This window comes from Euleptes europaea, chromosome 4 (assembly GCF_029931775.1).
Source record: "Euleptes europaea isolate rEulEur1 chromosome 4, rEulEur1.hap1, whole genome shotgun sequence".
Lineage (NCBI taxonomy): Eukaryota > Metazoa > Chordata > Lepidosauria > Squamata > Sphaerodactylidae > Euleptes > Euleptes europaea.
In genome coordinates, this window is record NC_079315.1 from 59965422 (window position 1) to 60109600 (window position 144179).

Consider the following 144179-nt stretch of genomic DNA (forward strand, 5'->3'; position numbering starts at 1 on the left):
TCTTGGGATGATTATAAATGTAAAAACAGCATCAAAATATGTATGGAAGCTAACAGGAAAATAAGGGGTCATAAACCATACCAGAATGGCTCAATAGAATATGGAAAATAGTTTTAATGATTTAATTAATATATTACATATCAATTCAGGTTATATCAAATTGTGTAGTGAATAAATTTGTGGAACAATGGCCTTTATAATGTATATAAATGCCAAATCTCAAGATGAAGAATATTCCTATGTATTCTTAATATGCGATAAGAAATTGTGATTTATATGGCTTTTACTATGATTAGATATGATTATATATATGCATCTTGAGGGTCAATTTAAAATATTGATAAAAAAGAGCTGTAGACAGAATTCCAGATGAGGCCACACCATAAATCTATGCAACATCATTACAATATTGGTAGTTTTATTTTCAGTCTCTTGGACTGAAGTCAGTTCATTATTGTAATTCATCCCTTCTTTCCACTTGCTTGAAGTATAACTGATGTATCTTTTAGATGACTAACCTCAGATGGAATGTATTACATACTTTTTGCACGTGCACAGTCAGTAGCCTCTGTTTGAAGTGTTCCACAAGAACTGATCACAACTTTAGCTGTGTTCATGAGCAGATACTAAAGGTACATAGAAACAGTAAGTAGTAATTCTCAACTCAAAAATTATTTTCTTTTTACTTTGTGCCTTTTAATAACTGGAGGAAGTGGCAGATATGAGCAAGCACTATAACTATGTGAGAAAGCACTAAAATAATGTCAATAAGTTGCATCCAAAGCGTTTGTGAAACAGTTGGCTCGCTGCTTGCAGTTAGCAAGTAAGAGGTGAGTTGAGTTGAACTGAATGGTAATTGAGCATTTCTATTTCTTTTACAAGTATTAACAAATTAATGAAGTATAACTAGGCCTTAAACATTGAAATTATATCTTCCAGAATGCCTAATTCGGAGGACTGTTTTTTCCCTGGTAGTAAATGCATTAGCAGGTTAATGCATGTCTTTCAGTTAATTGAGAGGATGAAGGTTAGTGAGAAGTGAAGAATGTGCAAGCCCTTCTGTGAGGAGAGCCATGTTAAAGATGGGGGATTTCATGCTAGTCTCAACTCACAGTGACTCTACCAAGCAATTTAATAAATTTTATTTTCCACATCTCAGACTCCCTACTTTCCTAGTGCTCCAAACCAGGATACTAGTCAAGGTATCCCACTCCCTCCCCCCATGAGTAGTTTTCGGAACTCTTGTCTACCTCCTTCTTCTCCTCAGTGCACCACTGTTGCTCCTTGTACACTTTGTACAAGAGAGATCATGTTGTCAACTACTTTCCTTTGGATAATCTCTCAAGCTTTCCTGATATTCTCTTGATCCATCTGAATTAGCCTGTACCATTCCCAGTCATCCAGCTTTCTTGTCAATCTCCCACTGTTCTCTGACCAGCTCCTTTAAGGAATGACACCACACCCCGGTCAGGTGAGTATGCTTCCCTGATTCAGGAGAGGCCAAAATTAGAAACAGCTAAATTGCTCAGTTGCCCCTCCTTTGTCTGAGCTACCCTGCAATGGATTAAGTATGCCCTCTGACCCAACCCCAATTGTGCCAGAGCTCTTTCACTTCACTTGGGACTATGCAATGGTGGAGCAACCCAGAACTTTATTTCAGGAGGGCAGTACTGGCTACATGCTTCGCAGAAACTTAACGTGCCACATGATGAAACAACTTCAAAGGAAGATTGTATACAGTTCTGCTTGGCCTCATGGGAAGGTTTAGAGTTAGGATTGCAGAGAGAAACAACTTCACATTACTCTGCTTTCAGATTTTTCTGCCTAATATCTATCCACATACAAATGCATAGTGTGTATGTTTTGTTATCTATCTATTCCGTTTATTAATTGAGCCACTTTTTGTATTTTCTTTCTTCAGTTTATTTTTGCAAAACATTTTATTCTGAGTCTCTCTTTAACTGCTTACCACAGGCCTACTCATGTTTTATTAATAAATCTCTCGTAGCCATTTATTCTCTTGAGTAGCTATACATTTTTTTCCAGTTACCCCACCTGCTCTGTAAGGTCCCTAATTGTTAAACATCCATCACTTAGAAAATTCTTATTTCCCTATTGTTCACAAATGCTTTGAGGGTGCTGACATGCTGGGTCATTTAAAAAAAACTTTTTTGAGAAAGGTCATATGGAAAACAATTCTTCTAGTTGTAACTGGAACAAAAACTATTTCTGCCGAAAAGAAGATTGCCAGGAGCAGCAATTTATTAAGGACAACTGACATTTAGCAACTGCTTAATATGGAATTTATGGTGGGTTGAGAAAGCTATGCAATTTCTAATTAGCCTAGAGCTAAAATTTCTAATTAGCCTGGAGTTGATAGCACACAACATAGTTTACCTGAATTACTGAATACCACATACTAACTGTGCAGTTGTTACATGACATTGTGTGGCTGACCAAATACTATTTAGAAATTGGAGGCACCATATAATTTTGTTTCCTCTGTCTTGAAGATGTCATCAGGGCTTCCTGTTCTTGTCCTCAGCAATTAAGTGGATTGACTGAGACCACTGCTGCATAAGCGTTATACATGAGTAGGTCAGAGACAGTGCAAGCTCAGCTGTTTGCTGAAAAATGGCCAGCTGCAGAATTTAGAACCTGAGTGTAATTTCTATTTTTTAAATACTGTTATTTTTCATTTGTGCCTTAAGGACAGCTATTTTAATGACCAGAGTTGAAATCCTGCCCTGTGCCAGAAAGCTATCTCAAATGACACCAGTTTGGATTTAAATCCTGATATGTGTAAGTTAATGGGACAATGATCAGCCTACATCTAAATAAAAATTTATTTTACTGAGTAGACATCTTCAATCATCTTCAAATAGTACATGCCAAAATGGCTAGTTTTGGTTCATGTGCTGCTCCTACTTTCTATGTTGTTAAGACAAGTGTAGTTCTGTGGTAACTGGTTGTTTATTGACAGACATGTTGCCTGCTTTCCAGTTTTGACAAAGACAAACTGGAGCCTTTTGGCTGGCATGGGACATAACTTCTTCTAGTTATATCCTTATTTTTGCTTTTTGGAGATACCTCATTAAAAAGAATGACTTGCTGGTATTGTGATTCAGAGTTCAGCTCCCTTTCCAGGGTCTCTAGAACAATTTCTGAACAATTTTGATAGATGCATCTTGAGCCAGTGTAGTGTAATGGCCTGGACGCCTGACTAGAACCAGTGAAATTATCTCTCTGCCATGAATCTCAATAACTGTATCATGCCATGCTCCCTTTTAAATTCATTGAGGTCTTACAAGACTTTATGAAGCTTCCTTATACTAAGTCAAACCTTGGTGTAGCAAGGTCAGCACTGGCTGCTATGACTGACAGCAGCTTGCTTAGGGTCTCAAGAAGAAGTCTTTCACATCACCGAACAAGCGGAGATGCTGGTTTGGGATTGCAATTTGGTATTTCATGGAATTTGGGGGTAGTTATCCCTTTTGATTCTGGTAGGGACTGTTGCAGAATGCCTCACTAGCTCATTTCATTGTTTTTGGCCAGCTAGTGACCTTTACATGACGTTTAGACGTTAAGTTCAGGGCTGCGTGAAAGATGGGTGAACTCCTCTCTTTTTGTCTGCTGTTTGTTGACAGGAAAACTTTTGAGAACCAGTTTACAGCTCCAAATGCCTAAACACTGGGGTGAACCTTAAAGCAGAGAGGAGGCTGAACCAGGAAATGTGAATAAGGAACTGGGAATAGGAAACGAACAGGGAATAGGGAATCAACTTCAACCTCCTAAAGCAGAGGGCATTTCTATGCAGCGAAAATAAGGTGATTCTCATACATTCAGATAGACAACCAAAAAAAGGGGGGGAGGAAATGCACTCAACCAAAAAAAAGTACAGGGAACCTAAGGGTTGAGCTGAGAACTAAGAATTCTTAAAAAGTAATATATTTATATATTTATTAGGTGTACACAATAAAATGGATAAAAACACTGGGCCTAGACTGCAGGCTACATATAAAATCACAAGTATAAACCGTTACAAAAATAATCGACACCATTGATGATATGCAAAATATAAATGACCGATAGACCATACGCGCTTTGGCCTCTTGGCCCTTCTTCAGCTGTCAAATTCTACAAAACATGATTATTCAAAGAGACATCTGGAAATGCACTTTACAAGGTATTTTATCTAAAATTTATAAACATATCCTGTGTGGCTAGACATAAATTATTAACCCAAATCATAGGTCTTTCGGCGTGGTAATTTGCTCATAGTCATCTGGTGCAAAATAAATTATGTCTCCAGATGTGTTGTGACATCAACAAGTGACAAAATCTATGAGCTAAACCATTCTGCCACACTCCCAGGCAGAGCTGCCCTTCACTCTGTCTGCTCTTTTGCTGGGCCAGACGTGCCAGATCCATGCTCTCTCGCTCTCTGAGGCAGACCTGAATGAACTCCTCCTGTGCTTTCCTCCAACTTTCCATCCCCCTTCTCCAAGTTGATTGGATGCTTGAGCAGCATTCCTGTTGGCTCAGGTGAGTGCCTGTTTTTTCCCCCTTCAGGAGCAGGACAGCCTCTTGTTCGCGACAGTAACCTTCTCCTATTTTCTGATGTGGCCAATCAAATACATCAGATACTTCAGACACAATGGTAGGGAAGAGAAATATCTTGAGAAAGCTTTTTGTTACTTTAATTGCAATTCAAGCATTTCCAAGAATAGTTTTCCCTGTCCCTAGACACCAACAAAAAATAAAGAAACAATTTTACAGGAAACTGCTCCCCAGAAAGCTTTTGAAATAATAATGTGAAAAATACTGTAAAATCAGATGCTACCATTCCTGGAAACTTTCAGCTACACAAATGAGATTACTTGAGGGCAAATCTGTGGGCATTCACAAGTATCTTGCAATGCAGAGGCTGCATTCCCTCACTGATTTTTTTTTTTTAAATGGCTTAGGTCTCTGTACAAACCAGAAAAACATTTTCCTTGTGAAAGCACTCTTGGGTGCCATATTTCTTAAAGACTGTGCTGTGCAACTTGTTTTCCATTAAACTAACCAATCTAGACTTACCACCATGCTACTCAGTAGTGTGAGGGATTTGAAGGATGTCTTGCACTACATTTTTTAGGTGCTGTAGTTAATGGATACAGTAAATGGCCCAGGCTAGCCTGATCTTGTCAGTTCTCAGAAGCAAAGCAGAGTCAGCCCTGATTAGTAATTGGATGGGAGAGCACCAAAGAATGTCAGGGTTGTTGTGCAGAGGAAGACAATGGGAAATGAGTAGGAGTGTGCATTTGGATATGCCAAACCCCCCCAAAAAAGAGAGGCACTGTTTCAATGGAGCCAAAAAGGCAAATCCGAAAAAGCCATTTTTTCCTGATTTGGTGTGTGTGTGTGGGGGGGGGGGGGTTTCAGGTCCATTTTATCCTAGGGGAATCTTTGCAGGGCTCTGGGAAAGTTGTGTTTTGAGGTAGAGGCACCAAATTTGCTGAGCAGCTTCAGGTGACTCTCTTTAGAAGAACTGCCAAGATTGGTAAAGATAGGGCCATGGGGTTCAATTTTATGGAAAAAACAACAACAAAAGAGGGTGAAACCAAATGGAATTCAACCAGAATACTGATTCCAAACCAAAGAAGTTGAGCTGAAAAATGCTAAAATTACAAATATTTAAATTTTAATAGGGTGCACATTTATGTTAAAAACATAGGCCTCTAGCATAGGCAAAACGTTCACATTCAATGTATACAAACATGAACACCTGTGATGTACAATCTTATATCGACCAAAGTAGGATCCAAAAAAGGACCAGACGCATTTCGGGCTAAGAAGGCCTTCCTCAGTAATATAGGTATAATTTAGCAAACATCCTGATAATATAATTATATCATAAAGAACAGTAAAAAATGTATAAAAGCCCTTCTAGTATAGTGAAGCTCCCTATATGTTTATTTATTTCTTATATACTAGAACGTGGCTTCCACCATGTCTCACTTTCTGTTGCATGTCGGGCTCTTAAGGATTTGTATACATCAAGAAGTGTAATATTGACCTATTACAGTTGGCCAAGACTGAGCAGGAGGAGCACCACAGATGAATGGCAAGAGAGAAGCAGGCAGGCATTCTTCTCCATTCTATATTCTCCTCTGAACCAGAGGTGAAGTTTTGAGGTCATCAGACTTATTAAAGTTAAGCATATTAAACCACCATGGCGGTATTCTGAACCAGAACATTATGAACTTCAGTGACTTCACAGTATATAGGCATTTACCACACCCTTGAATGCACTATCAAACTTCTGATGACTCAGATTTCACAGCAGAGAAAATGGGTGATCACAGTTGACAATAGTTACGGTCAACATGTTTAGGAAACAACAAGGATTGCTTCCATATCAGTTGGACTGCATTCTGGCAAGATTTCTACAGATCTCACCCTCAGATTCTGGAAACATGCAGAGCACATCAGATATTCATCGCAGCAGGGAAGTCTTCCATATGGCAATTCCCATTAGTGTTACCTTTTTTCTTGCAGAGTAGCTAAAAGAAAACTGAGAAGAAATTTTTAACTTTATGAATGTCTTTAGGGACAATGACCTGAGGTAAGCTACAAACCAACTTCACTTCAAATCATAATGCATTTAATATTTCAATCTACCAAAGGAAAGAATAGTGTTTCTCTGCAGGATATTAGAATTAGTCTATTCAGGAAACTGTAGCTTTGTCTGTAACAGTCTGTAACAGTCTACAAAAGGTTCAAAACTGATGAATGTGGATGGTAACTATACAGTAGCTGCTCCTGAAAAGAACTTATGACCTCTTGAAAAAAACATTTTCTTTGTATGGAAAGATCCCCTTTTAGGCAATTCATTAGCAAACCCATTTAAAGTTCATTATAATAATGCCATTAAGATATTTTAAACAAAATTTAAAACCACATAGACAATGACACTGAGGAGAATAAAACAAGAAGAAATCTAACATCTTCCATGCCTCACTTCAGACTGCAGAAAGAGGCTCACTTGAACCTTTTATAGAAACACACACACACCAACTCTCTGCATAGAATGCAAACAAGACAGCTTAGGGTAGCCATTCCTTTGATAGCTACTTTTCTATATAAATGATTTTTTTCGCTATATAAAGGAACATTCCTGAAGGGGGGTAGATCCAAGGCAGCTGGGAGCGGCACAGCTATGCCTCCTCCTCTGAGGCTTCTGGGCCACTGTGGAGGGAGAGGAAGCCCTTTATAAAAGTGCAAAATTTAAAAAGGGGGAAATACCCCATAGCGATCAGCAAAACTGCACCACCGAAAAAGGTGGCGCAGCCCCACTGCCATTCAAGGGGGCATTCCAGGGGCGAAAGGGCTGTAGAAGCTGCCTAAAGGCAACTCCACCAATGGGAATACCCCAGAAATGCCCCCCTCCCACCGACACGGGCTTTCCCTTCTGGCAGGGTCCAGTGGTGCCCAGACGCCAGCGTGTTTGCCTCCACAGCGGCATAGGAGCCACCTTATTCTGTGATAAGGTGGGACCTACACTGGTGCAGGGTCACACCGGCTCCTAAGGAGCTTTCAGGCATGGGCTCTTAGTCATATAAGACATGCCCCACCCCCATTCCCACATACAACTCAAGTGGGACAAGCCAGGCAAAGGTTTACCATCTTAGGGCCTAATATATGTCAGGGAATTCAAGTTTTTAAAAATAAACTAAAACCATTTATAGGATGGTGCATTTAGGTGCTAAGGACTTTTGGAGAGTTACTGGGCCCTTCCTGCTGTCTGTTAACTCAACATTGCCCTCCCTTAAGTTGTTGCTGTATCTTTTAAATAATTTGCAGAGCAATAACAGTTTGAAGAGCAATTTTTATGTAAAACTCTAGGAAAGGAAAGGGCTTAATATTCCTCACACATTCCTTCAACTTTCTACTCTTGATTTAAGCATCCTATAAATTCTTGTCAATTAAAAAAATCAGGAGAGTTGCCTGTCTAGTATAGTTTGACCCTCAGAGGGTCCTCTGTGGTTAGGATTAGGATAATTAGGACTCATTTTGGCAACTCCCAATCTACATACTTTTTGCACAGGTTTCAAAGCAAGGCTATGGTGGGCGGTGAGCGCTGCAGACTAGGGTTGGATGCTATGACGATGTGGATGCTATGACGTTCCTCCAGCAACCTTACCCCCATCCGTGACTGAAAATCCCTCTGCTTAGTGTCCTGAACATAATGCCAGGTAGCACAGAGTTCTGCAATAGGAATCAGATGAAAACTCTCCCCATACTGGTTGGGCTTGAAGGAGAATTAGTGGGCAGGAGATAGACACTGAAGTAAAAATGAAAGAATGGGTAGGGGCAAGACTTGTGTGTTTGAACCAGTGTATATATTCCACTGATATATTCATATGGCAGTTCCATCATGCAGCTGGACTCACTGTGTAGCTGAATAACATGCATTTCCCATGTTTGTTCATAAAGTTTGTTGTCATTAGCACGTATGATAGTTACTGTTGCAAAGAAAAGACATGAAGTTAGCACTTCTTCAGAAGGTTAGGTCCAAAGGAAGCTATGATTTCTAGATCTCTTCTATGATCTTGCCATTCAGGCAAGAGGGCATCAGCAACTGTGATTGGTCAAAGGCCCACCAGGTGTTGTCTCCCCCTGAAATGCAAGAGGGAGCACCCTGACCACCAAAAAGAGCTTGAGTTCTCCCAGAATCACAACTGATCTCCAGACAAGAGAGATCAGTTCCCCTGGAAGAAATACCTGCTTTGCAGGGCATTAAATCTATAGCTTTCTCACCTCCCCAGACTCTGCCTTCCCCAGCCACCACCCCTAAATCTCCAGGAATTTCCCCAAGCCATTGTTGGCAATGCTACAAAACATGTCAAGTAATATTTGGAGAAAGCTATTACTGGCCTAGTGCTTATGGGGAGCAGGGCTGAGACCCCTCTGACTCCCTAGGCCAGACACACACACCCAGTGGCAGAGCCTCCCCCAATGTTCCCCAGACCTTGATTTGCAATGAGGCACAGAGACAGTAGCTGGATGAAATGGCCACAATTTTATTGTTACAACAATAGGCATTGGCATGGCATTGGACCGTGATTCTTAACATTGGCCTACCCGGTGCAGGCTGATGTGGCAGACCTCCCAGCCCACTTGCTGGAAGCAACAGAAATGGCAGTATCTGAACCCACATGGACAGAAGCCAGCTGTGTGGTTCCCTGCCACTTGGAAGGAGGCCCCTACCTATTTGCCCCCAAGCTGGGCAAGTCCCTTGACAGCCCCCAATTGGGCTTGTCCCTCGCAGCCTCCAGAGTTGGGCTTGCTCCAATCCATATCCAGGCCTCCCCCCGAATCCCTTATTGGGATCCTCATAGTGGGGGGAAGGGGGCATGCAGGCCGGCTTTCCCCAAACTGGATCCGGCCCCATGCCAAACCGCCAACACAAAGTTGTGACAAACAATAAACAAAACACTAAACAAAGGGAGGGAGGGTTGGAAAAACCTGGAGAGCATGCCGCCAGGGCCTGTCCGACCCCCTCTAATGACAACGCTGCCGGAGCTGGGCAGCAACACCAGGTCCGGTGCACCAGTGAAACCCATTCCCCCTGCAGCTGCCGGGGCCCCCATTGGCCCATTCAAGAGCAGGGTGGGGCAAAGCAGCACAGGCAGAAGTGCAGGACACCTCAGGTCCTGTGCCTCCTGCTTCTCCTGCGCTTGCCACCATTTCGTGGGGGAGGGCCCCCCTGCAAGCTCCTGGCTGCCTGCCGGCCTGCCTGATGCCGCTGCTGGACCCCCGCTGGCTGTGGAGCAGGCTCGGGATCCACTCCCAGCCCAGGCCACCAAACTGGGCTTTCTGGTGAGTCTGGTGAGCCTGCTATTTGCTAAAAGGGAAAAGAATATGAAATGAAGTTTCTTGCCCTGAAATTCATTGGGCTATAATTGTTTTGGAGCAGCTCTTGATGTTACCCCCTCTCTTTTTTGTTTCCCTTTGTACCCCCAACAGAATGTGTACAATTTTGTGACTGGTAATTCAAACAGAGGAGCCCCATGGCGCAGAGTGGTAAGCTGCAGTATTGCAGTCCAAAGCTGTGCTCACAACCTGAGTTCGATCCCAACGGAAGTTGGTTTCAGGTAGCCAGCTCAAGGTTGACTCAGCCTTCCATCCTTCCGAGGTCGGTAAAATGAGGACCCAGCTTGCTGGGGGTAAAGGGAAGATGACTGGGGAAGGCACTGACAAACCACCCCGTAAAAAAGTCTGCCTAGAAAATGTTGGGATGTGACATCACCCCATGGGTCAAGAATGACCCGGTGCTTGCACAGGAAACCTTTACCTTTACCTTTTAATTCAAACAGACAGAAAGCTGCCCCCACCATCCCCCTTTTTCCCCATTAGGGCACCAATCACATTTATTCTGAGAAGATAAAATCAGTATTTTTAGCTTACAGGTAATTCACAAGAATACTACAGGTATAGGTTTGCAAAGAGATCTTCTGAATGTCATGTTTTCCTGAGATTCAGATTGGTCCCAACATATACCCAAAGCAAAATTTTGAAGTGAATTCAAAGGTTCTCCTAAAAATCAATCCAATTTTGAGGGCAAGTAAGAATTTTGATCCTAGTGAAAATTTTCATAGGGTTCTATGTGGACTTCGTTCTGTCTATGGGAGTAATGGAAGGGCCAGATAGTCTACGGTATTCTGGCTACGTTATCCTTGCTCAGATTTGTCCCATATCATAAATCCATGTTTACTTGGTTTCCCACAATTCCTCCTTTCAGATTGGAGTGAGACTTGATATGGATTATACATTATTTCAAAAAGAATTTGTATAGTGTAAACAAGTATTAGCAAGGATCACAGTTAGAAAACAATACCACAGTAACCTTCACAAATATTTTCAAATAACTTTTTGCATTTGCTGATTCATTTCATTATTAAAAGGACAAAGAGAATTGGGTTGGGTTGAGGAAATTACAGAAAAAACTAAACAGAAACATTTAAAATAACTCAGGCACATTTAGATGCAAGAGGTAACAATTTCAGTTTGTTGTTCAAGGTAGGGAAATGACACTGAAACCTGAGAACAACTATGGAAGAAGGCAATTACCTAGAAACAACAATAATACTGTACCAAATATTGATTAAGTAAGTAAAGTTTAATTAGCTAAATATATTCCACCAATTTGCATAATGCTTAAAAATACGAAATGAGTTCAGGGTTTATTTACAAAAAATACCTATTTCATATTTTAAAGAAGTATAACTAGAAGCAAATTTGAAAAAATGAATGATTATAATGAGGCATCATTTGAAAGCTTAAAAGAATGCAACATTCAAAATGGAAACATGACAAATTCAGACCTTTTCTGCATAGCATTTTTTATTATCTAGAAATATTTATGACAACTTCAGCATCATCCTCTGAATTCCAAATGGTTATAGGTAAATGTATAGGCTATTAGCACTGTAGCAGAGCTCAGAGTAGAAAATAAAGAATTTAGTAGGTTCACTGGTAAACACTCAGAGGCATCATGTCTGGTAGGGCTGTTGGAAAAAAAATTCGGTAAAATTCGGATTTGGCAAAATTCGGCCCATTTTTATTCGGGAAATGCAGAAGTCCGAACTCCCCCGCTTCGGGTCTGTGCAATTCGGCATGAGATCCGGAGTTTGGGGAACAATTTGGCCGAATAAAGCCATTAAAATCACAACTGCACCTTTCTGCGGCTCCGGGGGGGGATTTTTGGGGGTAGAGGTCCCAAACTTTCAGTGTAGCTTCAAAGGACCCCAAGTTTTGTAAAGATTGGATCAGCGGGGGCTGAGATATGGGCCCCGAAAGGGGTCCCCCCTCCTTAATGTGCACTTGCAATTAGCAGAGCTTGCCGCCCACTCGAAGCTCCCAGCCCCGACAAACAGCTGAGCTGTGGGGAGCAAGGGCGGGGCAGGTGTGGAGAAGTTTGCAAACCATGCAAAGCAACACAACCATGCAAACCATCACGTTTGCAGCCTTGCAAAGCAACACTTGACACCTGGGAGTTTGTAAACCATGGAAAGGGACAGAAGAAGTTTGCAAACCATGCAAAGCAACACAACCATGCAAAGCAACACGTTTGCAACCATGCAAAGCAACACCTGACACCTGGGAGTTTGCAAACCATGGAAAGGGACAGAGGCATGCTAGCTAAGCATCAGGAGCAGGAGGGGTGGAATTTCCCCTTTTGCATCGGACTCGGGACCAGGAAAATGCATTCTTTAAGTCACAATTTGAAAACAATTTTTGAGCAAGCATCAAAATAGACCTAACTGATCTTATGAATGAGGGAAAACCTGAAGACACACAACTGAAGCCCCCCCTCAAACCAGGGAGAGAGAGACTCGAGGGGGCACACACTCCCAGACAGAACGGGCGAAAGCCCCCTTTGGCTTTCCCCCCACCCACAGAAACTGCTCCCTCCCCTCACACACACAGACTCTGCTTCCCCCCCACACACACACACACAGGAGAAAAAATATAGATTAAAGCCCCAAAAGGCCCCAAACGGGTCTTACTGTGGATGTCTTCTGTTCCATCAGGAGGGACTTGGAGGACTGGGTAATCCAATATGGTTCCATTTAAGCACAGGAGGTTTTGCCTTGGATTTGCCGCTGTCGAGATGCACATAGGATTGGCGGATCCCATTCATCCCAATAGGGAAAAGGGGGGCATATCTCAGCCCCCCCTGAACCAATTTTTACAAAACTTGGGGATTCTTTCAAGAAGGCTCCTCTGAAGCTACGCTGAAAGTTTGGGGGCTGCACCCCCAAAAATGTGCCTCCTGCAGCCACGGAAAGGAGCAAATGTGTGCTTTAAATGGAATAAAAATGCACATTAAGGGGGGACCCCTTTCGGGGCCCATATCTTAGCCCCCCCCCCCCGATCCAATCTTTACAAAACTTGGGGATTCTTGCAAGAAGGCTCCTCTGAAGCTACGCTGAAAGTTTGGGGGCTGTACCCCCCAAAATACACCCCCTGCAGCCACCGAAAGGAGTGAATGTGAACAAGCACCCCCCCCAAGGGGATTTCTCTCTCACACAAACAGATACTCTCTCTTTCTCTCCCCGGGCCGGGCTGCACAGCAGCTGGGCTCATGCACTCAATCGTGACTGATTGTACAGAAGAAGACCCAGCTTGGCCACCGATTGGCCGGGGGAGAATGCTGCTTACTAACTGACGGTTATGCTGCTGCACCGAACCCCGAATTTGCTGAATGTATTCACCAAACACCCCGAACTCGCTTAATTTGCTCCCCGTTTTCCTGCCTTTTTTGAGTTCGGTTCCATCCATACTAAAAACCGCCGAATCAGGGGAAATTCGGCTGTTTTTCGGTTCGGGATGAACCAAATCGACAGCCCTAATGTCTGGTGAAGCAAACTTCCTTACAGCTCATTGGCTTTTTAGAGTCAAGACTTTGAAAACTTTCTTAGGGCTGGGGAACCTCAGAAAGGGGAGGCAGACCACAGCATCCAAGCTGCAGAGCCAGAGGGCAAGAGAGATGAGGTGGCTCTGATCCTGGGTAACACCCATAGAGCAGGATGGTGCCTCTCTCTACCCCGGGGCTCTTCCCCCTGACATTCGCAGCTGATGTTGTGGACAGTCTTCGCACCCTGACCCCATTGAGATGAGCTGTGATGGCTAGATTAGTTGTCCTCTGGACAATTGGCATAATGGAGTCCCCAGGACCAACAAGTAGGGTTGCCAACCTCCAGGTACTAACTGGAGATCTCCTGCTGTTACAACTGATCTTCAGCCGATAGAGATCAGTTCACCTGGAGAAAATGGTTTTGGCCATTGGACTCTATGGCAATGAAGTCCCTTCCCTTCCCAAACCCCCCTCCTCAGGCTCTGCCCCAAATATCTCCATTTATTTCTCAACCCGGAGCTGGCAAACCTAATTAAAACCTGGAAATGGCACACAATTTCTATTGTACCTACTGAGGCAAACAGGCAGGCGGTCCCTTCAGATCTTACACAAAATTTCACACATAACAGGAAGAGGGGGATAGGGAATAGGGTTGCCAGGTCCTCCCTGTCGATCAGTGGGAGGTTTTTTGGGGGCTGGGACGATTACACACACGTGTGGCCATTTTGGAGGTTTGAGTGCCAAAGTGACTGTGGAGATGCGGCGCTTCCAGGGATAAACCTGGAAGTGATGTGATTGTGTCACGTGCGGCCGCACATGTGTGTGATTCCCCTCTTCAGCAGCTGGGTGGATTGGCGGGCAATTGCCTGCCAAAACCATCCACCTGGGAAGTCTAGTAGGGAGGTCAGTACAAGTGACAACTGTGGCTTCCCTCAATTGTTGGCCTGGTGGAATAGGTCTGATTTGCAGGCCCTGTGGAACTCTTTAAAACCACACAGAGCCCTGATGTTACTAGGAAGAGCATTCCACCAGGCCAGAGCCAGGGCCAAGAAAGCCCTGGCTCTTGTTGAGGACAGCCGCACACTCTTAGGGCTGGGGACCACCAGCAGATTATTTTCAGAAGATCGTAAAGACATTTGGGGGGTATAGCAGGAGAGGCGGTCCTGAAGATACGAGGGTCTCAGATCATGAAAGGCTTTAAAGGTCAAAACACCTTGAACCTGATCTGATACTCCAGCTGGAGCCAGTGGAGTTGTTGGAGCACTGGCTGTATATGTTCTCAAAGCGAGGCTCCCATAAGGAGCCTTGCCGCTGCATTGTGTACCAGCTTGAGCCGTCAGATCAGTCTCAAGGGCAGCCCTACATACAGCAAGTTACAGTAGTCCAGCCTAGAGGTGACCGTCACATGGATCACCGTGGTTAGGTCAGGGTGGGAGAGATAGGACACCAGCTGCGGGGTCCAGTGGAGATGGAAAAAAGCCACTTTGACCATGGCTATGACCTGAACCTCCATAGATAAGGAGGCATCCAGGATCACACCCAGACTCTTGATGGCAGGTGCAGATGTTAATTGCAAGTCGTCAAGAGCCGGAAGCCGGTACCCAGCCCCCAAGCTGCCCCAACCCAACCACAGGACCTCTGTCTTCATTGGATTTAATTCAGTTGGCTTTTTCTCAACCACTCAGTCATGGCATCCAAACACCTGGCCAGTGCGTCTGTGGTAGAGTCCGGATGGCTGTACATCAAAGGTAAATCTGGGTGTCATCAGCATCCTGATGACACCCCAGCCCGAAATTCCGGACAGGCTGGGCAAGACGGTTCATGTAACTTTTAAACAACATGGGAAAGAGGATTGCACTCTGAGGCACCCCACAGACCAGAGGATTCCACCACAAAACCTCCTCCCAAGCGCCACCCTTTGTCCCTGACCTTGTAGGAAGGAGAGCAACCATTGACAGCTGTGCCCCAAATCCTAATGTCGGTGAGGCGGTGGTCTAGAAGATCATGATCGACCATGTTGAAGGCTGCTGACAGAATCAGCAGCCCTGACCCACCTCAATTTGAGCTGCCACCAGAAATTGTCTGTAAGGGCAACCAGAGCCTCACGGCACTGCTACTGGGGTTACTCTTGCTCACATCCATATGTGCCATGGCAGGAGGTGACCGGCATGGTGCTCTGTTATTGTTGCTTCCTGTACATGCATCATAACACAGGTCCAAGGCAAAGCACCTGAGGCACTAGCAACATCACAGGGCTCAGTTTGCTTCCAGCCACCAGTAGTATGGGAAAAGGTAACAGACCTAGCTACTGAGACCCACTGCATCTAACCCAATCACTGCTTACTTGCACAATGATGGTTTAGAAGAAGAAGAAGAGTTGGTTTTTATATGCCAACTTTCTCTACCACTTAAGGAAGAATCAAACCGGCATCACCTTCCCTTTCCCTCCCCACAACAGACACCCTGTGAGGTAGGTGGGGCTGAGAGAGCTCTAAGAGACCTGTGATTAGCACAAGGTCACCCAGCTGGCTTCATGTGGAGGAGTGGGGAATCAAAACCAGTTCTCCAGATTAGAGTCCACTGCTCCAAACCACCACTTTTACCACTTCACCATGCTGGCTCTCAGTGTGGATTACTAAAATATTTTGATTACCCTGTACTGCAGAAAAAATCTGGCCACTCTTACTCCCACTCCAGTTTCTCCTCAGCGTGGCAATGTACTTCCTCTCCCTAGACAAGGCAGAATGGCATGATCCAATCATGAACGACACTAAAAAATATGTTTTTGCTCTCATACTTTGGAATGGGAGGCCACTGCCAATACACATGAAGCTGTGAAATATGGAAGGAAACAATGGACCAAGCATTAAACTATTCCAGCAGTGCTAGCCTCTCATACATTGGCATCTGCTTCAGTACGTCTCCCCTGACTTGCTTTTCTGTTTGGCACAAAGAGGAAGCAGGAAAACATGCAACAGGCACAAAAGAACGTGGAAGCATGCAAACATTCAAACACTACATCACCCTTCATTTATTACTTTATAAATGTAGCTAAAGTTGAAACAAATGTTTTTCTCTTTACATAATAATGTTGATTCAATATATTTAATTGTTCTGCATTTTTACTTTAGATGAGCACAGCAATAAATAAATAAATGACATTGCTTTGTTCAGTTACAGAAAATTTTAAACCAAATGGCAATTAGCTAGGATACATACCTAAATATTTCCTAGAAATCATTTTGTTGAATTCTGGGTTGATGTCCTTATCAGCATTTGGAGATCTGTTTTATATCATATTGCCTCTTCATGGGCAGGGAATAGCTGTGGAAGAGATTCTATTTCACTACTGAAATAAAATCACATACTTGCCTTTTGGATTTTCTTGTATTACTTTGCTGGAGGCATTATGAATAGAGATTAAAGTGTAAACTGCTTTGGAATGTTATCTTGCTTCAGGTGAAGCTTGATATGATAGCTTTGTTCATATGAAAACTTTGAATCAGAGTTTTTCAAACATTTATAGAGAGAAAAAGGTATGTAAGAAAGACCAAGTGTGAGAAAGGATGGAGGAAATCTATAATCTATTTGGATTCTTTTAAATATTTCTGGTCAAAAAAAAGCTGTTAACCATGAATTATGGACATTATAAAGTAGGGTTGCCAGGTCTCCCCTGGCAACTGGCAGGTGGAGGGAGAACTTACTGATGGCAGGGGAGTCCCAGGTTGGCAACATGGTGATGTCGCTTTTGGCACACATCAGAAGAGTTTTGCTCAAATACCAGAGCATCCCCGGGGGGTTGCTGGCAACACACTGACACCATTTCCAGCAGCACAGGGAATGAAATCAGTAGGGTTGCTAGGTCCCTCTTCACCATCAGTAGGATGTTTTGGGGGCAGATCCTGAAGAGGGCAGGGTTTGGGGAGGGGAGGAACTTCAGTGTTATAGAGGCCAATTGCCAAAGTGGCCATTTTCTCCAGGTGATCTCTATTGCCAGGAGATCAGTTGTAATAGCAGGAGATCTCCAGCTAGTACCTGGAGGTTGGCAACCCTAGACATCAGCATGTTGGGACACTGCTGGTGTCCCCCTGCTTTTCATGCCAGCAGCTGGGGTTGGAGATCCCCTATGTCGGAGGGGGCTGGCAACCATATTATAAAACATCTCTTGTTGTCACATCACCTATATATAGCAAAAATATAATTATAGGGCTACAATCATATGGACACTCAAAAACAAAGTAAATTGAATTGAAATCAGGGATGCTTGACTCACCCCTTGGACCTACTGCTGAGAACTTGGCCTTTGATCACTGTGGCACTTTCTGTCCTACTCACATGTAGGGAATGAGAATAAGTACACTTTACCAAGGGCTCAGGTTGGGGGGAACATCTTAGTTGACCATATCTTTTCAAAAATCAGATATCATGTTTTCTTTCAGGATTCGTAAGATTGTATGCATGGGCTGGGATCATATACATATGAGTGATTCCATGTTAAAAGTTTGTACCCGGCCCAGAGAAGTTATATTGGGGCCCTGACCACAGGAGAAGAACTAAGTATATACACGTGTTTTAAGATTAGCCAGCTGGTTTCTGTTGAGGCAATTTGGCTTTCAGACTGTCTGAATATAATTTCATTGATATTGAAAGGAAAGAAGTGAGACTTTGAGTTTGGTGAAGGATTTCAGCTAGCATACCCGGAGAGTGTGAATTGGTACTAAAGACAGTCCACAATAAGGTGACTCTCATTAGCTCTGTAAGACTGCAAAGCAATTTAAACTAGCAGGACAAGAAAAGCATTCCGAGATAAAAGTTACTGTGTGAAATGGCTATGTTCTCGATAATGGATGATTTTAATTACTGTTATTGATTGGGAAGCTGCCTAACTATAGAGGAAATGCTATAAACAGTGGGGGCAGTATGCCTTCTGTACATTTTATTAAACAGACAGTGTGGTCTAGAGGCTATTTTGTATTCTGTTCTTCTTAATCTTGGGGAGGAAAGCCAAAAATGATGAAGTATTTGAAGAGGCTGCAAATGACCTTCATCTTAGCAGAGTTCATGTAGGTTAAAAGTTAACAGGGGTTAGTCTACTTAACAAAATGACATAAAATAAAAAGAAGTATAATAACCAGAACAAAACATTGTGAAGGACCTTTCTCAATTTTTTAGAGCCATTCAAAATTATTACACAGCAGTAAGGATCTTTCTTGAAGATGGGGGTCTGAATGTTACCATATATCTGTAATGAGAATAGATGATTCCATAAAGTCCCATTACTCTGATAAATGCACTGAATACCATATAGGAAATTAAATCACACCACTGATAACTTGAACATGCCTGTAAAATCGAAGTGTCATACCCCTGTCTATGCAGCAAAAGGAATTATTCCTTAGCACATTGGTCTTCACCTGGTCTGATCAGACCCTTAAGTGGGTTTTGCTGTAAACTGAGGTGGGTCACAATAATGAGTTAAAAGCTCCCTATACCTCTAATAGTTTCATAAAATAAAAACTTTCAGTACCTTTTCCCTCTCTAAAAGGCAACTATACTCTTCTTCTTTAGGAAGTTCAAAGGCACTCAAATGTCTCTCTTCAGTGATGAGTCAGGCAGCCCAATCCTAAAGAGGGGTTAGATAGGTGACGGCCGGGAATGGCGCAGCCACACCGCCTCCTGAGAGGCTTCCCAGCTGGTAAAAACAGAAATAAAATGGTCAAAAATCATAGCTCTGACACAGCGTAAAGGGGCACTCCCAGGCTGAAAAGGGGTTGGAAGCTGCCTAAAGGCAACTCTGCCCCTGGGAATGCCCCCCCCCCCCGACACTGGCATGGGCACTCCCAGGAACATGGCAGTGCTGGCACCTAAGGCCCAGACTGCTGCATTGTTCACCTGGGGCCAGCATAAGTAACCCTGTGCTGGTGTCCGTGCCACTTTGCACAGCGCAAGTGGCATGGACATTGGCATAGGGATCATACCGGCTCCTATGTGGCTCCGCCCCCCTCCCCAGGATTGCATGGTTAGACTTCATAACAAGTTGCATATTTAAGTCCTAGTGAGTCCTGTGTGTGTGTTGAGTGCCATCAAGTCACTTCCGACTCATGGTAACCCTATGAATCAATGTCCTCCAAAATGTCCTATCGTTGTCAGCCTTGCTCAGGTCTTGCAAATTGAGGGCTGTGAGACCTAGCACAATGTGAGTCCTAACACAAATTAATCCAGTGCCCCTAAATAAGGTGCCTGTGGGTGAGATGGCCCTCACCCTGAGCTTTCTGGTGCCAGCTTCCTTTTTCTCCAAAGCACACAGCTGATCACAGCACTGATGATAAACCTATAAAGGTCTGCTAAACCTTCTGTGAGTCTTTTTGTAAAACAGAGCACATTTCTAAATTCCCAGAGGATTTGCTTATCTTTCAGTGTGCATTCCCACAAAAGAGAATTATGTATTTGTTTGGGTTTTTTTTTTTTTGCTTTGAAATCATAGAATAAATGTTTATTTTTTTAATAAACAGCTATTCAACTGTGTCTAGTAAGGAAATTGGTGCATGTTCAATGTTTGATTGATGTTTGCTTATAAAAGGCATTTTTTCTGTTATTACTTTTTTCCATTTGCAAAGTAAATATAATACCTTAATTTTCCATTGGCTTGTATTCTCATAACAATCATAAGATTTATTCAGACTTATTTATCCAGATTTGTTCTATAAAAATCATAGACTATTAACTCTGTGAGAGCTTTGGAGTTCCATTTCTGGAGGACTGTAAGATAGTCAATGGGTTAAAAAAAAATCCTGTAGATACATTATTTTTTCTCAATACACACAATAAGCCTAGGATAGCCTGCAGTCAATACTAAACACTTACTACAACTCCAGTTGACAAATGCTTAACTTGAAATTGTTACTATTTACTTTCATCCCCCTTCCTTTGGATTGTGTGGCACATTTGATGGAAAACTGGCATATTTCACTATTACTGACAGAAATTTTGCAGTAAGATCCTGGAGTCTGGGAACTGCTGTGCTTGTCCCAGACTCCTAGGCATTCCCTAGAATATAAAGCTGTAAAAAAATAGATTCAGTTTTATTTTCTTCCTACTAGCTGTGCTACATTTTAGGGGATATAACAGTATAATAGTATGGAGAGTTGCTGTTCCGTTGGTTTCAAACAACAGAAGAGACAAACCAGCTACAATTATATAACCATGAAACATTTAGCTCAAAGATGCAGAATACAATATATAAGCAATGCATGATGGGAGAGGTGGGTTACCAGCTATCATAATAAGCAAGAGAACTGTGCAGCTTAGTCTGTACAGTGCAGTATTTGGCACAGTAGCCAGTTGTTCTGTTGCTGCTTAGTAAATTTCTTACTCAGTAAATAGAGCAGTGGTTTAATATGGAAACCTCTGCTTTGAACTCAGTAGGAGATAAGCCAACTGTGAGTACATTACTAGTGCATTATGCTAAGGATAGCAATTTTCCTCAGGTGTTGTGAAGATTAATATGTTAATGTTTGTAAACTTAAGTGCTTTGATGACATGCAGAGTTGTAAGCAGTAATGATGAATTTAAGACACTAAGGGCGGGGTGGGGACGGAAGTGTAAGGGTGGAAGATTTATATATCTAAAATATTTTGTACCCCGGTCCTAAATAAAGATGTAAAATTTCTGGAAATTTTGAAGCCATGGGGAAAAATGGAAATATGAGGAGAAAATAAAACATATACAAATTACCTATTGTACTATCAAACCTAATTTTGACTGCTTTAACAACATAAAATGCATTATTTATAACTTAATATATAAAATTGCACTTTTTGGCACATTTATGGAATTTAAAAGTTCAAATGTCTTTTTCTATAAGAAAAGTTGCAAGTATACCCAATACTTGAAAAATGAGTTGCAAACTGCTGCACCATTTGCTACCATAGCACATGTATCTTAATTTCAGTCATCTGAGAGCTGGGGAGAGGGAGCTGAATGTAGGAAACAAATTCTGTAGTAAACAAAAGTAAGCACATTATTTGCATTTGCATGCATTTATTTATTTACACCCTGCTTTTCTCCCCAATGGGGACCTCAAGTGGCTTAGAACATTGTTCTTCTCTCCCATTTTCTCACAACAACACTGTGAGGTCAGGCTGAGAAAGTATGACTAGCCCAAAGTAACCAAGCTGTCTTCCATGGTAAAGTGGGCATTTGAACCTGGGTCTCCCAAGTTCTGATTGTGATGCTATATCCACTACATCATGCAGGACAGAAACAGTCTCATACAGTCATGATAGGCAGGACTACCAGCATATTTGGATATTATATTCATTTTTATAACTTTGAAAATACTGAATGATGTATTATCATTAAACATATAATAGTAAATTAATTGTTTTGTTGCCAAAATTGTTTACATTTAAACAACAACAAAAACCATGAAAATGTTGTATATGTCCACAGTATACAAAGGAGTTTTCATTGGCCATTTTTGCATGGTAATTAGCAGTGCGTTCCAGGCTGAATTTCCCTGCATATTTTTTTTTAATTTTGCACGCTGAACCATCGTTCCAGAAGTGACTTCGAAGCCGGTGCATACCTGCTTCGCATTACAAAAGAGCCCATTCAAAGCGGCCTTTGGTATTTGCCCCGAAGAATCTCGCTCAAGGAACAATGCAAAACAACAGAGGCACGTTAGCTATGCATATGCTAATGGCTATGCAAACAGGAACAAAAGAGCAGGCAAGTGGGGGGGGAGTGGAACTTCTCCTTTTGCGTTGGAACAGTGAAAAGGCATTTTTAAAGTTGCATTTTACTTTCTTTAAAAAAAAGAAAGAGAGAGAGAAAATACCCTCCCAAACACCAAAACGTGAACCCCAAACTCTGGCCTCACCAAAGCAGGATCATATTTCAAGCAGTTATCTGAGTTCAGTAACTCTAGTGGGATCACTAGTGAGAGAACATTATAAAGAACTTCATAGTATTACTCAAAGGCTAAGTGCATATTTACGGTACACACTTTGGTTTAGAAGTTATTCCCTCTCCCCAAGGAACCCTAGGAGTGAATAGAGTACAAGAGATCTCTGGCACATTCTCAGAAGTCTTGCCAAATGACAATTCCCAAGATTCTTTAACAGAGGCCAGGATTCATGGCCCCTAATAGTGAAAGTGATAATAAAACCAATTCAGAATAGTGTAGATAAGCCCTAAAATGGATTCGAGGCCTTTGGAAAAGACTTACACATGGGAATAACATTCTAGTGCTTCTTGTACTAAACTAATAGTGCTTCATTACATTAGGGCTGTCGATTCGGTTTGGCCTGAACCGAAAAACAGCCGAATTTCCCCTGATTCGGCGGTTTTTAGTTCGGGACAAACAGAACTCAAAAATGGCGGGAAACCGGGGGAGCCGAATTCAGCGAGTTCGGGAGTTCACGAATAAATTCAGCAAATTCGGAGCGTCAGTAAGCAGCATAACCGTCAGTAAGCAGCATTCTCTTCCCCTGGCCAATCGGTGGCCAAGCTGGGTCTTCTTCTGGCCAATCAGTCAGGATTCAGTACTGGAGGAATCAGCTGCTGCGCGGCCGGGCCGGGGAGAGAGAGTGAGAGCAATCCTCAGAGGGGGGGGGGTGCTTGTGCACATTTGCTCCTTTCTGTGGCTGCAGGGGGTGCATTTTGGGGGGTACAGACCCCAAACTTTCAGCGGAGCTTCAGACAAGCCTTCTTAAGAGACCCCCTAAGTTTTGTAAAGATGGGTTCAGTGGGGGCAGAAATATGGGCTCCCCCCTTTTTTCTTTCCATGGCTGCAGGGGGCGCATTTTTGGGGGTGCAGCCCCCAAAAATTCAGCATAGCTTCAGATGAGCCTTCTTAAGAGACCCCCCAAGTTTTGTAAACATTGGGTCAGGGGGTCCCGAGATATGGGCTTTCCCCTTTTCGCTATTGGGATGAATGGATCACCCTATCCTGTATACATCTCCAGAGCGGCAAATCCAAGGCAAAACCTCCCGTGCTTAAATAGAATTGTATTGGATTACCCATTCCTCCCAGCCCCTCCTGATGGAACAGAAGACAGCCACAGTAGCTTTGGGCCCCCTTTGGGGGCTTTAATCTATAATTTTTCTCCTATGTGTGTATGTGTGTGGGGGGGAAGCAGAGTCTGTGTTTGTGTGGGGAGGGAGCAGTTTCTGTGGATGGGTGGGGGAAGCCAAAGGGGGCTTTCGCCCGTTCTGCCTGGGGTGTGTGTGCCCCCTTGAGTCTCTGTTTTGATGCTTGCTCAAAACTGGTTTTCAAATGGTGACTTAAAGAATGCATTTGCCTGGTCCCGAGTCCGATGCAAAAGGGGAAATTCCACCCCCTCGTGCTCATTATGCATAGCTAGCTGCCTCTGTCCCTTTCCATGGTTTGCAAACTCCCAGGTGTCAGGTGTTGCTTTCCATGGTTGCAAAAGTGTTGCTTTGCATGGTTGTGTTGCTTTGCAGTTGTGTTGCTTTCCAAACATCTTCGCACCTGCCCCGCCCATTATGCATAGCTAGCTGCCTCTGTCCCTTTCCATGGTTTGCAAACTCCCAGGTGTCAGGTGTTGCTTTGCATGGTTGCAAACGTGTTGCTTTGCATGTTTGTGTTGCTTTGCAGTTGTGTTGCTTTGCAAACTTCTTCGCACCTGCCCCGCCCTTGCTCCCCGCAGCTCAGCTGTTTGTTGGGGCTGGAAGCTTTGTGCGTGGGTGGCAAGCTCTGCTCAGAGATGCACATTAAGGGTGGGGGGACCCCTTTCGGGGCCCATATCTCAGCCCACCCTGGCCCAATCTCTACAAAACTTGGGGGGGTCTTGCAAGAAGGGTCCTTTGAAGCTCCACTGAAAGTTTGGGACCTCTACCCCAAAAATGCCCCCCCGGAGCCACGGAAAGGCACGGTTGTGTTTTTAATGGCTTTATTCGGCCGAATTATTTTCCCGAACTTTGAATTTGCGCCGAATTGCACGGACCCGAAGCGGGGGAGTTTGGACTTCGGCATATTCCGAATCCAGACGGGCCAAATTCAGCTGAATCCGAACTATACCGAATTTTTTTTTCAACAGCCCTACATTACATGCTTAGTTACAACCTTCTAAATGTTGGTCTTAAAAGTGTATAGCTCTACTTAGGCTTAAACGTGTACCACACTGTTAGAGTCACATCAGTTTAAGATATTTCTTTCTTTAAAACATTTTTATGCCACCTTTCCATGCGATCATGGTGCCCAAGGTGGCAAACATAAAAACATTTGAACAATTAAAAGCAACATAAACTAGCAAAGCCAGAACAAGGGGAGAGGGCCAATAACAATTACTGGAGGTACGCCAAATAAAATGAAAACATTTTCACCCCTGGTGGAAGATAGTGATAGAGGAAGACAGATTAATCTCCCTGGGGAGGGAGTTCCAAAGTTCTGCTTCCATGACTGAGAAAGTCCTTCCTCATGTTGCTACTTGTCTAGCCTCAGATGGAGATAGCAACTGAAACAAGGCCTCCAAAGATGACCGAAGTGAACAGGTAGGTGCTTATGGGAGAAAGCAGTCCTTAAAGTATGTTGGTTCCAGACTAAACAGGGCTTTTAAAGATCAATACTAGCACCCTGAATTGATCCCAGAAGAAAATTGGAAGCCAGTATATATGAAACAAGACTGGAATAATATGGGCCCTACACCCCACTCCACTCAACACTCTGGCAACAGTATGCTATACCAACTGTAACTTCCAGACAGTCTTCAAGTGTATTCCCCCCCCCCACTGAGGATATTGCAATTGTCTAATTTAGATGTTACCACAGCATGCACCACAATGGCAAGATCTTTCCCACTCAGGAAGAATAGTAGTTAGCTCATCAGCCAAAGCTGGTGAAAGGCACACCTGGCCACCACTGTCACCTGTTTGTCCAACCCCAAGCTACAAACCTGCTCCTTTATGGGGAGTGCAATCCCATTCAGAACAGAGGATAACCCATTTCCTGGGTCAGACCTCCCGTCTAGTTGCACCTCTATTATGCTGGGATATTCATTCTATCCATGGACACTGCTGTGACCATCTTGTTTCTACAGATGTGCTAAAATACTTATTTATGAACCATAAACCAGCCAAACTATTATAAAAGGCTTTTTCTATCTCTATATTTTTCTGTCTCTATATTTTCTCAATGCTTTTGAAAATTATAACTGATCAAAAAGGCTGAGTGTTATCTCCTTTTCACATACTTTGTATTTTTACATGCTAAATTCAAATTCCCGTGATTGTGCATAGTATTATTAGTGACTATTTTTTTAAAAGCACTATGGATATGTAGGTGCTATCAAAATGATTCTCCTGTATTTATTATGCCTGCCATAAAGAGTCAAAGTTATTGTAAATTTCTAATACAGGTAATAAGGCCACTAAAAGCAAAATACCTTTTAGAAAGAAGCATCTCTTCTGATGTCCTCCCTGTCTGGAGTAATGAATAGTAAAAGATTACTTCATCCCAGCCCTAAAGAGCCAGTTAATTTGACATCTATGCCAGCAATCAGGAAGCATTCGAGTGTAGAACAAACATGTTGAGAGCATACTTGAAAATAAATGTCTGTGATTTAGCAAATCACAAAGTTCCCAGTTTGGGAAATTTATGGGTAATTATAGGAACAAGCTTAAAAAAAAAGTATGATTGCCACAGGGTGACCAAATTATGAATACTTTACACTTTTCCTTTTAACCTTGAAATAAACCATAAAGATAACATCTAAGTGAATTCTTCATGTTTCTGCTTGAAGAGTAACACCCATGTATTTTGTTTCCCTTGCTGTTTATTGATTTTTGTTGTGTTAGTGGCTTCATACAAATCACAATGTTTTATTTCTTAAATGAAAAAGATGATAGAAACATCTATAGTTAATTGTCACATACTTTGCTCTCATCCCCTTCCTTCAAGGAGCTAAGGCAGCCTATATGGTTCTCCTCTCCCTAATTTTATCCTCACAACAAACCTATGAGATAGGTTACACTGACAGATTGTGTCTGGTCCTAGATTGCCCAGTGACTGGACACCTCTATCCAAGTCAGTCACAGCGTCCGCATCATAAAGAGAATTTCAGTAATAGAAGAGACTTCATTTTTCCCATTTTTGGTTTGATTAAAACAATCCTGTATTCTAAAATCCTCAATAATTTTTTCATTTATTTGCAGTGATCTTTTATCATGTTTTTACAAACTTGTACAACTTTAGAGTCTAACTTTTCTGCTGGATATCCCATGGTAAGTGAGGAATGACACTTGGGTTCTGAACTTGCACTGATTTCTTCCATTTTCAGCTTTTTATTTACATATCTTGATTCCTTTTGACACATTATAAAGTTTTCCCAAGACTCAGCCACCCTTATTCAGTGTCCCTGATTCCAACATGCTATGTACTGGCATGAATCCCCTGTTTTCTGCATGGGAGATCAGGAGGATTCTGGTGTTACAGAGGGATTTCTAATCAAGTACACAGATTCTATGCACATTATTTGTACTTGCATCATCCCTGTGCTGCAGTCTAATGAATATATGGCCATTATACCCATTCCTCACACACATTCTAATGCAGCCATAGTGAATTATTTGTTAAGTAGGTGTATTATGAATTGCATTTGTACCATTTTTCAGTTTTTGTCCTTTTGGGGGAAAGAGTCCAGCTATATTTCAAACTTTCCATTCCCCTTTTAAAACTATTCATGAAAATGGCTAGTTCATCTCTTGAATTCCTTAAAGATCCTGGATGGGCTGTGGCATAGCGTGGGCCCTTTATTTTGAGTCATTTTAGGCAGGATTAAAGCCATTTCCTGCCTTTGAAGGTGCCTTAAAAAACTCTTGGAACAAAAGTGTTTTCCTCTTTATAGTGTAAATCAAGGCTCATCATTAAGGATATATATTTGTCATGGGCATGATTTTTGTGACACAAATGATGACTTCTAGTATTTTTACCCTCTTACTGATAAAAGCATAGCTCCCCCCACCCCCATACACTCTCCTTGAATACTAAGAAAAAAGTTTAACAAGTTTCATTTCTATTTGGATGCAGAAGATTTCATCTAAATTATCACTTCCTTCAAAATGTGAATATCAGCAGAGATAGTAAAATGAGGAACAGTCTTACAGAAGCATTTTTAACACAAGAGTTGCGAACTTCTTGGCAATGGAGTTGTTTGTATTCCCAAATGTTTACGTCAGGTAAATAACTGTTCTCTGATTTAAGGGGAAGCAGGATGAGAGGATAGTAAAAGATAAACAGCACTAGTGCCAGACTAGGGATGTGTGATTAGATAGAACTGAGCCAAATATACATATATATATATAATCTGGTCTCCCAAATATATCCAAGAATTTTCAGGATACCAAAACATGGGTCCCAAAAACCCCCAGAAATATTTAGGATTAACCAGGAATAGTGGGATCGGGTGTTTGTGGGCTCCAAGGTCTGTTTTTTTCCTTCCCCTCCCCTTTTTCTCCCCTGTGGCTGATAACACATGGCTAGAATGTCCTTGGATTGTTTCTTCCTTGTCTCACTCTTTTTTATCCCGAGTTCTGAAAATTGAATTCATGGCGACCACCCTCCCACTGCATTCCTGCAACTGGTCAGGGTAGAAAGCATGGTGTGTTTTGCCCTGCCTGTAATGTGGGATACTTGGGGAGTAGACAGGGGTTTCCCTGTCATTCTTGTCACCGCTTTGTGATTGGCCAAGGCTGGTCAGAGGTTGACCCAAACGTTGGGGGATTTCCTGGTTGCTATTTTTCATCATTAAAAAAATATATATTTTTTTGCCTTATCAATATTCCGGTATACAATTGCATTAGCAAAAAAAAAAGGGTGTGTATCCCCCGCTGCTGAATAGAATCCACCCCCTAGATTGTTTGCAAAGGCAGAGAAAATGGCACCTGTCAAGGAAAAGCAACATCAAACACCACACAAATAACACATCTCAAATTCCTGCAGCTTGCTGCCCATCATCTCCTCATTTTCATACCATACCACAGATCCACACAGACACACATTTGCAATTTGTGAGATTTGAGCATGCGGGAGTGGCAAGGGTGAATAAAGAGCACTAGGAGTGTCGCCTTTTAATTCGGTGGATTCTGGCATTTTACATTGAGATTGTCATGTTTTACATTGGTCATGTTTTACGTACTTTCAGATTTTTGGGTTTTACATAGGTTCAGATTCTCAGGTTTTACATTGGTTGGGCTTGCAATTTTGATGCCAGTAGCTTTAAAAACACCCCCTGCCCCCTGGAAAGTTTCCCCATAGGCAATAATAGAGTTGAAAAATATCAACAACCTAAAAAAAGAAAAAATCTGAATTCTGAAACTGGGAATAGCAATATTTTGAGCTCCAATGTATATAGATCCTAAAAGTACTAATTTGTTTTTGTTGCAGAACCCTACACTGAACTCTTCTTTCCCTTGTTGTAATGAGCAACATGTTAAAGACATTCCTGCTCTCATTCTGGCTTGAAAGGGCCACTGACAGCAAACATAGAGCTGCTGCAGAGACGTGGGGGATAGTAGGACTGACCAGGTTGTGAGATTTGAACTATTGATTGGTCATCTAACATTGGTTGTTAATAGGTTTTGATTCATGTAGTGGTCATTTGGCTGTTTTAAGGCTGTGGAACTAAGAAGCTAAGTTGCAAATTTCAACTATGTTTCATAGTCAAACATTTATTTTGTTTATTTAATATATTTTTATTCCGTCCTTCCCGACTACAGCTGGGCTCAGGGCAGCTAACAGTATAAAACTATTACAGTTAAGCCATAAAGATATATATAACTAAAATATTAAATTATAAATAAACAATAATGGTGCCCTGGTCATGGGTCCCAGGTGATGTTATGACTTCTGATTCATACCCAGGATGGGGAGGGGAGCCGCAAGGTATAAATGGATGGGAAAATGGAAAAAAGAGAAGGGAAGGGAAAGGAAAGGAAGGGAGGGGAAAGGGAAACAGCCATGATCACCTGTGAGCCAAATATCCAGTCTGTTTGTCCTTGAATGTTTGTTGAGCAGCTTCACACCTGCACAGTAGCTATGGTGATGAAGTTTTGTTTCCTTGAGATGTTGGTATTCAGTTTCCTCACTTTGCAAGGGAATTAGCATAGTAAGCCCTATTAATTCTGCCTGGTCATGGATCTCAGGAGTCCAGTGAACAGACTGGAACTGCTCATGAACTGAGAACTTATTGATAGACAACCAGCTACCTATTTGTGACCAGCAAACAGACTGTAAGTCTAGCTGGCAGGTGTCTGAGCATCCCTGACATGCATATTTGGAGCATTTATAATTGTTCATATGGATAAGAGTAAGAAGTGTGTTGAGCCTGGGTTCAAGTCTCATCTCTTATGCATTTATGGCTGGATCTTTAACAAGAATTCTTATGATCTTTCTCACAGGCCAACACGAACACAGTGGCCATATATGATGACAATACAGCCAATACATGATGGAAACCCCAGTAAAAAATGAGAAACACTTAGAAAATAATTACAAGTGTGGATTGAATTATTAGTGAGAGACAGGAGGGGGAGGACTAGTCTGAAGAAAAAATGACTAGTTAGCTATAGTTGAAATCTGCATTCAAACTGTGCAACTTTGCAAGTATACAGCATGTACATAATCTAAAGTTCCCTTGCCCATGTTGCTCTGACAGTAGTATCCTGTAATAGACTGAAGCTCTTACCTGGATAGCCCAAGGCTAGTCTGACCTTGTCAGATCTCAGAAGTAAAGCAGGGTCAGCCACAGTTAGTACTTGGATGGGAGACCACCAAGGAATGACAGGGTTGCTATGCAGAAGAAGGCAATGGTAAACCCTCTGTTGGACTCTTGCCTTGAAAACCCGGGGTTGCCATAAGTTGGCTGTGACTTGATGGCACTTAAGAGCCAGCATGGTGTAGTGGTTAAAGTGTTGGACTAGGATCTGGGAAACCAAGGTTCGAATCCACACTCTGCCATGGAAAAATGCTGGGTAACCTTGGCACACACTCTCAGCCTCGACCCTGGCAAGCATTTGGATAGACCTCCAAGGAATACCAGGGGTGTGACATGGAGGCAGCCAATGGCAAACCACCTTTGAACATCTCTTGCCTTGAAAACCCTACAGGGTCACCATGAGTCAGCTTTGACTTGACAGCAAAAAAAAAAAAGGGGGAGACTAAAACTGATTAAACAAAAGATGATTGATCAGCTGGTTTTCTTTAATGACTGGTGGACTGTCGGGATATGGATAAATTTATGCAAGCATCTTGTCACATTGTCTCATGGGAATTATAGGTTCTTCTGAAACAGAAGGAACATATTTTCCCCAATGGTGGACATGTAAGAAAGTACAATCTTTTTTGGAAAAAAATACACAAAGAAATACAAGACTTAATGAATACTACTTTCCAACTAGAAGCCAAGTATTTCTTACTGGGTATCACTCTACCTCAAATTTCACCCAATCAAAGAGAGTTGTATCAATATGCAACATCAGCGGTGAGACTATTACTGGCGCAAAAATGGAAAGAGAAAGAGGTACCAGACTTATACATGTGGATTACAAAAATGCATGAATATGCAATGATGTCAAAACTTTCTACCCTGCTACGTCAAGAAATGTATGAAGAGCATGAACAGAAATGGCAATCCTTCTATGATAAATACGATAGTTCATAAGTATACACTTTAGATGATAATGTTTTAATAATAGCGATTGTTTTTTTAATAGTTTAAAAGGTAACCAGAGATATCAAAAATATCATTAGGGAATGATTACATGAATGATACAATAATATAGAACAGAAAGTAAGGTTATAATCGATATAACAATAAGAATGTTCATATACCAGTGTACCAGATATGTAAGTGAACACAATTTGAATCTCCCTTTCCCTGTTTCCCTTTTCCCATGTCTTGTATTAAAAATAATAATAATAATTAAAAAATATATAGATTATTCCACCCACCCATCCATCCACAAAAAGCTTTGCTTCAAATTTTTAGAAGAATCAAAAATGAAGTTTTTCGGGGATTTTCTTGGCCACAGTGGCATAAAATGCCCACATTGTAAATTAAAAGGCAAACAAACTGCCCTGATTAGGATAACTTTGCACAAGCACATTCTTGCAGACAATATATCCATGGCAGGTCATTTAAACAATGCATCCAACTTTAGAGGTGCCGAGAGAGGTGAACTGGGAGTGATTTTTCTGCTATGTTGAGCTTAATAACTCATCAGTGCATCTTTCTCCAGTGAGAGACACATTCTTGCACATAGAACAGAAGCTGCAAGTTGCAACACATAAGTTAAAATGTAGCTTGTTCACATAGGCATGAACCAACAGTGACCCTCCAAAATAGCTTGGCATGGCTGTCCAGCTGAACTTTGAACGTTAACATTAATGTGATAATAAGGGGGCAAGGCTCAAACCACAAGCAAATAAGGAATTTCATCACAGTAAATTCAACTGGCAATCATCTTCCTGTCAAAGTAGTCAACATTCTTATTTTAAACTTTATCAGATATAGGACAACCCAGCAGTAACAAGCACTAGATAGATTGTCTGGGTTAGTCACACATGCACCCTGTGAAACTGGCCTGTGGTTGTGTGCAACTTTAGACAGTTTGAATGGTCCCCATGGCACACATTCCTGCACACAGAAGGCATGTCTGTGAACAATAACCACAGTCCTCCTCCATGATGTGCTAGTTTTCTATACATGCTTCTTTTTTCTGGAGCCAGCAGTTCTAACACCCCCCCCCCCAAATACATACACACTATCTAAAGCACTGGTTCCCAACCAGGGGTCCGTGGACCCCCAGGGGTCCATGAGAACTAAATTAAGGTCCGCGAAACAAAGTTATAAACCCATAATAAATTAATATTTTCAATTAAATGTTCTCTATGATAAAATATATATATTCAAATATTATTCTAAGTTTAATGTTTAACTAACAGTTATGATTAAAGTTTATTTTCAAATTCTCTGAATTTTTATTTTGAACCTTGGGGTCCCTGCACTGAACAAAAAAGTCCTAGTGGTCCCTGGTTAAAAAAAGGTTGGGAACCACTGATCTAAAGAGATATAATCCAGGAAAGGTACTGCCAGATGATTTTATAAACTTGTTCTCAGTTTCTGACATTTATTATAAAGATTTGCTTTTTCCTACATGGAAATAGTCTCTGGATAGGCCTTGTAAACATAGGCCTTATTGCAGGTTTGAGCATGGGTCTTCCTGGAGGAAAAGGTAGCTGCCTTTTATTTAAAAAAAACAAAAAACATCTTCCATACCTCCAGTTATGTGCTAATTGAAAGCACAGGAATATGTCATGTCTTCTCTCTTTTTTGCCTTTATTGAAATTTGGATTTTTCTCCCTTGATTGCTTTCATAGTTTTGACTCAGCACTATAGTCTCAGCCATGAAGGTGACAGGGTCAGCTACATGCATCTCACAGAAGGAATGTATTTCAAATCCTAGAGATGGTCAGTGAGCAGATTGCCAGTTCTGCTACTGCTGTGAAGTGGGTCTCTGTGTAAATGCCACCATTTTTTGGCAGCAGCTGTGGGAAAGACAATCTCATCATCGCATCTGGTGCCTCCCACTGCCTTACATTTCATGAAGAACACAGAATTGAACAGACAGCTGTTTCCATTCTCAGCTGCTTCAAAGTTATCTACTCTGGTCCCTAGCTGATTTTTAGTTATTTCTACCATATGTTTGAAAATCTGAAATCTGCATCTCTTATTTTCAAGTAAGCAAGAAGTATAGAAGTGATCCAAAGACAAGCTGCAATGCTATCAACCTCACCTTAAAAGGCTACAGAGCAGCAGAATTTCTTCACTTACCCTTCTATGTATTGAACAGTTTACTCACATAAAAACTAATTGGCAAGAGCTCATGTGGATACCCACCCTGGCCCTTTGAGGCACTTAAAATTCTGTTGTATCTTAACGGTGTATAAAAGCACAACAAAATGAAACAAATAAAACAATTTTACAAGGACACTGGCAAAGTAAAGTATTTAAGGGGTTTTTAATAGTTTTCAGCCCTTCAAAATTAACCCATGAATGTTTGATATTGCTTTGCCTTATAAAGACCACACTCTCTCCATGACTGAGGATGCTGCAGTTTTATGGGGGGGGGGGAATATCTTGTTCTACAAGAAGCATATTGTTATATTTTATGTTGAAGAACCAGCAAGAAATAGCACAATGTGGAATATAGTGTGTAATTCTGTATGGTATGAGTTTGGTATGCATTTGCACAATCCTGAGGATACCTGCCTACATTTCCCATGTTGAAAATATGTCAAATATATATATAGGTAGATTTCCCTATGTGACAACTGCAGGTGTATCTGTTTTCACATGCTTGCACAATGGAAAGCTGGGACCAATTATTACTTCCAGGTCGATTTACACAAATTAAATAAATACAAATGTTGCATCACATGTGACTACAAGCTAGCCCCAGGTTTTTCCAACATGGATATGTACAGAATGAAGAAATATGCAACAGCTGTGGAAGAGGATAAAAATGCGGGTTGTGGGCATTTGTGTCAAGAGTTTGCTGCAGAGTACAGTGAAGTGGTAATCGCATTGCTTCAATGAAGTCCCAGTTTTCATGCTAGTGGAAGACCCATCATTTCAATGCCATGTCAAGGTTTCTGAGTACTGTTCAGTAGCGACTGACAAAATGAAGCATTTGTCCCAATTTTTGTAAAATAAAGGATTTGAGTTCACAGGAAACTATCTTCCTTAAAAGGTCATACCACTAACTTTGCATTAAAGTTTCAGAGAACATTACTTGATTTTTGTGATTCACTTTGCTTCACCACACCACATGTATAACTACATTGTTATGCAGACCTTGGTTCAAATTCTTTTCCCCACATGTTTATGTATCACTTGTGGATTAACAAATGATAAACTTTAACAAAAACATAATTCATTAATCTGCATAAACAATGCAAGGCTTTAGTTTCTCACACAAAGTAATAAACCTTCTAAAGCCTTTTGATGTGTGACATATTTCTCTTCTTAAATATTACACATTGAGTTTGTGTAGATTATTCACAGATAATCTTTGCAGGGCTGGAGTATTTGTTGTTTTCTTCTTAATTATATCTCAAGTGTTGGGAATGATTTTAATTAACATCTAAGAAAAAGCTGGTGGGTTGTAAATGAGCCCCCCACCCCATTCACTGATATGTGTATCCCCATTGGTGACATTCATTGCAATATGACACTTTGAAGTTCGGTACTGCTGTTGCTTTGAAACAGTTCCTGTGCAAATTGTTTTCAGAGAAGTGTGATGGGTTTCAGACTATAATTTTTTTTGAGCAACATGATGATAGCCAACAGCCATTCTTCCTGTAGCACATATACAAGGAGTGAAGACTCATATGTGGGCGATCAAGTCTTAAGAGCAATGGATAATGCCCCAGATCCTTCATTTTGCATGCTGGGAGCCAAAATTCCTCATTCTGATTTATAGCTCTGATTTGTTTACACATTTTAAGAACAGTTCAAAATAATACCAGACAAATGATTCATGTCACGAGTTGGTAATGCTCATACACATTTCATTTCCAAGACTGTGCACTCAGCAGGGAGCTAAAACTAAATCAGCAGACTGAAGGTTTTCATGGTAGGATTCATGTTTAGTGAAGCAGGTACAAAAAGCCTCTGCAGTGCATGAGTAAAATTCTGCTTTACCAACCCTACCTTCATTTTTTAGCATATCTGTTTATTAATGGGTTCATTCCTTTGTGATCTTTCACTGTATGCTGATTAGTGTTAGATAAACTGCAGGGTTCTGGCTGACATTCTGATAACATTTTCTTGGACCTCAGCTGATCTTATGCCTGCTTTTAAAAGAATCAGCAAAGAATAAACACTACCTTGCTTGATGTATTTTGACTTAATTGCTAATTGTGTTGTTAGAAAGCTCTGCAAAAAAAGAAGCTGCTTCAGAAACTGATAATGGATTTTGGCAATATTACATATTGCCTTGAGCAGGTCTTTGCCTGTACTTCCTCAAAATAAATAATAAATATTGTGTTGGTTTTTTTCAGGTGTCGAAGTTTGTGGAATGACTGGTGGTGTGTGTGAACAGCACAGAGGTTATCAATAATCTACATATTAAGGATGTGGATCACTTTTAGTTTGGCAGGATTCACACGGTCAACACTATTTCCATCATGCCAAAATCAAGGATAGCTCTAAATGCTTGCAAAAGGAAACAATTTCTGTTTGAAGAAGGGCTACTATTCAGTGGTTAAATATATGCTTGGTGTGGAGGACCCACGGACCAGATCATGCCCTTTAAGAACTCTTATCTGGCCGGCGAGACAGTTGAGGCAGCCACATCCCCACCCCCGACCAGTCCTGAAGTGTCAATTATCAAAGACTATTAAATAAAAGAAAATACTGTCTGAGTGTTATTATTTTAAGCATGTTTGAATTTTAAGTAAAAAATAATATCATTAATTGGCTTTGCCTGGGTTTTCCATAGTTTGTGTCTCTGGTAACTGGCATTAAATTTTATGGTACACATGGCCCGGCCTGACTAAGTGACATGTCATATATGACCCCTGTAACAAATGAGTTAGACACCCCTGCCATAGGCACCAATTGAACTGGAAAATAATTGCCTTCCCACTGGAGTTGCAACCTCCAGATACTAGCTGGAGATCTCCTACTATTACAACTGATCTCCAGATGATAAAAATCAGTTCACCTGGAGAAAATGGCCGCTGTGGAAATTGGACTCTATGGCATTGAAGTCCCTCCCCTCCCCAAACCCCGCCCTCCTCAGGCTCTGCCCCAAAAACCTCCCACTGGTGGTGAAGAGGGTGGCAACCCTACCTCCCATTGCTGCGGGAACACCTATTAGGCCCGTAGGAGTTCAGGACGCCTACTATAGGTGTGGCCAGTTATGTCCCCCCCAGGGGCAGCCAAGTCCTCTCCCCAGCACCCACTCACATCTCCACACCCTACAAAAACTTTGTCCAGGACACTTTGCAGCTCAGTAGGTAGGGTGTGCAGCACAGCGCTTTGTCTCAGAGCTCCCTGCTGTGCAGACTTTGAGCGAGTTCCAACACATTTTGGTGGGGGGGAAAGCGCAGAGAGGTAATTTAGCACAACAGGTTGAGCCCTTTGCACAAACATCCAAAGGGGAGAGCAAAGTCCGCACTCTGGCTGACCTTTCCCATTTCAGAACCCTAACAGGTACCCCACCTCTGGAGGCTCAACCCAAAGGGGTGGCTGTTAAGTCTGTGTGGGCAGAATTCAAGAGGTCAGAGATGGAATTCAATGCAACCAACATTTATTGTAGGGTAGAACAGAACTGGGGATACATTGGGAATGGTCCTGCTTATATGCCCCCCTAGCCGTCTGTGGCCGCTCCCCCCCTGATCCGTGATGGGGGGGAACAACCTTACCATGCCCAATGGCGCACGCTGGCTTAGGGCCAATAGCACAGCCCAGTTTCGGCCAATGGGGTGAGCAGGGCTAGGAGCCTTTGCCCAGGACTCAAGCTCCTAGGATTTTCCCCTGCTTACCTTCTAACACATACATAACAGTGGCCAAACACTAAGGAACCCAAACATGCTCCCTTGAGTCCGGGTGCCACTCCAGCTATGGTGAATCTTGCAGTCAAGCTCAGCCTTGTGTTTGTGTGGAGGCAGCACGAGCCGTGGCCTCCTGGCACCATGACCCCTGTCACACAATGGGAAAAGATTCCAGCAGAGAGAACTGCTGGGGAGGGTGATTATTTCAGCCCGACACCGGGCTGTAAGCTCAGTCCTTTGATTGTTCCCCTCCCCCCTCGGCAGAGGACAGCGCTCATCTGTGGTTTGGGGGTTCTGGCAGCTGCCCCACTCTACATGGTGGACCAGCTTGCCGGGTAACCCTTTGACTCATGCCCTTGCAGGATCAGAGCCTTGAGCAGCAGCTGCAGTGGTTAGATTGCAACCAGTCTCTGCACACTTCAGCACAGTACAGGCAAGTGTAGTTCAGATAGCACCATCATCTGCCTCAAGGGGGAGTTCATGGTGAAAGCCCCCCCCCCGCCCGGCACAGGGCTGCATTTGCCAACCCTGCCAGAGTGACATTTCCATGGCTGAGACTAGCATGGCACTCGTGCCTGGTTGCCAGGGTGCACATGGCTCTGTTTTTCTTCCCTGCAGGTGATGATTCTGTCGCGAGGCGCCTTGGGCCCTATCGCCGGGAGGGTCTCTGGCTTGGAGGACGTTGGGGCTGAGACAATCTCTTCTGCCTTAGACCAGTCCGAGGGGGAGTCGGAGCTTGACTCTCCCTAGGGCATTGCCAGGTTGCCGCAGGACACACCTTGCGGGCAGCCTCTGCCTTGTATCCTCCCCGGCAGTCAGGCTTCTCTGGCCTTATATACCCTTCAGGCCAGAGAAGTCTCTCCCAAGCCCCGCCCCTGTCCTGTCCCCCGGAAGCCCATATAAGGACTGGAAGGCATCGCCTCCCAGCCTTGAGGTGCCGGGCGAGGGCTACGCCTATTCCCCGCCTGAGCTCACCCGCAAACCAGCTGGGGGGCGGGGAGGCTGGCTAACCATGACGCCCCCCTCGCGCTGCCCCCAGGGCCCCCTCCTCCCTCGGGTCGGCTTGCGGGTCGGTGGCCCGCGGCTCCCTCGTCGGCTTTGGCTGGGCCGACGCGTCAGCAGCCCGCACTGGCTTTGGCCGGGCCGGCGCATCTGGGGCCCGCGGCTCTGTTGTTGGCTTCGGCTGGGCCGGCGCATCGGTGGCCCGCGGCTCCTGGGGCGGCGTCGGCCGGGCCGGCGGGGCGGCGGCTCGCTGCTCCCTTGGAGGCTGTGGGCGGGTTCCCTCTCCTCTGGCTGGCTCGTTGCGGCGCTGCGGAGAGAGTAGGCCCCCGTGACTCACCCCCCCCCCGGGAAGGCTGGTCAGTGGAGGGGCTGAGACTCGGCCTAGGAAGGGGGGGTGGGCCTCACCGGGACAGATTCAACAACGAGAGACCTCTGGGCATGGCTGGTCCTGCCCCCTCATAATCTGCTAAGTGTGCTGCCCCAGCCCACCTCCAGGAGTGGAGTGCTGCACCCAGCCAGACTTCCAAGTTCCACCTGCAACTCCACCCCACCTAGACACAAGCCGTACCAAGGGAGCCTCTGTCCCTCACCACTTGGCCCCAGGTAAGTGGCACCTGGAGTCTTCAGGCCTCACCATGACTTGCAGTTCAATAAAGTATGTGTTGTGCCACAACTCTGTCTCCATCTGTTTGGTTCAGATTGCATGTCAGGAGCTCCATGCCTCTCCCTGCCCCATTCCCTCCCCACACCATCTGTGACTCCCCCTGAGAGTTACCTGATGACATGTCCAAGAGGGAGGGCTCTTGGGTGCCTTGGATGGCTGTGGATGATTGTGCAGGTGCCACTGGTCCCACGTCATGGTCATCTGCCAAACATAGGAGGGGCCCAGCAGCACCTCCAAGCTTGACCTAACACCAGGTTCCTCCCTTATTCCACAGGCTGCTGTGTTGATGGGGGATGGGCCAGGGGATGGTCTGGGTGAATGAGCCAGCTTGGAGAGGGTGGTTAGACTGTGAGACAAGGATCTGGGAGACCCAGATTTGAATCGCCACTCATGCCATGGATGCTAGCTTGGTGGCCTTGGGCCAGTCACAAACTTTCAGCCTAACCTACCTCACATGGTTGTGAGCATCAAATGGAGGAGAGGAGAATGATGTAAGCTACTTTGGGTCCCCATAGGAGAGAAAGATGGGCAATGAATAGAGTAAATGAGTGAAGTTAATAACTGTGAGTCTGCTCAAGGGAGGTGGGGTGCTGTCACCCTGGGAAAGACATCTGAGGGGACAGGATATCATGGGGTTCCCAGAGTCAATGGCTGAGGGGGAGTCAATACAGCGGGCAGACTCAATGTCTTTGGAGGAGGGTGGGGAGGGCACTGGTAGGGGAGGCAGGCAGCTGAATCCGGTCCTTAATGCTGTAGCAGGGGAGTCAGAGCCCTTGCTGGGGCCCTGGGATGGTAACTGAGCAGAAGTGGTTAGAGTCCTGTCATGAGGGAGGGATGCTTTCTCCTGGGGCATGGAGGGGTTGGCTGCATCTGTGGTGGCACTTGGAAGGCACCTGGGGGAGTTGCTGATGCCACAAGGGAAACTGGGGACAGGCAGGGGTGCATCGAGACGGGATGTACTAAAACGACTGACAGGATTACCCATTGGGAACAATGGGAAAAGCTGGAATGCCTGTTGGACATAGTGGGAGCCAGAAATACCAAATGACTTGCATGGGTTCCATTGCAATACATTACTGCAGGTAAAAGTTATAATGAATGCAAAATGGATTTCAAATGATGGTCTCTGGGCACAGATACATTGCTCTGGAAGTGGAATGATAGTGCCCAGAGTGAAATGATGGGCATTCCAGTCCTAGACCACTTTTGCTCTTTTGAGGAGGTTATTGGGGAGATCTGTTGGTGGTGTTCCATGCCCCCATATCTGAGCCCACCCTAGTGGCCTCCTATCCTGTTCTGACACTGGTGGAGGTGACCAGGGGAGTTGTGCAGGGGCACCCTCAGCAGTGTGGCTGGGCTCCTGGGACTTGCCTAGGGTTGCCAACCTCCAGGTAGTATCTAAAAATTTCCTGCGATTACAACTGATCTCCAGCCAATAGAGAACAGTTCACCTGGAGAAAATGACCACTTTGGCAATTAGACTCTATGGCATTGAAGTCCCTCCCTTCCCCAAACCCCGACCTCTTTAGGCTCCAGCCCAAAGCTGGCAACACTAGATACAACTGCTTGTGAGCAGAGGACACCTGTCAACAGATAGACTCTCCTTGTTGTGTCCCCAAGCCCCTTTCAAGGTGATGGCAGCCTTTGCATCACTGTGGCTGAGGGCCTGCTTGGGGTCTCCATGGGAGGGGAATAGCTGCAGCTATGACAATTCTGTCAGCTGCCCAGGGACTGATTGCAGGGTCCAATCCCTTTAAGGGGGGGTTCATCACAGACATGGAGCCTTGATTCCTGGTCCTGTCCTTCCCACCCCTCAGCTGTGACATACGTAGGCTAGGCCCCTAATTGGTTCTGCCTGCCCTGTCCAACATGGCCCAGCCATCACAACACAACACCCGGATCAGATGCTATGGTGCAGTTACTGGGGACGCTGATGTTGTTGTGGTCTCCAAAACCCCAGCAACACACTTTCCCCTGCCAACCACTCACTAACAAAAACCTTCAGGAGCACTGCCATAGTTACACGGGTGGGAGGCCTTTAGAATTGCATTGTGGGTAAATTAATGCAATTGCCTAATTATCTCAGTGCTTTAGGATGTTCTTTGTGGCAATCAATGTCATAAAAGGCAAATATTTTGCGACTTATACAGAATTTATTTCAAGACCACATTTAACCACCATAAGGTAAAGTTGTAATTCTGCATGCAAATGAGTTTCATGTTTGATGCTTTCATGTTGGGATGTAAAAGAATTGTGCAGGTTTGCTGATTCAGCTGGAACATTAATGGTTAGTTGAGTTCCTTTAAGATGGGGATGAAATTAGTGTAGTTCAAACTGAGGGACAAAATTGCAGTTGCTTAGCATGTTTGCCTAACATGTTTGATGTACTAGGAAGGGGGAAAAACAGACATCAGTTTGGTGCTTGATGTTTGGGGTTTAGGGATTAAGTAGTTTATTTTCCTAACCTGACCTCTTCTGACTGATTCTTCTTTTGTTATGCTAATAACTCAGGATTTACATGAGGTGATAAGAGCTCCAGGCTACAGGGATTTGACAGTTTGAAAATACAGGGTTTAAAGTAAAGCACTTTGTAGTCACCTTGAAATTTTCTCTAAATAAATTGTTGTCATCCACAAACTTTGCTGATGCAGTTTACAAATTAGAACATAAGAACAGCCATGCTAGATCAGATCAAAGGCCCATCAAGTCCAGCATTTTGTTCACACAGCTGCCAACCCTCAGCAGAAGTCTAGACATGACTTCTCAGCTTTTGTTGAATGGCAATATTTATAATTGCAACATCTGTTGGTATCTAAATGTGGCCCTGTGGCATTAAGTGTCTCAGAGTCCCTTTGTTCCTGGAACTCTAATTGAGTCAATGCAGAAAACAAAATCTACAATATTTATTTATACATATTTGATGTTGATTAAATACAATATGCAAAGTCTCAGGAAAAAATGGATTAAGGAGTGAGATTGCCCTATTTTGCCAAAACAATGGGGTATGGCCTTAAAGTTTATACCTGCTCTCTCCATGAATCTTAAGTTGTGACTTATTCAGCACAAAAATTATTTTTAGGATTTACTGAACATCACAGAAACTCTTCAGCAAAGTAATGAGTAAAGTGTCTAATTGTTGGTGTTGTATCTCACAGGACACATCCCTGAAACATATACTTTGGGCATGTCCAGTTTTTCCGTTTTCTGGGAAGAAGTTATTACTCATTTCAATTTAGTATTAGAATGTCCGTTGAGCTTTGAGGATGCTTATGTACTTTAAAACTATTTGCCTGTCTCTTGGAGGCTAACCAATGGACCTTCTTTGCTCTTACTACAGCTAAAGACTCATATTGCAGTGCTGGAAAGATAAATGCCCACCTCTGGCAAATCTATGGATTGAGGACCTTCAGACTTTATCAGTATTTGAACACATGGTATATAGACAACAATTGCATATGGACTTATTTATAGATATTTGGAAACCCTTTATAGAAACTTATGTGTAGATCTTCCACTATTTGTCTCTAGTTTATGTATGCCTTTTTCTCTTTTCTCTCTCTCCCCCCTTCCACTTTATTCTACTTAGTTGCTGGGTTGTGATTCCCCCCCCTTTTTTTTTGAAGGAAAGAAAAAAGAAACACAATGGCCAACCAGCTGCCTCTAGGAAGCCCACAACCTGGATGACTGCAACAGCATCCTCCTGTCCATTCTCCCCAGCAACTGATATGAACAAGTTTACTGCCTCTGGTGCTGGAGGGAGTACGTATCCCTAATGACTAGCAGCCATGAATAGCCCCATCCTCCATGAATTTGTCCATTCCCCTTTCAAAGCCTTAAGAAGACATTACAAACTATTCGGAAAAGTGCTGAACTCTAACAACAGGCGTAAAACAGGACAACCTTATTTTTTAATAAAAATACAGATGGGAAGAATACTTGAACATAGGCAAATCCTAACTGAACAAAACATATGGAGATATTCATATCAAAAATGCATGGGTATTGCAAAGTAATCCTCAGGTACCTAACTCTACATAATGTGTAATCAGTTTAGGAATTCCTAAGCCATACATTGTTACTTTTGAACCAATTTGTAGGTTCATTAGCATCTTTCTATCATTGCTTAAGGATGGGGGACAGTATAGTTGCTATGTTCTTAATTGTTTTCTTCCACCGTCAGCTCTGTTCAGAATTTTTCTCTCCAAATCATTCTTTTTCAACATTCACCACAGCCTACCCTATCCCCTCCAAACAAAACCGTATAGGACACACCATGCACATGTCCAGTGTAGAAATGTTCCACACCTACCTTTGTTTGGGTTTCACTTTCTAAGTAGATAGTTGGCTTGTAGGTATGTCCAGACATCATTTATCTTAACCTCTTCTCAGTATATTCTTGTCTGTTTTTGCCTGTCCTATTGTACGAGAATGAAAAAAGCTGACAATGCTCTACTAGCAAAGCTGCCTGCTGTTACAGGTAAAAGGTGTCATCTTCTAGGCAGCTGTTTTTAAAAAATGTAAGTGGGAAGGAATTGCTGTGTTGAGTTTCAGCAAAACACTTTACCTGCAGTTGTCACTAAGAAAACACTTTGGGAATTCCATGAGGAAGGGGAATCTTTGTACTGTTTTCATAGTGCTGCTGAAGACCATTCAAGATTTCCTTTTATTTCAGTGGAAATTTCTGTCTCAGCCCTAGACAGCAGAGCTGTGAGACATTACTTTTTGCCTTTTATTGGAGCAGACAGTTTTGACTGGAAATGGTGGGGTCATCTGAGCTTTATAAACAGTGAAAATAGGTCATGGAATGAGTGAGGAAGAGAGGGAAAACCCCAAGAGAAAGAAGTGGAGCCAATCTATAGAAAGGAGCTAGAACCTACTTTCCTTGCAAGAAGATTTTCTAGTAAGTGTTATTATGCCCCACAACCTTTGAATTTCTTAGTATGTTGCAGCTTTGCATCTGACCTTAATAAATCCATAGACATTGAAGTCAATGCCAATATACAATTTTTACCTTGTGACACTTAAAAATTTATATCAACTGCTATATATACACTGTTTCCATAGTTAGGGGAAACAAAACATCTTAACCTTGCTATTAATTACCCTGTACTTTCTTGAATCCAGCCAATCTCTTCAATAATTCTACATGCAATTGCAGAAATACTCATTAAAATAATCTCACATTCACTGAACCAGATTTCTTATTTGTATTGTAAAATGTCTTTTATGATATATTTGTATTTTCTTCTTTAAAACCCAATTTTTAGGACACTGTTGCTGTGTAAATTGTTCTTGAAATGACAGCTTTCAGGGAAGGAGAAAAGAAAAAGCTTGAACAGGAAGCCTCTTTTAAATGCATGCATGCCAGTCTTTATAAAATGAATCAGTCTGAAAAGACAAGCCCCACAATGTTTGTCAGCTATCTTAGCTCATTGCTGGCCGAAATCAATGCCACAATCCAATTGCGCATTTCTTGAGATGCATCTGTCGAAAGCAGTGTGTGTTTTCTGCCAACTCTTCAAATCAACTGGTATACTTACATTTTTGTTGGTTTCCATTTACTCTGGCGTTGCTAAATTAATGGCAGGCAGGAAAACATTTCTTAAAAACATTTGAATAAAATTTCCTTTTTCTTTTGCTTTCATGGTGGCGTATGGAATAACTCATTTCACCACCTTTGTGACACATATAGGAGAGGTGTCTCCAACTATGTCTGTTTATGACAAGCCTTTACCACTTATGACCCCACAAGCTAAACAAAGCCTACCATGCACAAACATTTGTCTCTCCACATTGTCGCAGGTGGCAAAATCAGAAGATTTATCAAATTACCATGCATGGCTGGTAGGTTGCATTGGCATTATTTACAACACAATGAGGTCTTACATATAGCCAAATTACCCCATGCAACAGTTATCACTCAAAGGCAGCTTGGTCATCTGCTATCATCTTGTTTAGTGGTAAGGTTGTTATATGGCCAAATGAGTAATACATTGGTCAAATAAATTTGTCAGAATTGTTTCTTCATAGAATCATAGAGTTGGAAGGGACCACCAGGGTCATCTAATCCAACCCCCTGAACAATGCAGGAAATTCACAGCTACCTCCCCCCCACACCCCCAGTGACCCCTACTCCATGCCCAGAAGATGGCCAAGATGCTCTCCCTCTCATCATCTGCTTAAGGTCATAGAATCAGCATTGCTGACAGATGGCCATCTAGCCTCTGCTTTAAAAACTCCAGGGAAGGAGCACTTACCACCTCCTGAGGAAGTCTGTTCCACTGAGAAGCCGCTCTAATTGTTAGAAAATTCTTCCTAATGTCTAGACAGAAACTCTTTTGATTTAATTTCAACCCATTGGTTCTGGTCCGACCTTCTGGGGCAACAGAAAAAAACTCTGCACCATCCTCTATATGACAACCCTTCAAGTACTTGAAGATGGTTATCATATCCCCTCTCAGTCTTCTCCTCTTCAGGCTAAACATACCCAGCTCCTTCAACCTTTCCTTGTAGGACTTGGTCTCCAGACCCCTCACCATCTTTATTGCTCTCCTCTGGACCCATTCCAGCTTGTCTACATCCTTCTTAAATTGCGGTGCCCCAAACTGAACACAATATTCTAGGTGAGGTCTAACCAGAGCAGAGTAAAGCGATACCATCACTTCGCATGATATGGACACTATACTTCTGTTGATACAGCCCAAGATCGCATTTGCTGTCCGGAAAGGTGGCGGTCTTGAAAGACATTTTACTCTCCAGTTTTGATGGAGTTCAGCTGGCCTTTGCTGGCTTATAAAAAGTCTTGGGGTTATACTTGATCCAACTTTATTGGTGGAAAGCAAGCTAATGCAGTTGCAAAAAACAACAACAACAGTTTCTACCAACTCAGCCTAGCTTGCAATATGGCCCCTTACCTTGATCTGGCCACTTGAACCTATGCCACAGTAACATCAAGACTAGACTACTGTAATGCACTCAAAGTCAGTTCAGAAACTCCAGCCGGTGCAGAATGCCATGGTTTAGCTATTATCGGAAGCTACATAGAATGTGCATATTTCTCCCATTCTGCATATACTGCACTGACTGCCTTTTTGTTACTGGGCACAATTTGTATTGGCTATTACATGCAAAGACTTTCATGACTTTGGTCTCTCTTATCTGCATAACTGCTTTCTCCACCAGTAATAGGGTTCCTCTTTAAAAAATGGTTCACAGACTTACTTGGAGAAATTATTAGGGACTACACAACTTGCTTATTGGAAGGTAGGTATAGAAACAGCATGGAGTAGTGATTAAGAGCGGTGGTTTGGAGCGGTGGACTCTGATCTGGAGAATCAGGTTTGATTCCCCACTCCTCCACATGAGTGGCGGAGGCTAATCTGGTGAACTGGATTTGTTTCCCCACTCCTACACATGAAGCCAGCTGGGTGACCTTGGGTTAGTCACACTCTCTCAGCCCCAGCTACCTCATAAGAACATAAGCGGTTGGCCACTGTGTGAACAGACTGCTGGACTTGATGGGCCTTGGTCTGATCCAGCAGGGCCTTTCTTATGTTCTTATTTGTTTAAATTATTTATATCCACTTTAAATGACCAAAAAGCCTAAAACAGCCAATGTTTATATATCTTTCTCCATGCAAAGTGGGACCTCTTCAGAGTATTCATTCCCTATGAATCTAGGGCTCATATACACATCTGTTCTATAAGACTTTCCAATGTACACCCACAAGCCGGGGAAGGAGCTCACTGCTGTGGTCCCAATCCCCCTCTAAGCATTTTAATTGCCCTGTTCTGAAAATGTGAAAGTGACAAGAGAGAAAGGCAGTCAGATGTTGAACTTCACCATTAGTGGCTATTCTTGAAGGGGGAAAAGATCTGGAGCTTCCTTATTAATGTTATTCCAACCCTGGCCTAAAATGTGCTTTAAAAATGAATGACCTTTTGGAGTGTGTGTATATATATATATATATATATATATATATATATATATATATATATATATTTTACAAAGTAAGTGAAGGCTCTGGGCAATTGCTTCACTTTAGGTAAGAGGAGTTGCCATACGGAAACTTTATTTCCCAAGAACAAATACTATTAATGAATAAAGGGAGACTGAATGGGAAAGTAGGTCAAGCACCAGTTGCTGGCAATCATCAGCCTGCTTTCTGTGTAGCCAGGGTTCAAGTTTTCAAAATCAGTATCAACTACACAAAGGGATACCTGACAGGAACTCTGAACCAGGATTCCACACCACGAAGTGAGGTTCTAACCTGCCTGATTCACTGTCATAACTTACACATATTCAAATGTTCAGACAAGCATATTGGTATTCATCATCAGCTATTTCAGTTGGCAACAAATATGAATAATCTAAATACCCTGGCCTTCGTATACTAAGATTCTCTGCCTGAAAAAAAAAATACTTCTGCATGTCAGGCTTCAGTTTCAGAGATAAATTCTTCTGGAAGCATCCATGATTCAGATTTCACCCTAACAGCTGTATAAGTGTCTGGCTCTGAGGTATCTGATGTTGTATAGGTCCTCTGCAGAGCAATGCTCTCATCATTGGTGCTCCCATCATCAGTGTCTCCTAGGGACAGGGCCTTCACTGTGGTGGTTTTACCTCTGTCAAACCCAATCCCCATGGTTGCTCAACTTGCGCCAACACTGATGGTTTTCATGCAACAGGTTTAAATGATGTTTTTAGTAATTCTGTTTTTAGCTTGTTTTTGGCTGTTTCCTTATTTTGTAGCTTTTTGTATTGGTTTTTAATGAGTTGTAAGTCACCTTGAGTCATTGATGTTAAAACATGTGTGTCACTGCTATGTGGCCACAGACCATGGACCCTTGGCTTTAGTCAGCCACGGTTGCCCTCCCAGGCTCCTCCCATGGTGTGCGCTATTCTCTGTCAGTAATTACAGAGTACTACCATGCTATTGCAATGACTTCACCCTCTTATATCTCCATGCCCTCCTACTGAGTGCAGTCCACATCGTGCTATAGTTTCTAGGCTCAGACCGAGTGTTGAGCCCCCGATCTGTCTCCTGAAAGTCTCCTGGCAACCCCTGCTGCTACTGTTTCCAGCATTTCCCCCCACCTCCAGCACTTGCCCGGTTCCTGCTCCATCCTGACTTCCCTGGTCTCCAGCTCCTCTTCACAGCATCCCTGCCCCTGTCAGTCCTTCTGCTTCCGCTGAGAGCTTTGCTCTGTCTTCCTCTTGGCTCCATGTTTTTGCTCCTCCCTTGGAACATCACCTTCACTCACCCATGTCCTCCATGCCAGCCACACATGCCTCCAACCCAGTCTCTGCTGCTCCCCTGTTGACTAGGCTGGCAGCTTTTTAACTTTCTTGGGTGTCAGGATGTGCCTGGCAATCCTGGCAGTGTCAGCATGTCACTTCTGACCTGGCTGTCTTTAACTGCAGTTGGACTGCAGGAGGCATCCTGCCACTGTTTGGGCTCCAGGTGGCTGCTCTAGCGATCACAACAGGGGACAAAGATTTTAAATAAAATATAGACAGAAACATAACAAATGTATCCTTTCCATTACTTGCATCTCCATGCCAGAAAAAGGATTCATTAAAATATCTGTCTCACCCCTACCTTCCCAATACCAAATGGCGGCTAAAGGCAGATTACAATTGCTGGTGTAAAAGTCCACCACACAGCTATATTAAAATATTGTAAATCAGAAAACTAAAAAAAAATATCACAGTAAAAGCTGCCCTCACTTCATCTCCACTGCATGTTCTTCACTGCACAAACATCATCAATTATTCAAATGCCTTCAAAAGCCTTCTTAAGGCTTTGCAATACCTTGGAATCAGGCTATAGTGAGGATTCTTCTGACCTCCTATGGGAGACTGTACAAAGAAACAAGTGCCATGGCTGAGAAGAAATGTGCTTGGGCCAAGTAGAAGACAAAGTACTGGGAAGACTTAAGTTGGTACATGGGCTCATACTGGAAGAGATAGTCCCTTCAGATCCCTAATCTGGAAGCCAACCAACAGCCGAAGTACATGACATAAGATCAGAATAATATACTCATACTTCTGAGCTCTAGTCAATGAATGAACAGCTACATTCTAGCAACAGTATTCAATGTTGACCTGCCATCCAGTTGCTAGAGGCACAGTAGCTCTGCCAAAACACCAACAAGTATTGGCAATCTTCCTTCCAAATGAGTCTTGGAAACAAACGGTTTAAGTAACAACCTCTAGTATGAAAAGCAAAAGTGGGTGAAACTGAAGGAAATCAGCATTTCTCTCAAGCAGCCTCTTAAAAAATCCTGCTCAAGCAAGAGCTGTCCCTGTCAACACACAAGAATATGGACTGTCTGTCTAATTCAATTGCTGATATAGGTTCAAAAGAGAAAGAATAGAGAAGCAACAAAGTCAAGCTAGTCTATGGAGAATTTGACCTGTCAAGTGCAATAATCAAAGGGAGGACTCCAAACTGCAGCAGCCACCATTCATTTAAATCAAGGAGGCTTCTTTGGTGTTTCAGTCATTTCATCTTTCTGAACTAAATAATCTTTCCAAATTATATTTGAAGTTAATGATCTATTCTCTACATGGGTTACAATGAAACATTTTACCCCCAAAAACTTACCTCTTATGTTCTAAGTAATAATGATGCCAAAGATGAAACAATCAGATACATGAAGGTTTGCTGTTGCCTATTTTTTTTTTAAGTCTTCCCTAGGCAGAGCCAGGGGTAGAGCCAGTGAAGAACTTGAAAAGTCAAGAGAAAAGCCAGGACCAGGAGTGAAGGCAGAGTGGAATAACGCATTAGCAAAACAGTTGATTCCTCGAGTCAAAAACACCCTGAACCAAATTCAGTTAGATCAGGCAAGTGATTAGGGTTGCCAACCTCCAGGTGGGGCCTGTAGATCTCCTGGCATTACAACAGATCTCCAGATGACATAGGTCAGTTCCCCTGGAGGGTGGGTTCTATTGCATTATACCTTTGCTAAGGTCCCTCAGGTCTACAGACCTTGCCCACCACAGGCTCCACACCCAGATCTCCAGGAATTTCCCAACCCGGAACTGGCAATCCTAATTTTAGGCCCATAGGAAAAACCCACCTGCAGACAAGAGCCAAAAAAGATACAAACAGCCTGTGCTGGTGAAAAGTAGTGATGGGTGAATTTCCCTTGGTTTGTTTGCACTTGATTTTTGTGAGTTGTATGCAAGCTTCCTAAAGAAACTCCTTCAAGTTTTTGTGAGAGATCACACCCAAAGCTCTCTAAAGTCACAGTCATCCCTCTCGTGCCTTACTATGGCTATTTCCACACCAGTAACTTACTCTAGAGTATCCTTGTGGTCAATCTGCGAGGTTTGGCTGCGCAGTCCAAATTTCTGTCCTCATGCTGCCTCTTTCACCGCTTTATTCAATGCTTTGCCTGTTTGCACTTTCCCGAGGGGCATCACATCATTCATGATGTTGCAGAAGCGCGTGATCCTCCCTCCTCTCCCCCTGCCCATGGTCTTCATGCCAGCAGCCTCTTTCATTAGGACTGCCATTCTTCCTGGCAACCACTCTTCCGCTCTTCCTGGTGACCCCTGAGCCACTCGGAGGGGTTCAAAAAAGTTGTTAATAAAGTTTTAAAAAGAACAGACACATTGGGGTGGGCGAGCAGAGCAAGAAGCCAGGCATGTGCTCATATTTGCTCGTGCAAGCAACCCTGCGCAAAGCAAGGGTTCAACGTCCCATTGTCCTTTTGTTATTCAAAAAAAATTGAGTGCAGAAAATGTTAGCAAGAGGAGAGGGGAGGGGAGGGCAAATTGGGAGTGGGTGTGTTTAACAGAGTGGGCGGAGAAATGAATACTCTCTTTAAAATGTCTGCACCTCAGGCAAAGTTGTCCTGGAAATGGCGAAATGGGAAACATCTCTGTAAAAGTGTTTGCAGATAACACAGTGCCACAATGACTGCAAATCGGCACCAACTCCAAACATAGGGAAAATTGGGTTGACAAGAATAAATAAAACATTTCATTAAACGTTTTAAAAAGTTGGTGCGGAAATGGCCTATGTCCCCCTTTCCATACACCACACTATCGGCCTTCCCCGAAACATGCCTGTTAGCAGGGCAACAGCAAAGTACCTGTCTCCCTCATACAGCCACATCTGCCTTTCCTATGTCCATGGTGACTAGGAAAAGGGACTGACAGCAGCATACCAAGTGCAAAGAGTTGTCTGTAATTCCCTGACCTGGATGGCCCAGGCTAGCCTGATCTCGTCAGATCTCGGAAGCTAAGCAGGGTCAGCCCTGGTTAGTGTTTGGATGGGGGACCACCAAAGAATACCAGGGTTGCTGTGCAGAGGAAGGCACTGGCAAACCACCTCTGTTAGTCTCTTGCCATGAAAACCCCAAAAGGGGTCGCCATAGGTCAGCTGCGACTTGACAGCACTTTACACACAATTCTCAGAGACATCTTGTGCCTGGACACTTTCATTTGCAACATTTAGAAGAAGAAGGGAGGGGATTTGTTGCTGCTACAACCACCCAATCATTAATTAAGTTTAAGGGGAAAGATGGGATGGTGCCAGGGTAGGGGATCATATGGAAAGACTTACAGACCCTAATGTGGGACTCAATCTGAGCCCAGATCTTAATTTTAAGGACTAAGGGCTAACCTCCCATTTGGCAAGTATTTTTTAATCAGGAAGTTTGCATTTTAAGCATTTTAAAGTAGAAATGAAAACAAAGGAAAAGTTGACCTGAGATACTGACCAGCTGTAAAAATTGGGACAGGGAATAAAGTAGAAGAGCCAATTTCTCAACTGATCATTCCTCTTCATATTTTCTGTATGAGTCTAAGCAGATATCACTGTAACATTTCTGAGGCTTAGATATTTATATTATTATATTATATTATATATGTTTTTTATTATTTATTTTATATTATTTAGGCTTAAGTCTTTGGCCAATAAAGCCATACTATTAAGGAAAGGAAAGGATATTATGTAATAAGAGCTAGAAATACTGTTTATTAAATGGACTTCTAAAGGGGTCATATTACTGAAAGAAAAATTATATAATTTGCAGCAAGATTATGCCTCCCCAATCTTCTGATCATGTCATATACTAAATAACTTTGTTGTCATGGCCCCCCGTGTACCCGAGTCTGAGCCTCAGATGCAGAACTAGAGCAGTTGGCTGTCCCATCGGCAGCTGACCCTCCTGGGAATGCAGCTGAAGAGCCTTCTGAGCCAGATGCTGAATTAAAGGGGCCATCAGACACTTCTACGTCTAGCCGGGCTGTGGAATTCCAGTCCCCCTTGGAGGCCCTCCTGCCAGAGCCAGCCATGGTTCACCAAAGACAGAAACTCCGGACCCTGCTGCATGAAAGAAGACGATTGGCCTGGCTGCAAAGCCGGAGAGGCATCCAGCTGTAGAGAATAACAGTGAGTGATGACAGGACCAACCTCACTCTGATAGCAACGTACTGAATTCCGGTTTCAGCGGATCTCCGCTCCGTTTGCTGTCTTGCCTGAGAATGACCTTGGACTGTTTGAAGACGACGCCTACCGCCTTGCCTGTGACCCAGACCTTGGACCTTGCTGCCTCGCTTGTGATACGTAAGAGACCCCGGACTGACTTCTTGGACTGCTTCCTAGACTTTGCCTTACCACTGCTGACCCCACTGTTTTTGTGCAGCTGCTCAGGCTGCAGAAGCCAAGGCTTCTGTACGCTCCTCCGCTTCCGGCCACGCCCGCTGTCAGCTCCCTCTGCACTGTGCTGCAGTAGCAGCCCCCGCCAGCCTGCCCGGCCAGTACATTTGTCATGACAATTGCACATAAGCAGTAACTTCTTATCCATAAGAGATTGCAATAGTTAAAAAATAACATGGTTGGCAATAACGAGCAGCGGAAACAATATGGCAGGATTGTGACTGTGACTCACATGATGTGAAAGAAACAAGGAAGGGCTCAGCCAACCATTTATTTTACCATACATTCTGCCACACTGTAGAACACATCAGCAGCATCGACACTGCTTTCAGGAAAACACAGGTGAATTCATCCTGAGGCAACTTGGTCATCGAAAAAAAGGGTTATCATAGTTAATGACAAATGTTATCTGTGCTGTTCAGCGACCCAACAGAAAAGGATTTCTGCTGATTATCAGACTTCTGATTTTCAGCTTAGTGAAGACATTTGTTCACTTTGATAACGAGACTCACAAAACTATCCAAAGGGAGAAGTCAATTGTAGATATCACACTGCTGCTGTATTCTAATTCCTAACGTTGATAGCACTGTGTCAGCTAAAAACTGAGCTGCAAACTGGATGAAATTTAGAGGGTTTTTTTTTTACTCTTTATTAACTGTTGCCACTTTTATTAACAGCTTTTAGTAAACAGTCTTCACTTTAAAGTGTTCACCTCAAGGAATATTCCTGCAAATGAATATTTTAAAAGGTTTTTTAAAAAAAAACAAAAAAAAACACCCTTTTTTACCACCCCTGCTATGTAGAATTTGATGGGTAAACATTAATCCATAAAGCAGATGTGATACTGGGAGAAAAGAGACCACAATTAGGCCATTGGAAAAGGATCAAAAGAAGATCCATATCATGGTGTAAAGTGACAAATTAATGGATTAGCAAAGTATGCTGCGGTTCTGTAGCACTTAGAGATTTGTCAACATCTTTGTTTCCTGGAGTATGAAATTTCATTTGGGTTAAAGCTTAATCCTTCTTCCTGTGACTATGTCTGTTGGCTAGAAAACAATAAAGAGGCTAAGGGCTGAACAAATGTGTGGAATTAGGTCTGATTCTAGCATTATTCGTCACTTTCATATGGGCAAGTTTATGCCTCTAATGCCCAACCTGTACATTACTGGCAACTGTGCATAAGAATACTCAGTCAAGTGGTAGAACGGAAAATTAGTTATCAAACCTTTTTTTTAAAGAACTGCTCTTGATTCCACAGGTTCCTGAACCATCATAGTAAGATGTGTGTGTTGGGGGGTGGGGAACCAATCCCACCGCAAGCATCAATGAACATTATTTTTGCCCTTGAGTTGGTGGTCAGGCCTGCCAAAGCTCTGGTGCGGGTATCAATGTGCTGGCACAGAAGGAGTTTCCAGCATTCTATAGACCATGATGGAACATATGTGCCTGTGTTCTTTATGAAGGAAGGAGAGAGTAGTAGAGTAAAACTGGCATATGGACAGAAGTGATTGTATATTGGATGGAGGAGGAATAAGGTGGAGAGGAGCTTAACCTTTACCCTGACCATCATTTTCCCACTTCAGATTGAGCAGCAACAAATGAAATCGTTTATTGTCTGTGTGGCATGATGGGGAAAGAAGATGTACCTTGGCACCTCTTAGCACAGCTCATATGCAGGTAGGGATAAGCAAAATGATGGCTGCCATCATTTGGGCAACTGCTGGCTGTATTTGCAGCATTTGCAGCCAGGGTGGAGTTGCCCAAATGATGGTAGCCATGAAATGCTATCTATCACAACCCACCCTTAGAATAGGCTATGACAAAAATCAGCCACTTAAATAAACTAATTAAATTAGACTTTGGTTGCCCTAAGTATTTGGGGATGGTGCTGGGAAAACAGTAAATATACTTTGGAGATGTCATTCCTGTCCCTGCACCACTGGCCACATTGTCATAGAACTGTGTTCTGTGAATGGTTCTTCATTTGTATTTAGTTCCATTATTTCAACATACTATCTGGTTGCAACATAGACATTGGGAGAAAATATTCCCCACAGCTGGCATTCAGACAAACTTTCTTTTTCAACATGGCACATTTTCAAAGCATGAAATAAATTTCTTCCTTCTGCAAATTGCCTAACTGTAAAAATCCCTTAGAACAGGCCTAATTAAGTTTAATTGTCGATAATGGAAGTCATTGCTGGTACTCAAGATAATTCAGCTGACAGGTGAGAGTGGATTAATGTTCAATTAGAGAGCCAAGGCAATGTTAGGAGCTCAGAGATGTGGACATGCAAAATTCCAGTGTGCCTCAAGCATCTGTATTAGCTGTCGTTAGCATTCTCATACATGTCATATTTATCAAGAACCATTTTTTTTAATGATACCACATAAAATAAACACCCCTTTAAAGAACAGTCGTTTATTTATTTAGGGGGGGGAAACCTATATCACCTGTGGAGAACCTGCTCAAGGTTGCTTACAAAAAGTTACAGAGCACAGCCCAGGGAAGCTCCTAAATCTTGGGTACAAAGGAACTGTGCAATCCCTCAGCTTGTCTGACCAAATTTGGAAAACTACCTAATCTTTATAAACTAAATTTAGGCTGGCTCCTTGTATATGCTCTCTTTCAGCCCTACTCCAAAGTCCCTGTGATTTGTAAAAGCTCTACCCTATCTCACCCCTGCCTAAAGTAACAAGAGCTAAAGTGGCAGGAATTCTGCCTAAGTTCAGATCCAGTTTTGTCTCACAACCCCATAGATTGCACACCTCCCTTAATCAAAGAGTATAGGAAATTCATTGAACTGTGCATAGTGGGAAAGCTCAGAAATAGTGGAATCGATCTCAGCCATAAAAATATGTCTTTATGGTCATCTGCATAGGTCAGTCTGAACTGTGTTTAGTGCTCAGGACATTGACAAAAAGCAGAGGAAATATTTTGATCATCATACAGTTCGGTTAGATGTTGTAAGACTGTTTTCCTCATTGAATATATGAATTTTGACACAAAAATCAAAACTCTCAAAAAATCAGTTCTGCTCTATTGAAACAGAACTCTTGTCAGAAAATCATTAAAGACATTGAATCAACAAGGCATGAAAGGAGCACTTTATCACAGAAGCATTAAACCCAAAATAGATCAGAAAATGGTGTGTAAACAGTAGTGAGGTGATGATAATTCCTGACTGGTTAAAGTGGGAGATCACTAAAGCTTGTATTGATTAGATGGGTTGCTCGTAGATTCAGCACTGAAGTTCATTTAGTTCATTGCTCTAACACTACTGGATTTCTATACAGAATAAACAATCATGGCCTTTGTGAACTTTCTCAAGATATCTATTTAAGCGCTTAAAGCAGAATTTTATGCATTCCTGGTTGTGCATAGAAGAGAAAAATATTGTATCACTGACCATTCCCAATGCGTATACATTTAACCAAGCGTCTGCAGTGAGCTCCCTTGCACTTCCTCTGTATCTATATAGAACCTTCACACAATTTACTTCCCAGACAATAGTGCTGAAATACTACTTTTTGCCTGTCCCAATTTGAGATAATGCTATTCGCCTTTGCTCAGGTGCATGGCTCTGTGCTTTCTCCCATTTTTCCATCTTTTGACTGGTTTTGTCAAACCTTTTGAGGTCGGGGTTGTGTAATCCAAGCCAACTTGGTCTTTCAGTAGATTAATCTGGATCAAGCATAAGAGTTATTTAAAAGACGGGGCTCACCAAGTCCCATCCGGAGGGATATACCCTCCAACTAAAAAGAACCGGCTTCAACAGCTGCTCACTTCGATATCACCCCCCCCCGAAAACCTGCTCTCAAACTGAAGGTCACCTGAGTAAATACTTTGTTTCCCCACACCGTGACCATCTCTTTAAATCAGATTTTTGATGACTATAATAAATGACTATTCACTGGATGTAATTTGCCACCAAAAGAAATGTTTTCTGTGCCTTATTTTTCTTGCATTTAAGCCATTTTCCTATGTTTTGAAGCTAATTTGCATGGATATCATGCTATGTGCCCCAGATATGAAGGGAGCCACCAGACGTTGAGGTGCCTGCCTGCCAATCAGCTCTTTCCGCCAGTCTTTAGCAACACTGAACTTCTGAACCTGAAAACCGGTAGACAGCTCGGCTAGCAAATGCCTGGAGAATGGGGGTGACCCATTTGCAGACCCTTAAAATTGGACCCCCTATCCCAAAGTTTGCCAAACTTCGGTGGCCATCTAAGAAGAGTCCCTTGTAGCCAGGCTGCAAATGTGGTGACTCTACCTCCAAAAATGCCCCAACAGGAGCTTTGAAAAAAAAATCCCCATAGACTATAATGGGCCCAATTCTTTTTGGTAAATCCGGAAATAAGCCGCATACCCATATTTACCCACTAAGTGGCAGAAATAGTATGGGTTGCTACAGTATAGGTAGAAATCATTGACAAGCACCCTGAGCCATCTAAGGATGGGGGAGGCTGTCCCCAAACTAGCCTATCATTGGATTGAGTGGCCTGGTGGGCTGGGAAAGGAACACCCTTGGTGGTTGAGCAGTATCAACTGAGCTGGTGGAGCAGCATGTGGGGGGATGAGTAGAGTTGCCAGCTCAGGGAGATTTGGGGGGCAGAGCCTGAAAAGGGTGGGGTTTGGAGAGGTGAGGGATTTCAATGCCATAGAGTCCAGTTGCCAAAGTGGCCATTTTCCCCAGGTGAACTGATCTCTATTGGCTGGAGTTCATTGTAATAGCAGGAGATCTCCAGCCCCCACCTGGAGGTTGGCAACCCTAGAGATGAGACTTAACACTTTGTGGCACTGGTTTACATGCTGGTAGATAAAGGAAACCAGCAGTATTCTGGATAAGGGGGGGTGCCTCAATCAACTCAGGTAGGGAGACAGGCAGCGTGCCCAACAGAAATCCTATTCTAACCCAAGTTCTTAACATTAAGTACATACACTCAAAACACTAGATTGTTGCCGCAATGCTGTGTTACTTCTGGGTGTGTAACCAGAAGTGATATTGCAGTATTGCACATCATGAAGACACCCTGCCCTGCACCCAAAAGCAGATGGAATAATAATGATAATGATAATGATAACGATAACAATAATAATAATGGTTTCTATATTCTGACTTTCTCTACCACTTAAGGAAGAATCAAACTGGCTTACAGTCGCCTTCCCTTCCCACAGCAGACACCTTGTAAGATAGGTGGGACTGAGAGAGTTCAGAGAACTGTGACTAGCCCAAGGTCACCCAGCTGGCTTCATGTGTAGGAGTGGGGAAACCAATCCGGTTCACCAGATTAGAACACACTGCTCATGTGGAGGAGTGGGGAATCAAACCCGGTTCTCCAGGTTAGAGTCCACTGCTCTTAATCATCACTCTTAACTACTACACCACACTGGCTCCTTGGTGCAGTTAACTCTCAATATGCTATTGAGCAGTTAACTCTCAATATCGTATTGGAGTGCAGCCTGGTCCTAGTTGTATGGATAACGTTTCGTTGGTAAGGCCTGATAAAGTGGGCAAGCTTCTCAGAAGTATGTTGCCCACCACATCTAGATTCAACCCTTGCCATTCATGACTGTTGGTATAGAGCTGGGCTAGGTTGGTTGAATGTGTTTGGGCGGTAATGAACACACCTCTCTGCAGGATGGTGTAGTTCCGACCACCTTGAAAGAAGAAGTCATGCAAGAGGACATCCCCGGATCCCATTAAGCCAAACAACTACCACCTGGCGGTCAACATTCTATTTCTGGGCAAGATGTTTGTAAGCTACCTAAGGTAAATTCCTAAAGAGGTGGCATAATTTCCCCCCTAAATAAATAATTTTTCCAAATCTATGTGCTACAAACTATAGAGATTTGGGAAATTTCTAGAGCATCAACGTAACACTGTGATGTTACTTACAGGTACATAACTGGAAATGATGTTGAGGTGTTGCTCTGATGCCACTTTTCTCTTCCTTTTTGATCCTTATGCTCCACCCAACAGCAGCAGGAGCCTAGAGTCCAGGGGCAGGAGGCTGCCCTATATCCAAAGGGGATTTGCCTTCAACACTCATAGCTGTGGTAGTCTGTTAGCAGCAATGCACACTAATTCAGAGATGTTTGGATGATGTAGAGTTGCCATTAATAAACTTGTTAGCCATACCCTGGTGCCTTGTATCCTTATCTGAGAGCAATGGTACAACTGGGAACACTGCAAAAAACAGGATCTGGATTGCATGGTGATAGCTATGGGTTTACAAGTGTCCTCACACAGAAAGTTGCTGTAGATGCTTGGCTGAATACATGGATGTTGGGAGGCAGAGACAGTGAGTGTGATCCACTCCTCTCCATAAGGAATACACGGACAAAACATTTGCAGAAGGCTTAATTGTTTAAATATTATTGAGGTCTTCAGAATTAAAGTGTGCTTAAACTTCTCTGTATCATGCCCAGTGGGGTTATACTCAAATAGTATTAAAGGAGATGGCCTGAATTGATTAAAACTACCCAAAAAAGAGATTTGGTGATCATGGTGAGTAGCTGAGTGAAAACGTGAATCCAGGCTGCAATTATAAAGGCACTCTCCTGGGTTTAAGCCTCATTGAATAACTTGAGGCTTACTTTTAAGATGACCTGCTTAACATTGCTCCTTTAGTGTGCATCTGCAGTAAAAAAAAACTTCTTGCTGGGAATTATAAGGAAGTGGATTGAAAAAGATAACTGCCAGTATCATCATTCATTTCTATAAATCTACAGCACAGTAGCATTTAGAATATTGTGTATAGTTGTGGTTGCCTTATCTCAAAAACAGTGCTGGAAAACAAACAGAACAGCCAAAATGATTAAGGGGTTGATACACATTTTCTAGAAGAAATTCCGAGATGTTTAGGCCTTTTAGATGTGTGTTTTTAATGGGTTATCAAATAGACATTTGTACAATCATAATGAAAGTAGTCAGAAAAAGATTTTTCTTCCTATCTCATAATTTTAGAACTTGGGATCAACCAATAAAATTGATAGATGGCATATTCAGAAGAAACAAAAATAATAACCGTTTCATGCAATAGAATTCACATAGAATCATCTGCTGTGAGATATGGTGCTGCCCTCAAGCTTCTTTCCAGCATCTCACCTGACGTTTGGGGTTGGGGAACCCTTGTGTCCAAATTACCATGTGGCAATGAAAAACTTGTTCTGCTATGCTTACTCTGGTAGCAGAAGCCCAATTCAGCCTTCTTAATACAGCTTTTCTGCCTCATGAGATGTCCTCATCCCTGGTATTAGCTTTTCAGGGTCGCAGTGGGCTATCCAGGAGAATGCAGAGGTAGAAAAGATCAAGGGACATTGTGCTTGTGACCTGAAGTGTAGTCATTGTATACAATAGTATATTACCAGCCCATTCCTGAGGCGAAGGGCAGAGCCGGTGGCTGGAGGCGAAGCCACTGCACTGCCTCCAAAAGAGGATACAGCCCGCCCCCACTGAAGCCAAAATGCTGCTGTCACCCTCGAGCCCTGGAACCGCTCATTTCCAGACTACAGAGATCAGTTCCTCTGAAGAAAATGGATGCTTCGGAGGGTGGACTTTATGGCATTGTACCCACTGAGGTCCCTGTCCTCCCCAGGCTCCATTCTGAAATCTCCCAGTACTGGTAACCCTACCCCCTCATACCCCACAAGTGACTGGGGGGACCTGGCAACCTTATCCTGGCCCAAAGTGAAGAGCCTTTTTTTGACTGTGGCTAGGGTTGCCAACCTTCAGGTGGTAGCTGGAAATTGCCTGGGATTATAACTGATTTCCAGGTGACAGAGATCAGTTCACCTGGAGAAAATGGCCTCTTTGGACGTTGGACTCTATGGCATTGTACTCCACTGAAGTCCCTCCTCCCAAAACCCCACCCTCCTCAGGCTCCACCTCCAAAATCTCCAGGTATTTTCCAACCCAGAGCTGGCATCCCTAACTGTGACCCCTACCTGGTGGATCTCTCTGTCAAAAGAGACCCAGGCCCTGAAAGATCTGGCCCAATTTTGAAGGGCCTGTAAGACAGAGATGTTCCATAAGGTCTTTGGTGAGGACAGTGACGGTTTAGAACTTTTGGATTTCCCTCCTATCTGGATTTCTCTCCTATCAGCCTCCTCACCAGCTCTCCCGATTGTCATCTAGTCAGTTGAGGGTAATTTCTAATCCTCAAATTGTTGTCAGTTTTTAAATTCAAAATTTTCTAACGCAGGGAAGATGTAGTGAAATTTTTAGATGATATTGCTTTCTGGATTTGTTTTTAGATTTTCTAGATTTGTTTATTGAACTATTAGATCCCAAATTTTATCATTGCTTATATATTTATGAATTAATTGTTGAATCTTTTATTCACTGATGATGTGAATCGCCCTGAGCCCTGCCTAGAAAGAGGGAGGACAAGATATAAATATAAAACTCTTCCCATGAACAAATAGTTTAAAATGAATAAAGTATTTGTCCCATTGGACTCAAGGTTACAGCTTTTACTGATATGAACAGAGGTAAGACAGAATAAGCTCTTCATTGCTTGTTAGTTGATATATATTTTTTGTGCATTTACAATGTGTTAAAACATTAACTAGGCCATTATGTAAATTATTAAAAGTAAAAATGTATACCATAAGCCTGCTAACAGCCATATTTACCATAAGGGAGAAAAGTCAGTAAAATTCATTGCAACATCAAGACCACATTGAACAACGACAGCTGTTTTCTGTGCTGCTGCAAGAACTTTACTTTGAATACAGCAAACTAGCAGATGTTTATGAGCAATTGGGGGGCTTGCATATTTATTACACATTTCTCTGAGCAACACTACCTACTATTATCTGAGTTTCATAAAGAACTGTTTCCTCTGTATCACAGAGCAACTGTTGTTAAAAAATAATAAACCAGCCTGACTTCTATTAGCTAATTCATTTAGTCAAAGCCTTGTGAAATTAAGGACATTGTCATAAAACGATGATTGTCATGCTTCTCCATACTGCCTTCTGCTGCTTATTTCAAAGATATCGGGACACAGAGGTTATTTGTTTATGCAAACATTTTGCTCTAAAATAAAGAACCATAAAACAAGCCTAAAACTAAAAAGTAAAACCCACTAGTGCAAACCACTCTTCTGAGCAGAAAACAGCCATGCTAAGTATACATACTCAATTGTAGTCCCAATTAATTGTAGAAATCAGGTAGTGCCCTAATTCTGGCAGTGTAGGTGAATACACTCACCTGTTGGCACTGAGGGCACGTGGAAGGAGAACTGTGTGCCTGTGATCCCTTTCTACAATGCATGCAATGTCACATCTGAGGAAGGTGCTCAGCACAAACCCAATATGCACAATGGGCCACTTCATACAATCCACTTCCCTTTCAGTGGGGAAATGTTCATATAGGTAGCCATATTGATCTGCAGCAAAAGCGCAAGATTTGAGTCCAGTAACACTTTAAAGACCAACAAGGTATCCAAGGTATAAGCTTTCAAGAGTCGGGAGGAACAAAGGGACCTTCTTTGTTCTTGGGGACTTAGTAGACCAAAGGATCTTGGGGTCTTAGTAGACCAAACTCTGAAAATGAGTCAGCAGTGTGATGCTGTAACTAAAAAGGCAAATGCAGTCTTGGGCTGCATCAACAGAAGTATAGTGTCCAGATCACGCGAAGTGATGGTATCGCTTTACTCTGCTCTGGTTAGACCTCAACTAGAGTACTGTGTTCAGTTTTGGGCACCACAGTTTTCTACTCCATGCTGCTACCCATTATATTTCCTAAAAAGAAGAACCATGGAACAGCATTCCTACTGATTACCTTTGGGGTCTGTTTTACACTATCGAAACCTCCTATAATAGCTGGACATAAGACCCATTCAACAACATAAGTAAATTCAAACCCTACCTTCCCTTCACTCCTTTTCAATTAATTAATTGGTCCTGTGGCTTAATAATGGAAGGAGAGACCTATATTTTTCATACAGCTCAGAAGGGCCCTTGGGTGGTAATCTTAGACCATTTTAATAATATGAGGTGAGATAAAATGGATCCATTTCACACACAAATAAACCTCTATTTCCATTGTCTTGGCAATTTTTCAAATGTCACTGTGAAAGGGCTCTGAAAGTGTTTGATTTTTAGAGTACAGTCTGATTGGCTAGGATTATGCAACTCTAAAAGGGTACCATTTACCCTTAGAATAACCAGGATATAACCAATCAGATTATTTTTTTAAAATGCCAAAGCGGCAGAAGAATTGGAACAGGAGGACTTTAATCTTACCCTGCTCCAATACTAAATATGGATGAGGATGCCCTTTTTTGTTTCTTTTTGAATCCGTATGTCATGAGCGAGAACAGTTTCGGTCAGTCCATTTTCATTGCTAGAACGACATTTTTCTCATTCTACTGAATAACCACAATTTGGGATTAGGGGAAAGGCTTCCAAGGGAGAGGGTATGGGGACTCCTGCTATGGTTCAGCTCCTTCTGCTTTCGCTGCCCAGTGACTCCTGAATGATGCTGTCCCATACTCCTTCCTCTCTGAAGGCTAAAGAGCTTCCAGAATAGAGGGTATAATTGAATCTATAGCGTCTGACAATTTAGAAACATTCATGAAAAGGGGAAAAATAATAGCTCAAGCTGAAAATATTTGATAGTTCAAAATGATTTTTATCCATATTTTGACAGGATGTTCCTCTGTGGCTGATACTTATACATTGTAAAGTAATTGGTTATAAAAATAGTCACCAGCAACTTGATATCATTGTCTTATTCAAGTAGGGAAAATTTGAGGTATCAAGAAGAAGAGCATAGAGGATGAAAGAAATAATTATACACTACTGCCAGTTGCTCCCGCTGCTACTTTTAGACTAGTGACTTGAACAAATTAGCTCTTATTTTGACAAAGTGTGTACAGATGAATGGCTAATTCACATAGATTGTTGTTGAGGTGTAACTTGAGGTGACAAAGAATCTGAAATCTCACTGTTTCCTGTCATCACAGCAATATACTTCTGAAGAATCAGCCTGTTTAGGTTTTAAAGAGTAACAAATGTTAATTAAGTAGGTGAAGAAGTTTAAAAATGATAAACATAATTTTCATAGTTATGCCAGAAAATTATCTACCATTTCCTTGTACTCCTTGCTGTCAAATCAAAAATGAATTAGTTCCTGTACAAGAATTACTGTTACCTAGAATAGTAAGCTTGACTTTAGGTTAGAGGAGGCGTTCTAATGTTGCACAGGTGGCTGGTAGCCTTTCAGGGGAAGTGACATCATTGATTCTGAAGAACATTCACATGTTGGTATGGTAGAATCCAGTCTGTAAGATGATTGAGGCTAAGGAGGCATGAGACATGATCAGTGAGACACATCTGAGTTTCCTTTTCTCCTGGGTTGGCACTGGAGAACAGTACAGGAAGTTTCTTGGGAAGTGCAAGCAATAGCTTTTAAATGGAATACTCCCATGGCACTACAGAAAAGCTGATGTGTGGACTGCAGTCATGCACAATGTGATTAGACATTGTTCTTCTCACACATAATCAATTCAGGTAGAATCAACCCACATATTTGAACTGCAAGGAATAATAATGTTCAAACACAGTGTCCAATCCTCATTTGGAAGGGCCATTAGAATCAAGAATTGGATAACACAGCAAAACCCATTTCTGGAGCTATTAGACTTGAGAACCAATGTTTTGCACAGTTTTATTGGTCAGAGAATGGGAGAAACAAAGAGAGGCTTATATGCCAGTCTCGTGTGACCTCTCCTCCTGTGCAAAGCAGCTTTGCAATGTGACCAACAAGATATTAAGCCTCAGCAACTCGCAACCCACCAGTCCAAGCCTACCAGTAACTGTCTGGTTTAAACTGCCAAAACAGTAACACAAAAATGGGGGTGATGGGTATCAACTACATGCCAGGAAACAGCATAGACTGGTGGCCTGTGGGTCAGAAACTGCACATGTCTGTGCAAAAGCAATGCCTGTGCTTTGCATTAATGAATATATTCACAGTCATGCATAGAGTCAGAAGAAAGGCAAATGAAGCCAAATTGTGCTTTGCTGTCCTTCATGCAAACCAACAGCAAAACAGCAAGCTGACTTTCTCGGCAGCAATTTGCACAGATCATTCAGAGAGTGCAATTTGCCATGACAGATTGTATCTGCAGTATGTAAAATTAAACTAGCAAGAACAAAAACACTACTCCTACCAATTCAAAAGGAGCAAGTGAATACAACCTTCAATCACTAACTATGATGTACATAAGCAATACATGTGATATGTTTGTCATGCTAACTGCCATACTATATGCTGATAAGTAAAACATAACCCAACTGAGATAGTGAAGCATGCTTCACACACAAACACTATCAATATATCTAATTTTCAACATGGTGCCATCTGTGGGTACTCAGATCCAGAGACTGATTAGACAAGACAGTCTTCCTACAAACCTAAGAAAAGCCCCAGGTTTTCAGAAAACCTGAAGACAATAAGGAGTTAAACCCCCACAAAATAATAGAAACCGCACCTGTACCTTTAAGAAATGGATGCCCTCTCAGTGGCCATGGGGGGGGGGTGCTAGATAACCACAACTATATTGCCAGCCTTCAAACCATGGTTACTGTCAATAAAAGCCCGGGGGAATCCCCTTTCCAGAGCTATCTTGACTTCCAAGCCTATCCTTACTCCCTCCTTCTCTCCTCTCTCTTACCAGCCACTGCTCTCTCTTTTTTTCCTGTTGGGGTAGCCGCAATGCACCCTACCTGGCATGTTTTTCTCTGCTCCTTCCCCCAGCTCCATGTCTGGTCCCTGGGGCCACCAGATTCTGGCTCCAGCGTGCACATGCACACTCACATGCAGCACACCCCTCCCCCCTGCCCTGGGTGCTCCTTCCCCCAGCTATGTGCCTGCATCAAACCTTGGTTTCCATCAGTAAAAGGCATGTGAGGGGACCGGACCCTTTTCCAGTCCTCATTTGGCTTTTAAGGGAATACTCATTGTGACAAGGCCCTGCAGCAATCATTGACAGACCTGGCTGCTTTCTACTATTCAATAGCAACCACCACATGAAAGCCAGTGTAGCGTACTTGTTAAATTGTCAGACTAGGATCTGTTAGACTCAGGTTTAAATCCTCACTTTGCCATGGAAGCTTGCTAGGTGAACCTGGGCCACACAAACACTCTCAGCCAGTCACCCCTCATAGGTTGATTGTGAGGGGAAATGGAAGAAAGGTGAATAGGATTGCCAACCTCCAGGTAGTAGCTGGAGATCGAGAAAATGGCTGCTTTGGCAATTTATGGCACTGAAGTCCCTCCCCTCCCCAAACCCATCCTTCAGCTTCACCCCAAAAATCTCCAGGTATTTCCCATCCTGGAGCTGGCAACCCTAGAGGAGAATGTAAGTTGCTTCGGGCCCCCATTGGGGTGGGTATAAATGGGGTACAAAGGATGGGGTATAAATGAAGTAAATAAATAATAAATAAAGCTTCATACTGTTGAGGGCTGATAAGAGAAAGGTTGATTGGTGAGTGGTAAGGAGAAAAGGGCCCTGACCTGTATGGCCCAGGCTATCCTGATCTCATCAGATCTCAGAAGCTAAGCAAGGTTGGTCCTGGTTAGTACTTGGATGGGAGACCACCAAGCAATACCCAGATAACATAAGTAGTAGCAACATCAGGACAAAGCTCCAAGTAGGATCTGGGATCTGGGATCTGAACCTCCCAAAGTAGGATTGGGGGTTCAGATCCCAGACCTTCATGATGTGGATTCAGTTCTTACCTGCAGTTGTGTGCTTTGCACATATTTCTCATCCTTACTGTTTCATAATTCAACGGTGAAAAGAGAAGTATTATAACCACTGTCTGGTGTCATTAAATAAATTAAGAATGAAAGTCTCCCAGGAAAACAGTTTCTGTTGGCAAACAGAACATTTGGTCTATCATCAATAATGAGAATGAGCTAAAGAAAAGATTATATGACAACTTAATTGGGTTCTGATCAAATGCTTTTGCAGCTTATATTATACAGTTTGCTTGAATGCTTCAGCAATCTTTCTTTTTCTCTTGAACGTTTTCCTTTAGGGAAAAATTCGGCAACCTTCACTCACACAGAGTAGCATTTACTCATGTAAGTAGTTCATTCCATCATTTTGACTTATCTACCTAGCTTTACTGGGTAGTATTTTTATTTGGAAAAAATAATATTAAAAGCACATTGCATTATATTTCTTTATCTTAGATCCACTCCAATACTTGCCACACTAAGACATAAGTTATTAAGCTTTCCTTGTTCAAGAAGAATCACTATTCATGAGCTTAAATGAAAGCATATAGACTCTGTAATGCTATCTGCTCACCTTCTCCACCTGTGGACTGATTTAGAGGTCTTAGATGATAAAACTGGGGTAAGTAATATTCATCCTAAGGAGCTACAGCTAGAGTACAAATTAAAACTGCTACATGTGCAGATCCCCCCAACTCACTGTGGGGTCTGATTTGCTGGCATGGGTGTGGAGTGGAGCTGAAATTGGGCATGGCAGAGGGAGCATTTTGGAGGCCAGCGGGTGGCTGGGAGCTTGCCACGTCCCCCGTTCCTTCCCACCGGCTCGCCGCATAATGGTGGCGAACACATGTGGAGAGTGAGGCAGGACTCCGCTGCTCCTGCGCTGGCCTCCGCACTGCCCTGGCCCCACTCCCAATTTCAAACAGGCCAATCGGGGGCACGGCCTGTCCGGGGCTGGCTTGGCAGGCAAGTTGGACCTGGGGTGTTTTCACTCAGGTCCAACCGCTGGGGATTGAAGAGGGCCAACCCCGGCCCAAACTGCAGTCAGCTTCAGGTGGTCCAGCCCACCCTCCCTTTGTTCAAGGTTTGGTTTTCTGTTGTGACAACTTAGTGTTGGTGGTTTGGCATGGGGGCTAGATTCAGTTTGGGGAAAGCAGCCTGCATGCCCCATTCCCCCCCTCACTGAGGATCCCAATAAGGGATTTGGGGGGAGGCCTGAATGTGTATCAGAGCAAGCCCAACTGTGGGGGATGCTAAGGGCAAGCCCAGCTCGGGGGCTGTCAAGGGACTTGCCCAGCAGTTGGCCTCCATCCAAGTGGCAGGGAACCACACAGCTGGCTTCCATCCACATGGGTTCAGATACTGCCATCTCATTGACTCCCAGCAAGCGGGCTGGGAGGGTTGCCCATCAGCCTGCAACGGGTGGGCCGATGTGAAGGATCACACCCCCAATGCCATGCCAATGCCTATTGCTGTAACAATAAAGTTGTGGCCATTTTCATCCAGCTACTGCCTATGTGTCTTAATTGTGGACCGGGAAGGTCAGGGGATGCCCAACTTGTGCTCATGTGGGGCTCAGGTCGGCTCTGCACTGCTTCCCATAGGCGCGGGGCCAGCAAAGACACTTTAAGGACATTTTCCATTGACAGCATTTCATGACGCAATCCATACAATTCCTGGAGTGCAAGGATGAAGGAAGCTAAATTCTGCCCGTCTGTTGCTTACTGTTCTGAGCTGTTGAAAATGTGTTGTTTGGGAGGGGTCTGTAATGGGACAGAGAAAATACCCTGCTCCAATGAACTATGAGATATTGAAAGGTGACTCTGACAATCTGGCTTTTTTAGACTTTGCTTTGAGGGTCAGACCAGACCAGACAACAAAAGTCCTGTGAGTGGATTTTTAATCTGATGTTATTGTCAGCACTGCAAAGAAGAGACCTGAGTCAGACTGAAGCCAAGGTGTTGGAAAGGGGTTAACACCATCCCCCCCCCCCAGTTTTATATAGGCCTTGGAACTATTTTTTGTTCTGTTGGAAGAAACATATAAGCTTCTGGAAGATTTGCTCGTTTTCTGCAACGAGGTTAATATCAGCACCATTGGCATTTGCGGTCATGTAAAGGACACTGGTGAAAGAGTTAAATCTTCCTCTTCTCCGAGGTCCTGCAACTGAATACCCCACTCCAGCAACAGTTTAATGTATAGTTTCTGCTCCATGGAATATTCCTTCTTTATAGGCTGAATGCTCTGTTTTTATGAGCTAGAGTTAGGGCTCAATTTGACCCAGGCCTTAGCCAAGAATATTTTAAGTTTTTTTTTAAAAAAAAGGATGAAAAAGCATCTCTGACTCAGTATTGAATAAAAAGAGAGAGATTGCACAAATCAGGAAATAGAAGAAGGTTTTCAAGATCACAGGGTGTTAAATTCCAGATATTTTCTACAAATTCAGTACTGGCTAGAGTTCACAGTACCCAAAACTTTTAAAACAGCAGGAAGGGAGCATGGCATGCTTGTTACATCTAACCATTACTTTGGCATTGAACTCTGTGCTACTGCTTTCCTGTTTGGACTTGTAGGGTTGGTCCACCCAGACTAAAATATTATAGGAATTTGTACTGAACATCTATATAGATAATTGATCAGTTTAACTAGATGAGCACAAATATCTCCCTGGTTTCCACCCGGTGTGTTAAAGGAGTTAGAAACAGATGGAGGTAGAAAGAGGTTGGGGGGGGAAGGGGAGAGAAATTACATTTCTGGTTAATATAAATTTAGGATATGCTGTAAAGTTAGAGCAAGCAGCAAGTAAAATCAAAAGGACTTGAATCTTAGTGTATAACTGGGTTTACTGACTTGCCCAATAAAACTTAATATAGAAAAACGTAAAGAAATACACACTGGCCACAAAATTTTTAAATGAGTAGGCAGAAAGCAGATTTAGTTAAAAGAGTGAGCTTGTGGAAGAGAAATTAAAGGGATGACATATGCTTACCTGTAAAAATGTCCACACAATGTGTTGAAGCAGTAAAACTAGAGTTTCCATATATAATTAGCATATGGTGTTCAACATTTTGTATAAAGCACATTTTTAGAAGGTGTCGCATAGAATGGCATGTTAAAAAGAAAATGAGTTCAAAATATGCTTGGTGGTAAAAAGTACCATATAAGACTTTTCAGTAAGGCAAGTGCAGCATACCACATAATGTTTCAGCAGAATTTTGGAAATGATGACATCTGAAACCGTCTAGCATATCTAACATCTAGTATCTGTCAATAAAGATGCTATGTGCATTAATACAAATGCAGTTGGAGTGATAGTGGAGGATAGAGCAGGTTTCTCATTTCAGATATTTAGGCATCGTATTCAGCTATAACCTTTCATGGAACACCCATATATGTTCAGCGTCCCAAGCAGCTAGAGTATCTACAAGAGCACTATTAAGATTCTACTATATGAACAGTGCCATATATGTCCCTGTTGCTCTTGAGGCATTTAATGCCAAAATAGTTCCCTAGTTATTATTCGAAGTTAGCGTTTGGATCAAGGGAGTAACAGAAAAATTAGATGGAATGCTCTTCTACTTCTTACGAAGGATCTCAGGGGTTCTAGGTTGTGTGGCTGGTACTGCACTTACAGCTGAATTTGCACAATGCTCCCTTGAATCTAAAGCCTGGTTCGAGGCCCTAAAAATGAAAATCAAAATCATGTTCATCAGCCGCAGCCCGCAGAGCAGTTTTTTGCACATTGTTGCTAAAGATAATTTCACTAGCTTTTGGAAACACCTAATAAATAGTAAATTAACTTTCTTAGGTCTCCCCTTGAAATTCTCAACCAGTCTTAACAAACAGAAAGTCAGTGAAGAAATGAGGTGAAGATTATTTAGTTTAGACTTCAGCAGTACCCAATGCAGAGTGCACCAAGTTTGTTCTACTGCAGCAATAGGAATTCCCCCAAGAGTTCTTCCCATATATTTTAACCTATTAATCTCCCCCAAATCAAAGACATGCTCTTACCCTGGTAAGAGTGAATGTTTTTCCCACGCAGGTACTAAATGGCCACTTTTTAAAAAAACTCCTTTTAGCAACCGCTTGTGCAACTGTGGAGACAGCGTAATTGAAACCCTAGATCATCTGCTCCTTTTTTTGCAAAAACTGGAAGGCAGAGAGAACTCACTGGATTATACCTATTCTAGCCAAACATGATCTCCCTTTAGAACCTTGGATTATGCCATTTCTTTTATCTGACCTTGATGCTGATACCAAGAAAATGTACCAGATTGTGAAATATTTAACACATGTAATGGCCTTAAAATTGCCTTGATAATATGGCTCTTCTTTATAGCAAGCTTTAAGGGATCATGCTGTTTTTGTAAAACTGTTTTATCCATACAAGGTAAATGCTTAAGACCTTGTCAATGTGCAATAAAGATTGTTGTTGTTGTTGTTAATACAAATGGACTCTGGATATTGTCTTTCATTATGATCAAAGGGCCATTATGCACATAACATGCAACTGAACTGGTTTGCTACTCAGCAGGAAGCATCCAGCCTAAAGAGAACCTCAACATTCTCATATGGATGTCCACGGATAAGTAAGTGTGCAGTAGTGGTAAAAAATGATTTTTCTTCCTAGGGGTTTTGAGGAAAGGGACTGAAAATGAAATGGTCAGCATTGTAAAAACCTTTTTGTGGTGGCTCTCAAGTTGCAGCTGACTTTTGGAAACACCATGGGGCTTTCAAGCCAAGAGAAGTTCAGAGGTAGTTTGCCATTGCTTGTCTCTGCATAGGCATTGGTGTTCTCCGATCCAAGTACTTCTCAGGGCTGACACTGCTTAGTTTCCAAGATCTAAAATATCAGGCTAACCTAGGGTTGCAAACCTCCAGGTACTAGCTGGAGCTCTCCTGCTATTACAACTGATCTCCAGCTGATAGAGATCAGTTCACCTGGAGAAAATGGCCATTTCAGCAATTAGACTCTATGGCACTGAAGTCCCTCCCCTCCCCACCCTCCTCAGGCTATGCCCCCAAAACCTTCCACCGGTTGCAAAGAGGAACCTGGAAACCCTTGGCAAGCCTGGGCTATCCTGGTATGTTGCAACCTTATTTGAAATACTATGTACAGTTCTGGTTGGCATATCTCTGAACAGATATTGTAGAGCTGGAAAGAGTACAGAAGAAGCCTACTAAGATTGGACCACCTTTTCTATACTCTCCTTTCTCCATTGAGTCCCTCCAATCAAGGATCAGGTAATAAATCTGATGTCAGGTAGCCAGTCAGATTTGGTTACATTTTGCTTCACTCCCAGATCCTAGTCTGACACTCTAACCACTGTCCCAGGCAGAGAAATGCAGTTCTATTGGCAAGTCATTTCAATAAAATTATATTTCCTTTCTATTGTAAAATATCAGTGAAATGTAAATACAAACAGTCTTTCACAAGTAAAACCCCACTCACTGTAAGATGTTCCAGTTGTGTGCACCAGTTTAGTGAATGGAGAAGCCTGTCCTCACTGGAAGCTCTATCCGTGCATCGGAGCTTAGAGATCCAATAGTTTGGCTGATTCTATGATAGAGGAAGGAATAACCTTATCTCAAGTTATTTTAAAATTATGAAAGGATTCATAGAGCTGGCATAGGAGTGTGTATATGTGCTGCAGAGCTGTCTGAAATGCAGGTAATGGTAGCAAATCTTATAAATACATTATTTTAGATTTGTACGGTAGAACATTAAAACGTATACTGCAATGCACAATTTAGAGCAGTTAAATGCCACAGACCTCTATAAAGTTTTTGGTAAGATTCAGAAATTAATAACCTCATTAATTCCTGCAGTATTTATACAACAACATTAATCATGATGAGTGCATGCTGGCATTAATGGGAATACAGTAAAAATGATTTCTTTTCACATTTTATAGAAATAGTATATATTTAATACATTTTAAAAGTACACTAACTCAGCTGCTCATTGGAATGAAATGCCTTTTAATTAAGAATGGCCTCGCCTTGGTGCTTTAACAAAGTAACAAAACTAAATACAAAGATTTTTCTATCAGTAGCTCAGTTTCCCAGTTGTTACCAAGTGTAAGCTCTTCCCTTTACTGATGTGATCATTGAAAGGGGTCCCATGCAGGGTTGGAAAACTGATAATCATTTGGGCTGATGGAAGGTCTTGCATAAGGAATATAAAGGGATGCTAACTGATCTGTAACTCAGTTGGGCTATGGCAGGGGTGTCAAGAAGACTCTCCAGGACCCCTAGACAAAAATTCCTACTGTGACTCTCTCAGACTATACAGATCCAACTCAAACATCACTTGAAAATAAACAATATGACTTGCATAGCTCTTTTTACTTTGGACCATCAGCAGTAGTAAATGGCTGTCGCTCCTGACTGATGATCGAGGAGATAGTGTTGCGCTGTATGCAGGAAGAGCCAAAGATAGGGCCAGGGATGACCAGACAGTAGGCTGCACCCCAAGGTTTCCACCTCTGGGTTGGGAAATACCTGGAGATTTTGGGGGTGGAGCTTGTGGAAGGCAAGGCCTAGAGAGGGGAGAGACCTCAGAGGGGTATAATGCCAGAGAGTTGACCCTCCAAGACAGCTATTTTCTCCAGGGGAACTGACCTTTGTCATCTGGAGATCAATTGTAAAAGCAGGTGTGATGTAGGGTCCTTTTTGATCCCCTTTTGAACCCTCACAAATTTTCCCTGTTACCAGTAGCTGAGAGGAGGTTTTAATATTATTTAAACCCCACAGTCTGTCATTCTTGTTTGTTTGAGGAGAAAGCTTCCCTTTCCTTCCCCCAGATGAAATAGAGATAGAGAGGCTTAGAGGCTGAAGCTGATTTTAAAAGTATGAATAAAAAAATGAAGTTTATTATTTAGAGAAAGATAGTTTGATTGATGTTTATTCTTCAAGAGAGGCACAAAATTTAGATGGTTACGAGCAGTTCACAATCTTAGATGGTTACAGGCACAGTACTTAGTTCTCAGGTCAATTATCTCAGGTTACTCAGTAATAAATTCAGATGTTGTTCTATACATGCATATACTAAATATATTCAGTGAGGACTCAGTCTACCCTAGCACAGAAAATACCAGAGACTGGAGGTTCCTCCACAACCTTTCCCACTCCTTAGATTTGCCCACCTCATGTGGAAAACAAATCTTTCTCCCCCAAGCCACCGAATCAGGAGTCTCTCTCTATTTCAGGAGCCACCTCCCACCTAGTGACTGACAATCTTCCCCTTGTCACCACTCAGGTTTGGTTTATACACGCTAGATAGTACATGAACACATAGGTTCTCAGAGTCTGTACACACAACCACACAGTTCAGGAGATTAGAGCTAAAAGCCCCAGAACTCTTCTCTCCTTCCAAAAAGAACCCTGTCAGCTCTCCAGACTCGGTCCAATGCTTGCTGGCATTGGCTGACAGTTCCTAAGTCTCAGAAGTTAGTTTTTTTTAACCCTGTATCCAGCAGGAGATTTCGCGGTGATTCCTGGAGGTTGGCAACCCTACTGCACACACAGACAAGGACCAATGACACCAGGGGCCTGTGTGGGCCACTGATAGCTAGTCAATAGCCATGCACCAGCATGATCACTACCCTGTATCCCACATTGTTAGGGACAGACCATAGTGTTATTATATTTGCCATAGGAACCTCTATGCATTTCTGGACATCCAGAGCTGAGAACTCTGCGAAAATACATTTGAATTACAGAAGACACAATGAGAACAATACTGATTTTTTTTTTTTTAACCAAACTCAATAGCTCTTCCGGTATTAAAAAAACTCATTTGTTTTACTAAATCCCATTTCACACTCTGCAGTGTTCACTCAGACAGTATTAATTGCATTTGAAAGGTGAAGATTATCTCCCATGTGTCAAATTGTATCTTAAAGTAACTGAAATCCTTTCAATGCTGAATAATTGTTAAGAGGGAAAAAGTACAAGCCCCTTTTGTTAAGAACACTTTGGGAACTTTTTTGCATAGAGAGATTATTGTTTTTGTATTTAACCTTGCTAAAGAAAAAAAAGTCTCTTCAGATGTCTCCTGACCATCAAATCTAGTATTCAGTGACAAGAGTCCTAAACTCTGCAGTCATGACTGACTGGTGCAAAGAGACTTCATTTAGCCTGGCAAAAACTTTGGGTTGAATAAAGGCTGCTGCCAAATGGGTCAATGGCCTTTTTTATATTTTGCTGCTCCTTCCTTTCTCTTTTTACTTAGTTTATTAATCATAATATTGTCAATTTTGTTGCAAGACAATCTACTTTAAGTTCATTGTATTATTATCAGTGAACAGATTTATGATCACCCTGGATGTGGCTGAGAAGTACCAACAAAGCCTTAATTCTTGAATCTTGGATGACATCTGAAAGGCAATTTCCCTTGCCATAAGATGAAAGAGCTCCACAAGAATCTGAAAATTGAACACAAATGTTACCACATATGGCCGATGGAAAGACACATGTACTATACATATTTCTTTGTGCCTAAGTCCTATTACTTCTAAGCACTTGTAGAGGGATCATTTAAGCAACAAGACAAGACCCCTAGAAAAATGTGCAAAAAGCACTGAGATTGGGAATATTGGAAATATATTGTTTATTTGAGCAGAATAAAAGAAGCAGTCAGAATAACGTCAAGCATGCATAGAGCACCATCATAAATACATAATATTCCAGAGCCCCTGTGTTTATTATGAAATGTGTAAAGCAGAAAGATTTTGAGCAGGGGAACACACACACACACACACACACACACACACACACACACACAGAGAGAGAGAGAGAGAGAGAGAGAGAGAGAGAGAGAGAGAGAGAGAGATTAGGAGGTGACACCTGACTTTCCAGGATGGGGTGATCACTGGGTGGGTTTAGCATATTAACAAAGAACCAGATGTGAAACAATGGTAACACAGTCTTCTTGATGACTCATCTGAGGGGGGGGGGGAATCAGATGTTAGACTGCTTTGATTAATGATTGGATTGGATGTGACACTTATAGGGAGCCAGCATGGAGTAGTTGTTAAGAGCGGTGGTTTGGAGTGGTAGAGTCTGATCTGGAGAACTGGGTTTGATTCCCCACTCCTCCACATGAGTGGCGGACACTAATCTGATGAACTGGATTTGTTTCCCTACTCCTGCACATGAAGCCAGCTGGGTGACCTTGGGCAAGTTACAGCTCTGTTAGAGCTCTCTCAGCCTCACCTACCTCACAGGGTGTCTGTTTTGGGGAGGGGAGGGGAAGGTGATTGTAAGCCAGTTTGAGTCTCCCTTAAGTAGGAGAGAAAGTCGGCATATAAAAACCAACTCTTCTTCTTATAGGTTTCTCATTAACTATAAATCAGGGGTGGGGAACCTTTTTCCTGCCAAGGGCCATTTGCACATTTATGACATCATTCAGGGGCCATACCAGGTGTAGATCTCCCGGTGGGGGGGAAGAGGCTAGGGTTGCCAGGTCTCCAGCCACCACCTGGAGGTTGGCAACCCCAGGGAAGGCCACACAGAGAAGGCCTGCAGGGTGCCCCCACTCCCCCCTCCCAGGCGGGAGGGCAGCCAGCAGTGGGCCCAAGCAAACGAGGTGCCAGGGGTGCGCAGCCCACAGTCGATCGGCAAGGGAGGAAGGAAAACAGAGAAAGAGGAAAAGGGAGGGAGGGAGAAAGGGAGAAAGAAATGGAGAGAGAGGGAGAAAGAAAGAAAAGGACGGAGGGAGACAAAGAAAAGGATGGAGGGAGACAAGAGACAGAAAAAGAGGGAGAAAGAGAGGGAGAGAAAGGAGAAAGTGAGGAAAGAGAGGAAGAAAAGAGAGAAAAGCCTCCCCCCCCCACACACACACACACACCCGCGCATGCTGGCCCCATGTGACAGGGCCCCAGTCTCCATGCCCTCTTCTCCCCAGAGTTCACAAAGCCCCCCCCCCCTGAAGCCCGATCGGCTCCTGCATGCATTCTCTGCCGCCGGGAGCCACCAGCCTCTTTCCCCCTCCCTCTCGCTGCTCAACAGCCGACAGTCGGCGAGAGGAGGTCCAAAGGGCGCCGCAGCGCCGCTGTAAGCCAGGAACACCCTCTGGGAGGGCCGCCCTGCGCCCCACCTCTGTAGCAGAACTCCGGAGGGCCACAAAAAATGTCCTCGGGGGCCGCATACGGCCCCCGGGCCTGAGGTTCCCCACCCCTGCTATAAATGGTTCATATTGCTTTGATGAAGCATCCCTTGAAGAAAGGGATATGCTTGCATTATGCATGCCTTGAAACAAGGGTATTTCAATGCTTTATGAATACCAGTGAAATCTTGCCTTTGTGACAGAATTTGCCTTGGTCATGGCAGACCAGGTGTGCTTTTTGAGATTCATCTTAGGGATCCCCACCACACTTAGGCTTCTAAGAGGGTGCCCTTCAGAACAACTAAGAAGTGATTGGGGATCAGATCAAAGGATCTCATAGGAGGGGAGGTCAAGGGTCTCACAGTCCCCCCTAAGGGAGGTAATGTCTTTGTGGAGATGTCTTCTTCTGGCTGGCTGTGACGGATGACAGAACCAAGTGGTGGTCCTCACATCAGTTGCTCAGATGGGCAGGAAGAAGGAGGGATGCCCCATATACATTCACACACACACACACACACACACACACACAACAACAACAACAACAACCCACACACACACACATCCCACCCCACTCTCCAAAAGAATAAACTATTCCCCCCCCCCAAAAAAAAAACCTTCTTAAACAAGATAGCATTCAATGACCCCATGGACAATTGTTCCTAAGTCCAGGGTTCCCTCATAAGTCCTTGGTTCCATAATAGTTTGTGCAGGAAAAGAGTCCAAGGCTTTGCTGCAGGAATCCAAGAAGCGGAGTGTTCTTGGAATGGCACAGCAAATGTCAGTGTACATGTAGTCATGGCAACAAGTACATATCATCCCCAAGTAACTTTCCATAGGCTATGCAGAGCCCACACAAGTTGTTACACATACACACCCCAGTAACCCCTTTCCACTATGTGGTCAGTTATGCATATGGGTTTTTAAGGTCCAACCAGGTGGGCTGAAGCCTGTTTCTGCAACTTCTGGTGGAGTAGAGGCTGCCATTGTAGTCCAGCAGGATGTCAAAATCGTAGACGTTCTGGGTGGTCTGGAGGTTGGAACCAGGCTGCTCAGGGAAACAGGGCGGGGTTGGTTTGGCCGGCCAGTAACAGCAGTGTGATCAGCATGGAACTCAATTATGTCTGTGCTGCATCAAACCCTCCAGAGTGAGGACTGCTCTCAATAGAATTTAATAGTGACACATTGGATGGACTGGTGGTCGACCCTTCACTTCATTTGGCCATAAACCAGTTCATCATACTGGCAGCCTCAACAGTATGGGATGAAAGCAAATGATTCTGGGATGATTTGGCTTTTCACATGCCAGGCAATGTTCTGAGTTAATGGGACCTCCATTGGAATGAACAGGAATGACATGTTTGATGGTTTGAGAACTGTTTCTGTGGGGCATATTCACTTGGCAGGAGGGTTGTGGGTTGGCACTGGAGAGGGGGTGGTAAACAGACTCATTACTGGTGTTTGACCTTGAATCATTGTTGTTTCATTGGGATTTCCAGCTCAGTTGATGCAGAGGTTCAAAGTAGGTTCTTGGAGACCCAGGTTTAAATCACTAGATTTTCATGGAAGCTCACTAGGTGATGCTGTGCCCATCACGTGTTTTCAGCCTAAACTACCCCACAGGGTTGCTGTGAGGATAAAAAAAGAGGAGAGAAGAATCATGTAAGGTGCTTTGTTCCCCACTGTGGAGAGACGTGGGGTATAAGTGAGGTAAATAAATAATAAATGTAGATGCAGATGGGAGACGGATAAAAGGTAGGTTGATGAATGGCTGAGGAGATAATTAGGCAGGGAAAGGGGAGAAGATACGGGGTTGCCAGGAGAAGGGAAAGAAAGGAAAATACTAGCTTGGGATACAGGTAGGGTTGCCAGCTCCAGGTTGGGAAATACCGGGGGATTTTTGGGGTGGAGCCTGAGGGCGGGGTTGGAGAGGGAAGGGACTTAAATACGGTAGAGTCCAATTGCAAAAGTGGCCATTTTGTCCAGGTGAATTGATCTCTATCGACTGGAGATCACTTGTAACAGCGGGAGATCTCCAGCTAGTACCTGGAGATTAGTGAATCCCTAAGGAAATGATCTCAGTACACAGCCACTAATTTTCTTTAACATATGCACTTTTACTAATATGTTACTGCAATATGCACACTGTATATGCTTAACACTATATAACTAAGTTCTAAACTACAAACAGCCTGAAATCAATGTCAATTAGGCTTGTATGCATTTACACAGTTTTTTTCTTTGTAATACAATCATTCCAAGTTATAATACCCCCAGGGGGAATATTTCTTACGACCAGCAGCAAGGTCCATAAAGTCCTTAAGATGTGTTATACTTCGCCACAAATCAGGCAATGCGAATTCAAAGTGTTCTCAATCGCGGTCAGCTGATCCCGCGTAGACCAATCCGATGATTCTATCGCCTTTACTGCTGGTTGAGCCGATTTTAAACGCTAGCTTCTATGGCTATGCGCTTTTGTTGTTATGATATATATGGCACGTAAATGATGACAAGTTCCCGGTTATATCTCCTTGTTTCGCATAAAAGTGCAATATGCTTCCTCAGACTGTGCAATAATATCTCTAAAATATTAACAACATTACAATTACATATCAATGAAATACAATTTTCTCTGAAACCCACCCCTGTGCATTTAATATAATAAATCAAAGTGATATATATCCTACCTGACTGCAGATTTGCTGTTCATGAGGATGACCCATAGTCACCTTTTTTCTTTTTTGTTAGTGCCATTCACCTGACTTTAAATAGTCTTTACCAGGTGTGAATGCTAAAATCTACTGTGGTAAGTATTCTGTATAAACTTATTTAGTTGTAATTATTTTAGATACATTTTTAAATACATTTTAAAATACATTTCTAAACACTCTTATAAATACATTTTTAAATATATTTTTAAATACTTTTTTTTGGATTTTATTAATGCTTTTAAGAATTTTAAAAGTTATAAGATTTATAATTAATTTATTGAATTTTAAGAATTTCCAAATGTTAAATGGATATTGAAAACATGATTCCTGTGGATGATTACATAAGAATTAATGCTTGATACTTGTTGCTATTTATAAATAACTGGACAGATCCAAAGCAGAGTTTAATCCTTGGGGATGGATTGATTGAAATAAATGAATGAACCGTGCCTCTTGCTGACATAAAATTCTTTCAGCATTAATATAGGGGCCTTTCTGTATTTGCCAAATGGCAAAAAATTGTAAATCTGTATCTCTATGTCCTTTTTCTATAAAATGGGGGATCATGGGGGCCTCTAATACCTTGTTCCGAATTCTGGACCTGTGCTCCCCTATTCTATATTTTAATGCCCTAAGGGTTTTGCCAATGTAAATTAAATTACAGGCACATTTAATGATGTAAATTATCCCCTTTGAATTACAGTTTGTAAAGGATTTGAGCACAAATCTGAAGCCTGTCTGTTGGCAAACAAATTCTTTCACAGGTAATGATAAATGGCATTGGACACAATGTCCACATGAAAAATGACCCTTAATAATTGGTTGAACATGCTCTTTTATGCTAAAGTCAGACTGTATAAGATGATCCTTAATTGCTGAAGTTTTTTTTAAACCTATTTTGGGTAGAAAATTACATCCAGAGATGTCACTGATTATGTGCCAATTTTTATATATTATAGCTTTTATTGCTGGAGCTAAATGTGTATATGTTAAGGAAAAAGATATTGATTTATTCTCATTGATTTTATTATCTTGTAAAAGCTGTTTCCGATTTGTCACTTTGGCCCTGTGAAATGCTCTTTCTACAATTTGTTCAGGATATCCCCTAATCATCAATGATCCCTTCAATTCTTTAGCAGCTGTTATAAAATCTTGCTCTCTTGATGAATTTCTTTTGAGGCGGATAAATTGGCTGTATGGAAGGCTATTTTTTAGGTGAGAAGGATGGAAAGAGCCATAATTCAAAAGTGCATTCTTATCAGTGTTTTTCCTGTAGGCACGTACAGCTATTTTACCTTCTGTATTAATAAACACTTCTGTGTCCAAAAATGGGATCATAGTGGGTGAAATATTGCCTGTAAATTTAATGTTATTATGACTATTGTTAATGTTTTGTATGAATTGTGTATATGTGTCTTGATTACGTATAATAATAAAAATGTCATCAATAAACCTAATGAATGTATGAACATGTTGTATGTATATGGGATTGCTGTAAATAAACTGTTTTTCAAAAAAATTCATAAATATGTTAGCTATAGAAGGGGCACATGCTGAGCCCATTGAAACTCCCCTAGTCTGTAAATAATAATGTTGATCAAATCTAAAGTAATTTCTATCAAAAACCAAATCCAAAAGTTCCAATAAGAAGTGAGTGGGTGGTACATCAATATCTCTGCTGCATAACAATTCTGCAATGATTGAGCGTACCTCTTCCAAAGGAATGCTAGTGTATAATGCATTTACATCTATAGATGCTAACATGTATCCCTCAGGAACTAAAATTCCTTCTACCTTTTGAATGAATTGTTTGGTGTCTTGTATGTAAGATTGAGTTCTAATAGAAAAGGGGTGTAAAATGCTTTCTAAATATTGAGCTATTGGATCTAATACTGATGCTGTTCCAGATACAATGGGGCGTCCTGGAGGAGGGTATATATTTTTATGTATTTTTGGTAGACAGTAAAATACTGGAGTGCGGGGATATGAATTAATTAAATAATCCGCAAGCCGTTTGGAAATGTAATCCTGGGCTAATGCCCCGTGTACAACCATGCGGATAACCCGCATGGTTTCTGCAGTGGGATCTCCCGCTAACTTTTTATAAGACTCTATATCACTAAGTAGACGTTGTACCTCCTCCAAATAAGTACTTCTATTCAAAATAACCGTAGCTCCTCCTTTATCTGCTTTTTTAATGACTATATTGGGGTCATTACTTAAATTATGGACAGCTTCCCAATCTCGTGAAGAAAAATTTGCTTGTGACCAATCTCTATGTCTTTTTTCTTATAAAAAGTTAGCGGGAGATCCCACTGCAGAAACCATGCGGGTTATCCGCATGGTTGTACACGGGGCATTAGCCCAGGATTACATTTCCAAACGGCTTGCGGATTATTTAATTAATTCATATCCCCGCACTCCAGTATTTTACTGTCTACCAAAAATACATAAAAATATATACCCTCCTCCAGGACGCCCCATTGTATCTGGAACAGCATCAGTATTAGATCCAATAGCTCAATATTTAGAAAGCATTTTACACCCCTTTTCTATTAGAACTCAATCTTACATACAAGACACCAAACAATTCATTCAAAAGGTAGAAGGAATTTTAGTTCCTGAGGGATACATGTTAGCATCTATAGATGTAAATGCATTATACACTAGCATTCCTTTGGAAGAGGTACGCTCAATCATTGCAGAATTGTTATGCAGCAGAGATATTGATGTACCACCCACTCACTTCTTATTGGAACTTTTGGATTTGGTTTTTGATAGAAATTACTTTAGATTTGATCAACATTATTATTTACAGACTAGGGGAGTTTCAATGGGCTCAGCATGTGCCCCTTCTATAGCTAACATATTTATGAATTTTTTTGAAAAACAGTTTATTTACAGCAATCCCATATACATACAACATGTTCATACATTCATTAGGTTTATTGATGACATTTTTATTATTATACGTAATCAAGACACATATACACAATTCATACAAAACATTAACAATAGTCATAATAACATTAAATTTACAGGCAATATTTCACCCACTATGATCCCATTTTTGGACACAGAAGTGTTTATTAATACAGAAGGTAAAATAGCTGTACGTGCCTACAGGAAAAACACTGATAAGAATGCACTTTTGAATTATGGCTCTTTCCATCCTTCTCACCTAAAAAATAGCCTTCCATACAGCCAATTTATCCGCCTCAAAAGAAATTCATCAAGAGAGCAAGATTTTATAACAGCTGCTAAAGAATTGAAGGGATCATTGATGATTAGGGGATATCCTGAACAAATTGTAGAAAGAGCATTTCACAGGGCCAAAGTGACAAATCGGAAACAGCTTTTACAAGATAATAAAATCAATGAGAATAAATCAATATCTTTTTCCTTAACATATACACATTTAGCTCCAGCAATAAAAGCTATAATATATAAAAATTGGCACATAATCAGTGACATCTCTGGATGTAATTTTCTACCCAAAATAGGTTTAAAAAAAACTTCAGCAATTAAGGATCATCTTATACAGTCTGACTTTAGCATAAAAGAGCATGTTCAACCAATTATTAAGGGTCATTTTTCATGTGGACATTGTGTCCAATGCCATTTATCATTACCTGTGAAAGAATTTGTTTGCCAACAGACAGGCTTCAGATTTGTGCTCAAATCCTTTACAAACTGTAATTCAAAGGGGATAATTTACATCATTAAATGTGCCTGTAATTTAATTTACATTGGCAAAACCCTTAGGGCATTAAAATATAGAATAGGGGAGCACAGGTCCAGAATTCGGAACAAGGTATTAGAGGCCCCCATGATCCCCCATTTTATAGAAAAAGGACATAGAGATACAGATTTACAATTTTTTGCCATTTGGCAAATACAGAAAGGCCCCTATATTAATGCTGAAAGAATTTTATGTCAGCAAGAGGCACGGTTCATTCATTTATTTCAATCAATCCATCCCCAAGGATTAAACTCTGCTTTGGATCTGTCCAGTTATTTATAAATAGCAACAAGTATCAAGCATTAATTCTTATGTAATCATCCACAGGAATCATGTTTTCAATATCCATTTAACATTTGGAAATTCTTAAAATTCAATAAATTAATTATAAATCTTATAACTTTTAAAATTCTTAAAAGCATTAATAAAATCCAAAAAAAGTATTTAAAAATATATTTAAAAATGTATTTATAAGAGTGTTTAGAAATGTATTTTAAAATGTATTTAAAAATGTATCTAAAATAATTACAACTAAATAAGTTTATACAGAATACTTACCACAGTAGATTTTAGCATTCACACCTGGTAAAGACTATTTAAAGTCAGGTGAATGGCACTAACAAAAAAGAAAAAAGGTGACTATGGGTCATCCTCATGAACAGCAAATCTGCAGTCAGGTAGGATATATATCACTTTGATTTATTATATTAAATGCACAGGGGTGGGTTTCAGAGAAAATTGTATTTCATTGATATGTAATTGTAATGTTGTTAATATTTTAGAGATATTATTGCACAGTCTGAGGAAGCATATTGCACTTTTATGCGAAACAAGGAGATATAACCGGGAACTTGTCATCATTTACGTGCCATATATATCATAACAACAAAAGCGCATAGCCATAGAAGCTAGCGTTTAAAATCGGCTCAACCAGCAGTAAAGGCGATAGAATCATCGGATTGGTCTACGCGGGATCAGCTGACCGCGATTGAGAACACTTTGAATTCGCATTGCCTGATTTGTGGCGAAGTATAACACATCTTAAGGACTTTATGGACCTTGCTGCTGGTCGTAAGAAATATTCCCCCTGGGGGTATTATAACTTGGAATAATTGTATTACAAAGAAAAAAACTGTGTAAATGCATACAAGCCTAATTGACATTGATTTCAGGCTGTTTGTAGTTTAGAACTTAGTTATATAGTGTTAAGCATATACAGTGTGCATATTGCAGTAACATATTAGTAAAAGTGCATATGTTAAAGAAAATTAGTGGCTGTGTACTGAGATCATTTCCTTAGGGATTCACTAACCTTATATCAGTACACCTCCAGTTTATAGTACCTGGAGATTGGCAACCCTAGATACAGGGGAAAGTGAGATTCCCTTCCACAATTCCCTGAGGTTTCCCTACCATGCAAGTGGGCCTGGTCCAGTTGTTACCACCACAAAACTGGGCCATAATTTTCCTAGATAAAGGCAGCTTGGGGGGATGGAAAGCTGAAAATAGGTTGGGTGGGAAGATAAAGATAGGTTGGGTGGGAAGGAGAGAAGGATGCAGGAAAACAGGAGAGGCTATGGGGGCATTCAGGAAAGGAAAAGAGGAAATAGTAGGGGAGGGGGGAAATGAGATGCCTCCCACAAGTACTTGAAGGTTCCCATTTGTTTTAGTATAAAAGGCTGATTTCACCAGGGCCTCTTTTGTGACAAGGAACAAGGCAAGACAAAAGATAAGTGTTTGGAAGAGCACCTTGAAGGAACCAATTTTTTAAGAGCCTGGTTATCTTGTACTGTTGCAGATTTATAAAAAATTTTTAGTGTTTCTTTTTAGTGTTTTATTGTTAACTTTAAAAAATCTGAATGTGTGAACTCCTTGGAGATACGCATGGTTGTAACCAAACGTTCACATAAATGGCTCTTCATATAATGCCAGCTGCTACTTGGCCCATATGCCCCTGCAGGCCATCAAAGGAAGCTCAGGAAGCAACTGAGCCAAGTCAACGTTTATGTGAGGAAGAGTCGTAGTAGCTTTAGAATGCATTTGGAAGCCATGGGGCAGCTTTGTAATATTTTTTCTACAACTCCGATAAAGCTTATTTCAAAAAGGAGCAATACCTCAGTAATATACATGTTTTGCATGCAGAAAGTTGCAGAAGCAATCCCTCATATTTCCTTTCAAAAGGATTTTAGGTATAGGGGCTGGGAGAGACTTCTACCTAAAATCTTGGAAAGCTGCTACCAGACATAGCAGCCATCATTATAAAGTGCATTCACCCATGTGAACCTTTCTCTGCAATATTTGACTAAAGACCACATGCAGCATTCCCTCTCCCCACTTGAGTCTAATATTTTGCACTACACTTTAAAAGTTCCTCTCTGTATTTAATGCAGTACAAGCTGAACAACAATATTTTATTCAGGATGAGAGGATTTAAAAAAAAAACTCAACAGTTCCCAGAAGATACTTTATATATTAAGTGCATGATTTAGGAACCTTCTAGCACTCTCCTACTTAAATCATTTTTAAAGCCTTTAATTGTGTCTCCAATACAGTAAAACATATCAGACTTTTCCTTTCACAGAAAAAGGGACACTGGTGGTCTTAATCACCACTTGCTATGCTAATTCAAAATTATTTCCCATAGCTTTTAATTTCTTTTTATATCTGCATTAGTAGAGATCTGCATGCAACAAACAACTTTATTTTGCAAAATAGATTAATGCAGTTCAGATAATAAAGAATTTTCTGAAAAATCTATTTCACCTAAAAGGCTGACTTTGATTGGAAAGGCAAAATCATTAACATGTCTTAGTGCAGCTATTATGTTTCTTTGCTTTAGCTGTCCTTTCAATGAGTAGAATATGTTAAAAATTGATCACAGTCTTGAAATGCTAGCTAATAATATTCTTCTGTACTCTTCTGTCTTTCTGTTCCCATGACATAGACAATTGATGCTTATAACGTCTTCAAGATAACCTGAACAAGACATTGAACTATTTCAATGTCCTGCCATCTTCGTTCAAGCTCTTCCCACAACAGAAAACCACAAAGCATGCATCTGCAGGACAAACACTCCAGATGACTCAAGTAGGTAAGGTTAGCCATATGTTGGGGGTATCCATCTATCCAATACTTTAATTAATTTATGTTAATGACACCAACAGAAGAAGTTAGTCTCCACTAATAGGAGCTCCATGGATTTAATTGAAATATAGTCATGTCTAATTCTGAGCCTGAATGAGACAAGTGGGTGCCTGGCTATCAAAAGCATTGGTTTGACCCCACCTGATATTGTTTTTTGAAAAACAGCATTTTAAATTTGTGACATGAAATTTTCATTGAAAGAATTACATCTTGTTTTTAAAATAGAAAGTAGGGTTGTGCATATCAATAAACCCGAACCAAAAATGAACCCGAAAAGGCCTTTTTGGCTTCTTTCAGATTTAATTAAAGCCAAATATTAAAACTGGGAATAAAACCGAACACCAGTCAGCCAATCGCCGAATCAGCCAAATAGGTATTCGCCTTTTTTCGGCTTCGGCTTTCCCCAGGCTTTTCCCTATGGGAATATTTTTAATGAACTCTGGGGAAGGCATTTTTGAAGGTAAAGTTCCCAAATTTTCAGGGTACTTTCAAAGGACTCTCTTGCATGAACCCCAAAGTTTGGTGAAGATTGGGTAATAGGGTCCAATTTTATGGGGTCCCAAAGGGGTTGGCCCCTCCTCTATAGAGAAGCAGGACAAACTTCACCAAACTTCGGGGTTCATGCAAGGAGAGTCCCTTGAAACTATCCTGAAAATTTGGGGATGCTACCTTTAAAAATGCCCTCACAGGAGAGTCAAAAAAATTCCATAGACTATAATGGACCCAAGTTTTTTCAGGAAACCCAGAAATAATGCTGAATACCCATATTTACTGTTATGGGTATTTGGCTTATTTTGGGTTTACTAAAAAAAAAATCAGGTCCAATAAATCCAAACCCGAAATTTACTGAATATTTTTTTTTGCACAACCCTAATAAAGAGATGGGCACACCATTCCTGAAGCGTGGGTAGAAAGACATAGGCCAGGGATGGTGCAGCCACACCACCTCCTGAGAGCCTCCCTGGCCAGAAAAAAACAATTTAAAAGGATTTTTTTAAAACCCTGTGAAACTCCCCCATAGGGTTTCACAGGGTTATGCCCTCTATTTTGTAGACATTACGCCTGCAAACTGGTGCATTCCTGGGGTGAAAGGGCTTTGGAAGCTGCCTAAAGGCAGCTCCACTCCAGTGAACAAACTGGGAATACCCCTCTGGACACCACCATGAGCACTCATGCTGGAAAAATGCCAATGGGGAGGCAGCGCTGGTGCACTAGGAAAAACAAATGGGTCACACACATGCTCATGCTATGCTCTACTCCAACAGCTTTGCTCATGAGAACAACACCCTCTACACTTCAATAATTTTTCAGAATCTGCAAAACAGAAATGTTCAAGAGGACATTTTAAATAAAGGAATTAAAGGGGCATTTAAAGGGGTAAGTGATATCTTTAGCAAAATGTTCCTTATAATTCAGCCAAAGTTTCTGAAATTAAAATACAAGTATTGAACACTTGCTTATTCAGAACACTCAATGATACAGCATAACTGTAACATGTATGACTGGCAGCTGCCCCACTGTGCTCTGTGGATTGGCTGGGCAAGCAACTATGGAGCCCTCTGAAGCAGTGGATGGAGCACTTGCAGTAGCAGAGCACTTCCTAATGGGATCAGTAAGTGTCATTTGGATGACTGCAGCATGTGCCTCAGAGAAGCTCCCTGGCAAGAGAAGCACCTCCCATGGGGGTGGAACCACAGACCCTCCCAAGAGCCTAAAGGCATGGCTGTGGCTGGCATGGTGTTTGTGCTGCTTGCCAATGCTGCACATGCTTCTTTATAGCATCTGGATTGAATGAATGGTTTTATTTGCATTTAGCCATAGGCCATTACAAACATATCAAGGATTCCAAATACATAATAAAATATTAGTTTAATAACATACTGGATTAATAATAAATATACATAATAAAACTTTGCTAAAACGATGCATACAAAACAACAAAATAAGAGCTAAAATTGTGGTGGTGTCCTAATCGAACAATGGGGCCTAGCGACCATTAAAATCAACTTGAAGGATCTACTCCCTTAGCAGCCATATTTGCCCTTATTTTCTTTGCTGCCAGAGCATACAGGGCAGTCCTATAAGAGACAAACCCATTTGTACCTTTTAAAAAAATACTAGTTTCTCGGTTCTAGGACAGGTATTTAGGCCAGAAACCAACCCGGCAAGAAATTTAGCCCTGGGTTCCACATATAGAGGGCATTCAAATAAGTAGTGGTATAAATCCTCTATAGCAGATGTTCCACAGATGCAAAAACGCTGGTCTTTTGGAATTCGGCAATAACACCCGGACAGTACAGCTGTTGGCATTGTTTGAAACCGCAGGGACGTAAAGGCTGCTCTAAGCTTGGCGTTTGGTATATTGACTAAATAAGTAGCTCTAAATTGGATTATTTCAAATTCGGAAAAGATATAAAAATATTTTGGAAAATAAGACACCAGGATGGATTAATCCAGTTGAAGCATATATGAAAAGAGGAACCCATCTAAACTTAGACATGGAAGGATATAGGAAAATTATAGAATTTAAAGAGGGTGAATGGGTTTTAAAAACTAAAGAACTTAATATTAAAGATTGGTTTATGTACTATAAATTAAAAGATATATTTAATAAAGATAATCAGCTCGGATTTAATAAAACTAAATCCAAAATGGAAGAAATACTTTTGAAGGGAAATCAAGGATTGATTGGAAGAACATATAAATTATTAATTGAAACTAATTTAGAACAAGAAAGAATTAAACCAGTAAAGGTGAAATGGATGAGGGAACTAGGATTTAATATTGATTTGGACATTTGGGAAAAATTATGGAATAGAGAATTTAAATTTACAATTACAAATGAAATTAGGGAAAATATGCATAAAATGTTTTATAGATGGTATATAACACCAGTGATGATATCTAAAATGAAAAAAGGGGAGATGGGTTTATGTTGGAAATGTGGAAAGGAAAAGGGTACATTTATGCATGCATGGTGGACATGTAAAAAATTAAAAGCTTTTGGAAAAAAGTTATTAGGGAAACCAATAATTTGATTAATGATAGAGTAAAAAGAAAACCAGTATTCTGTTTATTGGGAATCCCACAACAAAATTTGAATAATAATGATAGAATAGTTTGTCAATATAGTTTTGCTGCTGCAAGAATTGTGATTGCAAAAATTTGGAAACAAGTGAATAAACCTTTAATTAATGACTGGAGAGAGAAATTATGGACCTATATGAGGATGGCCAAATTAACAGAATTCCTACACGGAAAGGATATGGAAGAATTTAAAAATATGTGGATAAAGGCCACCACATATTGGGATAAACTGGCAAAAATGGACTTTACTAAGTTAATTAGTGAGTTATAGTAATTAGTTTTCTCTTAACATTTTTTAATCTTATCGGTAAATCTTCAAAACTGTCAGACACTTTTGCGGAAGTCGGGTGATGGGTCACTGTTGTGGGTGGGTGGAGGGTTTAAGGGGTATCATATTAGATTATATAACTGTATAATCAAGAATGCATTAATGAGTTTATATAGATACTCATTAGGTTTTTTGTTTTCAGATATATATTCTTTTTTTGTTATTTTGTTATTATTGTTGTATTTGTTTAATTTGTTTTATGTTATAAAAATTCAATAAAAAATTTTTTTAAAAAAATAAGTAGCTCTAGGATGGTCAGTTTTGAAAAGTTAAAACCAAGAAGCAGTTCCCGATTTCAGAATCTGTGTTCTGTCCATCAGGGCATGGCATCTGTGCAGGTGATGATTGAACAGGGAGACCTGGGAGCATGACTGATGCAGTTTTTTCTATTCTACTCAGTCACTGGTTCCAGCCTGTCTTCTGGAGTATCCTACCCCATGTGCCTGGTGGTGATGTTAGGGCTGCAGTGGAGTGCCTAATGCACGATGGCATGCCTCCTCTGGACCTACCCTCTTGGCCCAGTGGTTAGAACACTGGTCTTGGGTATGGGGGCTGTGGGTTTGAGTCTTTCTTTCTTTCTTTTTCCAGGGGAAGGGTGTGTGTCTCAGGGCAGGGATGGTTTCATGTGAGCAGCACTTTTGCTGCCAGTTAGGCCCTTGTCATGGAAGTGATGGGTAGGGTGTTCTTTGTGCTGCACAGGTTACCTTTCCCTATAGGCGGGTGTGGGGTGGGTGGGACTTGGGCCACATTCCTCTGTTGGGATTGTTCTGTTGAAGGGTCTTTCCTTCCTGTCCACTGGCTGCCCATGGAGGTGGGAGTGATGTTGAGGGGCAGTGGCTAGAGTTGTAGTCAGAGATTGACTGCACCTGTGTGTACCACTCACAGGGGTGTCCTCAGTTGCCATTGTCTGGTTGCTGGGTGTTGCTGGGGTGGCTAAGGTCTCTGGTGTGCTTGCTATGCCATCTGCAGGATGTCTCCCTGAGAAATGTTCATAGGGAGTGAGGCAGGGATGCTGCTGTTGCTTTGGTAGCTGGCCGTTTCCATCATAGCAGCCCTCAGGATTGCTCTGCCAGGAACTTGGGCTTGACAATGGTTGTAGAAATTTGTGTTGGTTATAAAGAAATCACTGAATCTTTAAATTTTTTAATGGAAACATGGCATCCCCACTACCTAGGAAGACTACCTATGGCCTTAGTTTAATTATAACTGCATCAAGGCTATTGTGTTTGGTCGTGTTGGATTACTGGTTGTAAAGTGAGCAGATTAAAAACTTAATTTTTTAAAAGTATTTAAAAGTGACATTGTTCCAAGCCAAAGGATTAAACAGTACTGCTGGGTATCAGCCAATACTCATTATTGATGATTAGTGACTAATATAAGATACCAATCATGGTCTGGATAATAAAACATCACAGACAACCACTTTACAAATTGTAACTTTCCATGATTTATAGACAACTATTTGGAAGCTGGCATGCTTCCCATAATGACCCACTGAAGTACTTCATGAAGAGCTTCCTAAGTAGCTCAAAGGAAGGGAGTGTAATGATAAGCACCATAAAAAAATGCCTGCCCATCCTACCTGTCCTGTCTGTATCAGAAAAAAATATATACATTAAAATTCTCTATGCTTGGATAGATGGCAATCTGCAAGACAAAGCTTCCTCCATAATTTCCTTTGCCTATCATGTTTAGAGAGATCACTGGTGAGTTTGGGTGGGTGGGTGGATGGAAAAGGACTATTTAATGATTGCCTCTTGTGCTGTTTTCACACCAAAATTACCACCCCTTAGCTATTTTTATCTGCACTGGGAAAAATGTGGATACCCATATATAATCTCCAATGGAGTTAAAAGAAGCTTGAGTATGATGATATTAGGAAAGAAAACAGCACAAGGAGGGGGAAAACCCTGAATACCCTGCCCTCATTACTGATCTCACTCTTTAAACCAATGGTTTGGAAATGTCATAAAACTTCATATGTGGACTTCAACTCATATTCAAAACTATTTTTCCAGGTTTAGGAAAGAATGATGAGATTTTATCCAGTTTTGTTTCTTTATGCCCTTAACTGTTAGAGCTATAATACTTTTAGGCCTATAATACATCTCTAAAATTATTAGACTAATAGCTCCTCTGTAAATTATGTAAGATTTTTTTTTTTACATTAACATTTCCAATATGCAGTTAATTGTTAATCTTTATGCATAATACAAAGAGACAAATGTGTTTGATTATATTACCAATATGAAACTAATATCTACAAGAAACTGCAGCAAGAATCAAATTCTATGTAATACAGATTTCTTGAACAATAATTATATTTCAGGATCTGTCCACTTTATTCCTATTGAAATATATTTCCAGTTACTTCTAGGAATGCGCAAACTCAAAAGTGGGCCAAAAAGAAGCAATTGTCACTCATGTTTCCTCTATTACATCTTCTCTGGAACACATAAACCAGCATGAAGAGTTTGTCTACAATTCAACAAAAGATGCATTTGACACTTCAGCAACCAAATCTGTATCTGCTGCTTACACTGAAAAATTGTGTTTTTGTCATTAATGGAAATATTGCAATTAGGCTTACCAATCCACTGGGCTGCCCATTGACCAGCTGAGAGTCGGCGGGCAAAAGAAGGGGAGGGGCACGGGTTTACCTGGAAGCAACGCAGATGCTCTAGGAACCTCTGGCGAAACTCTATGAAAACCATAGAGTTTTGATCGAGATTGCTAGAGCGTCCGTGTCGCTTTCAGGTAAACCCAGAAGTGATGTTGGCGTGAAGTGCAGGGTGCATGCGTGTTATGCTGGGTGTGTGAGCGCATATCATGGGCCCCCAGCCATGCCCCCACAAAGCTCCCACCGGTGGAGCAAAGGGACCTGGCAACCCTAATTGCAATTATAGTCACTAAGAAAGCAGCCCTTGAAAATAATTACCTAGTATAGACAGATTGGAATTAAATGATATGCAAGTGTTCAAAAATAATCCAGTAGGTGGGTTTAAGAAGAGGTTATTTTTCTTATCCATTTGAAATTGTGGACCCTAGTTTATAGAATGTGATTCATTTGTACAGAGGAAAGTATAAGAGCAACCTGCCAGCTCCCTAATTATGATAAATGTACAATCTGTCTGATTTTAATTGAACAATAAACCTTCTCTTTTAATTAATTGGACAGCTTAGAACATGTCTTCGGTTTTTCTGAGTTTTGTGTCTTAAATTTAGCATATACTGAAATGCTGTATCCATATATGTAACTGAAGCCACTCAGTGACAAACATATCATGTAAGTTGCTCTCCCAATTATGTCAAAGCATGGTTGCCAAGAGAACTGTCCCTGGAGTGTGTGTGTGTGTTAAGTGCCGTCAAGTCGTTTCCGACTCATGGCGACCCTATGAATTAAAGTCCTCCAAAATGTCCTATCTCTGACAGCCTTGCTCAGATCTTGCAAATTGAAGGCTGTGGCTTCCTTTATTGAGTCAATCCATCCCTGGAGTAAAAGGCCATTATTCCTTTCCTGTGTTCCTGGCAAAAATTCACTGGTGGGTTTTTATCACGTTACTATTTCATTGTGCCATGAATTTCTGGCTGCCATGACACCTGACCAGATAAGAGGCAGCAACCCTTCACTGTAGAAATGGCCCTTTCCTGAAAGAACATATAACACCAGGCATATGGAAGCATCTCGTTTTTTGACAGCAAGTCCCAATTACCCCTCCCATTCTGTTTTTTTATGCAAGTGAAAAAGAGTTCCCACTATACTTCTATGTAGCATTCAGATAGCGCTCTAAGATTCCATACAAGTAATTTCCACAACAATTTGGAAGATAGATTTTATTTATCATAGAATCGAGATCACAAATACTTTGCCATGGCTGTCGCTCTCTCCTACTTCCACATGTTCACCTACAATACTCAACCGGGGGGGGGGGGGATCTCAATTCTGATTCTGACAAGAAGAGCTGGTTTCCTGGGTTGTCTCATGCCTGCAGGCTGGGTATAGTGTTGCTGGGGAAGTGGCAGGATATCCCTGTGTTCCAGCCTTCCTCAATATGGATTGGATTTAAATGTTCTCCCACTGGACACACTAGCTAGGTTCACTCGTTTCTGAGCATGTGCTAGCACAATAAATGCTGCCAAGCGAAGATGACTGTACGAGGTTTCAAGATGATAAAATCAGCATTGAGAATAAGACAAGTCCAAAGCACATATTTTGTGAAACCATCCCTGGTCTTCAATGCCTTAATTTAACTGATCAATTAGATTAAATGTTTTTTTAAAAGGTCATATATGATGTGGAAAAGAAAATTTAATCTATAAATGGACTTAGAGGTACCATGCTATCCGTGCAATCCTAAACAGAGTTACCCCCATTCCAAGCCCATTGACTTTAATGGATTTAGAAGGGTGTAACTCTCTTTGGGATTGCACTGTTAGATCTTTAAAATGTTACTCATGCAAATTTATAAGTCATTTAATGATATTTATCTCTATTGCAAGAATGATGAAAGGAGCATGAAAGATGAGGTTTTCATGCCACTAGTAGTCTCATGTTTACTTTATCCTTGTTCATTTAAAGGGCATTTGGGGAATTTGCTCATACATTATCATAAAACTTCCATTTCCATTTCCAGAATAAATTCCACATGTAGCAATGCTATGTATCATAGCTTTGTAATGTAATATATGTGAACCTTAAAATAAATAAGAAATACTGCATTCAGGGGTCATAAAAGCATATTATGCTCACTGACTTTCAAACCACTTAAATGACTTTTATCTGAACAAATATCAGCCACAATAAAGCGCTAAGATATTTCTCTAGTTTTCTCTGCACACATTTTGTTATACACCCTTGCTGGGTTTGCAGCAAACATATATATATATATTCCTGTGATATCCTTAAGTAGCCCAGTTTCAGTTTTCCAGTTATGTCATTTCATTAGAAGTTAACCAGGTTGTGGAAGATTATGAGTGTGGTTTAGAATGAACCACAGAAGTTGTTTTCATTGTTTTCTTGCCAACCTAACAAGAACAGAAATAGATTTTTTTAAAAAGAAACCCTAGCAACATTAACACATTGGCATAGGCATCTCTCCTACATAGACTTCTGGTATATGTTGGGGGGTGGGGGCTTATCCAGAACCCAGGACACCCAGAAGCAGAATAGGAAATGCTTCATAAAAGACGTATTTGCTATCCTTGTGGAGCTAAAGTTGCCAATTTTGAGTGATAGTGCAGATTGTTGTGCTGGTACTTTGGCCTTTGAAAGGCACTGCGTGATATGTTAATTAAATTGCTGAGTATAAGGCCTTTTCCACACAGGTCATTTGGCTGGGGTTTGATGCCATTTGGAAGGGTCCCTTCCTCCACTTTCTCAGTGCATCATTGTGCATTCAATGGATCTTTCCCCAGTCTACTTTGTTATAAAGTTTTGGGAATGATGTCTGTTGTGTGAGTGGGGAAGTTTGGATTTCCTGGTTCTGTCCAAATGGCAGCCATTTTCCCCGCCCTGTCTCCATGCTGACCAATAACAGGGGACTTGTTAAAAAATGAACAATTGAGGATTTCCTACCATTATAATGTTATAACAATGTGTCTATACGGTTCTCTCAATTTTCAGCTTTCATTTAAATGTAAGTAAATCTCTAGCTGGAAATTCATAGAACCTGATAGGGACAATGAAAGGGACTACATGTTTACTTTGAAAAAATGAAAGCAAGGAATTCAAAGAATCTGATAAAAGCCCTGTTCACAAGTTACAGTCAAAGAAAATACAGTCCATGTATAATGTACATTTGATATTTCTTTACACATAGATTGAGTTTTTCTCATGTTACATTCAATGTATGTACAGCTGAACATGTGATTGAAACCACACATTTATCCAGGGACTGGTTCCCCATTTCATTTATGAAGTGAATGTATATTGGCTATTTCTTACAAACAGATGTATACAAGTTAGGGTTGCCAGCTCCGTATTATGAAATACCTGGAAATTTTGGGGGTGGAGCCTGAGGAAGGTGGGGTTGGTAGAGGAGAGGGACTTCAATGCCATAGAGTCGAATTGCCAAAGCGGCCATTTTCTCCAGGTAACTGATCTTTATCAGTTGGAGATCAGTTTTAATAGCAGAAGATCTCCAGCTACTACCTGGAAGTAGACAACCCTACTGCAAGTACATGCAGAATGTACATGACTTCATTGTAACGTGTAAACACGTTTCTGAGGGACATGTGTCTCTGACTCCCCTTCCCCTTGTTAGCATCTTCTCTCTCTGTCCCTTTGAACTCGTAAAAGCAGTTCATACCTCCCCATGCCTTCCTGGGCCCCGGCGCCTCATCTGCCTTTCCCAGGTGCCGCTCTTGTCCTCCCCTGCTGCGCTTCCTGCATGCACTCCCTCGGGCCGAATATGGCCTTGAGGATCTGATAGTCCTAACAGTCTCTCTGGGACCCTTTTGATGTTTTGTATTACACCAATCTATCTTGTAACTTCCCACAACAGAAGTGTGAACCCCAGTGCCCTGTAGTAAATATATTCTGTAACCCCGATAAGCTAGCTCACTTGCAACTTCAAACTCGTGTCTGTCTTGTACTATCTGAAGCCTTCAATAAATCCTTTGTTTCTGTATCCAAGTCTGAGCAAGTGATTTTGCGAAGTTAGCACAGCTAGGTTGGGACTCTCACATTAAGTTGCAAGTCCTTGCCTTTTCGTTCTGCATCTGTACCTTAAGGGACAGTAATGCCAGGCGAGGAGGATACCTCTTCCCCCCCGGGTTCACCGGAGAAACCTGAGGTTCCGGAGAAACCTGACCCTAAGGAGGAGGGTGCCAAGCGGAAGGTACCCGGTGCCCCCCACCCGGGACCGGGCTTGGGTACGAAGCCCAAGAACACCTTTAACTCCTGGCTGGACTCTCCTAAGGGCTGGTCGCTCTCCCGGACCGAGGCGAAACACCGCCGCATGGCTTTGTCCGGCACGAGACTCGAGGATGACCCCGCGTGTAGGGAAGTCCTGATGGACGAAGAACGGAGGCAATGGCAGGAGGAACGCCAAGCCATGCTGGAGCGCATGGATGCCATGCAGACCGTGATGGGTGAGATGGCTGCCGCCATGGACGCGCTGAAGGTACAGCCTCCCCCCGGCAACCCCCCGGATGGGACACCGGCGGCTCCCCCCGTTCCTCCCAGCGCTCCGGCCCGCCGTGACCTGAAGATCACGTATGATGGGTCGGGGGATCAGTTGACCTTCTTTTTGGTCCAAGTGGATATTTTTATGCGGGAACAGGGCCGGACCTTTACCTCTGAAGAGTCCCAGGTCCAGTATGTGGCCTCCCTCCTGCAAGGCGAAGTGGCCGCGTGGATAGTGTTACAATACGAGCTCCGCTCCCCTGTGCTGCGGAACCTGGATGAGTTTATGATTGCTCTCCGAAACCGGTTCGAGGACCCGAACCTGGGGGAGCGGGCCAAGGCTACTCTGATGCAACTACGCCAAGGGACTAAGTCGGTGGCGCAGTATGCGAGTGAATTCCAGTCTCTGTCGAGCAGAATTCTGGATTGGAGCGAGGCTACCCGGGTGCAGTGCTTCAGAGAAGGACTAAACCCGGACCTGCAACATTGGGCCTTCATGCAAGGTAACCCCCCTGACGTCGAGGGCTGGGTGCGCCACGCCGCCGATATCGAAAATCGTAAGCAACTCCTGACCCTGTCCAAACAGCGCACCGGCCGCGACTTTAAGCCGAGAGGGGACAGACCAGGCGGTACCAGAGATTCCCGAACCCCGGGCGGCGGCGGTCCCTCAACAGCCGAACGCCGCAAGCGCTTCGAATCCGGGGTGTGCTTGGTGTGTGGAGGTAAGGGTCATTTTGCCTCGCAATGCCCGTCCCGCTCCGGCCGTCCGGCTCCTCCTCGCCCAACCCCGACCGAACCGGAGAAGGCCCCGGCGGAGGGCCAACCTCGACGCCGAAGCGGCGCTCCTGGACACCGGAGCGCGCCCTCCGCGCTACACGCGAGCGCTCAAGATGGAGCCTCCACCTCTACTGGTCCATCGGGATCCCGGATTACAAATGCAGCTTTTGACTCGGCCGAGTCAAGGATTACAACTACCACGTCTCCTTCATCCAGTGAGGAGGAAGAGTGGGAGATGCCGGCAAAAAACGCCGTCGGTCTGCTGTAAGAGGGGCTCCTCAGCAGACCGCTCCAATCGTTGTGCAAGGAGCTCCACCGATGGTAAGCGCCCAAGAGGATAATGTGTACATCCGGGTCCACCTATCCTTACCCAAAGGGGGTCCGGTGTTAGAATTCCCCGCGCTAGTTGACTCTGGGTGCGCCCGCACCTTGATTAGTGAGGAAGCCGCCAAGAGACTACGCGTCCGATGCAAACGGCTCCCGGTTCTCTCAAATGGACGGTAGTGACTTTAAAAAGGGGCCCGTCACTCACCGTACCACTGCGGTGGTCATGGCTGTGGGAGAACATTGGGAACGACCGTACTTTACCATCGCCCCCATAGTTGCCCCCGTAGTTTTGGGGATGAATTGGTTACAGGGACACAACCCCTCCATTAACTGGGTCAAACGGACACTCACTTTCCCCGAGGACCCCTGCGGAATGCACGACAAGGACCGAGTACTTTGCACCCCGGCCGCCGCGTTGGTGGGTTCCCCCGGGTCCGTCTCCGCGACACCCCATCTACCCTCGGAGTATTCCCAGTTCGCGGATGTGTTTGATGTGAGGGAATGTGATGAACTGCCCCCACACCGAGAAACTGATTGCGCTATTGAAATCGTGGGAGATGGCAAGTTGTCCAAGGGGAAGGTTTACCCCATGAGCCCTAATGAAAAGGCGGTGTTGCGGGACTATTTGGACACTAACCTAGCAAGGGGCTTCATACGCCCCTCCAAAGCTCCGTACTCCGCCCCCGCCTTTTTTGTCAAAAAGAAAACGGGTGACTTGAGACTGTGTATTGACTTCCGTAGACTGAACGCTGTCACTCAGTCTAACGCTTACCCCCTCCCTCTCATTCCAGACCTTCTAGCGCAATTGAAGGAAGGCCGAATCTTCACCAAACTGGATTTGGTGGAAGCCTATCACCGCATCCGCATTAAGGAGGGGGACGAATCCAAGACGGCCTTTTCGAGTTGTTTTGGCATGTCTGAATATCTAGTGATGCCGTTCGGACTTTCTGGGGCTCCGAGTGTATTCATGCAATTAGTTAATGAAGTTTTACATGATTTGTTGTTTCGGGGGGTGGTGGTATTTCTGGATGATATTCTCATTTATTCTGAAACCATGGAAGAGCATGTCCGACTGGTGCGCGAAGTCCTCCAGCGACTGCGGGACCACAGATTGTATGCTAAGGTGTCAAAATGTGAATTCCATCAGCCTTCCATCACTTTCCTGGGCTATGTAATTTCCCACCAGGGGTTGGAGATGGATCCCGAAAAGGTTCAGGCGGTACGGGATTGGGAACCCCCCACCACCCTCCGGCAACTGCAACAGTTTTTGGGGTTTGCCAACTTCTACCGCAACTTCATCCCCAATTTCGCACAGGTGGCTCTCCCTCTCACTTCCCTTTTGCGCACCAAGGGGAAGGGAGCGAACGCCGCTCTACCCTCGGCCCGTTTGCAGTGGTCACCGCCCTGCCAGCAGGCGTTCGACGAGCTAAAATTGCTCTTTTCGTCCGAGCCAGTACTAGCCCACCCGGACTGCACTAAGCCATTCGTGGTCCAGGTGGACGCCTCGGACGTGGCCATGGGAGGGGCTCTCCTGCAGAGAGACGAAAGTGGGGGTTTGAGACCATGCGCCTACTTCTCCAAAAAGTTTTCTCAGTCGGAAATCAACTGGGCGATTTGGGAGAAGGAGGCGGCGGCGGTGAAACATGCCCTCACCATCTGGAGACACTTTTTGGAAGGGGCAGAATTTATGTTTAAGGTGTGTACCGACCACAAAAATTTAGAGGCTCTCAAGGGGGCTAGAAAGCTCAACGCTAAACAGATTCGTTGGGCTCAATTTTTCGCCAAGTTCCGTTTCACCCTCAAGCACGTCCCCGGGAAGGAAAATGCCCTGGCTGATGCCCTGTCCCGACTCCCCCAATACCGCAATGACTTTGACCGTCCCGTGGACTCCCTATTCACCCCCGAGCAACGGGGGGAGGTCTCAGGTCTAGCCGTCACCACTCGGTCCCAAGCCCGCCAACCGGGTGATCCCATGCTCAAAGGGATCCCGGAAGCTTTTCAGCAAAGGCTCCGAGACGCGTCTCTGCAGGAAGCGGAGCAGCAAATTCTCCCCGCCGGCATGGAACAACGGGACTCCTGTTGGGTGCGGGGTGGGAAGCTTTATGTCCCAACGCCTCTCCTTAAGGAGGTCTTGGAACTAGTCCACGGGGCCAAACTTGCGGGTCATTTCGGCTTTGTAAAAACTCTGCACCTGGTGAGGCGGCAATTTTGGTGGCCCAGCATAAGAACTGATGTGGAACTGTACGTGCGCAGCTGCCCCATCTGCGCCACAGCTAAAAAGAGGATGGGAAAACCTCCGGGGCTTCTGAAACCCTTAGAAACACCCACACGACCGTGGGAAGTGATCGCCATGGACTTTATCACTGATCTACCTCCCAGCCGGGGTAAGACGGTCCTATGGGTGATCACAGACCTTTTCTCCAAACAGGTCCACTTCGTTCCCTGCGCCGGACTCCCCTCGGCCCAGGGTTTGGCCAAACTGTTTATCACACATGTCCTAAGGCTTCACTCGATTCCCAGAAAGGTCCTCTCCGACAGGGGGGTCCAGTTCGTCGCCAAATTCTGGCGGGCCTTCCTAAAACTGATGGGGGTGGAGGAGCAAGGACTCTCCTCGGCTTACCACCCCCAAACCGATGGTCAAACTGAACGAGTAAATGCCGTGGTCGAGTGTTACCTCCGGTGTTATGTCAATTACCACCAGGACGATTGGGTGGACTTACTACCTTTTGCTGAGTATGCCTACAACAATGCCCCTCACTCCTCCACTGGTTTTAGCCCTTTCCAAGTAGTATACAGGACGGAATTCGGCCCTTTTGGTTCCACCCCCGTCACTCCTGAGCTCGAGGCAGTCCCGGAAGTCCAGGAGTGGGTGCAAGTGGTTCGGTCTACTTGGCCTTGGTTGCAAAAGAACCTAGAGCGGGCCAAGCGCAAATACAAGGAACAGGCCGACAAACATCGGTCCCCGGGCTGGGAGCTCAAGGTGGGGGAACAAGTTTATCTCTCCACCAAAAACCTGTGCTCACTCCGGCCCTGCAAAAAGCTAAACGACCGATACGTGGGACCTTTCCCTATTTCCCGGGTAATCAATGAAGTCACAGTGGAATTGGAGCTGCCAAAAACCCTTAGGGGCGTTCACCCCGTCTTTCATATCAGTCTGCTCAAACCTTATGTACCCGCTCCCCAATTCCATTCCCCCCCAAACCCGAGGTTCCGACAGTAGTGGGCGGGGACACACACTTAGAAGTGTCCAAGGTTTTAGACTCCAAATGGAAGAAAGGGAAACTGTTCTATTTTGTCCGATGGAAACATCTGGGACCTGCACACGATGAATGGGTAGCAGCCCCCCACATGGCGGCCCCCCGCCTCATTCACGAATTCCACTGTGCCTACCCTGATAAGCCTCGGCCCCCCGACCTTGCGGGGGGGGCCTTAAGGGGGGCAGAATGTGAGGGACATGTGTCTCTGACTCCCCTTCCCCTTGTTAGCATCTTCTATCTCTGTCCCTTTGAACTCGTAAAAGCAGTTCACACCTCCCCATGCCTTCCTGGGCCCCGGCGCCTCATCTGCCTTTCCCAGGTGCCGCTCTTGTCCTCCCCTGCTGCGCTTCCTGCATGCACTCCCTCGGGCCGAATATGGCCTTGAGGATCTGATAGTCCTAACAGTCTCTCTGGGACCCGTTTGATGTTTTGTATTACACCAATCTATCTTGTAACTTCCCACAACAGAAGTGTGAACCCCAGTGCCCTGTAGTAAATATATTCTGTAACCCCGATAAGCTAGCTCACTTGCAACTTCAAACTCGTGTCTGTCTTGTACTATCTGAAGCCTTCAATAAATCCTTTGTTTCTGTATCCAAGTCTGAGCAAGTGATTTTGCGAAGTTAGCACAGCTAGGTTGGGACTCTCACAACGTTGTTATAATGATATAATTATATTCAATTATCAATTAAAAAACTGGAATGTGTGGCAGAGGGTGAGGGCTTGTGGCAGGGTAACTGAAGGAAAACCTGCCATGCAGGAAGCCCTGTTGCTGCTGTACTTAGCAGCAGCCATAGCTGCAACAGGGAAACCACACAAGTCTGTCCTCATGTACAAAACGTATGTGTGAGAACTTTCATGTTTCAATCTCTTTTTCGCTATGAAGCTCATTGAGTAGATTTGGTGAGTCTGGTCTCTCTGGGTAAACTATCTCACTTGATGGTTATGAATATAAAAGGTTCTACCCAAAACAACACAATGGGCAGCATGTATTGTGTTCTGGTTAAGGGAATCAATCTTCTTAATTAGCCTGCATACAGTACTGAAAATATACTTCCACAAAGGGCAAATGGTCCAGGGTATCTGCACAAATAGAAAATTGAGAAGTGGTTCCCAATTTGGTAATCCCACAAGAATACACATGGAAGTAATTATACTGGAATTCTTTTTTTGAATGGATATGGATATATCCAGACCTGGCTGCCCAGGTTAGCTCAATCTTATCAGATCTCAGAGTCTAAGCAGGGTTGACTCTGGTTAGATGGGAGACCACCAAGGAAGTCTAGGGCTGCTATGCAAAGGCAGGCAATAACAAAGCACTTCTGAATGTCTCTTGCCTTGAAAACCCTATGGGGTAACCATACGTCAGCTCCAATTTGATGGCAAAGGAAAAAAATGAATAGGGAAAAGGGGGCAGAAACCACATGACAAAGTACTAGAATCATGTTAGATATTGGTCATCTATGTATCCAGCATCCAAAATCATGTGTGAATTTCATTTTAAAATACCTGAACCCAAACCATTGGCTCTAGGGTTGTGCATATCAATATACCCAAACTGAAAATAAACCCAAAATTAGCCATTTGGACAATATTCAGGTTTTGGGTAGACCGAATACCAAAACCTAGTAATCTGGCTGAAGTTGAATAGGCAATTCCCAGAAAAGCCAAATAATTATTCAGTTTTTTCGGGTTCAGCTATTCACCTTTGCTCAGATGCATTGCTCTGTACTTTCTCCCATTTTTCTACCTTTGACTGGTTTTGTTAGGGCCCCATAGTTGGGGTCCTTTCGAGGTAGGGGTCGTTTAATCGGAGCCAACTTGGTTTGACCAACCAACAACATTCAGTGGGTTAATCTGGATAAAGCATAAGGGTTATTTAAAAGATGGGGCTCACCCAGTCCCGTCCAGAGGGATATGCCCTCCAACTAAAAAGAACCAGCTTCAACAACTGCTTCCCAGGCTTCTGAAGGAGACTTCTCACTCGAGTGGATGAGCAATCTCCTTTACAAGAGCTGCCTTGGTTATGACTTCGGCTGGCTCTGATATCATCACCACCACCACCCCTGAAAACCTGCTCTCAAACTGAAGGTCACCCCGAGTAGTGGCTTCATTTCCCTGCACTGTGACCATCTCTTGAAATCAGATTTTTGATTACTATAATAAAGGGCTGTTCACAGGATGCAATTTGTCACCAAAAGAAATGTTTTACATGCCTCATTTTTCTTTCATTTAAGCTGTTTTCCTCAGTTTGGAAGCTAATTTGCATGGACATCATGCTATGTGTCCCAGATACAAAGGGAGCCCCCAGACTTTGAAGTGCCAGCCTGCCAATTGGCTCTTTCTGCCAGTCCCTGGCAACGCTGAACTTCTGAACCTGAAAACCGATGGACAGCTCAGCTCGCAAATGTCTGGAGGATGGGGGTGACCCCTTTGTGGGCCCATAAGATTGGACCCCCTGTCCCAACATTCAACAAACTTAGGCGTCCATCTAAGGAGAGTCCCTTGCAGCCATGCTGCAAATTTGGTGACTCTACCTCCAAAAATGTACCCGCAGGAGCTTCAAAAAAATCCCTGTAGACTATAACGGACCTGAATTTTTTAGGGTAAACCCGGAAATAAAGCCAAAATACCCCTTTACCAGTATGGGTATTTGGTTTTTCCAAGTTTCCAAAAAAAAACTGGGCCAAATAAACCCAAACTCAAAATATACTGATTTTGTTTTCACAGCCCTAATTGACTCATTTAAAGTTATCATGTGAATGCTGAACATCATGTCAATTATACCTTGTAGAATTTTGTATTTCAGTCTCACTTTAGTTGACTAGGATCTATTATAGTTAAGCCTCATGTATTTAAAGCCAGATATTTACATTCTGGAAGAGAGTTTGGAGGAAAGGAGTGGAATATGGGTAGGAATTATGACAATTCAGCATTTCTGAAAATCAAGAACAGTTTAATTTTTAAAACCTACTGAGATATTTGATTACTTTCAGTCACCTTTGCTTCTGTTATTCATCCCCCTATTTTTTACTTATATTCAAATAGTGTCATAAAATAGCTAGGGATAAATTAAGAATGAACTTTGCTGACATAAATTTTTGGTGAAATATATTTTTTGTTTTGCAGCTTGCTATTGTGTTCCATATGCCTTTCTGTCGTTTATTTTAAAACTTCATATAAAAATAGGATTTAATTCAGAAGTTATTGCTATATTTACCAGTAGATTATTTTAATAATTATGTCTACAGATTCCTTCCATACAGTAGCATGACTTTGTGTGTCTCTTCATTTATGTGCTTCATTTCTAGATGTTGAAGAAGATCCCTTCCCCCTTTTTTCTTTCCCCACCCTGTCTCTTTAGTTCATTATGTTTAGACATATTATTTTAACCCTCTTTCCTTCTTTTATTGAGATCCCTCTTTAACTCTTATCCCTCTTTCCTGTATTCCCCGCCCCCATTGGTTAACCCCCATTGTTTATGATTAGGGGCTCCATTAGAATTTAAATAGAGGCTGAGCATTTTAACTGTAAATTGTTATATTTTAACTGTCTCAATAGGTTGTGAACTGCCCCAAGCCCGGTATTGTCGGGGACAGGCAAGATATAAACTGAACATATACCGTATATACTCTCGTATAAGCCGAGTTTTTCAGCCCGAAAAAAGGGCTGAAAAAGCCTGCCTCGGCTTATACGCGGGTCAATACGGTAGAGGGGGGAGGGAGGGGGGAGGAGGGAGGGAGGAGGGAGGAGGGAACTTACCGCCGCTGCTGCCGCTGGGCCCGCGTTGTTTCCTGCCACCGGGAACGGCCTCCTGCAGCTGCGCGGAGGCTGTCCCGGCCCCCGCCCGGCCGCGCCGCCGCTTCCTGGGGCCGGGAGTGGCCTCCTGCGGCGGCGCAGAGGCTGCCCCGGCTCCCGCCCGGCCGCGCCGCCACTTCCTGGGGCCTGGGGCGGCCTCCTGCGGCTGCGCAGAGGCTGCCCCGGCCCCTCCCGGCCGCGCCGCCGCTTCCTGGGGCCTCCTGCAACCTCCTGCGGCTGCGCAGAGGCTGCCCCGGCTCCCGGCCGGCCGCACCGCCACTTCCTGGGGCCTGGGGCGGCCTCCTGCGGCTGCGCAGAGGCTGCCCCGGCCCCCGCCCGGCCGCGCCACCGCTTCCTGGGGCCTGGGGCGGCCTCCTGTGGCTGCGCAGAGGCTGCCCGGCCCCCACCCAGCCGCGCTGCCGCTTCCTGGGGCCGGGAGCGGCCTCCTGCGGCGGCGCAGAGGCTGCCCCGGCCCCCGCCCGGCCGCGCCTCCGCATCCTGGGGCCTGGGGCGGCCTCCTGCAACTGCAGGGAGGCTGCCCCAGCCCCTGCCGGGTGCACCACCACCGCCACCAGGGCCGCACCGCTTGCTCCCGGGAGCCCGTCAGGTAAGTCTGCGGGGGGGGGAGGGGTTATAAGCCGACCCTCGGCTTACTTGCGGGTGCCTAATTTTTCCCCATTTTTGGGGAGAAATTAGGCACCTCGGCTTATACGCGGGTCGGCTTATACACGGGTATATACGGTAAATAAATATCACTTTTTGCGTGTTTGTATGTGTTTTAAATGAAAAGTGTAGCTGCTGATCTCAGTGCCCAAGGATGGCAATGATGGATGACAGCCTCCACATGAAGGGTTAATGGGTCTGTCTATTTAATGCTATGTTAATCTTTCTTTTCTTTTTATTCTTTACAACATTACTGCTATGTCATTCTAGGGAGAAATACCTTTTCACACAAACTTAAAAGTTCTAGATGTAGCCAACCCCAAACCATGCCATTATCCAATTTGAAAAGTTCGTGTGTGGAAAAGAAACAGGGTAGGCTCAGAGTATCAAAAAACTATATTCAAGACATCAGCAGATGTATGCATTTAACATATTTTTTCAAAGGACACAAATACTCATATTCAGTCAATGGATTTCAAAGAACATGTTCCACAGAAATTGTTTCTGGTATCACCTCTTAATTCCAAATGGCAGAAATACTGATATTTTCTCAACCCAATACATTGGTAGCAATTACATAGACTGTTTGCTACTTTTTCAATGCAGCATAATGCTGTGTGCATTTGGTACAAGCAACAGCTTCCCAGGGAAAATTATATGTATTTTGTTGTCTAGATGACAACATCATAATGCAGACATTTAAGACTTCAAGGAAAGCAATAGAAATGGACAACTGAAGTCACTGGACCTTGAAAACAGTTTTGTACTTCTGTGAGTAGTGCCTGATCTTCAAGGATATTATTTATATCACCGTTAATTAAAAACCCTTTCTCCTCTTGAAAAAGTAAAAATAAGTTTAATAAAGTTACAAATAAAAACACTCTTGTTTATCCAAAAGACAGGAAAGGTAACTTTAAAGAGTAACCCTACTGAGGTCTATTCTGTACAGTCTACAACCAGGAATTGTTTTTAGGATTGCATTATTTATATTGGCCTGGTTCTGAGGATTCTAACTTAGGAATCTTCTTCCAATGGAGGAAGCCTTTATTAGACAGTGAAAACCTTCCTTTCTGTGCTGGATGAAGACTCTCCATTGAATGGAGTCCATGGATGCATCCCATTGTGAATATATTATGTAAAGCAACATAGGCATGCATAATCTCACATGTTCAGGGATTCTGGTGTGTGGCACATGATCAGGGGCTGCCATCCTTAATTTTGCACATACACGTGAATCTTCATAAGAACAGAACTTTCCTTTGCATAGATACCTACTTCTGTACATGTAGATTTCCATATGAGTTCTGATGCATGACAACAAGGATTATTTCTTCCATTAAGTATACACCATTACATTGAGCCTCATGGGCCACATCCATTATCTTTAACACATTTCCTTCTGTCCCAGTAGATCTATATCTGCTCTGCTGTTTATCACACTCCACTTCTCAGCGCTTCTTTGGAAAAAAATAGAACAATCAAAAGGCTTAATGAAATGCAGAATCATTTCCAAGTTCATCTCTGTGATCTCTGAAATGATTTAATTCATCCTGAGATAACAGAGAGAAATTCTTTTGTGGCTGGAAACATTGTCAGTGACAAATTACCACCCACAATGTCTGAATGACTGAAGAATACCTGGGAAAGTCCTGTATATTCTGAATGTTAGGAAGCAGTATTGAAGGCTTGGCTGAAGCTTTGCCACATTACCTCAAAATACTATTAGAATACTTGGAATACTATTAGAGTTGTAGTGGTATTTTTAGCATCTAACCAAGCTCCTAGCAATTTTAATTTATCAGTAGGAAGCACCTTAAAGCATAAATCTAGTTAGCACAGATGAATGTAGCATTTTGTGGCCTCTTACCATCTTTGAAAAATCAAAAGGACAAGTTTTGAAATATGTGGAGGTCAGGCGTATAAAAGCACATTGGCATGATTACTGTTCTTTTTTTTTTTTTTTTTTTTTTGCTAGCAGTCCATGGTTTATCCTAATGTACAGCTGAATACATTTTGGGCAATAGAGAAATGTGCATTGGGAACTAAGTTTTGTGCATTTGCTCCTATGGGGCTAGGTTATGGCTTTAACAATAAAACAAGGAGAAAAAAGATTAAAAAATAGATGTACTGAATACTGCTTTTCTCTCTTTTTCAGTCTTGTTCTCTGTCAGAAAAAGTTCTGGTTTGCATTACTGTGGGAGAAGGGGTACTGCACTGTCCACTTTGTCCAATGGAGGAAAAAGTTCCGACGAAACTGTACGGTAGCTGCATCTCATGGAAGCACTAAATGTTCTGAGAAATTGTGTCTTGTTTGGGAAATTTGTATGAATCTATGGGTCAGGTTACTTCTCACCTGGTAAGTATTTTATTGAAGAGCTGCTATTAGGAACAATTTACCTAACTGCAATTATAGTGCCAAGTTATAGAATTGCATCCTTGTAGCAACTTTTCATGAACCAATCAGCTGTATATATAAACGGATGATATATCAAGAAGATTCTTCTAATTTTTATTTGATGGTGGGATGGCATATGGCATTTCAGTTACTGCCCAGTATTTGGATGCTTGAAATGCTTGCAGATCTTGGGAAACATGATTTCTTCAAGAGTGTTATGACATTGCTTTCTTATTGCAATATATTTTATTAGCCTCTTAAATCATTGGTTCCCATCAAAAGTTTGGTTTCTAATTAGTACCAAGTAGGGCAAAAGTGTCCATACCTCTAAACAAATGAGAAGAAATGGATTATGAACATGTGTATTGTGTTTTTAGGGATAGATAGAAGAGAATATTGGGAAATAATTAAAGAGACTGGAAAAGGATTTTTCTTTAAAATATCCAGAATTTGTTGCTAATTGTGTGAGTGTTAAGTGCCGTCAACTCACTTTCATTTCATGCCAACCCTATGAATCAATGTCCTCGAAAACATCCTATCATTAACAACCTTGCTCAGGTCTTGCAAACTGAGGGCCATCATTTTCTTTATAGAGTCAATCCATCTCACATTGGGTCTTCCTCTTTTCCTAGTATTATTGTCTTTTCCTGTGAGCCTTGTCTTCTCATAATGTGACCGAAGTACAATAGCCTCAGTTTAGTAATTTTAGCTTCTAGGGACAGTTCAGGATTGATTTGATCTAGAATCCACTTATTTGTCTTTTTGGCAGTCCACAGTATCCATTAAACTCTACTTCAAAGTTACTTATATCTAATATCTTCTCAGGAGTTGGTGACTGAAATTAGGAAAAATACAGGTAACACAGCAAGGATGCTAGGCAGAAGAAGGGAACAAAGGCACAGAAATGGCTGCCAACCTGGGTCATTCTTGAGATGAACGTGTTAAAGGTTGATGGGTAAGAGAGAACAGATCCTGAACCACAGCAGTGATTGGGAAGAAGCAGCAGACGACATCCCATAGAAAAGATTGTCATCCTAAGAATAGCTATAATTGACTGTAACTGTTTTTTAACAATATTGTGATATGGTCTTCTTAAATTCCTACTGCAATATCACTCTTTTTGGGAAGTTCAGGTATCAGGTACATTTTTAAATATATTTGTATGTGGTTAATATAGCAAGTAAGACATCTACAGTGGGCTTGGATCCTGTGAACCACTAACAGAAAACACAGACAGTCCAGAATCTTCCCAATCCTCCCCTTGGGAGCCATTTATCCCCAGGGTTCAGGGACTTGTGTGAACTAATAGCTGCACCGGTTGGGTGCCTGTGGTGAGGAGGAGGAAGTGAGGAGGGTTTCCCTTTTTGCCTCTTCTATGAGAGGAGCTCCACCCTCAGAAGAGAAAGACAGGAGGAACTTCACCCCCTCTCCCTCCCAACTGACACAGCTGTTAGTACATGTAAGTCCCTCAAGCCTGGAAATAAACTTTCCCAGGATTGAAAATGGCTCCATGAGGGGAGGGAAGAGCAGGAAAGACCCCACAATCCTTGGGCCATGGCTGATGGGATCCAACCCATGATGCATTAAATGTTGATTGTTTCATTATATTATATTAGTTTCCAGCTCTTCTACAATTCCAATTGATGTGTATATAATTGGAACACTAAACAATGAAATATCATTATCATTTTCATTCCCAGCAGAATTGGAACTTAGTAAGGTGAAACTGTCTTTGCTCACATTCCTTGTTATCCTTTCTTCTTTTTTCGTTCTCCTAAGTCTACCATTTCTTTTTTTGTTCTCCTAAATCTACCTTTCTGCTTTCTCTCCTCATCTGCTTCTGTTGTGTCTTCCCCATCCCCTACAACCCATTGTCTAAATTTAAAGTATAAGAATGCACATACTTACTGAACAGTAAGTCCCATTGAAATTTATAATGCCATCCTAAGCCAAATTACACCCTTTTAAAAACCATTCACTTCTGTAGCTTTGAAGGATGTAACTCTGCTTAGGATGGCGCTGTTAACTTCTTAATAAATCTGCCTAGACTTGATCTGCACACCCCTTGGGACAATAATTCCAGAGGAAAAAAATTCTTTCATCTCCATAAAGTACCACATACACTGATGATGCTATTATAATACCAAATCATTATACCGACATATGTACAACTATGAATAACGCCTACTCTCTCTCTCTCTCTCTCTCTCTCTCTCTCTCTCTCTCTCTCTCTCTCTCTCTCTCTCTCTCTCTTAATGATATTTTCTGTATCATACTTGAATTGAAAAATGATGGAAAAAGCTATAGTATCGTTCACAGACTGACTCATTTGAGTTCTTGCTTATGCACAGACTTTAAGGTGTAAAATAATAAGATAGAGAGATTTAACTTGACACCTATTAAATCAGCCTGCTAAAGTAATAATGAGATGTCTGGAGGTCCCAGGACATTCTTGTTCTTTGTCTTCAATTAAAATTGTCTCTTAGGATTTGCTCAGAATACAGAAGATTTAAAAAGTCTGTTTGTTCTTTATTTTCTTCTCAGATGTTTAAGATTCAGCTTTAAAAGACATGCAAATATATTTCAAAACTGTTGCATACAGAGTGCCAGGAACCTTTCCAAGGAAAGCATTTCAATGAAATTTCATAGCAGTGAAATTTTAAAAATGGTTAACCATAAGCTTAGCTTTAATGAAATGTAAAAAATATGCATTACTCAGTTATTTATTCCATACTTTTTTGTATTGGCTGATCATTGAAAAAGATGTCAAGTTCAAATAATTTTATGATGAAGATTTTTTTCCCTAGGACTATTTCACAGTCATTAAAAATGCAAAACATAGAAATCTATTGAAATCTTCCCTTTTAGAAAATGCAATTAAGTTTAATTTTAAGGGCATGGGAATATATACCAATAACTATAGTGGCCTGAACGTTGTTACATTTGTGCAGTCCTAGCATCCTTTATATTTTATACTTGCAGTTGGTGCAAAGAGTTCTGAATAACTGAAGCTCTCGACTAATTCTTTATGATCTTGGAAAAGATTTTAAAAGTGTGATGGCTACATGAAGACACCAGTATATGAGGAGACGTAAAATAAAAAGTATCTATATTCCTGAATATTACCAGATCAGAGTTAGTTGATATTTATGAAAGCATCAGGAATTACTCCAAGAGGTAATAAGGGCAATAGGTGCCTACCAATATTTCCACCTTTTCCTTCTCGAGTTTAAGGTCCAATAGCTTGGACTGAAAGTTATTTACTGCCATTCTGCAAAGTACATTAATGAAAATAGAAAAAATACTCTCTCCCCAAATAATAGTATTTGCTATTTTTTTTCCTCTGTCAAACTTATTTTTTTATATTTATTTTTTTACTCAGTCCTGAATAGCATGCATCTAAATCAGGTCAGCACATCAAGAGATAATCCAGTAAAGCATACATTGGAAGTGTTTTGAGCTCCAAAGAAAATTAAAATATATGGGGTAGATGAGTTTAACAAGAGGCCAGTCACACTCTCTTAGTCTAACCTACTTCACAGGGCTGTTGTGAGGATAAAGTGGAGGCAAGGAAAATGATGTAAGCCCCTTGGGTACCAATTGGGAGAAAAGGTGGCATATGAATGAATGAAATAAAAAATAAATAAAATCTACCTTTCCGTTGCATTTTTACCTGGTGTAAATTAAGCCCATCAGTTTTTTTATACCATTTTCTCAAGCTTAAATTCTCTTTCAGCCTTTTCAACATTACTGAATCTCTGTGAGAAAGGCAGACGCTAACTGAAGCAAGTAAATTAATTTTTGTCCCAGTAAATCAGCATTATATTTTATACGTTACAAGCAGGGGACCTGTATCTGTATCCCCTTCCCATCAGTATTTCCTCTTTCCCTTCCCTGGCAGCCCTCGGAGTCTTTCCTCTTTGTCTGCTTCCTTCTTCTCTTCTCACCCAACAGCCAACCTACCTTGATATTCTCCCCTGTCTCCACCTTTTCTTTCTTTGCTCTCCCTGCCAGCCTTTTTGAGGGTTAGGGTTAGGGAATATCTCTTTCCCCACACTATTTCTTCTTTCCCTCCTCCTGGCAACTCCCATAGGCTTCAAGTGTGTGATTCGCCTAAGGTAGCTTCCATGGTAGAGCAGGGATTCAAACCTACATGTCCAGATTCTAGTCTGAAACTCTGACCACTACACTGCATTGGCTTCTGTAAAAAAAATGTTTAATTTGGTTAACCAGTCCATACCTTAGGTCTACTGAGGAATCCAGGGCAATGGTCCAAAACAAAGAAAGGCTGGCATGGTTATAGTATAGTACCGATTAACATATAGCTAATGATACATATTGATTACATATAACAGCCAAACAGAAATTACCCCACCTCCAGCCAGATAGAATGACGTCTCCCTCCCTGGACCTGGTAACCAAGAGACCTTCTTCCAAAGCGGAGGAGGGAGTGAAAACTTGTCAGGATGTTCCAAGAAACACTTGATAACCCTTCAATGATATATTGCCCTGTTAAAATAACAAAGGGGACAGTATGAGCTGACATTCTGGCACCTCTACATATAACTCTCTTCTGCTGCCGGAAGAAACTAGATTAAAAGGGACTGGAGTATAATAAAACCCCAGTTCAGAGCTAGGGCGAAGTCCACTATTCAAAGCTAACATTTGTTTAATTTACTATAATCTACATTAATATAAAAAGGGATGCATGAAATAATTTTAGAAGGATTTCAACTTCACTAGCAATAACACCAGAGGGGATTTGTTTCTTAAAGCTACAGGTGCTGTTTCTATTATTATGGAGGGGGTTAATCTCCCAATATTGTTGTGGTTTTTAGATTTCAGATTTTTCTGCAAACCTGGGGCTTTTTCAAGGTTTGTAGAAAGATCTGTCTCATCTGTTTGTGGATCCAATCTCTGAATTTAAGTATCCACAGATCTGGTCAATTAGATACATTGACACGATTATTTAGATGTAAACTGTAAGTGCATTATTTCCTATGGGATCAAGAATTTTATGAACAGATTGATGGAGTAGCTATGGGAAGTCCACTCAGTCCAGTAATAGCAAACTTTTACATGGAATATTTTGAAAAGACAGCATTAGAATCAGCACCTTACAAACCTACAGTCTGGTTCAGGTTCGTAGATGATACATTTACCATTTGGAGCCATGGTGAAGAAAAATTAATGGACTTTCTAAACCATCTTAATAATATCCATCCAAACATTCAGTTTACCATGGAAAAGGAAATTGAGGGTAAATTCCCATTTCTTGATACCCTTGTCATCCGTAAAACAAACCTTCAGTTAGGTCACAAGGTCTACCGGAAACCAACTCACACAGATCGCTACTTACACAAAAACTCCAACCACCACCCCCGACAGAAAAGAGGAATAATCAAAACATTAATGGACCGTGCAAGACGGATCTGTGAACCACAGTTTCTCAAGGAAGAAACTAATCATCTAAATCACGCACTGCTAGCAAACGGCTACTCCAAGAATGAAATCAGAAGGGCCATTAAACCAAACAAAAATCAGAAAACTCAAGAAAAACAGTCTCCCATAGGAAAGGTATTCTTGCCATTTATTAAAGGAGTCACTGATAGGATGGAGAAACTTTTGAAAAAACATAACCTACAAACAGTGTTTAAACCCACCAAGAAAATACAACAAATGCTACGATCAGCAAAAGACAAAAGAGACCCCCTCACCTCTGCAGGAGTATATCGTATACCTTGCAGCTGTGGAGAAGTTTACATCGGGACCACAAAACGCAGCATACAAACAAGGATAAAAGAACATGAAAGATACTGCAGACTTGGCCAACCTGAGAAATCAGCAGTGGCTGAACATGGACTGACACAAACAGGACACAGGGTCTTATTCTAAGACACTGAAAGACTGGACAATTCTACCAACTATTTTGTCAGATTGCACAGAGAAGCCATTGAAATTCATAAACATCAGCACAACTTTAACAGAAAAGAGGAGAGTTTAAGAATGAATAAGGCTTGGCTTCCTGCCCTGAAAAACCTCCAGACAAAGACAACATTCAACAATAGCCATACAGATTAGCTTTGGATTACACACATTAACAGATCACTTCAGGATACAATGGTTCCATATTAACATACCATACCCTCATTAGCACATTATCTTGATACTTACAGGACAATACTTTTGCAGGACAATACTCAGCTCAAACCCAACCCCTTTCTGACTATATATTACTCTTCCTACACCCTTGACACTGAGAGACACTGTCCTTCAGTGTTACTACTCTGAAGATGCCTGCCACAGTTGCTGGCGAAACGTCAGGAAAGAAAATTCCAAGACCACGGTTACACAGCCCGGATAACCTACAAGAACCAATGTAAGTGCATTGCTCCTGCAAACAACAAACATACAAACAAATCAATAAAACTAATATAAAAACTGAAAACTGAAAATATGGATCATTTTGAGTTTGGGAAAATTCTATAAAATTTTGAATTTTGGAGAATTCTGTAAAGTATGGGATGTGGATCATTTTGAGTTTGGGAAAAGTCTATAAAATATGGTATAAAACATTTAAATAAATGTAAAGAGCCAGGACACTGTGCAAGAAGAACAATAACACTGTCAGTAGGGAGAAAGCCTTAGAAATATAGATTTTCACAGATGCAATGATTTCTACTCAATGATTAGGGCTACCAACCTCCAGGTACTAGCTGGAGACCTCCTGCTATTACAACTGATCTCCAGCCGATAGAGATCAGCTCTCCTGGAGAAAATGGCCACTATGGCAATTGGACTCTATGGCATTGAAGTCCCTCCCCTCCCTAATCCCCGTCCTCCTCAGGCTCTGCCCCAAAAACCTCTCGCCAGTTGCAAAGAGGGGCCTGGCAACCCTATCAATGCTGATAATCCCTCTCCCCCAGCAGCCTGAAATCCCTCTCCAAAAAATCTTATTCCTGGGGTGTCCCTCTGTGACGGATACAGGGTTAAACTCTGAGACTTGGTAACTGTCAGCCAATGCCAGCAAGCAGTGGGTGGAGTCTGGAAAGCTGACAGGCTTCTTTTTGGAGGGAGAAAAGAGATCTTGAGCAGTTAGCTCTGAGCTCCTGAACTGCGTGGTGGTGTGGAGAGACTCTGTGAACACTTGTTCAAATACTACCTAGCATGTTTAGAACCAGACCTGAGCAGTGACAAGGGGAAGTTTGTGGCCGTGTGTTACAGCCCTTTCTTCAGTCACTTGGTGGGAGGTGGCTTCTGAAACAGGGAGACTCCTGACTCAGTGTTTTGGGGAAGAGAGACTTGTTTCCACAGGAGTTGGGCAGATCTAAGGAGTGGGGAAGGTTGTGGATGAACCTCCACTCACTGGTATTTTGTGTGCTAGGTTAGTCTGAATCTACACCAAGAATTTTGAGTCTAATAATGCTTCTATCATGTTTGTTAGAATTAAACATACATGGGGGGAAATAAATGTAGAAAGATATGCAGTGATTCTGATTTCTGACATCTTTTATTGGGCACTTGCTTAACTGTGATTCATACAAAAATCCTTATTTTAATCTCAGCAGGGACTGTCTTACTTTTTGAATCTTTTGCTTTTGTTCTTATTTCCTTTGCTGTAAAACTTCGCTATATTGGATTATATCTGACAACAGTATAAGCTAAAAAAAAAAAAACAGTTTGGAATCAAAAAGCTACTTAGGATCGAGAATAGCAGAAAGCACAAATCTACACCCTAATGAACAGAGATAATGATACAAATCCACTTATGAATAATATAATATTGTTACAGCTGCTTGCTGGCCAGTCCTTTGTTAAGCAGATTGCTGCTTAATAGTCCAGGATGATCAATGTGTCACTAATGGGAGTTAATGGGTGGGAGAAAATGTGTCGATGGTGGAATATCTGGGTGTTTGTATGGTATCCATGAAAGCTTTGAAGGAAGTGACACAGTAACACCCCTGAAGCTGGAGAGAACTGAAGAGAGTCAGAAGAAAAAGCACTTTATACAGTCTTGACGTTAAAGACTTAGGCTGGTTATCCTGGGGGACTTGAACATTCATGCCGGCTCCAAGGCTGTCTTGGCAGTAGCAGCTCAGGATAGGGCTGTTGAAAAAAAAAATCGGTAAAATTCAGATTCGGCAAAATTCGGCCCATTTTTATTCGGGAAATGCCGAAGTCCAAACTCCCCCGCTTCGGGTCCATGCAATTCAGCATGAGATCCGGAGTTCGGGGGAAAATTCGGCCGAATAAAGCCATTAAAAACACAATCGCGCCTTTCCAAGGCTCTGGGGGGGCATTTTTGGGGGTAGAGGTCCCAAACTTTCAGCATAGCTTGAGGGGACCCTTCTTGCAAGAACCCCCAAGTTTTGTGAAGATTGGATTGGGGGGGCTGAGATATGGGCCCCGAAAGGGATGCCCCTCCTTAATGTGCATCTCTGACAATGGGGGTTTGCAATTAGCAGAACTTGCCGCCCACTCCCAAAGCTCCCAGCCCCGACAAACAGCTGAGCTGGGGGTGACAAGGGCAGGGCAGGTGCGAAGATGTTTGCAACCATGCAAAGCAACACGTTTGCAACCATGCAAAGCAACACGTGACGCCTGGGAGTTTGCAAACCATGGAAAGGGACAGAAGCATGCTAGCTATGCATAAAGAGCAGGAGGGGGTGGAATTTCCCCTTTTGCATCGGACTCGGGACCAGGAAAATGCATTCTTTAAGTCACCATTTGAAAACCAGTTTTGAGCAAGCATCAAAATAGACCTAACCGATCTTATGAATGAGGGAAAACCTGAGGACACACAACTGAAGCCCCCCCCCCACTCAAACCAGGAAGAGAGAGACTCGAGGGGGCACACACACCCCAGGCAGAACTGGCGAAAGCCCCCTTTGTCTTCCCCCACCCACCCACAGAAACTGCTCCCTCTCCACACACACACAGACTCTGCTTCCCCCCCACACACACAGAGAGAGAAATTATAGAGGAAAGCCCCAAAATGGGTCTTACTGTGGATGTCTTCTGTTCTATCTTCTTCGCACCTGCCCTGCCCTTGCTCCCTGCAGCTCAGCTGTTTGTCAGGGCTGGGAGCTTTGAGTGATGCACATTAAGGGTGGGGGGACCCCTTCCCGGCCCCATATTTTGCCCCCCCCCCGATCCAATCTTTACAAAACTTGGGGGTTCTTGCAAGAAGGGTCCTCTGAAGCTATGCTGAATGTTTGGGGGCTCTACCCCCCAAAATGCGCCCCCTGCAGCTACGGAATGGCTCAAATGTGCACACGCTCCCCGCCCAAGGGGGATCTCTCTCACACAAACAGATACTCTATCTTTCTCTCCCCAGGCCGCACAGCAGCTGGGCTCATGCACTCAATCGTGACTGATTGGCCAGAAGAAGACTCAGCTTGGCCACCGATTGGCCGCGGGAGAATGCTGCTTACTAACTGACGGTTATGCTGCTGCGCCGAACCCCAAATTTGCTGAATTTATTCGCTGAACACCCCGAACTCGCTGAATTCGGTTCCCCGTTTCCCCTCCTTTTTGACTTCGGTTCCATCCGAACTAAAAACCGCCGAATCAGGGGAAATTCAGCTGTTTTTCGGTTCAGGATGAACCGAATCGACAGCCCTAGCTCAGGATTTCATGGACATCAGGATTTCCATGACATCCATGAGTTTGTCTCAGGTAATAACTAGTCCTACATATTGTACAGGTCATGCTATGGATGTGTTATTTAGTTCTGGGTGGGAGGAATAGATCTGAGAGTGGAGGAACTGATGACAATTCCTTTGTCATGGACAGATCACTATTTGCTCAGATTTAAGTTTACAAATGTACCAAGACTCCACATTAGCACTGAGAATGTGGACAGGATCCTTGGAAGTTTGAGTCTTACCACCTGCTTGTATGACTCTTGCTCTTCCTGGCTACATAAATCTGCCTGGGAGGGCTGAATGACTGGGTTCCAGCTATAGTTAATGCCTCCTTGAGAGAAGGGGTGGTCACCCCAGCATAGAAACCGGCCGCAGTGTACCCACACCTACCCTGGACTTAGCAGATCTTGAAGGGTCAGCACAAAGGAACTCTGGTCAGTATTTGTTTTATATATTTATGTGTTTGTATTGTCTATCTTCATGTCTACTGTAAAGATTATTTATCTTATTCTATATTCTGATTAATATGTGATTTTTCTTGAGCTTTGAAAAAATGCCAGGTGACAGGTGACAGCTTTATTACATGACAATAAAGCTGTCACCCGTCACCTGGCATCTTTCCCCCCTTTATAGAGACAAATAGGCAGGATGGAGATGACTCTTTGCCCAGCTGCTAGGAAGGGGAAAGATAGATTCTTATTCGAATAATCTGAGTTAGGGCCATAAAAAAAACGAGGATGCATGCCTTGTTAAGATTGTGTAAAGGTACTGGGCAGCACATGTGAGAACTCAAACCCCAGTTCAGGAGAGGTCAGAGACACCCTCCCAGCTGGGACATAAAGAATTAGGTGTCACACTCTATGAAAGTTGTGCAAGCCAAACAAGGGACAGTGAGAAATGACGTCTGCATTGATAAGCATCAAAGTTCCACCTTAGTTTGTATCCATTCATGAGAAAGGAATGTCAAGGTAAACCTGATGACTTGTACAACCTGGACCTTGGTTTTTGTTTATTTTATATTCAATTCTGTAACATTCCTGCTAATGTTCTGTTACTAGCTGCCTATCTTCTGGTGCTCCTAGAAATGAGAGGTATATGTTAGCAAATGAATATCTTTTTTCCCCCTCTAAAGATCTCAGCCTGTAAAAAAATGTTCTTAACCAAGCACTTGGTAGGTGGGGCTGAGAAAGTATGGGCTGAGAAAGTTCTCAGAGAATTGTGACTGGCCCAGTATCACATGAACACATAAACACTTGAAGCTGCCTTATACTGAATCAGACCCTTGGTCCATCAGAGTCAGTATTGTCTACTCAGAAAGGCAGCAGCTCTCCAGGGTCTCAGGCTGAGGTCTTTCACATCACCTACTTGCCTAGTCCCTTTAACTGGAGATGCCGGGGATTGAACCTGGGACTTTCTGCATGCCAAGCAGAGGCTCTACCTCTGAGCCACAGCCCCTCCCCAGCAGGCTTCATGTGGAGGAGTGGGGAATCAAACTTGGTTCTCCAGATTAGAGTCTGCCACTCTTAACCCTGGCTAGATGAGCAGTAGATTTACCACAAAAAATAAAATTCCTATACCTAATCCCCTCACCTGTAAGGTCAAGTGAAACTCACAATGTGGTCATATATCACACCATGCATTTCTATATTATATCATCCAACTTCAGATAACTGTTCACCACTTCTGGGGATTGAGAAGTTCATGCATGAAGATATCATGTCTCAGACCCTAAGGAGGAAGATGTGACAAGAATGACACACAGGGCTGGTGATTTCAGCAGAAGACCCATGTCATCTATAATTTCTAGTTCCACTCTAATAAATCTGCTTTAAGCTCTTCAGATCTGTTTGCTCTCTCTATGGTGTAATATTTGAAGGGAAAACACATAGGCATTCAGTACAAGATGCTGACAAAGAGACTGGGACATCTGTTTCTTTTGTCATTTTAAAGTCACTTAGGACTTCAATGTATTTAGTCAGATGATGAGAAGAGCACTGCTACTATTACTGTTATGCATGCATGACTGAAAGCAATGGAAAATTTGAGATGTGATTCGAATAAAACACTGAAATGTTATTCCCTTGTTTCAATTTCTCAAACTATGTATGGTTCATAAAATGTCAAATGTGTCCAAAGACTGAATGCCTATTTGTAGCCAAGGTGTATTTCTGGCAGCAACAGCAAAATCTCTCATACAGTATGAGAAAAGGAGAACATTGTGAGAGTATGTATGACTCAACAAGTCTAACTTTATGCAAGGGGAAACTTTGAGGAGATACTAATGCTATAGAAAAATCAGGTCAAACAACTGTTAAAAAGCAGTATTGTGCTCAACATGCTGTCTGTTCGATTCAGACATATGCTGCTTTATGAACCCTTTGTGAATCAGGGTCCAGTTAATATCTGATAGCTACTGAGTGAGACACAAACCCTAGGAAGAAGCCATCATCATACATGCCACAGTGACATTAAATGGCTTTCTTCATTTAAATTTGTAAATCACCAGCTTCCCTAATAGGCATTCAGGACAGCTAAAAATAGTGTTAAAACTACAAAGCCAATAAACAGTGATATTAATTACTACTGCAGCAGCATTTTGAGCCTGCAGCACAATCTACACAAGAGATGAGTCACTAAGGAAGGGAAGGGGTGGGGGGAGACCAAACACAGTTATGGAACAGCAGCACAGAACTGGGCTTAATGTGGGTGTAATGGGACATGGTGAAGGGAGAACTGGGGATTGCTCTCCTATGTATCATTCCGAATGCAATTTTGGTACTGCCAAGTATCTGACACTAGAATGACTCCAAGATATCACTTGCTTATTTTCTCAAACTGGTATTTATCCAACCCTGCAATTCATTCCACTTCTAAGGTAGGAGGACTATTTCTTCTAATGAGGCAACAAAAAGGCCCTTCCAGTACCTCCAATACCATTAAAACCACATGCTGAGTGAGATTTAGAAAATTCAAGAAACATCCTGTTCAAGAAGGCACAATAAAAACTCTCATGAACAAAGTTAAGACAACTTACAATGCTTTAATGGTTCAATTAATTCTGTAAACTGTTCTGTGAACATTCAGTTGACAGGCAGTATATAAATATTTTCAGTAAATATGTCAGGCGTTTTGACACAGCAAGAACCAATTCAATGTCTCATCTTATGTCTCCCTCTTTTGACAAACCCAAACCTCCCTGTTATCACCTCTGCCTCATCACAAGCCACTATTGCAACTTAGGCTCACATTCATAGTCCCTTCCATATATATAACTGTCTCTCTTGTGATGAGACACATATGCCGGAATCAGATAATTGAAGAGTATTTGAGAAAAGGAATGATTGTTACAGGAGATAGCTTTTATTTGTTCCTTGAAGCAACTCAATGTCTCATGCTGACATTTGTGTTCAGCAACTAACTATACAGATTGGGCATTTTTCTGTGATGGCACTTCAAACTTAAAACATGAAGAAGAAAAAAACCTGTAGAGGCATGGAGAAAAGTATGTGGATTGTCTGTGTGGTGAGTTTTTGCAAATACAAGAGATGTTCTGCAAAGTGCATGTGGTGAAATTTGCTGTGTAGAACAAATTTAAATCATTTTCCACATGTACTTTGTAGTGTGTTCTCAGTACATTTCGGGCCCTGACTTGCTTTGTTAATTAGAGTCCACAAGTGAGGGCCTGTGAAACTCGCAGGGGAATCCCACCCCCTATCACAGTTCTAGGCCTTCCCCAGCCACACTCACTGGCTGGCTTTCCGGGCGGGTTAGGGTTGCCAACCTCCAGGTACTTGGAAAAGATAAAGGCTCAGTGCTGTATGGATAATGGGAAAGATCCAGACAGCACTCATCGGCTGGAGATCAGTTGTAATAGCATGAGATCTCCAGCTAGTACCTGGAGGTTGGGAAAGATCCAGACAGCACTCACAAATTGTAATACAAAAGTAAGGATCCGCGCACATAATCTGGAAGCTCCACTTACTCCACATTACTTGGAAAAAGGACATAGTGACAATGACATGGCGTTTTGCGTCCTATGGCAATACTATGGACGTCCCCATGATTCCCAGAATATCCAAAAAATATTACATCAGATGGAGACTAAGCTTATTTTTCTTATGGGCTCACTATCCCCGAATGGGCTCAATAATGAATTAGATTATTCATGTTTTCTATAGGACGCTTCCCCTTTAAGAGATCCATCCTTTGTTCACACTTACCTGTCAGCTGTAGCCAGTTATCTTCTAATCCTATTTTAAGCTTCATTGAGCCATTTTTATTATGCACCAGTCTAGCTTGAGACCTATCATTTGCACTGATCCTGTTAGAGACTTTAATGAAATTTTGCTGTGCATCCTTTTGGTAAGTTAAGTTCTTTTCTCAATTCTTATATGATGGCTTTATATACATATACATATATTTTTCTATATCTTCTTCCTGATGACCATTTTTAATATTTTGATAATAAATGAAGTAATTTTATATGTCTTGTTCTTTGATAATCAATTCATTGATAATTTTTCTTTTGGTACTGTACTTGCATGTTTATTTATGATACACAGATACATGTTGCTGATGAAGCCATGTGCGAATCGTGATTTGAATCTAGACAACACGTCCGGTCACCTTCCCTTTGTGGCTCTCACCTGGGACATCTGCTCCTTCAGCTGTCTATAAGTACAACAGAAGTCCATACTGGATTATAAATATTGACTTACCTGTTTTCAGGATATTTACCTACTTTGTGTCTTTGGACATTTGAACTTGATATCATATTGGACTTCCATTATTTATTTTGTATGTGTACCTTCATCATCCTTGTATATATATTTTGCACCTTTTGCACTATTTCACACTTTGATAAAGCTTACTTTTGTATTACAATTTGTGAGTGCTGTCTGGATCTTTCCCAACCTCCAAGTACTAACTGGAGATCTCATGCTATTACAACTGATCTCCAGCCGATGGCGATCAGTTCACCTGGAGAAAAATGTCCGCTTTGACAATTGGACTCTATGGCATTGAAGTCCCTCCCCTCCCCAAACCACGCCCTTCTCAGGCTCCATCCCAAAACCCTCCTGCTGGTGGCAAAGAGGGACCTGGCAACCCTAGGGCGGGTGCAGAGATGTCTCCTTCCCCTCAGCTCTGCTCTCTCGGTGGCTCACCTTAGCATCTTGCCCAGAGCAAGAGGGGGAGGCCCATGAAACTCACAGGGGGGATCCCATCTTCCCCTCCCCCCCACTCACCTTCCAGCCCAACTGCAACTGGATGGGCCTGCCACTGGCACCCGGGTACCCCTCCTGTAGATGGGCCTGCCAGCTGCTCCCAGGCTTTGTTGCTGCAGCAGCACAGCAACTGCACACCCTGCAGCTGGCTGAGCCAGTGTGGATCAGAGGCAACCCCAAATGGTAGGTACATTCTCTCTGTGTGTGCAGTGAATAGTTTTTTTTTTTAATCAAGTCTCCAGAAACATGGTTAGTGTACCCCCTATCTTCAAATTTAAGTATCCACAAGCAGGGGGTACACTTCAGAATTAGATATATAGATATATATCAGAGATTCCATATAGCGCATGTTTCCGTGCATTCTACCCTATCCTTTATCATACATCAGAACCTGAAGGGATTAGATCCTCCTTTCCTCCTCACAAAATGATGTAGCCAAGTTACTTGGTCAAGAGAAAAAAGAAACCTTGATTAATATAAAGAACATACACATTTCTTCACTTTGCTCCTGTACTTTAAATATATTTTCTCCTACCCTGTTTTCAACACAGGAAGTTAGTAAGTATAGTGGTAAATGCTTAAATCCATCATGCACAACAAGGTATGGAGGGAAGGATTTCCTTCCAGTTGCCTGCATGCTCTATTTTTGAACAATGGTGGGAGGCTTTGGGGGTACAGCCTGAGGAGGGCAGGGTTTGGGAAGGGGAGGACTTCAATGCCATAGAGTTCAGTTGCCAAAGCAGCCATTTTCTCCAGGTATACTGATCTCTATCAGCTGGAGATCAATTGTAATAGTGGGAGATCTCCAGCTAATACCTGGAGGTTGGCAACCCTAAGGGGAACTGATCTCCATTGGCTGGAGGTCAGTTGTAATAGTGGGGAATCTCCAGCTAGTACCTGGAGGTTGGCAACCATAACTAGTGCCAACCCCATATCTCCTGGAATTTCCCAACTGGGAACTGGCAACCCTAATCCTAGATTGTAAAGGTGTTTACACAACAGGTGGTCGTGTCCTGTTAATCATGGTGAGAAACAGTGCAGTTTTGAAGTGGAGTGGCCAGACTAGGCCTGGGGAAAACTGGGTGATCATCCCTATGTACCAGTGGAATTCACTATGACCTTGGGCCAGTCAATCTACACTACCTTTATAGAAAAGTTGTCAGGATAAAAGAATGGAGGGAAGAGCCATGTATGCCATCGGAAATATGGGAGAAAAATGAGAGGGGTAAATAGCACTTAATCTTTGGATTCCAGGCTATGGAATTATCAGCATTCATGAAAACAGCCAGTGAAACACATTTCTTAGTTTGCATATTGTAATGTCTTGTTATTGCTTTAGTAGCCTTAAGTACGCATTTTTGCTTGACAACTAAAGCTAAGGCCTTACAATTAGTGGACAAATTATTTTATTGTTAGAGAAGGTTTGAGAAGCTTACTGGGTGATTGTTTGTGCAGCTATTATTTAAATTGCTCTGCAGATACCTCGGGCACTCTTTCAAAATGGAAACAGAAATTGTATGTCTGCACAGCTGTGTTAATAGTAGCACATCTGTTTGGATCTTTACAGTGGTAACTTGGCAACAACCCCCAGAAAATGAAATTAAATAGTTTAAAAACTTGAAAAAAAGCTGAATACAATAAACATGTTTGTGAAGGAAAGCAAAACAGAAAAATGCCACTATTAATATTTTAAGACCAATGATTTATTCTACCAAAGTTTAACTTTTATCGTACTAAGTTTATTGCACATAACAAGAAATTTATTTATGAATTAAAAAATACAAAGGGAGACTGCTATGGCATATCTAATAATATTCACATCAAAATACTTTGACATATACACAGCTGTTAACAAAAGGATAAATGTGCTCATAGAACACTCAGGCTTTTCTATGGGGATGGTGCAATTAAGTCCTAAGTTACATCCCAGGAAGGGAGAAACAGGTTTAGAGAGACTGATTGAGCTGGAAAAGGCAACTAAAGCTCAGTCTCAATTTCTACCTTTTGGATAAACTGCCAAGGGGGTTGTGATGGATCATTACTGGTTCCTCCAGGGTGCCTTAAAGTTCCTTTAATCCAGACTTTTCAAGTGATTGGTCCAGAATAGGCTTGGAGGGAAACTTTGAGCCCGTACTCCTATATTATGATTGGGTTAAAAAGGAGAACTCACAGGCTACAGAAAAATCTATAAAACTGTTAGCCTAGATTGGAATTCCATGTCAAAACCAAGACATGTGTCAAGACTTGGAAATTGGGAAGAAATGCTCTAACAGTATATGTCAAGATTCTCACTCCTTGGCCCATGCTCAGGAAGGAAAGTTTAGAGGTTCTTTATAAGTATACAATTAGCTTAAAAACCCTAACTTGTCATATTGCTTCCTAGTGTTCTGTTTAAAACTCTCTGGCCTTTTATGCATGACTGTTTCCCTCATCATCACCCCTCCAATGACTTTGGGTCTTTGTTTTGATTATGCATGCCGTTTCTGACCATCAGAGCTCACCTTGCTCTCCCCTCATTTCCCCGCATTTTGCCCGCATTTTCAGAGACCTATTTTATTTCAAATTTGAAAATGTGAGCAAAATATGGGGAAATGCAAGGGGAGAGCGAGGCGACCCCTGACTGTCGGAAATGGCATGCATAATCGGCTTCCGGTGGTGACGCTGGGCTGAGTGCCACGTCCTCCCAGGGGCTCCTGGAGGGAATCCAAGTTTGTGTGTAATTTGGGGTGATTTATTGCACCCCAATCCAGCCCTTGCAAGTGGGCTGGGAAGCAGGAATTCCCTGCAGCCATCTATGCGGTTTGATCTCCTGAATACTCCGAGGGAGCTTTATTAAGTCCCCCGGAGATTCAGACGCTGATCCCGTGGGCACGAAGGGATTGAAATCGCCAGAGAACAACTTCGGCATTAGACTCTACCCTCCACCACCTTATAAACATCATAAGGACTACATTAAGATTAGAACCTCACCTCCAGATGCCCAAGTGAGTAGATAAGAATCTTTCGTTCCTCACTGGCGTTATCGAATAACAGGGGGGTAGAAGAAAACATTCCTGGTAACTGCGTTCCTCCCTTAATTGAATCGGATGATTTTGCTGCACGAGATCCATCAGATAAAGCAGCAGGAGCCTTATCAAACTGATCAGCTTAAACTAAAACAACGAGCTTGAATGATTGACTTAAGATCTGCCAATCCGACGCGTTCTTAAAGGAAGGGGAGGGAGAAACCTTTGAGAACTTGTCCGGTGTAAAAAGAGTCCTCCAGCCATGTTTCATAACAATGAGGATATCTTAGACCGGAAGACTCTGCGCTTTATTCAATATCCCTCTCTATTGTTCTGCAAGCAAATCAACAGGAAGCAGGTCGTAGGACCGGAAATTCGTCTTACTCGTGTTACACTAAAACCATTCCTGAAGGTAACAATCATAGAGAAGAGACGATAGAAGGTCCGCGATGAGGTAACTTCTGGAATACTTCCTGGTTCTGCCGATCTAGAGCGTCTGGTAAAACTCGTTGGTATTGTCAATTTTAAAAAGTTATTTTAAGTCTAAATATCTATCTCTTCAACCTGAAAAAATATTAAGCTGGTCAATGAAATATTCTCTACTAATTACATGTAATGGACTCCTGCTAGACGACCATCAATTTTTTAGCTAAGTTACTTATGTAAATGTCTGGAACTTGTCCCTGGTATGGCTTATTTCATAGCCCTGCCTTTACGAAATCAAAGGAAACTTTATAGAACTTAACCATGGGGAAAAAAGTGCAGGACATGTTTGCTAAACATTTTGAGGCGACAATTAAACAATTAAAACAGATATCAACACAGATGGCTCAACTGATTTCAATGATGACGACTCTTGACCAATCATCACAGATATGTAATCAGAAGTTGGATCAGGTTACAGAAGACATAAAAGATTTTAAGGTTCAAATGATGACTACCGATACAGACATGCAAGTAAGGGACCCTTCTGTCAAAAATGTTATGGAAGAATACAAGGATACAAAGAAGAAGACAGAAGTCCAAGAATGTAACCAGCCTGTGACAATGAAAATAGATGTGCAAGAAATGGACTTTTCACCTTAAAAAGTTATGGGAGAACATGAGGATTAAAAGAAGATAGAAGGTCAAGAAAAACAGATTGAAGCCATGATGGAGATGAAGGCCAGAAAGAACTATCTTTGGTTATGCAACCTGCCTGAGGAGATGAGAGAGAATACAGAGATCCTGTTCCCATATCTGACTGATTTATTTCAGATGCAGAAGGAAGTATTAGACCATGGTTAAAGGATCGGTTTAAATATGACTGTTGGATTGGAAGGCTTCGACAGTGTGGATGGGTGGCATGGCTATTTACGGTGTAGTGGAGTTAAGATTTAGACATCATTTTGGGATTATGTAATCAAGTCCTCCTTATATAGATTATGGATGAGATATAAATATATATTGGAATTATCAATATTAATGTGATTATCACTCCAAGGAAAATGGTGTAATGTAGTAAGGATATTGGTTTTTTCTTTTCTTCTTTTATAAGGGGTAGACTTGTGATATGGTGAAAGATTTGGGATATGATTTACAATGAAATAAGATTGATTAAACAGAAAAATATCCCTAAAATATTGGAGATTATGTTACTTAGCATGATTAAATTTATGTTACAATGGCTGCAAGATTACTTCATGCAGCCAAATGGAAAGGAACAAAGGTTTCAGAATAAAGGGATTGGATTATTTAAATGTCAGAACTGGTGGAGATGGAGAAATTAATATGGGAGGCTTGGATGAATCATTGTGAAAATGTATAAGATCTGGGAAAAATGGAAGGTTACTTTTTACTCTGATCCAGAATGTAAAATTTTGTATGACATGAAACTTTAGAATGAGATTAATATTAGGATCAGAATATGTTAACGAAGGGTAGTAACACTTTATCAAGAGGTAGACGGAGGTGATTGGGAAGTCAATTTATTCTTTATGTTTACTGGAAATTAAGACAACAATTGATGTAATCCTGACTTTGATATTATTTTTACATTGTTGTTAAAATTATGAAAAATTTATAGTTTTAAAAAATCAATAAAATTTATTTTTTTAAAAAAAAAGGAAATGGCATGCATAATCAAAACAAAGACCTGAAGACCTCGGAGGGGTGATTGCAAAGGAAACAGCCATGCATAAAAGACTTCTCTCTACTGATTGTTCTCAATTATCTGTGCTTTTTAGGATTTATATTTAGTTGTTAAAGTTCTACCTTTTCTCTCTTAGGCCAAGTCAACCTAATTAAAATGATAATCTTGCCAAAATTGAATTTTATTTTTAATAACTTATTTGTAGACATACCAAAAAAAACGATTGAACAATGGCAAAAGATCTGTAATAGATTCATCTGGCAAAATAAAAAGAATAGATTTAGAAACAATAACCTATATGAGATTAAAAACAAAGGAGGGATAGGTATGCCAAATTTATTAGCGTATTATCAGGTGGCTAGGATAAAGTGGTTAAAATCATGGGTAGTAAATGATGAAAAGGAACTATATATCATAGTGTAGCAGGACTTTGTTAAATTCCCGCTAAATAGATAGCTTTGGGTTAAAAAAACTTATAGGAAAAATTTCTACAACAAAGATAATAATTGCATTAATACCATTCTAAAGCAATGGGATGCGCTAAGAGAGAAACTAGTTCCAGATATTTCCCCAATGTCTTCCTTTTTATGGAATATCTTAGCTGAGAACCCAGAATTCCAATTACCACATAGAATAAAGATAGATAAACAGAATGAATGTAATTATTGGATTAGAAATAATAATTTAGAACCTTTATGTAAAATTATGGATAAAAAAGAAATTAATATTATATTTTAAAAATATTTACAAATAAAAAAATATTGGAATAACCAAAAAGAAAATTACATATCCAAAATTAGAGATGAATCAGAGTTTGAGAAGCTGATGTTACAAGACAAAACTCCAACTTCAAAAATTATACTTAAAGATAAATTAAATCAAACAACGGGATATCGGGATAAATGGAATACTTACTTAAACAGAGTGTTAAGTGACCAAGAATGGGAACACATTTTCACAAAGGGATTAGATTTTACAGTCAGTATGCAAATGAGAGAAAATCTAATAAAGATGGTATATATGTGGTATATAACCCCACTTAGACTAAGTAAAATCCATAAATCAGAAAACGACAGCTGTTGGTACTGTGATAGTAAACAAGCATATTTTATACTCATGTGGTGGAAATTTGAGAGAGCTATAGCATTTTGGTCTGAAATAGTGAAATGTCTAACAGTTGGAATGGAGGTTGATATTCCATGTAAACCTGAGATATTCTTGTTAAATCTGGTACCGAATCTAGGTAAAGATCAACTTTGTATGGCATATGATAACTGTGGCTAGAACAACCTTTGCCAGTCACTGGAAACAAAAATCAACTCCAAAGATAGAGGAATGGCTGGTTAAAGTTAAAGAAATATATGTTTTAATTAAGCTAACAGCATATCAGAAAAACAGAGATACATACAATAAGATTGGATGCGGTATGGTCACATACAATAAGTAAAGTAGAGAATTTCATAAATAAGGGCGGGAAAGAGGAATGTGTTGTGCTCAGTCAGGTTGTAATGATGAATATGAAGACAGAAATAAGCTGTAGCATGGAAGACTTGATCTTATTTTATTGTGTGTGTGTGTGTGTGTGTGTGTGTATAGATATAGATATAGATATAGATATATAGTATTTTAAATTACGAAGACTGTCAGTAATGCTGCGGCTCAAGATAACCCTGCTCTCCTCCTCCTAGTGGGTTGGATCCTGTGAGCCATGAGAAGAAGGCTCTTGTGGAGGTAGATCTTTCTCTTCCATCTCATACCAACCCACTAAATCCCCTGAAAAGTTAATGCTTGGGAGGGGGGAAGGTGGCCTCGTGGGCAAAACGCCACTCATGTGGAGGAGTGGGGAATGTGGAGGAGTGGGGATTCAAACCCGGTTCTCCAGATCAGAGTCCACTGCTCCAAACCACCGCTCTTTATTGTTTTATTGTTTTATTTATTAACATTATTGTTAAGTCATCTTTCCAAGAAACATACACTTAAAGTGGCTCAAATCACTTTAAGATAAGCTTGTACAATTTGAAGAAGTTGGTTTTTATACTGTAGGCAGCTCCCTGGCCCTTTCAGCACTGGACGCCGGCATGGAGAATGGCGTGGCTGCGACTGCTATTTTGCAGGCACAACCTTGTTATTCTCTATAGGGCATTTTGCCCCATTTAAACTTTAAAAAGTTGGCTGGGAAATGGGCTAGGAGGTGGCGCCGCCGCACCTCCTCCCTGCCATTCCTGGCCAAAGACAGTTCAGGAATGGGCTGAAAGCGGCTTACAATCACCTTCCCTTCCCCCCCCCCCACAACAGGCACCTTGTGAGATATGTGGGGCTGAGAGAGTTCTGAGAGAACTGTGACTAGCCGAAGGTCACCCAGCAGGCTGCATGTGGAAAAGTGGGGATATAGAAGATGCATGTATACTTCATGTATAGGTGTGACTCCCAAGAGTGCATAGTACACTTTCTTTCTTTTTTCCCTCAGAGAAAATAAGGGCGAGTCCCTCCATTCTATCACATAGAAATGATGGTGTGAAACCAGGTGAGGGAGTTGCTCTTTTTTATTTTTATATTTTACTACTATAATCTTGCAAACCTAAGCACTTTTCCATATTTACCCAAAAGGAAAATGATACTGAATGTAAGACAATTCTCCTGGAAAAGGTCATATTACAAAAGGTGTTTTATTACAGTAATTAACAGTAACTAATGTGCAAAAAAAAAATAGTGTTCCTTTCAGGTAAATGGGCTACTAGGAAGTAAATACAATGAACTCCTCGGAATTTACTGATGAGTAAAGGAAGTAAAGATGACAGGAAATTACTGGATTGTAATTACTCAGCTCAGTAGCTCGTAAGTCTTCAGGTGAAGCAAACTGACAAAACTTCAAAAAGCTGTGCTACTGTGTAAAAAATAACTTGGTTAAGTTTCTGTTGCAAGCCAGGTGGCTGACACAGGAGAACAAAAAGAATCAATCAAGCACACACAACATATTCATACATTGATTCAAGCAGTTTCTAGGGGGAACGCCATACTACAGCTGATAAAAATAAATAATAATTACAGCAGAAATGATGGATGTAGGTGAAGAGAGAAAAGACTATTAAACACAGTTTCCTGGGTATATGCAAGCTCTGAACAGACAGCCAACAGTGAAGGTAAATCAGCATGGTGTCAATGAAGAATGAGTCCCACTATCTTCACTCTCTATGAGACTGCATATGCTTTGAATAATGAAGACCTGTCATACAATGAAAGTGTCTCAGTGTGAAAACATGCTACTGGGAAAATGCCTGCAGAGTCACTGAAGAAACTTGAACATTAAAGTTAGTTAGTGTTTGACTTAGATCAAGCATCCAACTGATCATGTGTCAGACAAGTGGGGAAGGCTATTCTCTACTGGAAGACAAGGAACATTTGTTAGCATAGGCAACTATTGAGCATTATTTCCTTTAAAAAACAAACAAACCCTCTTCATATTTTTTTTCAATAGTCTGTTAAATTTTGAAAAGTAAAGCCCAAGAGGAGATTGAATAAAAGTTAGCATTTATTATTATTTATTATTAGAATCATAAAATTGGAAGGGTCACCAGGGTCATCTAGTCCAACCCCCTACACAACGCAGGAAACTCACAACTACCTCCCCCACACACACCCAGTGACCCCTAGAAGATGGCCAAGATGCCCTCCCTCCCATACTTGCTGTAGCCTAATTTACTGAAATGCCATTTTCATATGACATTATTCTCAAATCTGGTATAAATCATAGGCTGGAAACCACCACAGAAAAGTACCATACGTGACAACAAACTAAAACATAACAACTGCGTTAACAACTTTTCACCAAATTTAAGGGCAGAACCCAATGACCGCCAGTAGAAATGGCAGTGCTGTGTAAACTTTTATTCATTTATCTAAATAGTTATATCTCACATTTTGATACAAGGCAAGTTAGAATGTTTTTAAAACATGGTAAAAAGTACTGAGTTTAAAAGTACCGAAAAACAACAAAATACATGTTAGTAAAATCAGCAGAAGCCCAATAAAACCAGTTTCTGAAAAAAGAACAGCAACAAACAGTTGTGAATTAAGAAACTGACAGAAAACTCTAAAGGTCTTTGGAACAACTATGCCTAGGGTTGGCAGCTGCAGGTTGGGAAATACCTGGAGATTTTTGGGGCAGAGCCTGAGGAGGTCGGGGTTTGGGGAGGGGAGGGACTTCAATGTCATAGAGTCCAATTGCCAAAGCGACTATTTTCTCCAGATGAACAGATCTCTATCTGCTGGAGATCAGTTGTAATAGCAGGAGATCTCCAGCTAGTACCTGGAGGTTGGGGGGGGGGGATTAGACACCACTGTACATATATCAAGAGATTTGGAAATTAGTACAGGAGCAAAACACTGTTTAAACAAAGTGCAAATCTTTATAACTAGCTACGTGCAATAACATACAATATAGGACAATATATACAAAAAGAGCTTCCTTACCCTACGTGGGACCGGCATCAGAATTTTACCCTTGGTGGGATATATAATGTAACCTACAATTTGGAAATGAAAAACATGTAGAAAATCTATGAAGATGCCTTTTGAAGGACTGAAGAAGAATTGTTAATTAGCCAAGAATTTGAAACGGACGTATCCTCCATTGCTAGTGGCATCCATCATACTACATGATATTTATCTGCATAAGAAGAACTTTTGTACTCAGCTCTGGGACAATTGAGAATATGAACTATTATAAAAAATTGTTGTAGGTCTGTCACGACTGGCCGCCCTCTCCAGAGCTCCAGTTGTGTTGTAACGTAACCGAGTCAGGTCAAATAACTCAAACCACCTTTTAAATGAAAAGGTTTATTTAAGAGTTTAAAAGAAAATAATTAAAATGCGAGTACAGTAATCTTAAAGACACACTGGCAAAGAAAATAACAAAGTCTTGCTGGTTATACTTACAACTCTACTACATAGTTGAAGTTCCTTACTCTTAAGCTAAGCTGGTTCAAGCCTTAGTTTCTTGCATTGCGGCATTGCTGTATCTGAGCAGAGTAATGTGCCAAAGCAGTTCAGGTGATAATGATAGATAGTAGTTAGTATAGCATAAGCATGGCTAAATTTATGGCAATCTGAATCCCAGTCAGATGACCCCTGACTTCTAATCAGGAACAGTGATTCTCCGAAACCTCTAGATGGTTCTGGCCGGTTCAAGCTGGATTGGGTTCAGGAGTGAAGAGTGAAGTCATTCCCCCCTCCCAATTTCTCACAGATGAAAACCATCTCCCAATTAGGCTGGTATGCTGGTTCGGCCTTGCACAGCCTTATCTGCTTGGCAACAGGCTGCAGGTGCACCTTGTTTCTCATGGTCTCTGCTAGGCCTCTACAATTATAACAACGGTTTTCTAAGCATTCAAAACGGAAAATAGTGATGCTAAGCAAAAGTTGACACTAAATGGCTTTTCCTGCCTTCACACGCCCCCCTTTAAGAGTTAGGCTCATTAACCAATGTTAATGTGACAACTCCACAAAACAACATCATTGATACATTGCCATCCTGTAAAGCTACTACTGCAACTAGCAATCATACATGCTTGAGGTAGATACTAATAGCAGCACTTTGAAACAAATTAATAAGCAATGCAATAACACACAGAAAAAGCATCAGAAACTGGAGAACTGACAATTTACTCTCCACAACGACTTAGAGCATCTGCCACCACATTATTCTTCCCTTTAATGTGTGAGATGTCAAACTGAAAATCTTGTAGGCTTAAAGCCCATCTCAGGATTCTAGCATTGTTACCTTTCATCTTATTCAAAAAAGCAAGCGGATTATGATCTGTTTGAATGAAAAACTTGTTACCCATTAAGTATGGACGCAACTTATTGACTGCCCACACCACTGCAAGAGCTTCTTTTTCAGGAACTGAATAAGCCCGTTCCCGCTCTAGAAGTTTTCTGCTTAAATAGGCCACTGGGTGTAACTCATGGTTTTCATCCATCTGCGCCAAAATTGCACCCAAGCCTCTGTCACAAGCATCTGTCTGAAGATAAAATGATTGACTGTAATCTGGTGCCCTGAGCACAGGAGCTTGCACCAGCTTCTGCTTGATTTGATCAAAAGCTAACTGACACTCAGGTGTCCATTGAACCTTAATAGGTGCTTTCTTTTTACACAGGTCAGTGAGAGGTGCAGCGAGTTCAGAGAACCCCTGGACAAATTTTCTGTAAAAATTAACCATGCCTAAGAACCTTTGAACACTCTTTTTAGTAATGGGCACAGGCCATTCTGCAATACTGGCCACCTTAGCCTCCAAAGGTTTGATTTTATTTTCTCCCACACTATGCCCGAGAAAAGTAACCTCATTTTTTCCAAACTGACATTTTTCTGCTCTAACTGTTAGACCTGCATCATGCATTCTTTGCAAAACCTCCCTCAAATGCTGAAGGTACTCTTCCCAAGTGGAAGACATGATAGAAATGTCATCTTGATATGCACAGGCAAAAGGCAGACCCTCCAGGACTCGATCCATCAGTCTCTGGAAAGTCTTACTGGCTCCATTTAATCCAAACGGCATGCGTGTAAACTGGAAATGTCCTGCATGACAAACAAATGCGGTTTTCTCTGAAGCTTCAGGTATCAAGGGAACTTGATAATAGCCACGCAAACAATCAAGGGTAGAGATGTACTTTGAATTGGCCAAACGTTGCACTAATTCATCAACTCTTGGAGTAGGATAAGGATCCAATTCAGTAATGTCATTGAGCTTTCTATAATCAATGCATAGTCTATAGTCAGGTGGATCATCCTCTGCCAATTTTTTCTTTTGCACAAGCACAATAGGAGCTCCCCATCTACTGGTAGATTTCTTTATAATTCCCCATTCTAACATTTGTTGAACTTCAGTCTCTACGACTTCTTTCATGGCTCCATTGACAGAATAAGGTCTGGTTTGAATTGGCTTACTATTGCCGGTGTCAATATGATGAGAAATGACATGAGTCTTGCCTGGTACTTCAGAAAACAAAGGCTGAAAACACTCCAAAACTTCCCGCAACTCTTGCTGCTGTTTAACTGTCAGGTTTTCAGAAAATTGCACTTCCTGCAAGCTGTTTTGACCTTCTGGAGCAGTCTCAGGAATTTCACAATTCTCTTCTTGAACTGCTGTAAGGGGGAACACCACACTAGCTCTTTCTTTGTACAATTTCAAACGGTTCGCATGAAGCACAGTAGGTTTTTTATCAGAGTCCACTTCTTTGATAAGATAATTATCATGAGACATCACTTGTAAAACTTCAAAAGGACCTGACCAAGCCACTGCCAGCTTAGTAACATGCTCTGGGTTCAAACCAAGAACTTTATCTCCGACCACAAAAGATCTATGTCTAGCATGCTCATCATGATACACCTTTTGCTTTCTCTGAGCCTCCTCCAAGTTCAGACTAGCAGCTTCTCTGACTCTGTCCAAAGTGCTCCTTAAGTTGCTCAAGTACTCCACAACATTCTTTGGACACTTTTCAGACAGCACTCCTTCCCAGTCTGCCTTGAGGATCTCCAAAGACCCTCTGATATTTTTACCGAACAGGAGTTCATTTGGGCTGTATTGTAAAGACTCTTGGGGAACATCTCTGTATGCACACATCAAATAAGGAACAGCCACGTCCCAATCTTTGTGCTCCTGAGCAAAACATTTTAGCATCTTGCCTAAAGTCTGGATCATTCTTTCAGTTAGTCCATTAGCTGACTGATGGTAAGCTATCACAGGGACATGCTTTATATCTGCCATTTCACACACTTTTGCCATTAGCTTAGACATCAGGTTAGAACCACGGTCTGTAATTACAGTCTTAGGAAAACCAAATACTGAAGCAAAGTCCAGAATGCTTTTAGCCACTGACTGCGCAGTGATATTACTGAGTGGGTATGCGACAGGAAACCTTGTTGCATGATCTACAATGACAACAATATATTGTTTACCTGACCTTGACTTTGGAAGTGGTCCCAGCAAATCCAATCCGACAGTATGGAAAGCTTCTTTGATGACTGGGTAAGGATGTAACTCAGCCTTGGTCTTGTCTTGAGGAAAACCCACACGTTGACAAGTATCACACGTGCTCACATAGTCCTTCACTGATTTTGTAAGTCCATGCCAGTAGAAATTACGCTGAACCTTGGCTGTCGTCCTTTTGATTCCCAAGTGCCCTGCAAGTGGAATATTGTGTGCCACTCTCAGGATTTCTTCTCTGTACTTTCTGGGCACAACTAGAAGTTTCTCGGTGTCCCAGTCTTGAGAGCATCCTTTTGGAATTGTTTCTTTGTATAACAGTCCATTAAGCCACACAAAACGACTTGGGTTGTCAACTGACAAAGGTTGAGAAGTATTAGCTTGCTCTCTGCAACTCTGCAAAGTTTCACAGACCAATTGGGCCTCTCTAAAATCAGAAGCTGAACTTGAGAGAATAACTTTCTCTTCATTAAACTCAGCAGAAGGAAAAGTTTCAGGCTTTGTAGCTGCAGGTTGCTGCTCAGGCTGTTCTAGCCCCCCCTCTGATGGCGAGAGAGAGAGTGCACTCCCCTTGCCACTCTCATCCTCCCCATCTCCAGGGCTGGAGATTGCATCTGCAGTTTCACTCTCCTGGATCCCCTCTAGCTGTTTCTTTTGCTGCCTGGTTTGTACAGCGTTCATTTGGGCACATTGATAGAGCAAGTCAGACCCAATTATAAATGGTTGGTCTCCCTTACTATGGACAAGGCATAGCTTTTCTCCAGACCAGCCTCCAAACTGTAAGTGAACTTTCACTAGAGGCATTTGCTTTACAGCACTCTCAAAAGCTTCAACCTTCAAAATTCTGCATGGAATAGAATCACAGTCATTGAGTAACTTACAATGCACGCTGGAAACATCAGCGCCAGTGTCGCGTGTTCCTTTTACTACGTGGCGGTGATTTATGACGACCTCCTCCTCTCTCATCTGTTTAACCCAGGCTCGCTGATGAGGTGAAATTAACTCCTTAGAGTCCAGAATCCTCAGCTTCCCCACAGTAGCTGTGAAGCCCATCTTAGCTGCTGTGTGTTCACCTTCTTGAGTGTTAGCTGGTTGCTTTTGGGTTTCTTTTCGATTAGCCACAGCCCCTCTCGGCCAATCTTGTGGAACAGGGTGCCTTCGAACGATCTGCTCTGGATTTATTTCCGGAACATATTCGGCCTCCCAGTTCTCTGTAGTCTGTGGTTGTGCTTCAGCGTTAGAGACTTCTCCTCCAATACATTGGACTTTAGCTGAAGAAGCTTGCTTGTTCTTCCAAATAACACAGTCCTTTTTAATATGTCCTTGTTTTCCACAATGAAAGCATCCAGATGTAGCTGCTGGTGTAGAAGTGGCTTTCGGCTTGTCTATCCGCTAGGCAGGATCTTTGACTGTGGTGGCCCGGTTGCCAGAATTCGACTCCCGGTTCACCTCTGGTCTTCTTGTCCCTGCTTCTTTCCCACGGAATGGTGTAGCCCCGTGCCTCTCATGTCCAAGCCGAAGGAGAGATTTATGAGTCTCCTTCCGCCCCGCAAGTATCTGGTCAGCAAAAGCAGCCATCTCCACAACATTTTTAGGATTCCTTGCTTGAATCAAAGCATGCAGCTCTTCAGTTATAGACTGCCCAAATTGCTCTCTCACTAAAAGGGCAATAACATCATCCACAGAACGAATATCAGCTGCAACAAACCACTGCTCAATATTCTGGAACAGCCGGTATACAAAGTCAGTAAGAGTCTCTTTACCTTTGGGTGCTGCCTTCCTCAGCCGCACTCGGAGTTGCTCTGCTGTCAGGGAGAAACGCTGGATTGCCCTTTCTTTAAAGAGTTCATAGTCTTGAACTTCATCAGGACTTAACTGGGTGAGTAACCTTGCCAACTCTCCCGAGGTGTTAGTCCACAAAACTTGCATGTAACATTCCTTTGGCACTTTGAAACTTGCACAGGCTCTCTCAAACAGCGTTAAATAAGTCACAACACAGTCATTTTCCTTGTAGCTCGGTAAATCCTTACACGACCACTTAGGTGCCTGCTGCTAAACCCTTTGAGAATTTGCACTCTGCGCTTGTAAATATCCAAACATGTTCTTCTGGTAATCCATAAAGCCTTTGATGAATTCAGAGAAACCTGCGGGCTGACCTTTAGGCTCTTCACCTTTGCTGTTAGGCTTGTCACCTCCGTTGTCCCCTGGGCTGCCTCCTTTGCCGTCTCTGTCCCAATTCCTGAAACTCGGCCCTCCGGCTGCTCCTTGGACATCTGGTAACAACCCCTGCAATGGCCTCTGGTCATCGTCATCCGCATAGTCTCCATCAGTTCCAGCATCGGATCCGCTAGAGGTATCTCCGCAATATTGCTCTGTAGTTGCCCGGTGCCTTGAGCGAAGCTTCCCTTCGACCCGAGGGTTCACGCCGCCCATAAATCCTTCCTCAAACTGCAGGAGATTAGGCTCTGTATCTCCAAGCACAGTCACTTCAATTTCTGCCTGCTGCTTCCGCGGTACGGCTCCAGCTGATTTGTGCCACGGCTTGGTGCCTAACTCAAAACTCGCAGTACTCCTGAACGACATCCTGACTGCACAAAATAACAAACTGCCAGTGTTTTAAGAATTACTTTTGAGTAACTGGACCTGATCCCTTAAAGCTGCCACCATGTCACGACTGGCCGCCCTCTCCAGAGCTCCAGTTGTGTTGTAACATAACCGAGTCAGGTCAAATAACTCAAACCACCTTTTAAATGAAAAGGTTTATTTAAGAGTTTAAAAGAAAATAATTAAAATGCGAGTACAGTAATCTTAAAGACACACTGGCAAAGAAAATAACAAAGTCTTGCTGGTTATACTTACAACTCTACTACATAGCTGAAGTTCCTTACTCTTAAGCTAAGCTGGTTCAAGCCTTAGTTTCTTGCATTGCGGCATTGCTGTATCTGAGCAGAGTAATGTGCCAAAGCAGTTCAGGTGATAATGATAGATAGTAGTTAGTATAGCATAAGCATGGCTAAATTTATGGCAATCTGAATCCCAGTCAGATGACCCCTGACTTCCAATCAGGAACAGTGATTCTCCGAAACCTCTAGATGGTTCTGGCGGTTCAAGCTGGATTGGGTTCAGGAGTGAAGAGTGAAGTCATTCCCCCCTCCCAATTTCTCACAGATGAAAACCATCTCCCAATTAGGCTGGTATGCTGGTTCGGCCTTGCACAGCCTTATCTGCTTGGCAACAGGCTGCAGGTGCACCTTGTTTCTCATGGTCTCTGCTAGGCCTCTACAATTATAACAACGGTTTTCTAAGCATTCAAAATGGAAAATAGTGATGCTAAGCAAAAGTTGACACTAAATGGCTTTTCCTGCCTTCACAAGGTCTTTTTGTATATATTGTCCTATATTGTATGTTATTGCTCATAGCTAGTTATAAAGATTTGCACTTTGTTTAAACAGTGTTTTGCACCTGTACTAAGTACCTGGAGGTTGGCAACCCTAACTATGCCTTTGACCTTATGGACTAATTATGCCTCTGACCTTATGCATATGCCAGGCAAGTCGAAAGAGAGAAACCGTGTGGAGGTGTTTCTATGCTAATGCTAGAAGCCTGCAAGGAAAAATGGGGGAATTAGAGTGCATGGTTTTAAGAGAAAACATAGATATAGTGAGCATTACAGAAACCTGGTGGAGGGGAGAGAACCAGTGGGATACAGTCATCCCTGGTTACAAACTGTATAGAAATGTCAGGGAAGGGCGTATTGGAGGGGATGTTGCTATGTATATCAAGGAAGGCATAGTGTCTAATAAGCTAGATACCATAAGAAGGGCAGACTCATCCACAGAATCCTTATGGGTGACGATTCCAGGCCCCAAAGGAGATTTAGTACTGGGGGCGTTCTATCGGCCCCCTGACCAAATGGCTCAGGGTGATCTTGAGATGGAGAATGAAATCAGGGACGCATGTAAAGGTAATGAAGTAGTAATAATGGGCGACTTCAACTTTCCTCATATTGATTGGATAAATATATGCTCCATTCAAGCCAAAGAGATAAAAAATTTAGACATCCTAAATGACTGTGCCGTCGAACAGTTGGTCATAGACCCAACCAGAGGGGAGGCGATCCTGGATTTAATACTCTGTGGTGCTGCCAGTGATTTAGGGCGGGATGTGGATGTAGTTGAGCCAGTTGGCAATAGTGATCACAATGGCATCAAATTTAATTTATATGCAAGTGGGAAAGTGACTGGGAAATCTCACACAATTACCTTTGACTTTAAAAGAGGGAACTTCTCTAAAATGAGAAAACTGGTAAAGAGGAAGTTGAGGGTTAAATCTCTTGAAAAGTCTTGGGGGTTACTCAAGTCCACATTACTAGAGGCTCAGCTAGCTTGTATACTGCAGGTCAGGAAAGGTAGTAATAAGTCCAAGAGGTCACCACCATGGCTAACGGGTAAGGTGAAGGAAGCAATTAGAGAAAAAAGTCTTCCTTCAGAGACTGGAAGGTTTGCCCAAACGAGGTGAACAGAAGCAAACACAAACTTGGACAAAGGAAATGCAAGCAGATAATTAGAGATGCAAAAAAAGATTTTGAGAGGCATATTGCTAAACACATCAAAACAAACAATAAGAAAGCCTTCAACAATATTTAAACAATAAGAAATTCTTTAAGTATATTAGGAGTAGGAAACCAGCTAGGGAAGTGGTTGGACCATTAGATGACAATGGGAGTAAAGGAACTCTAAGGGAGGATAAAGCGATTGCTGAGAAACTAAATGAATTCTTCTCATCTGTCTTCACTGTTGAAGATACAGGGCAGATTCCTTCTCCTGAACAGAGATTTTGGAGAGGGGAAAATGAGGAACTGAGGCAAATAGTGGTAACAAGGCAGGAAGTCCTAGAACGTCTAGACAAACTGCAAACTAAGAAGTCACAGGGACCAGACGGTATTCATCCTAGAGTTCTTCAAGAACTCAAATGGGAAATTGCTGAACTTCTAACAAAGACATGTAATATGTCCCTTCGATCAGCCTCTGTACCAGAGGACTGGAGAATGGCCAATGTAACACCCATGTATAAAAAAGGTTCCAGGGGGAGCCAGGAAATTACAGGCCAGTTAACTTAACGTCTGTTCTGGGTAAATTAGTGGAAAGCATTAATAAAGATAGAATTGTCAAGCATATAGAAGGGTGAGGTCTGCTGGGCAAAACCCAACATGGCTTCTGTAAGGGTAGGTCCTGTCTCACTAACCTATTAGAGTTTTTTGAAAGTGTCAATAAGTATATGGACAGGAAAGAGCCTGTGGATATTGTGTATTTGGATTTACAAAAAGCTTTTGACAAAGTCGCCCACCAAAGACTCCTAAGCAAACTTCATAGTCACGGGATAAGAGACAAGTCCTCTTATGGATTGAGAGCTGGCTGAAAAATAGGAAGCAGAGAGTAGGAATCAATGGTCAGTTCTCCCAATGACGGGATGTGAGCAGTGGGGTGCCTCAGGGATCTGTGTTGGGACCGGTGCTTTTCAACCTGTTCATCAATGACCTAGAGTTGGGGTTAAACAGTGAAGTAGCCAAGTTTGCAGATGACACCAAATTATTTAGGGTGGTTAAAACAAAATCAGACTGTGAAGAGCTCCAGAAGGATCTCTGCATACTGGAAGAATGGGCATTAAAATGGCAAATTAGATTCAATGTGAGTAAGTGTAAAGTGATGCATATTGGGACAAAAAATCCCAACTTCACATATACACTGATGGGATCTGTGCTGGCAGCAACAGACCAAGAAAGGGATCTTGGGGTGGTAGTGGATAGCTCAATGAAGATGTCAACCCAGTGTGCGGCTACTGTAAAAAAGGGAAATTCCATGCTGGCCATAATTAGATGAGGAATAGAGAATAAAACTTCTGATATCATACTGCCCTTGTACAAATCTGTGGTGAGACCACACTTGGAATACTGTGTACAGTTCTGGTCACCACACCTAAAAAAGGATATTACAGAGCTTGAGAAGATACAGAAAAGAGCAACCAAAATGATTAGGGGACTAGAGCAACTGTCCTATGGGGAGCGGTTAAGACGCTTAGGACTGTTTAGCTTGGAAAGAAGGCGGCTAAGGGGAGACATGATAGAGGTCTATAAAATTATGCATGGTTTGGAGAGAGTGGACAGGGAGACGTTTTTCTCCCTCTCCCATAATACTAGAACACGGGGTCATCTGCTAAAGATGGAGGGTGAGAGATTCAAAACAGATAAAAGGAAGTTTTTTTTCACACAACGCATAGTTAAATTGTGGAACTCTCTGCCCCAGGATGTGGTGATGGCTGCCAGTTTGGAGGGCTTTAAGAGGGGAGTGGACATATTCCCGGAGGAGAGGGGTATTCATGGCTGTTAGTTAGAATGGATACTAGTCATGCTGCATACCTATTCTCTCTAGTATCAGAGGAGCATGCCTATTATTTTGGGTGCGGTGGAACACAGGCAGGATGGTGCTGCTGTACTCATCTTGATAGTGGCTTCCTAGAGGCACCTAGTTGGCCACTGTGTGAACAGACTGCTGGACTTGATGGGCCTTGGTCTGATCCAGCAGGGCCTTTCTTATGTTCTTACTCAGTGCCTGCGTAAGAACAAAACCATTTTCCTGAACTATTTTAAACATAAGTAAATGAAAGTTGGTGGAAACAGTTCAGTTTGATCATACTTGTACTGAAATACCAAACTGTGTAGCACCTTACATCTCTCTCCCTCTCCCTCTCTCCCTCTCTCTCTGACATCTTAAAAAAAACTCTGGGGGGCTAACCCCCCAAACAATAGAAGCAGCAGCTGTAGCTTTAAGAAAGAAATACCCTCTGTGGCCATTGCTAGGCAATCAAAAAAAAGGGGGGAAAGATCCAACTTAAATACAAAGCTGGGTACCCAGAGGAAAAAAACTCAGTTACGCATAGAAATATATTTATTTTAAGGTGCTGATATCTATATTAAAAACATTAAAAATTATATTAAATGAAAGCACAAATGGCAACTAATACAGGTTGATAAACTAAAACCACAATCCAAACGGGTTTCTGCCCCCTGGCCTTCATCAGTGGTCTAATAACATCACCTATAATGCACACCAATACATAATACAACAAGTATAACAGTATTATAGCAGAATTGTAACAACCCAAGTATGTATGTAGGAATGTATTCCAATTTGACTCTGTAACCAATATATTCTATAAAATTAAAGAGCCCACTGCCATGGAATACTTTCTGCTTGTTCTTTTCTGGGCTTTGTTAGTCTTCCATACAAGGTGTGAATACTAGTTCTGGTTTGCACACCTTGAATGGAAGGCAGAAAATAACAAAGACTTGAAACAACTATTGATGAAGGTTAAAGCTGAAAGCACCAAAGCAGGATTACAGCTGAACATAAAAAAGACAAAAGTAATGACTACTGAGGAATTACACAACTTTAAAGTTGACAATGAAGAAACTGAAAAAGGGGGTCTGCAACCAAGAAATCAGAAAGAGATTGGGATGGGGAAGGGCAGCCAAGAAGGAGCTAGACAAAATTCTTAAGTGTAAGGATGTGTAGCTGGCAACCAAGATCAAGTTAATTCATGCCATAGTATTCCCTATTACTGTGTATGGGAGTGAAAATGACAATGAAGAAAGCTGACAGGAAGAAAGTTTAATTGCTTGAAACATGGTGTTGGAGGAGAGTTTTATGGATACTGTGGACCACCAAAAAGACAGATCAAGCTCTAGATCAAGTCAAGCCTGAATTCTTCCTAGAAGCAAAAATGACTAAACTGAGGCTATTGTACTCTGGTCACATTATGAAAAGACAAGAGTCACTAGAAAATACAATAATACTAGGAAAACATGAAGGCCGCAGGAAAATAGGAAGACCCAACATGCAATGGATTGACTCTATAAAGGATGCCAGTGCCTTTAGTATGCATGACCTGAGGAAGGCTATTAACGATAGGATGCTTTGGAGGTCATTACTTCATAGGGTCGCCATAAGTCGGAAGTGACTTGATGGTACTTAACACACACATACATTCTATAACTCAGTGAAGGCCTAATTCTTTCAGGAATCTTTGAACCAATTTTTCAGTCTGGGAATGGATACTTAAACTGGATCAGAAAAAGCCCCCTCCCATCTAACAGATGGACCCAGGATTTTCAGAGCTTGGAAGAGCTAAGGTTACCAACTCAGGCTTAGGAAATTCTTGATTTGGTGGGAAGTGCTTAGAAAGGGCAGTCTTTGGGAAGGAAACTGAGTAGGCATGTGATGCCATAGAGCAGAGGTCCTCAAACTACGGCCCGCGGGCCGGATCCGGCCCCTCAGGGTCCTGAACCTGGCCCCTCAGGCCGGACCCAAAACCAGCGCTGCGCCTCCCCACTGGGAACTACGAGCCCCATGATGCAGCGCGGCCCGCCTCTGGATGGAAACAGGAGAGGGATAAAGCCCGTTCCCCCTCCCACTGCATGCCAGGAGCGGTAGTTCGAAGCGGCCCTCCGCACGGGGATAGCCTCCGACCGGCTCCGCTTGGGCGCTATCTTGTCACCTGAAGCGGCCATCACGGTCTCCTCCTTCTTTCCCCCTCCATACCTGCTTGCCTGCCTTCGTCCAGCCCTCCAAAA